At 38.6% G+C, this 107,749-nt stretch overlaps 1 protein-coding gene and 1 non-coding gene across 2 annotated transcripts; both read left to right on the top strand.

The window, feature by feature from the left end:
• Window positions 1–4,942: 4,942 nt before the first annotated feature.
• LNPEP (leucyl and cystinyl aminopeptidase) lies at window positions 4,943–90,515 on the top strand. Its single transcript, XM_032403944.1, has 18 exons — window positions 4,943–5,163; window positions 41,142–41,982; window positions 46,457–46,595; window positions 47,825–47,956; window positions 54,755–54,875; window positions 55,561–55,715; window positions 57,512–57,625; window positions 59,295–59,429; window positions 63,005–63,136; window positions 65,526–65,686; window positions 65,913–66,001; window positions 72,512–72,695; window positions 73,800–73,956; window positions 80,154–80,338; window positions 81,988–82,149; window positions 84,201–84,341; window positions 85,026–85,107; window positions 85,974–90,515. Exons 1-18 carry the CDS (start codon window positions 5,145–5,147, stop codon window positions 86,103–86,105), a joined length of 3,081 nt encoding a protein of 1,026 aa, XP_032259835.1. The 5' UTR covers window positions 4,943–5,144; the 3' UTR covers window positions 86,106–90,515.
• Window positions 30,030–30,156, top strand: LOC116632508. The gene has a single exon (XR_004299444.1). It is a non-coding gene; the product is annotated as a small nucleolar RNA SNORA13 (small nucleolar RNA).
• Window positions 90,516–107,749: the final 17,234 nt, after the last annotated feature.

Here is a 107,749-nt window from a genome sequence, read left to right as displayed (position 1 = left end):
TGATCAATTACATGAAAAATTACATTGAACTGGGCTCTATCTTTACTTTTCTTGTGACAAGTACCTTAAGGTTTAAAGAAATCATTATCAAAATATTATTAAAATATATCAGTGTTGGGACACCTGGGTGGCTCAGTCGGTCGATTGAGCATCTGTCTTTGGCTCAGATCATGATCCCAGGGGCCTGGGATGAGCCCCACATTGGACTCCCTGCTCAGCGGGGAGCCTGCTCCTCCCTCTGCCTGCTGCTCCCCCTGCTTGTACTTTCTCTCTCTCTCTTGCGCGTGCGTGCAAATGAATAAATAAAATCTTTATATATGTATTATATATTATTTATATATCAGTGTTTATAACCTTCAATGGACATTTAGGTTGCCTATTTGACATTTTGGTTGCTTAACCCTCTCATTTTCCCTTCTGAATAATAAAAATGATTTTACCCAAGTTCCTCCCATCTCCCCCTATGAAACAGGGAAGTGATACTGAACTCAGCATTCCTAAACTCTGCTTTAAGAAACCACTCATAGTAACCCTGTTTTTATTTCCAGTGATTGGTTTAGCAATGTACAAAATTCAGGTTTGGCAATTGAAACCAAAGAAGAATTCTAATGGGGAATTTTTGAGAAAAGTTTCCTTGCTCTTGAGAAAGAGACACCGAAGAAAAAGTTTCTTCTCCTTCCGTGATGCAGCCTCCTTTCTGTCCACAGGATGCTCAGTCTTTTGGAAAATTGCTCACAGAGTGGACAGAGTGAGAAGCAGGGTTCTTGCTAAGGGTGGGAGCTGTGACTAGAGACTGTCTTATCTTTGCACTTATGTGAGATAATAAATTTCCTTAATGTTTATACTAATTTGATTCAGCATTTTGGCTTCTGTAGGCCAAAGCATCTGAACTACTATATAACATTTCCTTTCTAATAACCTTTCAGTTTATTTAGCTGAATCTTTTTCTAATGTCTAAGCTCTACAGGAACGCTGTTGGATAATTATATTGCTTTCCTTAGTGCTCTAAACATTTCTTAATTTGTGATGGCTCCAAATATCACTAATTGATGCAGAGCATGTGTGCTGCAAATAGGTTACAGGTGTAATGAGATAGAGCCTCTGGTCCTTAGGGTGACTGGGTAGAGTCTGGAGTAGCTGGAAACCTCATGGTGGTCATCTTTGTCCTGGAAGCAAGCAGCATCCTCCATTTATTCAAGAGCGCTGAATACATATCATTTTCCGATGTGTACACTGAATTAATGTATTGTTTAGCTTATTTCAAAATAATTAGAAAAGATATTTAATAATGCTAAACTTAAAAGTTCACATGGAATGTCAGTAAATTAAATTGGAACATCAATTAAATAATTAATGGAACAGTCTTCTAGTAGCCTGAAGTTAGCTCTACTTCTCTTTACTCCATATCCCTTTTGTGTATTATTGCCACTGACCCTTAAATTCTCTGTGGGAATAGGGAAACAATAACAAACTCAAGAGCTCTGGTTTAGAACACAGACCACCTGAGTTCCAGTCTCTGTCTGTCATGGGACTGTGAGTGACTCTAACCTTTCCAGAATCCATCTCATCTATTAAATTGAGACTGGAATTAGTTGATCCATAGCAGACCAAGTGCTTTATTTTGATGGAAAAAAAAAAAGTTTCTATATTCATTGGTTAGCTAATATGCTGCTTCTTTATAAATAAATGCTGTTTGTTACTCAGGGAGCTTATATTTTTTCCTCTCATGCTATTTATATTATATTTAGTCCTCCAACTATTTGGTTTTCAAATGTTAAATGGTAGACAGCAAGGATTTTGAAAATAGGTATAGCAGATAACGTCACACTATCTCCTCTGATAATGAATAGTAACTTCATAATAATTTAAAGTATTATATCCTTAAACTACAGAAGAAGCTCTGTGTAGGAGGATAAGAGGAGGTTAAGGACTGAAACATAATCAGTAGCAAATTTATGAAATTGTGTTCCCTCAAAAAGTCTTCATGAAGTGAAATGTAAAATGGTATCCAAACAAACAAAAACAAAATACCACGAAGAAATCCCCAGAATAAAGCAAAACAAAATTTATTATTATTATTTTTAAATATTTTATTTATTTATTTTGACAGAGAGAGACACAGTGAGAGAGGGAACACAAGCAGAGGGAGTGGGAGAGGGAGAAGCAGGCTTCCTGCCGAGCAGGGAACCCAATGCGGGGCTCGATCCCAGGACGCTGGGATCATGACCTGAGCCGAAGGCAGACGCTTAACGACTGAGCCACCCAGGCGCCCCAAAACAAAATTTATTATTATTCTTTTGAGGGTAGTTAGGATTCTGAAACATTTTGCTTGCTTACTCTTTTTACACTCCGTTACAAAACCACAAGTCCTTAAATGTCCTGTGTGTGTGTGTGTGTGTGTGTGTGTGTGTGTGTGTGTATAGGAATGGGGGAGGGATGGGAGGCAAGAGGTTGGCAGAGAGGATAAAGAAGTTATTTATCTCTTTCTCATATCTCAGAAAGACATGATGACCCACCTATATTTGCTACCGCAGCAGTGAAGCATTTTTACCACAAGTCTGCAGAATTGAAGTATTTAAGACAAAACACAAGATAACGTGTTTCACACTTAAAAGCATGATAGACTCTAGCTTACAGGTAAGGTGAAGTGAGGAGATTTAACACTCTGTGGAGTTTTAAATATCTCTGATACTAAGTGCTTTGGCTGCAAAAATAACTCCAAAGGAACATGACCTGACCTAAAGTATAGGGACGAGTCTCTTATCTGAGCAATATAAGGTGTAGAGTCCTTTTAATAAAATCCAGCCCTGCATATACTATATAACCTCTGAACACCCAGGGCACCAACCCTGTGGTTCACTTCCTGTTTGGGATTCTGAAGTGCCCCGGGGAAGGAGGGGAGCCTAAGGGCTCGGACTATGCTTAACACAGCGGGGAAAGAGCAGCTTTGAGGTATCATAGGACACAGACATCTTCTCTGTAATGATTACAAACATGCTACTGTTTCTGGCAGAATTTTCAACATTGCAAATGAACTAGAACTCTACCACTGCATCTGTTCACATATGCACTCATAAATTATTTATTGCATACTTACTTTGGGTTAGGATACAGCCCTTAAAAAGGTAATAACCCTCCCTTCATGGAGCTTTCATTCTTGAGAGGGAGATTGATAATACTGAAACAACAAACAGAAGCATTGTTTCAGAGAGTGATGAGTGCTGTGAAGAAAAGCAGGGTCCAGGAGACTGTTTGTGGCTATTTTCCGTGTGTGGTCAGGGAAAGGCTCTCTGCAGAGGTGACATTTGAGTCAAGACCTAGAGGACAAGAAGATACCAGCAGGCAAAGTACCAGGCAGAAGGAATCATTCTTGCGCAAGGAACACGCAAGAGGGATGGTTAACAATGCTGGATAGAACTTGTGGACTTCCAGGAACTGCAAGAAGGCCTCTGTGGCCAAAGCTTCGTTAGCACGTGTAGAGGAGGATCCGGAGTTAGACCAGGAGTTTCGCTTTTATTTTAACTGCGATTGGTATCCACTGGAGGTTTTAAAGATGGAATGGAAAGGGGGTGATTTAATACAGTTGACATTTAAAAATACAATATTGCATTTCGATATCACTTCTTTAAAACCTAATTTCTAATTCCGTACGGGTCAAACGACGCCCCAGCCGTCCCTGTTTGCCCAGGCTGTTTGCGGCCGCCACCGGCTTGTTTGCACCCGACGTCCTGCTTTTGACAGCTCCGGAGGAGTGTGTGACAGTTGGCAGGCGCAGTGAGGCACAGCCAGAGCCAAGTCGCTGCTGGGGCCAGGGCTGCGGGAGGGGAGGAAGGGAAGGAGGCTGTGGCGGCGCGCTGGGAGGGCCGAGGCTTTCACTGCGAGCGTAGCGGCGCGCCCACTTCGAACAAGGGATAAGGAAGCGGGCCCCTACGAACCCGGGGTCCCTGGGGCCCTGGTTGTTCCATCCCGAAGGTTCGCGGGGTAATGCCTGGATTTGACATTGAAAACAATGCTGGCTCGCGGTTGGAGGCAACGGCGCGAGTAGAGGAGGCAGGAGCAACTTAGAGAGTTTCCGCTTCAACTCGGTAGCTTCGCCTGGCCTGGCCACGGGCCCCTGCGGCTGCACCCACTGGAGCCGCAGGTGTTGATTTAAAGCTCGGCTCCAGCAGGCCTTCTGCTCATATATCGCGGCGTCCGCACCCCCGGCGAATCCAGCTCCAGGTTTTGTGATCCGCTTGCATGTAGAGGCCGCACCCTGAACTGCCCGCGCGGTAGGACTGGAACCTGGGCATCTGCGGCCCTGCGGGGGTCCCCGCCCTCCCATCCGTCTCCTGGCCTCCGACTGCTAGGGACCACTCTGGTGTGGGCGGGCAGCCTTTCCGGGATGACCCACAGCACCTGCTCCCTCTGGCCTTGGCGAAGTGAGCAATCTGGAGCCAGTCTCCGCAGGGAAACCGAAGCTTCGAATTCTGGGGAGCGACCTTCGCCCGGGGCGCCAGCTCTGCCTCCAGATCGCGGCCTCAGTGGCACCTCTCAGTGAGGCCTCTGTTCACCAAGCCGTCCGAATTAGCTATCCACTCACTCTCCATCACATCACCCTGATTTAATGCTCAGCGGGACATTTCTTTCAGTCTTGTGTGCCTTCTGTGTTTGTTTATTGTCCTGTCTCTGGAATGTCCACTAAACGGGGCATTGGTCGTTGTTTTGGGGTGCAGTATCGGGTTCCCGGCGCCTAGGACCCGGCCGGGCCGGGATGCAGTGAGCCGTCATATTTGCTGAATGAGTGAATACTGTGCCCCAGTATTGAAGAGCCTGAGCGGCAGGTCTTCCTGGAGGGGCGTGGCTCTTTCAAGCCCCGCCCATGAGGCTGCCCCCACCTCTAACCCGCTCCTCCCCTTCCTCTCCCAGGAGTCGGCCTAGGGCTGTGAGGTGTTTTTCCCTCCGGCCTCCCTCGCTCTTTCTGCAGCTGTTGCAAAAACCCGGAGCAGCGGAACCTCAGAGCGGCGGAGCGGCGCCGGCCTTCTCGGCACCTCCCCGACAGCCCCTGGCGGCCGCGCTGGGCATGCTCAGTCGACAGGGCCGCTTCAGTTCTTGGAGTAGGAAGCTTGGGCGCTTCGGCTGTAAGGAACAGCGGCGGGGGGAAAATGGATCCCTTTACTAACGGTGAGTAGGCGAGCAGAGGCGTCGGGGTTGGTACTCTCTGGGGCGCAGAGGGACGTTGGCCGTCGGGACACGCGGGGTCGAGCTGCAGTCGCCCCCACCGTGGGTTTCCCACGAGGGTTTGAGGGCGGTGGAAGCGGACTGGGGGAGGCAGCTGGAGCCTGGAGGTGGCGGGGGGGTGCGGGCCGAGGCCGGCGCAGGACCGGGGGCTGGCGTGAAGGTCAGTGCCACCGCCTGCCGAGGGCCTGGGGGCGTCGGGTGCCTCCAGACCCGAAGCTGCGCTGCGTGGCCAGGTGGGCGAACAGCAAAGTTTGGGCTGCTTTGCGTAGAGGAGGGGAAAGTTGGCCTTCTGGGTTTGCCCCTGGAGAAGGTGGTGTCCGCCAAGGCTCTTCTGGCAGCAAGGGTTAAGCCTCAGCCACTGCCAAACCAAACTTGTGTGGTGCGCAAGGAGCTGTCCCCCGTTGTCCTTCCTCGAGTTGCCTGCGTGACTTTTCCTAATAGGGCGGGGGGGGGGGGGGGGGGGCTTGGCAGGTTAATTTAGTAGGAGGAAGGGAAACTTGCAGAAAGGCTTGCTTGGTCCTGCTCTGCCGAGGAGGTGCCTGCCCGCATTGTCACCCTCCTGTCTGTTGGTGAGGCACTCTGCAGGGCGTTCAAGCTTCCTTTCACGGGCTCCCGATAATACCAGTTTTTCAGTCGAAGACTCATTAAATATCAGGGGTCCGTCATGGTGATATCACAATGTGACATGAGGCGAGAGTCAAAGCAGGAGCCTGCAGGAAGCCCTGCCAACAGCCACAGCTCTTTACCGAATGGACAGAATAAATCCCACCCTAGTTAAAACCGATGGCTTTTGTTTGGACCAGAAGTGCCAGAGTCACAATACAGGGGTGAGAAGTCTTACCATTTTGTGGCGTTGAGGATATGGATTTCCTTTTGGGACAGAAAGTAGGGAGAATGCCAGTAAGGGAGAATTCACACTAAAATTAGACGATTCACTCTGTAGTTGACATGTATTTTCTTGCGGGTGGTTTGTTACTTCAGGTAGACAATTTGTCGCATTAATAGAAGCCAGCGTCTACTCCGGTTTAGGTGGGTCACTTGCCTCAAGAGATAGAGACATTGCCCACTATATCCCAAACCCTAGCCAGACTTTGTTGTATGCTGTTCATTCATAGGACTGCAAATTACTCATTATATTCTTCCCTGTCCCTAACTCAGAATGCTTTATTCTACTGCCATCTTCCTGTCTGTACTGTCTAATTAGGCTTAATGATGGCAACTTTAATTCTGAATTTTCTTTCTCATTCAGGTTCTATTTGTAATTTCTAAGGCTCTAAGAATAGTGGGGTAAAGTTACTAAGAGAATTAAGGAATACTGGAACTGAAAGTAAACTTAGAGACCATCTAGTATTTTAAGTGTAAAATATGTTTAATACAAATCATTAAATCCTTTCAAATGAATATTCCAAGGCTTTTTCTTTGTCCTAGGTAGAATACCTAGAGCTTCCATGTTTGTAGGATGTTAAATGTGAACTTTCACTTAAAAAAAATTCCGCACAAGGCTGAGTCACCGATTTGGTCAAGACTAGTGCTAGTTGATTTGGCAGACCTGTGCCTACAGAATTAAGATACATTCTCAGATCCTCCAACTGGGGTCTTTTCTCCCTTCTTAAAATATGTTCCTCCTGATGTTAATATTAATATTTGCAGATTGTCACATTTGAGAGGACAATGGAAAAGTCCCAGAGAGGTAACAAAGAGGGAGGAATGCTTCAATTTCTATGTAGGAAATTGGATTTTTAATCTTTTTCCTGTCTTCCAGATTTTCAGAATCTGCTGGAAACAGTTTGACGGTGCATCATTTTAGTTAATGTGTTAATCACTTGTTGAAGGCTTATCGAAGTGTCCTTTAACAAGGAACTAGAAACTACAACATCTAAAGTCAACCAAAAATTAGCTCCTAGCAACTTGAGGTGCTTTTTAGGTTTAAGGCTGACTGTTTATTTATTTCAGACCTTTTGAAGGATAGCTTAGAATTTTTCTAGTGTCTTTAAACGGGACTTGTTTAAGTATGTTTATCTTTGTACTTAATCCTATTGAATACAAAGGATACGTACAGCTAATTCTTCTCCCCTAGGTCTGAGTATTTTGATGCAGAGTATTTCATTATCCCTAGAATTTATAATTACAGGATTTATCAAGCTTGATCTTGGCTTTTGTTGCGCATTCACCCTCTTCTAGTAAAATCTTCACCACGTACACTTTCTTATATATCCCTGCTTATAGAGAGGTGTGAGAGCTTAGCAAAACCAGTTTCAGCAGTTCCGAACCACTTGTCTTTCAATTAAAATGTTGTCAGTGGTTTCACGCTCTGACCTAGAAATTTGTAAAGGAGGCAGATTTAGTTTCTGTTTTGTCATTTTTGACTTTCAGTACTCATCTATTCCAGTAGGGCTTTCTGTACTTTCCCTGTTTTCCATCAAAACTTGCTGCTCCTGTGGCTCATTTGTCTTGGGCCCTCCCTGGTCTCTGCCTGCTGATAATGGGTTCATTTGATGAATATCCTATGTTAATCTGTCCAGGTAACATACTGCTTCAACCTATTTAATATGTGTATCTCCAGAAAGGGTTTTAAGAAGGGACCTTAGTGCCAGCAGTTCACATTTGGCTCAGGAGGTATTTTTGATCTTGCCCTTGGGAGGGGACTGCTGACTGTTACATACTGCAGACTATATCCAGTCTGGCTTTGGATTCTTGGTGACTTTTTTATGGGGAGAAAGATATGCTGGACTAGTACTCAAGATTGGTTTGCCAGTAACTGTTATGTCCTGTTAGGCAGTTAGAGGTGAAACTCTTAGAAAATAGTCATTTATATATTACAAAAAAACCCAAAAAACACCAAAAAACCCAAAAAATTGATGGCAACTCTCTAGATGTTTTGATAGATGTACTAGATTAGGGCAAGTAGTTATCTGATGACTTTATTTCTCTTTATTTCTTTATTTCTTCTCCTTTACATGCAGGATTAGGGTATTTGAGAATAATTTAAGTTCACATTAAGGACTATAAACGTCAAGGCTCAGTCTTAGAATCTGATCAAGGAGTTCTGAGGTTAGGGCTAGAAAAATGTGGGACTTCATTTTGAGGATACCAGAAGTATTCACCAGAAGGGAGATTTTGAGAACTTTATTAGGTCAGCAAATTCAGGATTTGGAAGCATATTGATGGAGAAGGCCTTTTTTTCCTGATACATACATATATTCATCATTTTTTTCTTATGAACAAAGTTCCCAGGAATCACTTTAGTACTACCGCCTGGTATATAACCAAACAAGGGGGATTTACCTGTCTTACAAACTATCTTTGTTTTTGTTTTCAGATTGACATCCAATTGGAACTATTACCCAGCTTCCAAAATGGGAAGTCTGGAGAACAAATTCGATATTCATGGGTTGTAAGGCAGTATCACATTGTGATTTCATCTTTTGATCTTACAAATAACAGTTGTCCTATAGCTATGCATTTCTTTTTTTAACAAAATAGCATCATCAGTCAAAAATACGAGCTTACCCCATTTTGTTTATATATATATTTTGTTCTATGATAAATGACCACATTGAAAGAAAATCCTTAAAATGGAAGATCATTGTTGCTCTGTGTAATGGAATATAAGTAAAAATATGTTTTTATCCTTCTGTCTTGAGTTTTCTATTTCAGTTAAGTGAAATAGGACTGTATAGAAGTCAGATGTTAACATCATTTAATATTCTAAGGTTGAGGCTGTAATTAGAAACTATCCAGTTTTTAAGGAAAGCAGTGGGGGGAAAGTCCTTTGTTTTGCATAACAATTTCCAAAAAAGTGTGTCTTGAGACAGACAGCATATTTTAGGAACGATTAAAATCAGTGATTTTTTTTTTAAAGATTTTATTTATTTATTTGAAAGAGAGAGAGAAAGAGCACAAGCAAGGGGAGGGGCAGGCAGAGGGAGAAGCAGGCTCCCCACAGAGCAGGGAGCCTGACAAGGTGCTCCATCCCAGGACTCTGGGATCCTGACCTGAGCCGAAGGCAGATGCTTAACCGACTGAGCTACCCAGGCATGCCTAAAATCAGTGATTATCACTTATCTATAGATAGTGAGAGATGTAAGATACATAACCAGAAAGATTGGTTATAAGGAAATTATCATACAGAAAATAAGCCAGGGGTGATTTCCTTTTCAGTAATTCATTCAAACACTGTCTTTTGAATGCCCACTTACAGCTAGACTTTCTGCTGGACACACTTGCAGGAAACCCACAAACCTGTCAGCAGATAATGCCGACCTAAATAAGAGAAATGAAATGGAAAAATCTAGTTTTGTTTTCATGCTAATATAAAACTAAGAAATATAGTAGAAACAAAAAGGCATTAAAACTTTAAGATAGTTTTCTAATTGTGAAATAAATGTACAGAATTGTCTTTATAGCCTGTTCATGTAACATCTGTCACCAGTAGGTTCACATTTGTAATGATTCAGTGTAATACTTCTGTTAGGAAACAACAGCATTCTGAACCCTCTCTGTGAAAGTATTAGGAAATTGAGATATGAAGGAATTTAGCCAAGGTTACTCCTGAAGTTGTGATGGAGCTGGATTAGGCCCATGGCTCTTGGCGGTTGAGGTTAGGACAGTGTCACTGTGTTCTGTCTGTTAGTTACCTCATGTCTTAAAAACTGTAGGAGGTTGGAACTAGAGCTAATAATACTAGTAGATCTTTCCATAATATTATTGGAGCAACGAGAGAAAGTCTTTCTTTTTTTTTGAATTTGAATCCCTAGATATGTACATTTTCTGAGTGTTCACAAGAAACCAGGATTGGGAATCAAGGGAAATTTTGGAGCTTTTGTTCAGCAATTTGTGTATCTAGTGGCCTTTGTAAAGAAAGCTGCTCATTGCTGTGGTGTTTCTGTTCAGCAAATAGGACAGAAACAAAATAGTTTTTGTTCCTTAGTCTATGGAAGGATGGTTAGGATTCCCTTGTAACCTGATTCGTTGTAATCCATATGTGATTGTCTTGGGAGTACCTGTAGGACTTTGAATCCAAAGATCTTTAGGGAAAATTGGGACTTAAGAGAATTAGTGATGAAGATGAAAGAAATATAGAGATTTAAGGTAAAGCGGGAAGCTGATAGGCAGAGATTTCCAAAATGGTCATATCTTGAGCCTTGCAAATCTTTGGCTGAGAAATGAGTTTAGTTTGGAGAGTAGGACACTGATGTATGAGGTCGAAAGATGGAGGAATTGGGGTTGGAAGGGGCAAGTAGATGGGACTGGTTAGACAAAAGCAGTTGAGAGATGAGGGGATGCGTGAGTTAAGACTAGCATTTGAAAGCCCTGGAAGGAGATAGAAAACATTTGCCACAAGTTAAATTATACTGTGTACTTCTCTCTCTGATAGTAAAAAAATTCATAGTCTCTTATAAGTTAAGACTGATCACTTTCCTGGGGGCGTCTGGCTGGCTCAGTTGGTACAAGCATGCGAATCTTGATCTCAGGGTTGTGAGTTCAAGCCCACACTGGGCGTGGAGCCTACTTAAAAAAAAAAAAAAAAAAGACTGTTCACTTTCCTGAATGTTTTAGATTTCAAGAAAAACATTAGCAAGAGGAATATAGAGCCATTCATTGACTTTGTAGGAGCATCGTGATCACAGTTTATATTTTTTAGTGCCTGGTTTGGCTTCACTTTTCTACTGATGCTTATGATTGAACAATGAACCAATTTAGTTTTTAAAAATTTCAGCCTTAGCATCTAAACTAGGAAGAAACCAGTTCATTTACCAAATAAAGAAAATTCAGGCTTCTAAGGGAGTTTGAAAAAACAATGGAGAAGCAAGTTCAATAATAAAAGACCCTTTGAAGTTCTTTTCCTTTAGTGTGTATTGCTTAATGAGGGTCTCATGGGCATTCCTTCCACATATTTCATGAATGCGGCCACCAAAATAAAACTTAAGCTAATTGTTTGGACTTTTTGTAAATTGAGGGATTGGGTGGTCCAGAGTTTTCTCTAGACCCCTGGTGCTGTCCGAGGAGGCCAAGCCAGTGATCTGGGATGAAGGGAGGTAAAGGCTTCCTGATGCTTTTATGGGGAGCACTTCATAAGCTGGGCTAACAGGAGAATGGGAAGTGCAGTGAGAGAATGGGTACCTTTGTGGGTTGGGTGTGCTCCTTTCCTTCCTGGACCTTGCAGCAAGCAATGACCAGGACCGTGTGGTAGTGTTTCTTAGAACAACTGCCTCAGGTGTCATTCACTGGGCAAGAAAGCTTTGGGCCATGGTATTTCTCACAGCTGAAACTGTTATTTCATAAGATTTAAAAAAGTTGTTAGAACAGTCATCATCTCAGCAGCATTATACCATTCCCAGTTTCTTTTTAGAGGAAAAATGCATGGTGGTTAGTGGGAGTGATTGAGGACAGCTAAATGTTTTAAAGATCTTTCTTTAACTTGGTATTGATAGTTTGATTTGAAGATAGAAGTAGTGTAATCCTTGTCTAGTTTCGTCTCATTCCATAATTGTCAAAATGTCCTCAATAGTTAAGTAAGGGAGGCTGCTGTGGTCCTTGGAGCTTGGTGGAAGGAACTAGTATATTCAAGATTTATCAAAGTAATGTCCGTAAGTTTGGGCTGGTTCCCCTTTATACTTATTAGCAGTATTTTCTCTGCCCTTTAAACTAAATGCTAAGTACCTAAGCCCTTTGGGCCACTGACATTGTCCTTTTAGTATCTAGATTGGGTGGCTAGTTTAAAAAACAACTCAGACGAGTGTAGAGTATTGAGTGTTAGTGGGACTAAGAAATGCTTTGCTCTTTAGAATAGCAGCCTCCCTTCCATCTGTATCAGTACAGGCTACTGAGAGGCTTGATAAGTTTTTATTCGGAGGAAGTACACAGAAAAATAATTGAATGTAAAAGGAGGGTCCAGCCTGATTTGGGGATAAGATAATAGTGTTTTGAATTAGGTAGAAATAAGCAAATGTTCACTAAAGTGTGGCTTATTTTGCTCCAGGGCAGTTTATTGCAGTTGGGTACATAGCTCTATTTTAATTAATTGCCGATTCAGGAAACACTATTGAGATAAAGTCTTGAAGAATTCATGCATAGAAGCTTTTCTTGGCAGATAATGAAATGATAATGACCATTGGTAGACAGAAATGTGGTTACAATCCCAGACTTTTGGATAATTATCATATACATTTAAATGAGTTAATGATAGTCAAACTGACCCTCAGCAAGTTGTAAATTGATGTCAATGTTTTTGCTATGAAGATTCAAGATTATCATCTCCCTTGTATTTTACCAGTCTGATGAGTCAGATGGAAAAGTATTTCAAAATTATCAGCAAAATAGTTTTTTCAAATCTGACATCAGCTCTAGCAAATTTATTCACCAGTTGAAGTATTTTCTAACCCATAAGCTTTCTGCATATGTTGAAGAGTTCTCATACATTTTCTTTGCAGATCTCCATCAGTGTTATGCATTCTCTTTAAATCACTCACAGATATTCTTTAGACCTAAATCCATTTTTCATTTTAAATAAAGAATTATGATAGGTTAACATTCTTTGAAACTATATCCAAATAGTTGATGGAATTAAAATAAACCTTTAGCTTTTGCTCTTCAGAAAGTATTTGCAGTTATGTAGATTTACCCGAGAGATTAATGAGCACAAATATTTAGACATCATTAACAGTTTCAATTACTTTTTACAACTAAGTGTTTCTCAGAGGTCCCCTGAGGATTGTCAAGGGCTGTGGGACCTATGTTATGAGGAAATTAAAAAAAAAAACTATATCTGATAAAGATTATAAATTTGATTGGAGGACAAGTTGATATAAATATAAACATTATAGTAAATGATTTAGCTTAGAAAAGGAAAATGAAATTGAAAATTAAACTCAATAATTTTATTTTTACCCAAAGGATATTAACTTTTTTTTTTTTTTAATGATTTTATTTATTTGTTTGACAGAGAGAGACACAGCGAGAGAGGGAACACAAGCAGGGGGAGTGGGAGAGGGAGAAGCAGGCTTCCCGTGGAGCAGGGAACCCCATGCGGGGCTCGATCCCAGGACTCCCGGATCATGACCTGAGCCGAAGGCAGACGCTTAATGACTGAGCCACCCAGGCGCCCCAGGATATTAGTTAACTTTTAAGGGAATGAAATGGCATATCTTTATGTGAATTCTGTTCATTATGACAGTATTCTGCACTGTTTGTATTCTTTAGTCTGGGATATCATGTTGCACTTGTTAACTTGATGTGTTTTAGGTATCCTCTAGCCAGAATTTTAACTAGAGTATTTCCTCTGTGGAGTCAACAGTGTTTCTGAATGGGGGTCGTTAAGTAGAATTAAATGATTATTATTAGGACTTTGTACATTATTATAAATTTTATATTTTCTCTTGGTTCTTTATTAATTTCATTCTAACTAACAACCAGAGAAAGTAAATGCAGGAGCGTGCGCGCGCGCGCGCACACACACACACACACACAGAATTTATTGTACAAAAAATTTTTTAGAAGATGAATGCTTTGGGCTTAAGTCTATTTTATTGAAACCAAGTAATACTGGGATTCAAATGTACTTAATTGTTTTCTTTTTTGTTGTTATTTTTCTTTTATTGTGAATTTCTTTTTACATCTTGCTAATAGCTTTTCTTTGTCTCTTATTTTCATCAAGACTAAAAATATTGCAAACCAAAATTAGTGCTCTACATTTCCTTGCTCCTTTCTTCTTTTGGGGATTCAGCAGTTGGGGTCAGAGAAGAAGCATAGAGGGAATATTTTAATACAAATTCTTGTTGCATACCATTTTACACTGTGTCAATTAACAAGTATTTTTTAAATTTGTTTTTGACAGGCCCCCACTTACCTCTTTTTAAAAAGATAATAGCTTTTATTTTTTTAAAGATTTTATTTATTTATTTGGCGGAGAAGAGACACAGCGAGAGAGGGAACAGAAGCAAGGGGAGTGGGAGATGGAGAAGCAGGCTTCCCGCGGAGCAGGGAACCCCATGCGGGGCTCGATTCCAGGACCCTAGGATCATGACCTGAGCCCAAGGCAGATGCTTAACAAGACTGAGCCACCGAGGCGCCCCAAAAGATAATAGCTTTTAAGAAGATTCTCCTCTTAAATAAATATATTAAAATATACCTTCACTATGTGCTAACTTGTTCCAAGCTTTGTTCTTAAAGCTGGAGTACAAGTAAGAATATGCAGTATGGTCTCTGCATTTGGAAAACTTACATTCCAGCAGAATAAATTTTAAAAAGATGTATATGAACACAAAAATTGGTACACTCTCTTTGAAAAAACTTGGTGGAGCACAGGTCCTATCCCACACTGCTTTCCTTAATTATATTTGGTTTTTATACTTTTATTTTTTTTTCATTTTAGAGATCTACCCATGAATCTACCTCCTTTTTATAAGACTACTGCATAGTGTAGCCTAATGGTGAAGAGTAATTCATACTGCCAGCATTCAAATCCTGGCTCCTCACTCACTAGCTCTGTGACTCTTACTTAAAGATATTACCAAGATGTTTTAGTAAGTTACGTTAAAAAACTAAAATGTGCATAGAAACTGAAAACCTTTTCTGATAACAGCTGAGATCTCGGAGACATGGTGGTTTGGGCATATTCCTGCCACAATGAGATTTTAAAAATTGGGAAACAAATGATATTTCATGTATCTTGTTTACGAAAGGCTGGAGGCCAGTATAGAAGGATTCTTTCCATTTCATATTTATTAACAATTATGCAGGAAGTGTTGCCTAAGAGTAGAGAACTATTCATTTCTACATTCAATTTAATTCTGGCTTACATGTGTTTTTCTGGTTCTGTCCAGCAAGTGTAAGATGCAACACCTTGCTATTTATACAAGTAGATCTTGTTTCAGTGTTAAATCAGGTATTAAATAAGTGGGGTTGAAATAGTTTGGAATTTAAGACCAAAAGGGGTAGTGTTAACATGAAGGTATAGAATAAAGGTACTTCTTTAACTGGTAACATTGCCTGTATTTCATGGGCTTTGGGAATGCAAACAAACTTTAGTGTTCTCACAGAAGCTTAATAAGAAACTAGCTTTACTAGTGAATTTCAATTTCTGCTAGTACCGGTGACACCCTTATTTTATTATTATTTTGGCTGAATGAATGTAACTTGGCAGCTCCTTTTTGTCTCTGAGAATCTATTGTGAATTTCGGCAATTTACCTCCCTACCTCCACCCTGCCAGAAGTCTCTGGGTCTGTCGTTCGTTTGTTTTTTCTCACAAAGATAATATCCTGAACTTCTGAATCATATAAGGTAGTGATTTTGACTAAAGAGCAAGGTGAGGTAGGTAAGGAATAATCCTTTAAGTGTTTGGTGGCTATCTGGGTGGATTGCATGGGAATGGAGTAGAGGCATTCCTCTCCTGAGTCACAGCTGTTCCTGGGAAACCTCAGCATTAAGAAGATCGTGTTTTCCCACAGGAGTAAGTTACTGGAGTTCACATTTCTGCCCAAGAATGTCCAAAGAGGCAGAAATGGTATATTATGAAAGCAGAAGTACCACTTGTTTAGAACTCCATTTTCTCAATGGTGAAAACCACATTTCCAGTTCTCCATATATGTACATGCTTCTTCAGCCAGGAACCATCAATTACATATGACAGAAAAAATACGGTTGTCTTATATTTGGTTCCTACTAGAGTTGGCACCCAGCATAATACCCCATATGTTAGATGCTCATTAAATGTTACCTGAGACTAATGTGACTTCAAACAACTCCAAAACAAACTTTAAGTAACAATTGTGTTTTTGTTTTTACTCTTTTAATTTTGTTTTTTTTTTCCCCAAGGAAAGTTGAATTTCAGTGCTCATTTCCCTTTTCTATATATTTCTCTCTAGCAAATAGAGTAATTCCAAATCACTTTTTCTGAATATTCTTATCAGTGTTCATTCAGCTTTCCTTGCCACTAAAATGCCTTTTGAGTACTTGCTGTGTTTTAGACCCTGTGCTTTGTACAGGGAAGATAGTGCTAAATGAGAAATGGCTTTAGTGTTTGAGGGGAAGGAAGATGAAGGTTAGCGGGAGGGATTCTCTTACTCTGAAGTATTTTCAGAATCAAAATTAGAGAATGACCCAATATTTTCCTTCTTCTTTCATCTTCTGTGCTTATTGCATCGCTAGAGAGCTGCTTTGCATTTGAGACCAGAGTGATGCAGTGAAATCAATTTCTCTTCCTGCCAGTGCTGTGGGCCTTCTGGCTGACCTGTTCTTGGGGTACTTTGTCTTTCATTAGAGAGCCACAAAAACAAATGCCAAGCCAATTAGAAGGGACTCTTAAAAAGGAATTTCCTGTTATCCCAGAATTGGTAAAAAGGCATGAATTGGTCTGCATAAGAATTCAAGTGGCCTCAGGGATAAAATAGGGGAAGCTCCGCCATTGAAAGGCAGGGTGCTCTGTTGGGTGACACAACAGAGTAACTAATGGTCTGAGTTACTGTAGTACAGTATGAGCTGAGATATGAAAGCATGAATTTTAGACATGACACCAACCAGGAGGAGAAACTGGATGTTTCTTTCCTGATGTGAAAGGATAAAAGTTAAATGACATTTTGAGGAGAACAAAACCTTAACTCCTTAGTGGCCCAATAACATAAATTATGATATGTAAACTGTGAAGACATTTATTCAGCATCTCCTTCCCCTTTAAAATAAATCTGCATTCCCCCCCTTACTCAGTATATTTATGGAGTTATTATTTAGAAATGGTATAGGCAGTGTATTAACTCAGCCTGCCATAACAAAAAACTATACGACCAGGTAGCTTAAACCAAAGAAATTTTATTTTCTTACAGTTGTGTTTAGAAGTCCAAGATCAAGGTGCCAGCATGGTTGGGTTCTGGTTCTTCCTGGCTCTCCTTCATGGAGAGAAGCCTTGGCCGCCTTCTTGCTTCATCCTCACTTGGCTTTTCCTTTGTGTGCAGAGCTCCATGTCTCTCTCTTCTTATAAGAACACCAGTCTTAGCAGCCCCACCTTGATGACCTCATTTAACCTTAGTTATCTCTTTAAAAGCCCTGTCTCCAAGTATAGTCACATTGGGGGTTAACACTTCAATGTGTGAATTTGGGGGGGAATAGGGAGTCATCCTTTTGGATAGTTTATCTCAAGGTAAAGAAGATTGTGTTTTTCTATAGGCACAAATTATTGGAGTCTACATTCCTTCTAACTGAGGATGCTGAAAGGAACAAACGGTTCAGTTCTTTTTTTCTGGACCCAGGAATCCAGGATGATTCAGAACCCCTTATCCCTTCCTGCCCTCCTATAAAGTTATGCAGACCGCCTATATATTTATTTTTCTTACTTAATGTATTTTACTCTATATGCCTTTTCAAACAGTATAATGAAACTGCAGTGCTTGAATTATGGTATCTGGAGAGTCGGAAATTTTTTCTTTATCTTTGAAGGCAAGAGTTATGCTTCTCAAATCTTTTGGTATCAGGACCCCTTTTATACTCTTAGAAATGATTGTGAACCCCTAAGTGATTTTGTTTATATGGGCTATATCTCTAGATATTTACTGCAGTAGAAATTAGCACTGAAATTTTTTAAAAAATAAAAATAAATTAATACAATAAAAAAACCTTTTACGTGTTAACATAAATGAGTTTTTTTTTTTTTAAAGATTTTATTTATTTATTTGACAGAGAGAGAGACAGCGAGAGAGGGAACACAGCAGGGGCAGAGGGAGAGGGAGAAGCAGGCTTCCCGCAGAGCAGGGAGCCGGATGCGGGGCTCGATCCCAGGACCCTGGGATCATGACCTGAGCCAAAGGCAGATGCTTAATGACTGAGCCACTCAGGCACCCCAACATAAATGACATTTTTAAGTGAAAAAAAGCTATCCTCCAAAACAAATTAGTGAGAGCAATTATCTTATGTCATTGCAAATCTCTCTAATGTCTGGCTTAATAGAAGACAACTGGGTTTTCAGATTTGCTTCTGTGTTCAATCTGTTGTATCATGTGTTGTGTAGCCCGTGGAAAACTCCACTGTATACTTATGAGAGAATGGGAATGAAAACGGCAAATAACATCTCAATATGAAAACAGTTTTTGGCCTTGAGGGCCACTAAAAGAGTATCAGGGATTCCCAGGGGTACCCATACTGCACCTTGAGAACTGATACTTTAAACATTAAACCTGCTTTTACAGGGCCGGGAGAGGAATGCCTTCGCAGTCTATAGCAGGTAGAAAGCGGAGCTGATGGAATTGGGCAGCAAGTGTCTTAAGATAGATCTAGGTCATAGGAGGAGGAAATGTTCTAGCCAGGCATATCTGACGAGCCACACCTCAAGATGCCTCGGTTATTTGAGGACTCTAAGGTCATTTTATTCCAGCCCTGGATGGTTTTTGGGAGGACATAAATTTTTAAAAATGATTAAATTATCTTTTAAAAAATTGATTTTTATCTATTTTCTGTTTATACCTGCAGGATTTTTCAACAAGCTGCCCCTCTTTCTCAATACACCCTCCCTCCAACATACACTTAATATGGATACATTATTTAACTCCTCAGTCCTTGAGTGAGGTCTTAGACTTATCTTAATTATAATGAATTAAAGGCCTACAAAGTTCAATTATTTTTGTTTTCTGTTTGTCTTTAACTATGGAGTCCAGAATGAAACAAAACCCTTTGTACCATACTTGCCCCATCATAGAATGATCTAGACCTTTAAGAGAACTGAAGTCAACCTTCTTTTTTTCTCTGGGCTCTTTGGGGCCATGAGTAACTAGGACTGATCTACTTAAAACTGTCTTGCCCCCAAAATAAGACATGGTAAACCGTGATCACATGGAAACATGGAAACCCTGGCATGTACACATAAGTTCAGCCAACTTGAGCTAGAGTTCTAGAAAAATAGGTAATAGACCCACCCATGCTAACACATCTATTTGAAGTACTTTGAAATAGTTATTAATATTAAAGAGAAAGCCTTTAACTCTGGGTGTTTATAGTAAGTGTCAGGAATACTTTTAAAAACAGGTCATGATCCTGGGGTCCTGGGATCAAGCCCCACGTCCCGCTCCCTGCTCAGCGGAGAGCCTGCTTCTCCCTCTCCCTCTGCCTGCCACTCTGCCTACTTGTGCTCTCTCTCTACCTCTCTGTCAAATAAATAAATAAAATCTTTAAAAAAACCAAAAAAAAAAAAAAACAGGAGACCTTTTATGCTTCCTTTGTGTGAGTGGACAAAAAGTAATTTTGTAACAAAGTCCTGAAGTCTGGTGGGTGAATGTGTAGTTATTGTTCAAATAAACCTCTCAAATTGGCCTTTTTATAATTAAAATCAGAGTACCAAAGTGTTGCATATTCCTGATTCTTGGTGTTACATTTTTTCAACTTAAAGCAAAACAAAAAAGCTTTATATAATTTATGCCTCCCTCCATCCTCATTCCTAGGCAGTTACTGACCTGCTTTGTGTTACTACAGATGAGTTTATTTTCTACTTTTATAGACTATTTAAAAAGATTTTATTTATTTATTTGACAGACCGCGCAAGCAGGGGGAGCAGCAGGGAGAGAGAGGCAGATGCTTAACCTACTGAGCTACCCGGGTGCCCTTAACCTTTATAGAATTTTATGTAAATAGAATTATATAGATTTTGTATAAATGGAATCATGCACTGTCTTTTTTGGCCTGCTTTTTTCACTCAGTATAATTTATTTTGAAACTCATCCATGTAATATCAGTAGTTCTTTTTTTCTTTTTTCTTTTTAAATTGCTGAATAGTATTCTGTTGTATTGATATATCATTTGTTTGTCCATTCACCTCTCAATGGATGTTTGTTTCCAGTTTGAGTTATTATAAAGCTGTTGTGAACACTCAAATACAAGTTTCTGTGTAGACAATTTGTTTTTGTTTCTCTTAGTTAAGTACCTAGGAGATGATTGATAGGGTCATTTGGTAGCTATATGTTTTAACTTTTAAAGAAACTGCCAACTGTTTTCCAAACTGGTTTTACCTGGGGCGACTGGGTGGCTCAGTCGTCTGCCTTCGGCTCAGGTCATGATCTCAGGGTCCTGGGAATGAGCCCCGCGTTGGGCACCCTAGCAGGGACGTTGCTTCTCTCTCTCTCCCTCTGCCGCTCCCCCTTTGTGCTCTCTCACTCTCTCTGTCAAATAAATAAAATCTTTAAAAAAACCCCAAGAACTGGTTTTACCATTTCACATTTCCATCAGCAGTGTATGAGAGTGCTTATTCTCCACATCCTTGCCAAAATTTGGTATGATTACTTTTTTTAATTTTAGCCAATCTAGTGTGTGCATAGTGGTATCTCAGTGTGGTTTTAATTTCATTTCCCTGATGACTACTGATGTTGAACATATTTTCATAATTTTTTTTGGCCTTAGTTCATCTGTTTTTTTGTGACATGGCTGTTCAAATCTTTTTGCCCAGTTATTGAGTTACAAGGGCTGTTTATGTATTTTGGGTACATGTTTACACAAAGGTATTTAAAAAAAAGGTTACACAAATGTGTAATATATATAACACATGTATAACACGTGTATCATATATATTACACAAACATACAATAATAGTTCCATATATATAAAAAAAATAAAGATGTTACTCTTTCATTTCCGGTTTCCATAGTTTTCTGTTAAGAAACCCATGGTGGCAGGGCGCCTGGGTGGCTCAGTTGTTAAGCATCTGCCTTCGGCTCAGGTCATGATCCCAGGGTCCTGGGATCGAGCCCTGCGTCAGGCTCCCTGCTCGGTGAGAAGCCTGCTTCTCCCACTCCCCCTGCTTGTGTTCCCTCTCTGTGTCTCTCTCTGTCAGATAAATGAATAAAATCTTTAAGAAAAAGAAAGAAAGAAAGAAATCCACGGTGGGATGGCTGGCTGGCTCAGGCCATAGAGCATGCGACTCTTGATCTCTGGGTCATGAGTTTGACCCATGGGGCGTAGAATTTACTTTAAAACAAAAACAAAACCAAAAAAACTCATGGTAATTTGAACTGATATTACCTTATATGTAATAAGTCACTTTTTTTTCCTAGCTGGTTTCAAGTTTTTCTTTACTTTTGGTTGTTAGCAGTTTGATTGTTTGGGTCTTGGTTTCATTGTCTTTGGACTTTTTTTCCCTTTTTTTTTTCATTGAACTTCTTGAATTTATAAATATATGTCTTTCACCATATTTGCAAAGTTTTGGGCCATTATTTCTTTTTTTTTTTTTAAAGATTTTATTTATTTATTTGACAGAGAGAGACACAGCGAGAGAGGGAACACGAGCAGGGGAAGTGGGAGAGGGAGAAGCAGGCTTCCCATGGAGCAGGGAGCCCCATGTGGGGCTCGATCCCAGGACCCTGGGACCATGACCTGAGCTGAAGGCAGACACTTAACGACTGAGCCACCCAGGCACCCCTGGGCCATTGTTTCTTGATAATTTTTCTGTCTCAGTATTTTTTTCCTGTCATTCTGGGACTCCCAATTACATATATATTAGTCCTTTTGTTACTTTCTTACAGGTCCTTGTGGCACTGTTCATTTTTTTTCTCAATCTTTCTTTCCTTTTCTGTGGGTTCTTCAAATAGAGTAATTTGGTTGTAAGAAGTATTTATTGTCTGATACGTAAATCATAATCAAAATTGACTGTTAGTTGTGCTCGTAAACCCCCTGAAAAATAGCTGGAGTAGAGCTGCAGTGAAACTTGGTTCAGTGAAGAAATCTAAAGTAAAACTTAAAAAAAAATCCCACACAATATGATTTGCTATAAACTTTTAAGTTGCTAATTGAAATGTATTTTTAAGCAAATTGGCCAATTTGGTGTTTGGGGTATGGAGGTGTCATTTTCTATATTAGTAGTCTTTTATCAGTTAGGACAGTGAGTTCTGTTTCCCAACAAAGAGCGGTGCAGTCATTTTTTCCCAATGATGACTGTGTTGAGACCAGTCTTTGTAAGAAGATGGGAAAGTAATAAAATGTGTTAGAAATACTTGCATTAAAAAAACAAATTTTAAGAATTGGTGAAGTGTCTTCTCTTAGCCAGAAAACTCCTATATTTATGATTATGCAGAGTCTGTCATCCCAAGTATCATGTTTTCTGGTACCAGGATTCAACTAGTACTGCAGCGTAGAAGGAGACAGGAAATTGATTTTCTCAAAAAATCAGGTATAGAACAATGTGAGAAATTTCCCTAAAAATATAATTTTTTCGATCATATCTAGTCTCTGTTTTGTCTGAGATCAGGATGGAACCATGTTGCTCAGTCTTGAACTGTCAGCCTCTCTGTTCAATTTTAATATGTTCATTTTTCTTCTTCCGGTTTGGATTTAAAGTCTTGAGAATTCATTTTATTATGAAATGTAAAAACTCATTTTTTAAAAAACATATTATAGTTCTTTTCTCTTTTTGAAGGGGAAAGAATATCTAGAATAAAGTAATAGCTGTAGCATCTTGTAGACTTGCTCCTTAGGTTGATGAGCGCTTGTACAATGTTCCAAAGTTCCCTATTATCTGAAAAGGACTCTTAAAACAAAACAAAACAAAACAAAAACAAAACAAAAAAACTTGTCTACCATGGCACAAGAAGAAATTACTTCTCTGAGGTTGCTTAACCATTTCCTGTAAGTCTGAGAAAGTGGTTGTTTTCAAAATCATTGAGCTGAATTTGGGTAGAACTAAACTTAGCTGAGCAGTTCTGTGGGTTAAATTTGCTCATTGTTTCACTTCCAATTTCCTTGTAGAAAAGTTAAAATTTAAAAATTAAAAAAGAAGTCTTAGTTTCATTCATTTTTACTAACCAGCTGAGTAACTTTGAAGAAAAATTAATTATCTGTAAAATATAATAGGTTTAAAGGGTCTCATAAAAAGCTTTTAGTTTTCTAAAGTAGCAAACAAAGTAAAGTTTCAGTAAAATGGGTATTATATTTGGATAATTTCATAATCCTTTTTTTTTTTAAGATTTTATTTATTTATTTAATTAACAGAGAGAGAGACACAGCGAGAGAGCGAACACAAGCAGGGGGAGTGGGAGAGGGAGAAGCAGGCTTCCCGCCCAGCAGGGAGTCCAATGTGGGGCTTGATCCCAGGACCCCGGGATCATGACCTGAGCCGAAGGCAGTTGCTTAACCAACTGAGCCACCCAGGCGCCCCGATAATTTCATAATCCTAATGAGTGGGAGAAAGTTCACTTTACTGCCTATGATGAAGTCATAACAGGGAATGTAATTGGGCAAAATCAAATAGCACTTTTTGAGTACCTACTAAATGCCTGGCAGACAGAGTTGTGGAAACCATAGTGCAGTGTCTGACACACGGTGGTAGTTGTATCAATCTCTGGCACCGTCCTAACCCTCTCTGTAGCTCTTCAGCTCTGACCTAGAGGTGGCTCTGTGACCACCCCAGATCCAGAGGCTGCAAAGACATGGGGCTTTTCTCTGGCACATGGGACCTGGTTTGACATTCCCCGGACTATTGCTAGTCGTGGCACATGGCCTAGAAGGGATTAGCTACTACAGTCAGAAAAATGTAGGTTTGAAATTTGGCCATGCCACTTACCAGCAAGTTATTTGACCTCTCTGATTCTCATTTCTTCATCTATAAAATGTTGTGGGGATTAAATGTTGTGGGGATTAAATCTCAGTTTTGTCTTAAGGGATAGATTAGTCTGTAAGAATTATACACCACGATATTAATAGCTTACTATGTGGGTGATGGATAAATCACTCATCTTTGCTGTGTAACAAATGAGATGACATATGTAAAATGCTGACTAATAATACCAAAAGCTAATAATTATTTAGCACTTTAGTATGTGCTAGGCTCTGTTCTAAATGCTTTACACATATCTTTAATTCTCACAACTCAGTGAGATAGGTACCATTATTATCTCCATTTTACAAATGAGCAAATTGAACTTGGGAAGATGAAATAACTTGTTCAAGGTTACAGAGGAAGTGACAGAACACTCCAGTTTCAGAGACATTCTTAACTACTCTGCTGTGCCCAAGCTCATTGTTAGCGCATGCTAAAGCCCTTAGTGAATGTTGGCTTTTATCATCATCATTATTGGTGGTGGCATTAAGATGGTGGTTGTGATCATGAACTCGGTCTTACTTTTTTCATTGTCTGAAATGGTCCTGTACTAAGACCCAAGGCAGAGCGTCCTCATCTATCAATGAGGGAGTAAGAAACTATGAAGTCGTATACTTCAAGGCCCTTGGGCTTTGGAGGAAAAGCCCACACAGTTGCACACAGCTGCACACAGTTTTTGTATAAAGAATGCTGTGTGTTCTGCATACCAGGTGTTCTGTTCTAATGGGTCAGAGTTCAAGTCTGACCATGAGGCCCTGCTTGTGTTCCCATTTCCAAGATGTCATAGAATCATAGAACTTTTTTTTTTTTTTTAAAGATTTTATTTATTTATTTGACAGAGAGAGAGATAGCAAGAGCAGGAACACAAGCAGGGGGAGTGGGAGAGGGAGAAGCAGGCTTCCTGCCGAACAGGGAGCCCGATGTGGGACTCGATCCCAGGACCCTGGGATCATAGAATCATAGAACTTTTATGTACAGTGTAATCTCAGTTTTGTCTTAAGGGATAGATTAGTCTGTAAGAATTATACACCACAATATTAATAGTTTACTATGTGGGTGATGGATAAATCACTCATCTTTGCTGTGTAACAAATGACAAAACTTAATGGCTTAAAATAATAACCATTTTATTTGCTCCCAATTTTGTAGGTCAACAATTTGTACTGGGCTCAGCTGGATGTTTCTTCCAATGGTCTTGCCTGAGGTCACTTGTAGCAGCCGTCATTTAGCAGCTTAATTTGGAGCTGGAAGATTTAAAATAGCTTAACCGGCGTATCTGGCAGTTGGTGCTGCCTGTTGGCTGGGCTTGTTTTTCCAACGTCGTTCCTCATCCACAGGGAGGCTAACTCAGATTTATGCTCATGGGCCTTTCAGGTCAGTAGAAGAGAAATAATGAAAGCGACAAGGCCTCCTAAAGCTAGGGTTGGAAATTTTATAGTGTCACTTCTGCATTCCATTGACAGAAGCAAGGTTTAAAGCCATTAGATTCAAGGGGTGGAGATAGAGATTCCACTTCTTAATAGGAAGTCCAATGGAAGGTCAGTAGCAAGTTCTGTCTTGGTATCCCAGTTACTTGATTTCACCGTCCAGGGCCATTTCTAAAACACCCCAACAGTGTTGGTAATTTTTCATCAGTTCATTAACTTCAGATCTTGAGAAATTAAAGTATGATCTGTACATGTTTGAGGGGGTTTTCCTTTTTTTATACATATAAAAAGTAGAAAATATAGATAATAAAAACACCCAACATACCCAGAAATAACCTCCCAGAAATAACTAGTATTAACATTTTTATTTACAGTGTATCCAACGGATGAATATTTATTTACTTAAAATTCTGTAACCACCCGCCTCTTAATACGATACTTTGAACACCTTTCCATGTTTAAAATAGAAGTAAATAACTTTTATGATGTAAATAATTTTTATGTCTGCCTAGTATTTTACTAGGTATTAATATACCTATCCCCTATTGTTCCATACTTAGATTGTTTCCTTTTTCTTGCTGTGTAAACAAGACAGCTGTAAACATTCTTATATATACATCTTTCTGCAGTTACTCATGGGATGCATTTCTCTTGTGGAGTTACTTGGTCAAAGACTATATTTTAAGTTTTGAAATGTATTGATGAGACATGATTTTAAACATTCTGTGGTTTAATTTCATCAGTAAGTATAACTGCAGAGCAAAGTTCTTAAGTGTTATAGTAAAATTATTCTTTTTTTTTTTTTAAATATTTTATTTATTTGACAGAGAGAGACACAGCGAGAGAGGGAACACAAGCAGGGGGAGTGGGAGAGGGAGAAGCAGGCCTCCCGCCGAGCAGGGAGCCCGATGTGGGGCTCGATCCCAGGACCCTGAGATCATGACCTGAGCCGAAGGCAGACGCTTAACGACTGAGCCACCCAGATGCCCCTAGTAAAATTATTCTTTAGACATTCACAAGTAGATGTATATATATTATGATTTGTGTTTGGGGGAACTTAGATGTGTGTGTGCTCTTGATTGTCAGGATGAACTATTAGGGTGAACCTTAGATTTAGATCACTTTTCCTTTAACATGATCTCATATATAATAAATATCTTTGAAAACCTAGTTAAGAATGGACACCATAAAGAAAAATACATTGCTTTAGCATTTCAAGTCAAAATGTGTAAACTTAGTTACTAATATTGTCTTATTGACTAAAGCTTTTATTTTGCATGTGGGTCCACTGATTAGAGTTCTTCATATTTCTTCTGTGCTACCCATGATGTATCTGTAATTTCCAGGTCTTTTTTTTTTTTTTTCCAAGTGGTTTGAGAACTTAGACATTTGGAAGCTTGGGGGCAAAAATTCTTCTGTAGGGCCCTCCTTCCCCAATCTTTTTGTTTTACTTACTAATACTTAATTTGGCAGCCCTGTTATTTGGGGGACTCACTTTTGTAGGGTCTTTCTGCTGCATGCTCAGTTTTCACAGAAACCGTTTTCTTTCTTTTTTTCATTTAATGCAATAATTATTATATAACTACAATTATAGTTTTAGCTAGCATATATTGATTGGAGAACAACCAATCCTTGGCAAGAATACAGCTGCTCTTGTGGGGACATAGTGCTTGGACCTTCTAGAGAGTAGCCCTTTTGGCACTCAGTGGGCACCTGGCATCAGAAAATGTCTTTCGAGGGGAATGGAGAACATCGGTTAATTTGGAGGTTTAAGTGGACATAAGTTAAAAGCACACCTACTTTGTTGAGGTAAAAAATTTTCTTCCTTTACTGAAGGAAATTACTCTTCTCTCATTTTTTTATTCTTGTTTTACAATTAAGGTTTGTATTAAACTACAGGTATTTGTTTGTCCCTCTCCTTGATCCTTTACATTAAATTCCATATCCGAAGCATTTCATGGCAGCCTTCTTTATGTGCTGTAGCCCTTGTTTGTGTCTGATACTCTTGGTTATTGGCATTCTCTAGTAGAATGCCTCCTTTTCATCTTAAATGTTCTCCTTGATATTTAAAATAATGTGCTTCATAGCTGCAACATAAAAGTAGCCAGTTCATCTTCTTTGCTGTTCCCCTCATGCACTGAAATGTTGACTTTTGCTTATAGGACTACAAAACTGCACAGAAAATAACAGCTGTGATTAGACTCGGGGAATATAATGTGGTGTAGAATTTGAAGATGGTGAAAAATTTATTGACTGAGTGTTTTAGTTTGGTAAAATAAAATTGATAGCTATGTAATGCTGCCCTTTAGGTTATTTTAATCAGAAAGTGTGAGCATTATATAAATTTAAATTGCCTTCTTACAAATTGTAGCTGTCATTGGTTATCTGAGTTTTATTGTGTAAATGCAATTATAGTAAATGAACATGGCCTTTAGATACACTTAATCCCTAGAGATATTTTGGGAAGGGTTGTAGTATCTTTACAATCAAGGCAGCCATTTGGCAAATATCTCAGAAGTCAGAGGACTTAAAATATAAAACCTGTGTATTAAAATCTCTGTGAAACAGATAGAATTATCTCAAGTTATCCTGTTCCACACTGGCTGAAATCCTCTATGGACATTGCTGTTGCTGATCTTAAAAGACATCGAGAGGCTGGAATTGTTGCTTATGTTATCATTTGGTATTTGTGGCACAGACGATAAAATGGGGTTTTGGGGCTTGACTTATTTTATGAATTTATTTACTGATGTGTGCTGTGGGTGACATATAAGCATCTTCTATAGTAAAAGGTGTAAGGGGGAAATTGTACTGATGCATCTTAAAGAGAAATGCTAGTGTGCTTGGCTGAAAAGTAAAAGATGTGTTTATTTGCTTATGATTTTGAAGCTCCTACCATAATTATTTAATATATGAGCAATAAACTATTAATGTAGCACTTCAAAGTTTGCAAAGTGTTATGACCCATTTATCTTATTTGACCCCTGTGATAATCTAAGCAGACAGGGCAGTCGTTATCTCCATTTTACCTGTAAGAAAACTGAGATCCCAAGAACACACTAAGTGGTGGAGTCAGAACCAGAATCCACAGGTTCCTCAGCACTAAACTTTATGCCTCCTAAACCATAATTGATTTAAATTATACACTGGCTTTGAGGGAAGAGGGGGAAATGTAGTAAGAAGTCCGAAGAGTCAGTGTCCAGAAGAAATGAAATGCAGTGACTCAAAGCCCATAACCACTGAAGTACTACTAAGCCCTGCTGATTTAGGACCCAGCGCGACAGCAGGTGTTAACCTCATAGCTAGCATATTAATTCTATCTTACTCCAAGTTTCAGTAAACCTGGGTTTAGCCCTTGGAGAATCTATGAATGGACATGGAGGTAATTTTCATTAATTAATACTTACTTTTAATGTCTTGGGTGTTGCTGCTTTCATTTCAGCATTTATTACAGCTGTTTTCCCTGCAGGGCAGCAGGGATACCAAGATGAATGAGAGAAGAGCCCTTCCCTGGAGGAACTGTTTAAATACGAAGCAAAATCTATAATTACAATTTACCTATGCAGAACTTCCCTTCTTTATAGGTTAAACCAGGCCTTGAAATTTTTCTAAACCTTCTCGCCTTCAAACTATAATTCTGTAATAAGCAAAAAGTTACAGAATTAAAATGTAGAAAAATTCTAGAAAAATGCATGGAGCAGGTTTTGGAACTTCATATTTCATCCTAAATGTGAAAGGCTGTATAAGCATTTTGTGTGCACAACTATCATTTTCCCCATTTGAGAGGCTGCCAGGGGTTTGTAGTGTGGAAAGAGTGAGGTGACTCATGATTTGGGAATGATTGTTTTGATCTCTCCCTGTAGGCTGTAGAACATTGGCAGGGCGGCCAGCATAATTAACACTGCACAGTCTAATTATAAACACAGCTCTGTGCACACTGGCTACCAAAGAAGAAAGCCTGCACTGGATAAACAATCAAGTTGGCAGGATTACTTGCGAATGATGACTAGATAATGTCAAGTTTACTATAAATCAAATTGCTTTCCCTAGATTGTCTCAGAAGTTACCATAGGGGAAAAAGATATCATCTGTGAAAGTCTCACTGGGTTATTTTTTTAAGGGCCCATTTAAGCATTTCTTTATTGCAGGCCTTCTAACCTTTTCATCCTGAGACCAGTTAGGCATCTTAATTTTTATAGTGTGCTATTTTAGGGAGAGTAGGGGAATGGGTCACAGTAGGACATTTGTTCCAGTAATAGTTGAATTGATTTTAAAAAGGTGAAAGAAACTAGGGATTTGAAAAGACTGCATTGGACTAGTGTAATAAAGAGCAAGAAAAGAGAGTCCTGTGGGCTGAGGAGAGTGAAGAGTGTGGGCTAAGGGTAAAATGTGAAGTGACCACAACAGCCATGCATGCTTGAGAGAAACTGAGATGTATGTTACACATACATGGTCTCACATACCGGTCGGAGGCAGAGCGAACACTGTGCGTGGTTGTATGTGTTTAAGGATTTGTTGAAGCATGGCTGAGAGCTGAGGAATGATCTAGTTAGTTTAAATATAGGTTTGGCCATTGAGTCCCTGAGATTTAGAACAATGGTGCTGGCTCTGGAGATTGGTTTCACAAAACTGTAACCTGAACTACTGCAGGATGGTTGTATTTCTGCAGAATGAACCTCAGAGTTGTGATTTACCCTAAATAAATTAAGCACTTTAAATCAAATGCTTAAAAATGAGGCCCTTCTTTTTTCTTTTTCTTTTTCTTATTGAGAAGTACTCAGTTAAAATTTTAAATGGGCACTTAAAAAGATATTTTTCTTGTAGCCTTTGTGTTGTCCATTCACTTTTGGAAACTAGCGAATGTGGTGTCAAAAAAGGCGGAATGCTTTGCAGCCTTTTCCTGTCCTTGAATTGGATATTGTTGGTGTAGGAGCTGCATAAGAACAGTTTATGCTTTTACATTAATTTGTTTACACATGTGATCTTGAGTTTTCTGCTAAATGTATAGTTTCTCTTAAACGGTTTTAAAAAAGATTTCTTTTTTTAAGAAAACAATATACAAAAATCTAAATTGAGAAATAGATGAGTTAAGTAAGGTTTTTTTTTGCATAAGAATACTTTTTTACTGTTGAAGAGATTATAAGAGGTTTCCTTTAAATAGCTCTCCAATTTCTTTTAAGTACTTGGATTTATAAAAAAAAAAAAATTCTAGCTTTTTATTTTAAGAGGAGGGGGAGAACATATGGATTTTCTAAATTTGGATGTAGCCTAGCATTATCACTGGCTAAATGATTTTGTGTTTATCAGATACTCTTAGAAGAGGTACAGATAGAAGGCTGTGGGGCTTGTGAAAGAGAATCTCTGTCTCTAGCCCAGGACCCAGTTCTGATCTGTCTCTTACACGAACCTAACTAGACTTTTGAGAAGTGAAAAATTGGTCTTGGAGATCCACGAGGACCTGACATAATGTTGATTTGAAGGCCAATTTCTAGGAGAATATGATTAAGAGCCAGTAATACTACTTTCCTGCCCTCCAGCATTTTTTGCTTTATTAATTTTCTGTTATTTCTAATTCATTGATTTCTGCTTTGTTCCTTATTATTTCTTCTCTTAGGTTTAATATACTATTCTTTTTGCTTTCTTAGGGTGGAAACTTTTATCACTGATTTTAAACCTCAGCAAAGCAAGGTTAAACCTCTTTCTAATAAAGGCATTTAAAGTGGATTTCTCTCAATTAAAAAAAATTTTATTATTTATTTCAGATAGTTTCTAAATTCTTTGTGGTTTATTCTTTGACTTCTGAATTATTTAGTAGTTTGTTTTGTGTTTTCCAAATATCTAGAGATCATCTAGATAATTTATTACTATTGGTTTTTAAAATTATTTCTATTGTGGTCAGAGATCATAGTCTCTAAAAAAACTCTTTCAGTCTTTTATTACTTTTTTAAAGATTTTATTTACTTGTCAGAGAGAGAGAGAGTGAGAGAGAGAGAGCAAGCACAACAGGGGGAGTGGCAGGCAGAGGGAGAAGCAGACTCCCCACTGAGCAGGGAGCCCAATGTGGAACTCGATCCTAGGACCCTGGGATCATGACCTGAGCTGAAGGCAGATGCTCAACAAACAGAGCCACCCAGGTGTCCCTCTTTCAATCTTTTAAAAGTTTATTGAGATTTATTTTATAGTCCAGTATATGGCCCATCTTGGTGACTGTTACATAGATATTCTGCAGTTGTTTTGTGTAATGTTCTATAAATGTCTTTTAGGCCAAATTAGTTGATAGTATTGCTTAGATATTCTGTGGCTTGTTTGTTGTCTACTTGTTTAATTATGAAGAGAAAGATGATAGAATCTCCAATTATGGTTGTGGATGTTTCTGTTTCTTGAGTTTTGCCATTTTCTGTTTTGAATTTTGAAGCTCTCTTATTAGGTATGTACATATTTAAGCTTGGTATCTTATCCTGATGAATTTCTTTTACCATTATAAAATTTTGTTCAAATTTGTTAATCTATTTGTGTCCTTAAATTTAAAAGATATCTCTTATAGACAGTGTGTAGTTGAGCCTTGCTTTTTTTAATCCAGTGTGATAATCTCTGTCCTTTGGTTGGAATGTTTACTCCATTTACAGTTAATGAAGTTATTTATGTGATTGTGTTTAAATCTACCATTTTGCCATTGTTTTTGTCCCTTTTGTTTTTGTTTCTGTTTCTTTTCTAATGCCCCCTTTTGGTTGAATTGGGTATTTTTTAATATTTCTTTTTTTTTTTTTTTTTTAAGATTTTATTTATTTGAGAGAGAGAGCATGGCGGGGGGGAGGATCAGAGGGAGAAGCAGACTCCCTGCTGAGCAGGGAGCCCAATGCAGGACTCGATCCTGGGACCCCAGGATCATGACCTGAGCTGAAGGAAGTCGCTTAACCAACTGAGCCATCTAGGCACCCTCATTTTATTTTCTTTACTGACTTTTTAGCTATCCATCTTTTAAATGACATTTTCATTGAACACTCTAGGGTTAATAATATGTATCCTTAACTTACTAAAGTCTCTTTATTGTGAATATTATGTCATTGAACATTTTATACCTGTGCTTCTCTCTTCTTACTTTATACCTCCTACTTCTCACTGGACACTTATCATTTCCCCTTCTCAATTCACAAATATAATTTAATTCTTCTTATCCACCCTCTCTATTCTTTGTGCTCTTGTTGTTGTATTTTTATTTTTATATATGTTAAAAACTCACATATTATCTTGCTTTAAGCAGATAGCTTTAATATGCAATCTTTTAAGGAAATTTTAAGAAGAATAAAGAACATAAACTTTTATTTTTAACAACTTACTCATCATTTCTAGTATTCTTTCCTTCCTGCACATCTGAGTTTCTGTCTGGTATCATTTCCCTCCGGCGTAAAGAACCTCCTTTATGGTATCTTAAAGTGCACATCTGCTTGAGATTAGTTCTGTCCACTTTTATTTATTTGAGAAGATCTTTATCTCATTTTTTGAGGGATATTTTCACCAGATATAGAATTCTGAGTTGACAAATTTTTTTCTTGCAGCCCCTTAAAAATGTTGTTCTGTCATCTTCTGGCTCCCATTGTCATGATAAAAAGTTAGTGTTCTTTGTATTATTTTTCTCCTGTATGTAACATATTGTTTTTAGGCTTTTTAAAAGATTTTGTCTTTGGTTTTCAGCAGTTTGAGTGTGATATAGCTAGATATGGTTTTCTTTGTATTTGTTGTTTTTGGAGTTTGATGAGCTTTTTGGATCTGGTAAATAGTGTTTTCATCAAACTTAATAAAATTTTAACTTTTGTGTCTTCAAATATTTTTTCTGCTTTATTTTCAGAGTCTTTTGGGGATCCTATTACATGTGTTAGACAGTCTGATACTGTTCCACAAATTTCTGATGCTGTATTCATTTTTCTTCAATCCTTTTTTCTTTGTTCCTCAAATTGGTAATTGCTAGTGATCTGTCAAGTTCATGGACTCTTTGTTCTGCCATCTCCGATCTACTATTAAGTCCGTTCAGTGACTTTTTCATTTTAATTATTGAACCTTTCAGTCCTAGAATTTCCTTTTTTCCCCCCTCCCATTTGATTCTTTTTTGTAGTTTCAGTTTCTCTGCTGAGAGTCTCATTTGTTCATATATTCTCCTTTGTTGTTATTATTGTTTAAAAACATTTTCCTTTATTTAAGACATATTTCAAATAGCAGCTCTGAAGTTTTTACTAAATGCAATATTTGGGCCAACTTAAAGTCAGTTTCTAATGACTTATTTTTTCTTATGGGTCACATTTCTTGTTTTGTTGAATGTCTAGTAATGTTTTTATTATGTATTGAACAGTGTTGATACACTGTAGAGATGCTGATTTAAAAAAAAGTTTTCTTTGTAGAGTGGTGTTTGTTTTAGTAGCAGTTTAGTTACTGGCTGATGGCCCTATATAGGTTTGCTGGGGAATATCTGTGGAAAGCTCAAAGTTTTTTTTCAGGCTCCTCTAACTTAGCACGACTCTGCCCCCAGACTCTTTTTGCTGTGTGGGTTTTGTTAGGGCTTGGTTTTAAACTTTGTTAATGTGGTCTGGAGTTGGTCTTATTCTAGGGTGTGCTTTTTCCCTTAAAGTGAAGTCTTTCTAGCATTTCAAAGTGATGTGCAGAGTGTTCATGAGTTCTCTTTATTCAGGTTGGGTTAGACTGTCAATGTTGCCCTATGCTGCTTGACCTCTAGTATATCTACTCCATAGTAACCTTATTACAGCCACTCTTTTGTAAGCCTTATGTAGTTATGCCCACCATTAATTAAGGACTCTCAGGCAACCCTATACAAACTTGTGTGGTCCCCACTCTGCACAGTTCTGTCCTCTCCAGTGTCCTGTCTCTGCCACCAGCCCTGCTCGGCTAGGACTCTAGCTTCCCATACTACAATTAGAAAGTTGTCCCAAGGCAGAGAAGCAAGCAAATGTAAGCTCATGTTATTGCTCGTTTATCCAGTAGCTACAAATAGTTGCATCATTTTGTCCAGTTTAATAGTTGCTTATGAGAAGAAGAAAAGTCTGGTATCAGTTACCGTGTCATATTGGAAATAGAAGTCTCCCACGACATTTTTATATGTGTTGAAGTGAACTTTAGAGGTAACTTGAAAGGGAAAATTACATTTTAGTCTCTTCTACAACTAAATAAAGTGAGCTTATGGTGCTTCTAAACTGACCATTTCTCTCTGATCTTCCTGCCTCCCACCCCTAGTCTTCCATTCACTGCTGTCTTAGAGCTCTATTCACAAGAGAGCTCTATTCACAAGAGAGGTGGGAGAGGGGAAGAAAAGAAAGACCCTACTCAGGTCATGCATCCTAGGTTGTGACCTTGGACCTGTCAACTGGAAAATTAAATGTGGTTTTTGAAACAGCACTACGTAAAAGTAGGAATGCATACAGGACTTTCTGTGTTAGTATTTTATGACACTGCTTATGCTTTGAGGTGTAAGCAAACAGTGTGTATCAGGGAAAGAGGCTGTTGAGAACATCTTTAAAACTTGTCCTCTGTTAGTGGAAGTGAGAAAATGCTCTATGTAACTTAACAGGAACGCCGTGATTAATAGGAATAGGTTTTCTTTGAGTGTGTCTGTTGAGGAGGAGTGGGGTAATGTTTTGTCAGATCAGAACTATACAGAAAAATCACTGTTTTTGTTCTAAATTCTAGTTGTTTTCTTTCCTTTTTAAGATTAAACTTTTAAAAAAATAAAATCTCTTTTTGTTGGCAGAGGATTGCTTATTGGGGAAATAATTATTTGATAATTAGCCATCACTTCAGAAAGTTTTGGAAGTTTCCATTTGGCAATGATCTAGAAGATATAAAAGCTGCCTCATGCTTGAAGCTTTTAGCTCTGTTTAAATATGTCTGGGAGGCCTCTGAAGAAGCATAATTCTTTATTGTTAAGGCCCAATTTGAATATAGCAAGTTGCTATATTACCTAATTGAATATAGCAATCTTGCATCTGCCCAAAAAGCCTTGTTGAAATTAGGCCTATTCTTTTCAAGTTGTTTTGGCTTGTTGGTTTGAAAATACTCCCCATTTCATTTCATTTTCTCAGAAAATGTAATGGTAGTTTCAAGGGATTAAAGTTGTGGGAAGTTTTCTTGTTTTAATTCGAGTTGCTCACCATGTTGTTTGCCATAGCTTTACTTTTTGTTGTGTTTTCTAAATTGAATCCCTCTGTTAATCACTTTCTCTCTTGCCAGCACCTTATGCATTTTCCCCTTAGCTTTTCACCACATCCTCTCTACATATTTAACCCCGAATTAACCCATCTGCTTTCTGTACTCTTTAAAAGCTTTTTGGCATTTATTTTTTCATTTTTGTAATTGTGGTAAAAAACACATAACCCACTTTTTCTTCTTTTAGACTTGGGCTGGTAAGCACTGCTAAAGGCATTTATGGAGACTGGTAGTATGGCACATTCTGCTGGGTGTACTGAACTTCTCAGCCATATTCTGTCCTTGCGTCATCCTTCCCTGGTCCTCTGCCATAGCTTCTGTCCTGTATTTTTCTCCTTAATCCCCTTATGCCTTCTCCACAACTGCCTTTGAGCACATGGCATTGATTCTTCCGTTGCAGAGAACATGGAGGCTGTCTGTGGTCACATCCTCAGCTCTTCATGTGCTTATACAGGTTTCTTCTCTGTCTTCACTTTCTGTCTCCCAGGATCAGAGGAGAAGTGCCTCGTTCCCATCAAGGCTACTGGAGTTTTTGTGATGTCTTCCTACCCCAACATTTCCTCTCGTCTACTCCTTCACCTCCACATTTTGGCATTCATTACTTTTCCTTCATGCTTAAGTTGTTCCCATCTTAAACACGGACAAACAAAAAACAAAACAAAAGAACTTAACTCTTCTCTGTGCCATATTTTCTTTCTTGACCCTGTGTTTTTTTCTTGACACATCACTATGTACCTTGAAGGAATAGTCTGCAGCTCTTGCTTTCCCATGTTAATTTTCCATTCTTTAGACTGTTGAAGTTAGGCTTTCATTCCTACTGTGCCCCTGAAGGTGCTTTATAAAAGTCACTGGTTCTCTGGTTGCCAGATCTAGTGGCCTCTCTGGGCCTCATTTTCTGTGACCTTTCTAAGACGTTTAATGCTGACCACTTCCTTCATGAAAACTTCCTTTATTTTCTGAGATGCTACTGTCCTAATTTTCCTACCTGTGGTACATTCCTTCTTATTCTCCGTTTCTGCCCCTCTTCCTCTGCCCACCTGTTCAGTGCTGATGCTCTCTGACTTTTACCTCCCTTTCAGTAGTCTCACTCATCTGCATGGTTTTCACTTTGTATACCCAGGTGATTCTGAAATCTGAATCTTCCACGCAGATCCCTGTTTTGAATCCAGATCCACATGACCTAATCCTCTTAACAGTCCTATAAAATAGTTCTGTTTTCCACATTTATAGGTGAGGATATTGAGGTGAAGGAATGTTTGGTAATCGTTTGAGGTCAAGCAGTCAGTGGAAGAGGCAGGATTTGAACTTCTTTCTAAAGTTAAGTCTTTAACTCTGTAACATGCTGTTAATCAAACATCTCCACCTGTCTGAGAGATGTATTAAATATGTCGTGCCCTATAACAAATGCCATCCCCTAACTCCATTCTCATTATTGCTCCTCTTACACCCCCCCCCCCCCAAAAAAAACAAGAGAGAGAATTTGAAAACCTATATTCTCAATCTCAATGAATGGAATTCTTTCTTCCAGTTATCCAAGCCAGAATGTATATCGGGAATTGACATAGACTTTCCTCTGTCACTCCATCTTACAGACTGTCTGGCCCAGGGGAGCCTCAGTTCCTGGGTATTCTCCGTTTTTAACATGACTTGTAATCATTCCCTCCTTTTCACTTCTACTGCTGTCATAGTTGAGAACTTCATATCGACCTGGATTGCCATGATAGTGACAATCCAACCCATTGCTTCCCATATTATCTGAGCTGAAGAATTGAGGTTTTTATTTTTTTTTAATTTTTAATCTGTTGCAGAAGTTTTGTAGCATTTAAAAATATGAATTATTGGAAAACTGAAATGAAAAACAGACATGCAAACTATAAGCTCCATTTTTTAAATGATTAAATTTGATAGACATAAAATTATTGACAAATTGCTATAAGTTTTTAAATACTAATTGTCCACATATATCCTGTCACAAACTGATAACAGTTTGTGGATTGATCCACAGACAACATTGAGGAGCACCAGTTCATGGTATCTGATGAAAAGAAATGTCTTCAGTTTTCTTAGATTATTACCACATGGGCTTATGTTATTTAAAACGGAAACATTCAGGGCGCCTGGGTGGCTCAGTTGTTTGGGCGACTGCCTTCGGATCAGGTCATGATCCCGGAGTCCTGGGATCAAGTCCTACATCGGGCTCCCTGCTCCGCGGGAAGCCTGCTTCTCCCTCTGACCCTACCCCCTCTTGTGCTCTCTCTCTCTCTCTCTCAAATAAATAAATAAAATCTTAAAAAAAATAAATAAATAAAACGGAAACATTCAGTTAGGACGTTCTTTGCTTTTGGCTTATAGATAGCATGTATATGTGGATTTAAAAGGTTTTAGAAAATTTCCTCTTTCTGTAGGATCTCTTCTTTTAATATAAATAAATCCATTAGAGCAAGGGGTAATCATGTTGCTTTATGATTTAATGCTAAGATCAAAGTGTACCGATTTAAGAGTCCAAAGAAAAATTTTCTTAAATAGGTTGGAAGTACAGTCTTCATGGGTTACCTATAACAAGAATGATTTCCCCTGGTTTGATATATTTAATTTGATGTTGTACACATCTATAAAAGTTTGCCTCTAATGTGCAATAAATTATAGATGAGTCAATGTATTCTATTTCTGAAAGATTAAAATTCTACATAGGTATTAATCTGAATGGGTGATAAATAATAAAATTACGGTATTTGGATTTGGCAGACATCTGACTAAACCCTTATCAAAAGATTTGAAGTAAGTGAAATGCAGACAGGTGATGCTAAAATGGTCAGATGGTAGAATACCACTTGCCTTAAATAAGGCATTGCTGAGGAGTCAAAACACACAAAACCAAAGTTCTAAGGGGATATGAATTCAAGAATGGGTGTGCTCGGGCGCCTGGGTGGCTCAGTCGTTAAGCGTCTGCCTTCGGCTCAGGTCATGATCCCAGGGTCCTGGGATCGAGTCCCACATCGGGCTCCCTGTTCGGTGGGAAGCCTGCTTCTCCCTCTCCCACTCGCCCTGCTTGTGTTCCTGCTCTTGCTATCTCTCTGTCTGTCAAATAAATAAATAAAATCTTTAAAAAAAAAAAAAAGAATGGGTGTGCTCTAAGTAAACTGAAATTATACCTAGAATTAGTTTAGAAATTCATTAAATAAAAAAAAACATACTGTGCAGACCTCCTTGTTGTCTACAGGTCTGACACGGAACAAAACAACATGGGCAAATGCTAAGAGAACATAATTTTCCTATATGAGGTAGTAAAAAAGGTCAGAAAAAGCCTTTTAGGTATTTTGAAAAAGTAAATTAAGCAATTAATCTTCAGCACTGTGCCAGGATTAAAAACTACCACAGAAAATTTCTAACCCATTAAGAGTTCATTAAGAGTTAAAAAAAATTTTAAGTTCAGTTACAGCAATATTTGCTCTGTTAAAGAAGTAAATGGCCCTCAGACACAGTTAACCATCAAAACAAAACAACTTTGTCATGAGAAGTAGGGGCACTATTGGATGTTTAGGAGATGAAATTCCTAAAGCAGGATGTTAATTGTAGGTCTTCTTCCATTTGTAGGTCATTCACAGGAGATGGGAAGATGGCAGCTTGTTAAACCCACACCTAGAATGTGATCAAAAGTTTTATTCAAAGAAAACTTACAAAGTAGCATGGCTTGTATGGAAGTTCAGGATAGAGAGGAGGTAGGAAAAGGTAACCTCGTTGGGGTCTCTGTGCTCCCCAAAGCAGAAAGGGGTGACATGCAGTGAAAAGAAAATTTATTTTTTAAATGTAATAATAAAAAAGAGAAATAAAAAGAAAATAACTTTTCTTAATTTACATTGTAGCAAATAAACCTGAGTTATGGAATGACAGGTGTTCATCTGGTAGCCTGGGATGGAAGGGAGAAATGCTGACATTGCAGGCAAGGGCAACAGGGAGAATAGGCATGTGGAGGATAGCTTGCAACAGCAGTGTGTCTTGTTCTCAGAAGAGTAAGTAAGCATTTTGCGGTGGCCAGAGCACACCCAGGAATGGAGTGTCTATTGCTGGCTGGGATCTGACCGTAGAGAAGGCTGAGACCGGGGCTTCTCAAGCAGATGTGCACATAAATCACCTGAGGATTTGTTAAAATTCAAATTCAGGAAAGGGACTTGAGAGTCTGCTCTTCTAAAAAGCTGCAATGTGATGTGGATGCTCTGGTCCACAGACCACACTTGGTAGCAAGACTCAATTTTGTCCTAATATTTATTGATATTTTGTTTCATGGATTATGAGTTGCCACTGTTCAGCTTTTGTTGGATCACACAAAATACATGACATTTCTGTTAAGGTAGAGATATTTAGTTATTAAATAATTTTATGTAAGTTTTATTCTGATGATGGTAAAATAATACTCTTAGCAACTTCATTGCCAAGTACAAAATAAATAATTTAGGTATGAACTCTTACCCTTATTGAATTAGTTGAGTAGGATGATGTAGTATAATAGTGGGAATAATCTAAAATTTGGAATTAGATTTTTAGATCTGGGCTTCAGTATCAGTTTTGTGTCAAAACAGCTGTGACTTAAGCTAAATTAACCCATTTCTCTTTTTTGTTTTCTCATGTCTGAAATGGTTATACTTGCCATTTTATAGAATTGTTGTGAGGGTTAGAAATGATAATGTATGAAGTACCTTGTAGAGAAAGGTTAATGGAGGTTTCAATTACCGAACTTTTGAGATCCCTTAAAAGCTAAATATCTACTATTCTTAAATGAAGAACATTGAGTGATCTTATCTTAGGAATGATTGATTTATATGTGATTTATTTACCCTTTTTACTTTTTTTTTCTCATTGATTTTTGGCAAGTAATGTTGTTCTTTGTAGTTTATAAAAGCTCTCACTACTACCCTAACTCGAGATCCACTTATACTCATGGTATATAATATGGTTGTTACAGAGGGGAATATGTTGTATTTCTGAATGCCCTGGAAGCATGAAATAATAGGTTGGATTGTAGTTGTATCTGGTTTTTAGAGTTCTTTTGCCTTATTTTTAAATGATTTCTTGATTATGGAAATTTTCTATATAATTTGCCATTTTCAGTTTGCCATGGAATAGGAACATCCCCCTTTTGGAGCTAAAAAAATAGCCCAGCCTATTGCTTAACTATCATTCAAGCCTATAAATGGACACACCAGTTTGTGTTCCTCTGTAGGGGAAACCGGACTCAGCAAAGAGACCCACAAGTGCTTTAGAAGCAGATTTGAGGCCTTTTAGGCAAGAATTCCAGTGGTTCTGGTGACCAGACTCCAGAAGGGGTACATAGACTGTGCGTGGGCACATCTCTGATCTGTGAGGACAGGCACAGCAGTTCTAAAGCCAGGCCCTCTACGGGTCTCTAAAGCTCAAGACAAGGGCCCAGGTTGTTAGGGGGAGTGTATTAGGGAAATTAATATTTAGTCTCCACTGCCTTTTTTTCATACTAGCTCATTTATTTAGCTTTCTTGTTTCATGACTGTGGTATACTTTTATTTATGCTTGAGTTTTTAATGGATGACACAAGAAAATTATAAGCACCTTATTTAATTCAGTAGCTCTGAGATGGAAATCAGTCTTAGTGACAAAAAAAATTCTTAGATTAAATGTGGTTTTGCTAGTAGGCATTTTATTATGAAAATTTTTTTCTAACTCTGTGCCTTGTCCTTATGTTTTGGTTGTTTAGATCTGCTTCAGCTCCCCAGGAATATGATTGAAAACAGCATGTTTGAGGAAGAACCAGATGTGGTAGATTTAGCCAAAGAGCCCTGTTTACATCCTCTAGAGCCTGATGAGGTGGAATATGAGCCCCGGGGTTCAAGACTGCTGGTGCGGGGTCTTGGTGAGCATGAGATGGATGAGGATGAAGAGGATTATGAGTCATCTGCAAAACTGCTGGGCATGTCCTTCATGAACAGAAGCTCAGGCCTTCGGAACAGTGCAACCGGCTATAGGCCAAGCCCAGATGGGACTTGTTCTGCACCGTCTGTGAGGACCATGGCGGTCTGTATTTTTCTTATTGTGGTTGCTGTTTCTATAATCATGGTGATTTATCTACTACCCAGATGTACCTTTACCAAAGAAGGCTGCCATAAAAAAAACCAATCAATGGGACTAATTCAGCCACTTGCAACAAATGGAAAGTTGTTTCCATGGGCACAAGTCAGGCTTCCCACTGCCATTATGCCGCTACGCTATGAACTTAACCTACACCCAAACCTAACCTCGATGACATTCAAGGGTTCTGTGACCATTTCACTTCAGGCTCTTCAGGCCACGTGGAATATCATTCTTCACAGTACAGGCCATAATATTTCGAGAGTGACCTTCATGTCAGCAGTTTCAAGCCAAGAAAAACAAGTTGAGGTCTTGGAATACCCATTTCATGAACAAATTGCCATTGTTGCCCCTGAAACCCTTCTTGAAGGACACAGTTATACCTTGAAGATAGAGTATTCGGCGAATATATCTAGTTCTTACTATGGGCTTTATGGAATCTCCTACAGAGATGAAAGTAATGAGAAAAAGTATGTAGCCTTCCTAAATGATTCTACTTCTTTGCTCTGTGATGACTTACGTAATATGGATTCCTTTGCCCACACCAGAGACATTAACTGGAATTTTTTTTTTTTTAATTTAGGAGGTTATGTGCAAAACAGTAGAATGGTGACTTGGAAAGAATATACTATTTCTCTCTTAGTCAAAGCCTTTAGCAACTATCATGCTCATGTATGTCATATATCATATGTCGTGGTGGGAGTTAGCCATGCCGATGGAAGGAAATGGATAAAGATTATATCAGTTATATTCTCTAGCACAAAATCTTAAGTTATTTTGAGCTTTTCATATCCTGGTGAATCTAGTTTTCAGTCACCTCACAAGATCTCAATGGGATGCAAAGAAAAGTATGGATTATTTTTTAAGACCTATTTTCCTAATGTGCAGAGCTTTTAGGAGGTGCTTAGTGAGATGGAGAAAGAGGGCAGGAAGAACTGTTGTATGCTTACATACATCATTTTTAGTGTCCTTAATATTTGCTGTTCATTAAAAAAGTCACTCTGTTTTGGATTTCTGATGGAATTTTTAAAAAAATCTAGGAGAGACTTAATTTGGTTTTAAAAAATGGTGATTCAAAACATAAAAGTATTCAGCTCCCTATTTAGACTATGTATTTTGCACTTTAATCTTAGTGTTCATAGTATATAGTTCCAATTTCTGGAAAGATGCAGTGCACACTTCATACAGGTTATTCTTAAGTAGCAATAATGTCATTTCTCTTATGTATATGAAGTCCTTATTAGATCTGTTTAATTTGATTGGCGCATCCCCTCATATTACTTTGTAAGCCAGTTTGTGAATTACTGATGCTGGCCATTTGGCAAATGTATGTTGGTGTATTGAGAAAAATAGAAATGAATATTTTAAATCTATCTTAAATGGTTTGATCCTTCTTAAATGGAGAAAGACAAAGCAAGATCTATATACCTATTCAGATAAGTAATTTTTCTCTTTGCCTTTATCTAAAAAAAAAAAAAAAAGATGGCATGCTGGCACTTGCGTGAGATCTGATATTAAAAACAAATTTATGATTGTGAGATGTGTGGGTGGGCACTGCCAGAGGTGAATGTGACCCAGGACAGGCTCACGCGCATTTCCTTTGTGGGTCAATGTTCTTTCCTTTTTACTTTCACTCTGCTCTAAAACTAGAACTTTACCTGTTCAAATGTCGCTATTAACAACGTAAAACTGCACTGTAATACAGTAAACAGGATCCAAAAAAAAAAAAAAGCAAATTTATAATTATGGCAGCTCATGGCTTCTTGGCTTTATTTCTCTCTTTATAATCTTCATCATCTCTAGGAACTACAGGATATACATAAAAACAGTGCAGACAAACCTTGAAGACAAATCCGGTAGTCATCTCTTCCAATCAGATTATTGCCCTTGGAGTCCCTTGGGCCTACTACTATATAATGGAAGGAATAAATGTATGGTAGAGAAAGGTGATTTTGGGTACTTGTTGACTCTTGCCATGGGCTAGATCAAGTTGTGGAAAATCCTATAAATATAGAGAAGACAATTCCTTAAAAATAAGAAATAGAATATTGTTTAAAAAGTGTTTTTAAATCTATTAAACCAAGTTAGTGTGTGAAATTCTGCTGTTAAAAAAGTATATAAATCTGTTAACCTGCCTGCTTCAGTAAAATGAATGCCCCACATGGTTGTATATCTTGATGGAAGATAAAAGTTGAGAAGATTATTTATACCTTTCAAGATATCTGAAAACCGTAATTCAAAACAATTTTTTTGGTCTCTCTCCAACTTTTAATTTTGTGTAGTTCTATTAGAGAAATTTTTTGTATCTCCCCTTCGAAATGAAATAAGAATAACTATTTAAACAAGTAGATAAAATAATTAAGGGATATGTTCCTTATTGATGGAAAAATCAGAGTATATGTAAATGTCAAACATGTATTTGTGTTCAGGGAATTTTACTGATGTCATCTAAGATGTGGAGATGGTCAGTGAGCCTGGAGTTCAGTCTAGAAGGTGTTGATGATATACTTAAGGTTCTAGATAATAAACTGATACTAAAAGAACTAGTTAACAAATTCAGGATGGGGATATGTTTTATTTCTTTGTCCTTCAGTTTTTCAGTCTCTTTATCTTGAACTCCTCAAGCGTCTTCTTAACTGGTCTGGCTCCAATCTTGCCACTGCTTTCCCCTCCTCTTGCCACCATCTTCCACACAGTTGCCAGACGCATATTTCTAGAAGTACACATCTAACCACGTTGGTCTAAGATCCTTCAGCACTTCCTCTTTTCTAACATGATTTAGTTCAAGATTCTTCCAGATCTGGCCTTTGTTTTATCTCCTATCCCTCACCTGCCATAATGAACTTCCTGTGCACTCTCCTGAATTCCAGTGATAATAATAACCCATATTTACTGAGAACTGAAGTGCTAGAAACTCTTCCAAGCACTTTCTGTGTTTAGTCTTTCATCCTGTCAAACCCATTAAGGGGTGGATATTAATATTTTCTTCATTTTACAGGTAAGGAAGCAGGCACATAAAGCAACTCATCTAACATCTTACAGCTAGCAAGTAGCAGAGGGTGACCTCAGAGTCATTTTAACTAGAGGCTCCATTCTTAACCACTGAGATGTACTGCTTCCCTAGTTCACACCACTTTTTCATTTACCCATTGTTACTCCCAGTGGTTAGAATTCTCTTACATGACCCCAGGGTAATTCATAATTGTCTTCAGCTCTATTGGAGGTAGTGCTCAAAGTGCAGCTAGTATTTCTGAAAGCAAAGGAAGTCACTAATGAACATAACATAATAAAATAAAATTAAAAAAAAGAAAGAAGCTTCAGGGTGTTCAGCACAGATAGGATAGATTATAAGTATCCTCAAGTAGCAACCTTCTCAAAAAGACTTTTATGTAAGATAGTTATTATTGCATCCCTTTGAACAGTAATTTAAGATTTTCTTTGTCTCAGAACATTATTATCCAATTTTTATCTAATAAAGCAGTGGTCTAAGTAGACTATATGCATATTACAGATGTCATTAAACTTTATCCCCTGGTCACTTGTGGCCCTCTTCCATAATTTTCTGTTAACTAGGTAAGAATTTGAGAGTGGAGTGAAGAAATTGAGTATTAGCAACATGATATGTTTCAATTGTTTCATGTATGTTGATAGCTATCTTTTGTGATAAGGGTCTGCCCAAACAATTATTTGGGCAGGCCCTTATCAGGACAAAAGCACAGTAATTTTAAGTGTGAATGAAGAGTTATGACTATCTAGCACTGATAATAAACATCTATGTTGGACTTTGTGGCATACAAGTAGCTTTTATTTTGAATAGCCTTATTTGATTCTAACAAAAACCCCAATTTTTTGGCAGAGGATCCTACCTCAATCCTAATTTAATGAAAGGAAACTGAGGTGTATGTCACTGATTGCCTGAAGTCACATGGCTGGTAAAGTGCAGGGTTTGGGTCTTCTTACTCTAAGTCCCACACTCTTTTCTGTGTATCTTTTAAAAGTGGAAACTAAGCTGTAAGCAGCAAGGCCATCATGTCCAGAGGGGTGATTGTAGATGTGCCATATTGACTAGTAACTGAAATATGCACAACAGGGCCACACGTGCCCTGATTATTCTGTGGCCATGTTTGGATGATTTCCCAAACGCAGATCTGTTTTATTCCTCTGCTTTAATTGAAAATCTGATTTTCTCCTCTTTTTCTTTTTATGCTTTTCTCCCAACATTTAATTGAGGACTTTCGTATGAGTTAAAGTCTCACGTGTTGTTGCTGTGCTGTAGGAAAGGGAGGAAATTTTTTATTCATTTCTGAAGATTGTAAAGGAAACCATCATACTACAGAGCGCCTAGTTTGTTTTGTTTTGTTTTGTTTTTTAGTCTTCATGAAAGTCTAAGTAGTAAGTTTAAGGTTTAGTGTTGTGAAGCCAGAGTCTGTGTAAATGATTAATGGCAATTAATGACCACCCTTCATACTGATCTCCATCTGAAACCTTTTTAAGACCTCAGTGGCCTGCCATAGGCTACCTTGTGGCTTCAACTCCAGCCATCTTGGACAGCCACCTCCAGTCCCTGAGTATCACATTGCTCTGTCTTTCCTTGTGCTTCCCACTCTTTCTACGGTGTACTTCCTACCCTCCTCTACCTTTTCAAATATTCCTCATTTTTTAAGACTCTTCAAATTTTGTCACCAGTTTCCATACAGCATCTCAACTACCACTCAGAATTTGTTTCCTGCCCTTTGTTTCCACTGCTTTATTTTCAATATTAATGACATGGTTTGTGGCCCGACAGGTTTCTGTTCATCATATAACCTATGCCTCTCCCAGTTGACTGCAGATCCTTTAATGACTGGGTTTGTACCAGGTTTCTCTTAGTATCCCTAGTACTTGGCAAGGTGCCTTCAATAGTAGGTGCTCAATAACTGTTGGATGAATTTGCGTTTGTTTTAGGTACTTTGCAGCAACTCAGTTTGAACCCCTGGCAGCAAGATCTGCTTTTCCTTGTTTTGATGAACCAGGATTTAAAGCCACATTTATCATCAGGATCATAAGGGATGAGCAATATACTGCTTTATCAAATATGCCTAAGGTACTGTTCTGTTCCTTAATGTAAAATCTTTGAGTGGATCTCTTTCTTTGTAATGAATACTTGAATTCCTCTTTGTGATACTGTTGAGAATGATTAAAATCATATACATTCTTATTCTTTCTTAAAATACTTAAATAAAAGTTAAAATATATGTTGGAATTAATTGAGAAGTCAGCCCAAGGAGCAGTTGAAGAAAGAGGAAGACCTGCTAGATGTGGAATGTGTGGGCAGGAAATGTGAAGTATGTGTTATATATTAAAGTTGTACGAGTAATAATACTATATGAACTAGTACTAAAGATCACAGTGGTATTTTCAGAGATGTGGCGAATTTGCTAATCTAAATAGTGATACATGATAGTGTTGAATCATGATTGACCTTGGTGTTTTATTGGTTATTGAAAAATCTGTATTGTAATGTGGAGGTTTAACAAGAGCATGTACCTCTTTCTTGGATGTAAATTTGGTGTGGGAGGCAGTGGGGATGAAACCAAGCAGAGGAGAGGAGCAGCCACATCTAACAGACTATGGAGTCCACCTTTGTAGGTAGGAGATGATGTGATCTATCCCTCAAGGGGACATCACTTCAGCAGCTCCACTCCTAGCCATACTCTTCATCTTCCTTTAAAAGAAGTGAGATGCCTACTTGCCTAGTCTCCCAAAACATGTCTTAATTCACGGTCAGAAAATCTTGCAAGGTTGCCTGCATTCTCTCATCTTGTCTCTACTGCATACTTCTCTAGTGACTTGCCACCTTTGATTCCACTAAGCCTTCTTAAGGTCATCAACCTGGCACTTTAAAAAGCTCTTCCAGATCTTTCAGAGGGATATCCCAACTGTAGCTCCCTCTTCTGAAATTGTAGCAGTAGAGTGGAGCACTCCTATGTCATAAGGAAGGATTTTGGTTTTGGTGGTATTTTAAAGGGGAAAACAGAACCACTGATATTCACTATTTCTAAGTTACATTTATTTAAAATGGATCTTTTGAAACTAAAAATTCCTTAAAGATTTTCACTATACTCAGTATATTTTCATGATGAGGCACGATGGGACAGGTTGAGAGTAAGGGCCATGCTCTGTTGAGAGTAAGAGTCATGCTCTCTTGTGCTGAGAGATTAAAATATGCCAACATCTTCACTACCCGTTTCCTGTTTGAATTTTCAATTTCTTAGTTTGTTACTGTCATTTATTCCCATAGTTACCTAGTTATCTTTTCCCCTTTGCTTGTAGAATTCATCAGTCATCATGGAAGATGGACTTGTTCAGGATGAGTTTTCCGAGAGTGTGAAAATGAGCACTTACCTTGTTGCATTCATTGTTGGGGAGATGAAGAACCTGAGTCAGGATGTAAATGGAACCCTGGTATGTTGTTGTAGTAATTGTCTTGAAAGCCTGTTTCCTAAGAGGTTAAGAGGAATTCTTTAATGATTTCTGATAACTGCTTTATGAAGGAAAATAAGCTTTTTAAAAAAAATTTTAATTTAAATTCAATTAATTAACATGTAATGTATTATTTGTTTCAGGGTACAGGTCTGTGATTCATCAGTCTTATATATTACCTGGTGCTCATTACAACACATACCCTCCCCAGTGTCCGTCACCCAGTTACCCCATCCCTCCCCGGCCCTCCCCTCCAGCAACCCTCAGTTTGTTTCCTATGATTTAAAGTCTCTTAGGGTTTGTCTCCCTGGTTTCATCTTGTTTCATTTTTTCCTCTCTTACCCTATGGTCCTCTGCCTTGTTTCTTAAATTCCACATAGGAAAGTAAGCTTTAGATCACAACTCTGACTAGTGATTACCATATTGGATATCATGGATATCAATGAGATATCACCTCACAACTGTTAGAATGACTGCCATTAAAAAGGTGAGAGTTAGCAAATGCTGGTGAAGATGTGGAGAAAAGGGGAACCCTTGTGCACTGTTGGTGGAATGTAAATTGATAAAGCCACTATGGAAAGCAGTGTGGAGGTTCCTCAAAAAATTAAAAATAGAACTACCATATGATCCAGCAATCCCACTTCTGGGTATACATCCAAAGGGAATGTAATCAGGATCTCAGAGAGATATCTACACCCTGTCTATTGTAGGATTATTCACAATAGCTAAGATATGGAAACAACCAAAATGTCTGTCTGCAGATGAATGGATAAAAAAGGTGTGGTAAACATACTATGGATTATTATTTAGCCATGAGAAAGAAGGAAATCCTTCCATTTGCAACAACATGGATGGACCTAGAGGGCATTATGTTAAATGACATAAATAACATAAGTTAAAAGACAAAGACTGTATATATTATCTCACTTATATGAGGAATCTAAGAAAGCTGAACTCTTAGAGACTAGAATGGTGGTTTCCAGGGTCTGAGTGGTGGGGGGAAATAGGAAAATGTTGGTCCAAGGGTACAAACTTCCAGTTATAAGTTTGGGATCTAATGTACAGCGTGGTGATTGTAGTTAGGAATACTGCATTATATGCTTGAAAGCTGCTGAGAGACTAGATCTTAAAAGTTCTTATCACAAAAAAGAATTGGTAATTATGTGAGGTGATGGAGATGTCTTAACTAATACTACTGTGGTAATCATTTCATGATATAAAAGTGTATCAAAACAACACATTGCACACCTTAAACTTTCACAATGTTATATGTTAATTATATCGGTAAAGTTGTAAAAAATTAAATTAAATTTAAAATTCACTTCCTCAAGTCTCAGTAGCTACATTTCTAGTGTTCTTGTGACTAGTGGTTACCATATTGGATATCATGGATATTGAACATTCCCATCAATGCAGAAAATTTTATGAGACCACACTAAATCTTAAACATTGTGCAGACTTAAGAGATAGTGTTCAAATGTAGTTAGAAGAGACACTCCAGGTTATAAAAGTTACTTTAATCTTCCTTTTTAAAAAAGCAAGTCCGGATTGAGTTTCCTTAGAATAATGAGTAAGATTGTCTTGTCTTATGTTCTATAATTTGTAAAAATTGATAATTTGTTCTAATTAGACTCCTCTGTTTTTCTTTGTCATTAGTCTCTGTAAGTGGTTATTTGTTTAGATTTTATGCTTTAATTTCACAGTAGAGACCTAGTTAATATTTTCATACACTGACAATATAGGAGAAAGGGTCTTAACTAAAAATGATTATTCTTCATGATAGAAATATGATAATTTTTAAATTTTTTTTCATATTTTTGATCCCCCCAGGGAATATTTTCTACCCACTGAACACATTCGGTTGGATCTGGCTTTCCTTTCTAGATTAAGAGCTTTATTTTAATCACATTATATTTAAATTTTGCTAATTAAAAAGATATTCTGTTAGAAAAGCATATGATGTCTACCGCATAACTCTTAGAGGTAAGGGCAGAGATGAGGATTATGTGGCTTTTAATCAGCAGTGATACCATATGCCATTATGCTCAACAGTAAAGGATGAGAACTATTCACGAAGTTTCAGTGTTCAAGGGTAAGTGTAGACTACGTAGTGACCAAGTGCTCAAATGATTTACAAACCTTTGGCCTGAAAGAGTTTTTGTCATGTCTAAACCAAAGAATTTTTCAGAATCCTTTGGAAAGGATATTGAGATTGGTTTAAATCTGATAAAATTCATTTAATTTTTCTTCAAGCGTCACACCACAGATTTAGCTCTTGATTCAGATGTTGCGGCCTGGACAAAATCCAAAAGGTTCAATCAAGGAGAGTCAGGTTTGCTTCTTCAAAACCCAGCTGAATACCATCCTCTCCTTGAAGCAGTTCATTCTTTCCCCAGCTGGGATTAATCATTCCCTCTGCGATTTTTTATAGCACTTTAGTTACATCTCTGTTGTAATTATCACTCTCTTTGATATAAAACCCCCAGCACTTTTTATTGTATCCCAAAATATATTCAGTCTTGGCTTTTTCTTTCCCCTCTGTCCTCCCTCCCTTCCTCCTTCCTTCTTACTGCCTCTGGGATTACCTTCAAACTCATCATTCTGATCTTCAAGGCTCTCTTATAAATCCGCCTGTATTTCTGATTGCTCCAGTATGGATTCTTCAATCTAGCCAAGCTGAACTATTCACTGCTCAGATATATACCTTATTCTCATATAGAGAGAGGGGCAGGGGAAATGGAGAGAAAGGGAAAGGGATTGATTGAGACTGAGATTGAGAGAGGGGAATTTGGGGCGGCTTTCTTTTTCCTTTAATTTATGAGTATTATGAAGCAACATGGTTAAACATGGACTCTGTGGAGTCCCTCCTCTACAGCTTACTAGAATGTGCTCTTGGGCAGATTCCTCTGTAATCCTGTCTAAACCTCACCTTCTACAAATCTAGTACTGTATTGCCTATAATAGCCTGACCTCCCAAGGATTAAATGGTAAAAATACTTTGTAAAATATTTAGTGCTGGGGGCGCCTGGGTGGCTCAGTTGTTAAGCGTCTGCCTTCGGCTCAGGTCATGATCCCAGGGTCCTGAGATCGAGCCCCGCATCAGGCTCCCTGCTCCGCGGGAAGCCTGCTTCTCCCTCTCCCACTCCCCCTGCTTGTGTTCCCTCTCTCGCTCTCTCTCTGTCAAATAAATAAATAAAATCTTTAAAAAAAAAAATAAAATAAAATATTTAGTGCCTAGGGCGCCTGGGTGGCTCAGATGGTTAAGCATCTGCCTTCGGCTCAGGTCATGATCTCAGGGTCCTAGGATCGAGTCCCGCATCGGGTTCCCTGCTCAGTGCAGAGCCTGCTTCTCCCTCCCTCTGCCACTCCCTCTGCTTGTGCTCTTCTGTCTTATCTCTCTGTCAAATAAATAAATAAAATCTTTATAAAAAAATATATATTTAGTGCCTAGGAGATAGTAGTATACACACACACATATACAAAGTGCACTTTTTTTTATCCATATGCAAACATATTATGAACTTCCTTGTATGTCTGTAAAGTCATAACTTTTAATGCCACCCAGCATATATTTCAAAATGTGTTTTGGAAAAAAATTGTTATACAAATAAACAATTGTTTCATTAATTTTCTCTCTTTTTATTAGGGTGAGGGAAGACTCTAACATGCATGGAGCTATACTCTGTGCTGGCTCCTGTCTTAGGCACTCATTTATAAATATCTTTTCATTTTGTAAACCACATGGGAGGGAAGCATGAATCCCATATTGCTGATGAAGAAACAGTATCTCAGGGGCGTTACATAATTACCCAAGATTACATAGTAAGTGACAGTCAGGATTGTACTGTCCCCCACAATATGCTGCTGCTTCCACCCAGTGACAGAAATAACTTCTGTATGTATGGTGACCAGAAATTTAGACTTGAAGTCTAACAAAGGATTTTTCTTACACTAAAATGTTGTAATCTATAGGATGGATTCTATTTTGTGGTATTTGACATTAGGCCTATTTCACAAGATTCAGGAATAAGGCAATAGGGCTTTACTTACTAATGTCAGTCTTACCAAACAACCAGAAATGTCAGTAATTAAACATGCTTTCTTTAGTGATAAAGATTACGACATTGTCAAAGTTTTAAAGAAAGAAGAACATTTGTTGTTTATCATTTTTCTCTGTTCTTCAGTGTTCGTTACACCTCTTTTTGTGTTCAGGAATGCCAGAATTACCTAGAACATTCCAGGCCAGTTTTGAAATACACGGCTTTGTCTTGAGGTTTTTGTTTTGTTTTTGCCGTTGCCTGATTCTGTTTTTACCACAGACAGGTCTAACTTGTAGAATCAGAATGCAGATGTGGACACCGTGTTTTAAGTTGTAAGTCTTAAGGTCTGAGTGCTAGTTGACTTCCATTTGACAGTGTTCAGAGTGCTCTTATCAAGCCCAGAATACTGGTCAAGACTTTTTGTTGTTGTTGAAGTAGTTTGTTCTGTTTCTTACTGCTTCTGTTGCTCTTAAAACGAGCTTGATAATAATTATAATGACCAGATGATTTATCTCTAGTGAAAACTCATAACACATCTTCTTTTAAGGAAAAAAAAAAAAGTAGAAGGGAAGAGAAAATACCAAACTACCTTTTTTCCTAATCATTGTATTTCAGAAATGGAACTAAGTGGATCCATTGGTCAGATTTTAGTTTCATGTGTACTTCTTTTTCCTCCTTTACTTTTCCTCTAAGGAAAGGTGCTTTCAAACCTAGAGAGAGGAGTGGCCAAATGGTATGTGTGGCAGAAGGATGTTGGAGGAGGAATCTGGGGGATTATGGGTGGTATTTCCATTGGGATAACATCTTCGAGGTTAATGTGTTGACTATAATATAAAATGTGTGTTTCTGGAAAGAATAGGCAGAGATAATGAAGATTTGTCTCAAAATTCCTAGTGATCTTGGTATAGTCATTTACAGTGGAAGTTAGAGACTGTAAAAGAATATGTCAGGCTTTCCCCACTGCCCAATAACATTGACGTCAGAGGGGAAAGATGCAGGAAGTATACACGTCAGTGGAAGGAGCTTATAGTTCCTTTGGCAGGTAGTTACTGCATTCAATAAACTTTACCAAGGGCTGCAGATGGTAGAGTGCTGGGCTGGTGAAGTACTCTTGGCCACATGAGGCGGGAGATTAAATTTCTTTCATAGTTCCCTTAGAAAGCCAACAGAGTTTTAACTGATTAACTCCAGTCCTAGATAGGTTATTTTTCCAGTAACTGTTGGCACAAATGCTCTACTCACACATATTTTGCCCCATTTCTGTTGGGACTGTATTTTTAATAATGATAATAATTACCATTTAGTGAACACTTACATCATGTCATGCACTAGTCTAAGTTCTATATATGTATTAGCCCATTTAATTTTCCCAGCAACCCAGTGAGGGTAGGAGTTACTTTTATCACCTTTTTGCCAATAAGGAGACTGAGGTTAACCAACCTGCTCAAGGTCACACAACTAGCAGAAATTTGTTTTTTGTTTACTTAAAATTTTTTTTAACTTTAATTTTTATACCATGTTACCTCCATGTTTTTTGTGATTAACTCTAGACTAAAGTCCCACATAAGGACAACTATGACTGAAATCTGTTTGACCTTTTAGAAATTGTCGAGAGTTTTTAGTCCTTTAATGAGAGAATTAAATTAGAGTTGGAGTTCACCAGTGCATTTTGTCCAAGTGATGTAAGTCTCTATTTCCCACCAGTTGAGATTTTATTTTTTTTAAGTTTTTATTTTCTGCTATGTCTTGGCCATATCTCACATTCCCAGGTGAGTATAGAGGGCTTTTTTTTTTTTAGTCAACTGAAAAACAATAAATAATGCTTTTTAAAATCCATTGTTTTTAACATAATTGCTTAAAATTTGCCTTTTAATACTTATTGAATAAGATGTTTATAGTTAGTCACAGCTTACGTGTTTAACTTATGTACTTAGTCAGAAAAAGAGAGAAAGAATAGCAATTTAAATGGCGTGGGTGATTGGGTCTGCCTCCCCTCTTTGTGAGCATGTGTCCTGAAGGGAATGGGCAATGGGGATATGAATTTACATCTCCTTAGTTGGTTTAGTTACTGTGTGCCACTCATTGAGCATTGGATTCCGTTTGGTATGATTATTTCTTCTACAACATGATCCATGAAGACAAGCCAACAACTGGAAAAAAGTCAGCTATCCCGAGGCTGGAAGAAAAACAATCTGTGCCATACTTACTGACAGAGCATGCACTGGTCTGCAATAGGTTTTTCCAGGGTAATTTTAACAAATGTGCAATTTCTGCCTTGTATGTTTGCTTTAGAACAACTCCCTTATGTGACTCCTCGGTATCGGGTGCCTGTTTGATTCCAGGTACCATAATAGGTGCTAAAAAGATGAAAATTTGTTTTGTCCTTCAAATATTTCAGTCTTGATAGCTCATAGGTAAGGAAAGGCAACTTTAGGTAATGGAAAAGACAAGTATCATAAAATTAATAGGCAAATGCTTGTGTGTTGCTATAATATGACCCAAAATAGTTTATTTGGGATGTTCTGTTAACTTAAATCAATAAGTTTTTAAACATTGTGGTATGTGTGGAAGTGACTTGCTAAATTCTCCAGGGACTAAAAGAATTGGAAGCAAGAGTTTCTGTCCTGTAAAATCTCATAAAACTCTTCTCAGTTCTCACATATGCTTCACAGTATTCACCTGAATATCATGCCATTTTGGTTTTTCCTGTCTTTATATATGTATATATGTTTTCTTTTAGGTATCTATATATGCTGTACCAGAAAAGATTGGTCAAGTTCACCATGCCTTGGAAACAACTGTGAAGCTTCTTGAATTCTATCAAAATTACTTTGAAATTCAATACCCACTTAAGAAATTGGGTAAGAATCAAACAGTGCCTCTGATTTTCATTACCATTATAACTTAGATTCATTTTACAAATGTTTTGTAGAAAACTTTTGCCAAAGTTATTTTAAAAGAAAACTAATAAACACTTAAATCTTTAAAAATTGTCTATATTTGTTAAGATTATTCAGATTCCATAAAAGCATCTGAATGTGGAGCTTAAAACATTTAGAAGTTTATGGGGCTATAACAAGGGCTTATACAGGTGCCGTGTAAGTGGGACTTTGCTTAGGGCTTAGTCTGGAGTTTGACTAATTTTAACCTCCTAAGAAATTCCTGATTCAAATAACAAAAACTGAGTATTGGGAGCTCAGAAAAGCAAGAGCACGTCAGAGCTGTTTAACCTGGAGCTAGATAGAGGAATGTTGGATCTGCACTTTATCCTCCTTGCTCTAGAAAGTTGATTCATTGTAAAGGAATTAGGTTTGTCTTCCTTTGCTAAGTGACAGAGGAACAGTGATTCTATAGGGATGGTTCAGGTCTTTCTCACCTGACTGACAGGTGGGGAGCATATAAGACAAGAGTAGGGTTCCATTTGCTGAGTATAAAAGGACCTCACCGCCTCTTGATACACAGTGATAAACCAATGGGTAAAATATTTTTATTTAGGGAGTGCCCTAGATGAAGGAAAGTTGATGACTTCTTTCTTCTTATGTCTAGATTTGGTGGCTATTCCTGACTTTGAAGCAGGAGCAATGGAAAATTGGGGTTTGCTCACCTTCCGAGAAGAAACACTTCTGTATGACAATAATACTTCTTCAGTAGCGGACAGAAAACTGGTTACTAAAATCATTGCTCATGAGCTATCCCATCAGGTATTAGTAGCCAAGGGTATTATATTTCATACCTCTGTTTTATATCCTAGAGTTTTAGAGTAGATTTAGATGCTAATAAGAAATTCAGCTTTTTATTGTAGTATTGCCTTCTTCATAATAAAATGGTGTTTTCTAACACAAACTTGATTTTCAAATGAAAATGCTATCTAATGTTTGTATAGGATTTTACAGTATATAAAGCATTTGCACTTCCATTATCTCACTTTTCATAACTGCTCTGAGGTAGGTGATAATCCCATTTTACAGATGTGGAAACTGAGACTCAGTTTAAGTAAATGACTTACCCAAAGTCACACAGTTAATACTTGGCAGCAGTGGGCTTGAAGAGCCACTGTCTACTCAAGATCTGCCTCTCCTTTCTTGCCCTGTAATAATGGAGAGCTATTTCAGCCCTGACAGATGTCAGCTGCTCAGTATAGCTTTGTGGTGGAGAGACACTTACCCTAAATTTCACTCTGTTCTCACAACTCTTGGACTGTAGTTGTCAGGACTAGATTTATGTTTTCTTCTGCTCAAACTGTGTTCTTTGTTATTTTGGGAGAGGGAGGGTACTCTTTGTATGACAAGGAGAAAAAGAAAGAAAATTATGTGGGTATGTGAACATCCTGTTTTCTTCCCCAACACCTTGTCTTTCTTTTGTCCCTTGCCGAGGGGCTTAACAGTGTTGGGTATAGTTTGGGGGTGTCATGATGGAAGGGGGACGTGGAAGAAGAGTAGCACATGCTCTGGTCAGTTTGCTCCCTGTCTCAAACACCGTATGTGTGCAACTCTAGAGCCCTTGTGAACACTTCATAACCACCTGACATCTGAAGCACATCCTTATTGACGGTTATGGTTTTGGGCATGTAGCCAAGTTGTCCTTTAGGGGATGTCCTCTAGGTCTGTTATGCCTGGGGCCACCCATCACCACTTCTGTTACTTCTACTTTAAGACTTAGAAATCATATTCCTCTGAGACAGGTTTAAAGATAATATCTTTGAAAAGCATGTTATTGTAATTCTCAAAAGTGTTTCATTTCAATACCTAGTAACATTATTTTGCTGCTGGTTTGAGATGAGCCCTAGGCCACACTAAATGGCATACCTACCTGTTACCTACCACTCTCAATTTCGGGGATTTTTGAGATACATTTTTTTTTAGGAGAGCCTCCTATCATTGTTTTCCTTCTTATTGTTATATCATAGAAGAAGACGTTTGAAGATCTTTCTGATTTCCTTTATTTATATGCATGCCAACTATCTTAAGGAACATTACTTGAATTCTGTTTTGAATCCTGTAAATACCGTCCTCTGCTCATGTGACTGAGGACAAACATGAAGCATGGGCTCTGTAGGAAAATCTGTCACATACAAGTTTGTTTCTTAGTTGTCATGGATGGTTGTAGATAGAATGGAAATAATCTTACTAACTTGATATTAGAAGGTAGAAGAATTTCATTATCTAGGAAATAACACTTTTAATGAAGTAGCTAAAAACTGTTTTTATTTACCTAGTAAACAATGTGTGTGTTAATTTGATAAATATGCTAGTTGTGTTTCTTGCTTGTTTTCCCATTCAACAGGGTAAAATGTTAAAATTTTTATTTTCATTTTAGAGTGAATGTATACAAATTTTCTTGTAAGTCTTTAATTTGAACATAGTTTCTTTTTACTAATAACTGTATTTTTAAGTAATTATAATCTGGGTATAGGTGATTAATCTGACAATTTAGTTATTAGAACATTTTTAAGATTGTTAAGTATTGTGTTGGTTAGTAGTTTGTTTTTTCCCCACAGTGGTTTGGTAATCTGGTTACAATGGAGTGGTGGAATGATCTGTGGCTAAATGAAGGGTTTGCTACTTTCATGGAGTATTTCTCTTTGGAAAAAATATTCAAAGAGCTCTCCAGTGTAAGTACACTGTTTGTTACACGTACTATCATATTTGCCATTTGGAGCAATGAAAGTATTTCTAGAAAGATAAAATAAAATTGATTCTTGTTACTGATAAATCTTCTACCTCTTGAGATTTGACAGTGAAAATTAAGCTTTTATTTACTGATATGTTTCATTGAAAGCTGAAGTTATGTGAAATTATTTTATACTTTGTTAAGATGAACATTTTAAATCACTTTGCTACATTTTATTTTTAAGACATGTGGCCCTTCTCCCTGAAGGAATTTAGATAAAGTTGAAAAGTCTTTTTTGCAAAACAAAACTTTTTATCATTTGTATAAAGAGAGAAAAAAATTAAGACATTTGGTAGCAATGCTATCTCTCTGTTATTACTGTGATCCTTCTTGTCACAGTGATACATAGATTGATACAGACAAATAATTTGCCCTGTTAAGGTACAAAAGCACATTTTGTGCCCTTTTCAAAGACTTGGGACATCATTCTGTCATAGAGAACATAATAATGATACTGTGTTATTAGACCCTGGAGATGTTTCCTATCCTTAGAGCTATTTGAATACACCAGGCCATGGTACAATAGGTATTGCCAAATAATCTAAACAATAGGTGGGAGAGTATAAATAGGAAGTTTTTTTTGTTGTTTTTTTTTTTTTTTTTAAGATTTTATTTATTTATTTGACAGAGAGAGACACAGTGAGAGAGGGAACACAAGCAGGGGGAGTGGGAGAGGGAGAAGCAGGCTTCCCGCAGAGCAGGGAGCCCGATGTGGGGCTCGATCCCAGGACCCTGGGATCATGACCTGAGCCGAAGGCAGACACTTAACGACTGAGCCACCCAGGCGCCCCCGGGAGAGTATAAATAAAGATCCCATTCAACCCTAAAATTTTATGACTTTGTATTAAACTTCCTGGATATATGATCCAAGGCTGCTTCAAAATAGGGATATTCTTACGAGCTTTTAATTTGAAATTTTTGTGTAAGGCCTGTTCAAAAACTTCAGGTGGGTAGAAGGAACTCCTTTTTAGCTAGAATACTAAGCAAAGTATTCTAAATTTATGTGTGTTAATTAAGCAGTGAGATATACAGTTTCACCACTTGGTGGTGCCCAGAATGTTTAAAACATTCTAATGTATATTCTAGGGGAACTTCTCTGCTGAGCTATCAGTGAATTCTATTTAAGTGTTATGTTTTATTTCAAATGAACCTTGGTTAAGGGAAATGTATATTATCTTAATAGAAACCTCCTGGACCATACATGAGAAGTTGGCTTAAGGACCAGTTTTTATTTTTGTTTTTTAATTTCAGATGTTATTTTAAAAATATACACTAACCATTTTAGAATATTTACTTTGATTTTCTATCTGGATTTGACAAATTTGGTTGCTTTAGTAATAGATTCTTGATTTATCCTTATGGTGTGGTTTAAGAAGCAACATTTTTCATGTGGCTGGGGGTCATAATTTTATTTTTAAATTTAAGGAATCTGAATGAAAGTTGCTCTATTCCTATATTTTCAAAAGCTTATTTTCTGAAGTTTAGTGAAGATGGTTTTTTTTATAATGATCTTAAACAGTAATTAGTCTAATTCATATAAATAATTACTATACTTGCCTTTGCCTTTGATACTTCTCATGGTTTCCTAATCTATTTGATGTTTTTGCTAGTATGAAGATTTCTTAGATGCTCGATTTAAAACCATGAAGAAAGATTCCCTGAATTCATCTCATCCAATATCATCATCATCTGTTGAGTCTTCAGAACAGATTGAAGAAATGTTTGATTCTCTTTCCTATTTTAAGGTACTGCTCCCCACACCAAGTACCTGAAGTGGGTTTCAAATTAATTTCATATGTGAGCAAGCTGCATGATTTAGATTACTTTAAAGATTAAGGATTATTTTAAAATTATTTTCACGTATGCTTTTAAACTTTAAGATGTTTGCTTCTATTTAAATCTTGGTTTTAACTTTTCTGGGTTTTTCTCTATTTCTCTCTTCTCATTTAAGTTCTCTGACTGGTATTCTGGGCAGTTAATCAGATCATACAGCAATATATCTTTTAAAGTTGGTTCAGTCTCCAGATCTACAGGTAGAATATACCCAGGGAATGTTCTAAGCAAGCCCTTGGCTGGGTTATTGAGAATTGAGGCAAGTTCCAAAGTCACAATTGCCAAAACATGTAAACAAAAAGAGATTGTAAGAACTGAAAACTAGATTGTTAGGATCAGAAACACAGACTCCAGGTTTGGGAGTGAAGCAAAAACAGAAAACTAGAAACCTGATTAGGATCACCATAGGTCAGGGACACCTGGGTGGCTCAGATGGCTGAGCGTCTGCCTTTCGCTCAGGTCATGATCTTTGAGTCCTGGGATCGAGCCCTGGTTGGTCAGGCTCCCTGCTCAGCGGGGAGTGTGCTTCTCCCTCTCCTGCTGCAGCTTCTGCCCACCCCTGCTCTCTCTCTCTCTCAAATGAATAAATAAAATCTTAAAAAAAAAAAAAAAAAAAGGATCACCATAGGTCAGAGAACAGAACAGTGCCACTCACAATTGTGGTGGGAGTCATGAATGTTTGGACTTATTTGCCTCCTTGCTCTGGCTGTCAGATTAATTGATTAATAAACGAATTCCTGTACTGGACAGAGAAAATACACAAAACATGTGAGATACAGTCCATATCATCAAAAAACTCGAAGTTTAGGTGGTGGGTACTTGTGAAGCAATACGAGATGATGTGTGTGGAATAAATGGTATAGACTTTTTTTACCTAGGATTATGAAGAGAACTTTTTTGGAGGAAAATGGAAATTGAAGGGAATTAAAAAGAATACAGATAAAGAGGAATGGGAAGCACTGAGTAGGGCAGGAATGAGGCATTGAACTCTACAAAGAAAAAGTCAGGAATACTAATGGGCAAGACATTTTTGTTTAGGGAGTAAATGCTTGACTGCGGTGGAAGCCATATGTGGAGTAGGGGAAAGATGGGAAAGGTAGGTTGGGGCAGGAATCTGGACTTTTTTCTATAAGCAATGGGAAGCTTTAGAAGATTTTCAAACAGAGGAATTCCTTGGTTAAAGTTACTGTTTAGGAAAACTAATTTGTTCCAGCTCACAAAGTAGATTTAAGTGGAGGGAGACCTAAAGTCAGGAAGTTGCTGCTAAAGTCCAAGCATGATGTGGTCAAAGTGTGAAATTAGGAGTGGTAGTGAAAGTGGAAGGAAAATGATGAGTGTAAAAACACTGGGTGGAGGGAAGTTGTGGAAGGATTTAGTGACAGGGTAAGGCAGGTAAACAAAGGGGGAGCTGTGTTTTCCAGGTTAACACCCGAATGGCATGGAAAATGGTAGTACTGTTAACAAATAAGGAATCAGGAGTTTAATTAGCTATATTAAATATATTCCAATCAGAGCTGCTGCTGTGATTTTTAAAGCCCATATTGGATCTGTTGATAAAATGTTTAAACTTGTGGCTCTGTTCTTCCCCAGAACTGTTAATTCAGGATTTGTTTTGACAGAGCTCCGTCATCCTCTGACCCCCACCCGCTAAGCCCCGAATTCAGTGTCTTTTGATCATGTGGTCTCCACAGCAGATCTAACTCCTATCAGTATGGTAACTACTTATTTCAGGATTTGGGAATCTGGCAAATATCCCACATAATTGGGAAAAGTAGGACACTGAGTAATTTACCAATATTGTATGCAAGAACAAGTAAACGTCACTAGGGAAATGTGTTGGACAGACATATTCTTTCTGGGTTTTTTAATCTCCAAGCCTAACTCTGGTGTAGGTTGTCTGCTGAGATCAACTAGGAAGTAAATTTCTAAAGAAAAGAAAAAAGGTCTAAAATTTAAATGCAGGGGCCACCAAAATGAGGTGGTTCCATGGAGATGAGGATCCAGCAAGGGACTGAGAACGATGGCCAGTGAATAGGGGGAGAATCAAGAGGGGTGACGCCAGGCGAAGTGCAGAAAGACTCGAAAGGGGGAGTGAGTGATCAGTCATATCAAATGCTGCTAGCAGGTTGATAAGATGAGTGTGGGAATTGCTATTAGTTTGACACCATGAAGTTCTCCAGTGTCCTTGATAAAAACACTTCCAGTGGAGTGATGGTTTGATGATGGCCTAGAGAGGGTGGTAAGAGAGCAAATGGAGATGGCAGATGTAGACAGCTCTTTCGAGGAGTTTACCACAAAGGGCAAATAAGAAATAGGGTGATAACTGAAAGAGGCATGGGGTTAAAGAAAGGAAGGACATGTTTTATTTGTTTTAAATGAGGAATGTTGCATAATTTTGTTAATGGGAATGTAACAGTAGTGAGGGAAAGTTGGTGCTCCAGGGGCAAAAGGGATCTGTTGGGAACAAGAATGAGTACGTATTAAATTGATAGAACAAGTAGCACCCTGAAGCGTGATATAGAAAAAAGGGAGTAATTGGCATTAAATTCCGTTGTCTGTATCTGATCATCCTGATGGCTTAATACTGCTACATTTTTACCAGAAGTGAAATTCAAAGACTATTTGAGTTCCTTCTGTTATTAGGTGTTGCGTTAGTCACTGGAATTGAGCTTTTTGGATTTTCCCTCAATTAGCATACAGTCTAGAAGAGGAAATAAATATATATCTATGTCTATAAATACATGTTTAAATGTGTATCTATCTAATTGCTCTTGAAGATGGAGAACTGCTTCTGTCTCGAAGCAGGGAAGGCTTCACAAAGATGTTTTTTGGAAATGATGACATATTATTCAGCGACGATCCAGTGTCACTGAAGAGCCTTAACAGTTGCATGCCGGGTTCGGAATTATTAGTGTATGCTTCCTACCCTGTACATTCATTAGTTCCAAGCATATTTGAAGTGACTCTGCAGGAAGAAGAGAGATCTTGGTTATTTTAGCAACATGATATACTAAAACTTGAAATTAACATACTCCCTAGCAGAATGGCTTTTGGAGCTCTGTTTGTTTATTATCTCTGGCAGTGAACCCATGAATTCAACTGGTATTGTGAGCACTGGGATAGGGATGGGGATTCCCCAGAAAATGTGGCATGCTTTTCTATTAAAGATATATTTATAAACACTTAGCTTTTTATCATAACACTGAGACAGGAACCGATAGACCACATAAAATGGCTTTTAGTAGAATGAGTACACATGGGAATCTACTCCCATAATTCTTTTGTCAAATCCCTTAAAATAATTTTTCAGACAATTTGAACACAATTCACATCTGATTATATGACAGTAAATAACTGTATTGTCACTGGGTTCTCTATATGTAAGAATATACTTAGAATAATTATATTTCGAATTTTAGGTTCTCAATTCTATAAACCTATTATAGTCTATTATTTCCCCCCTTTTCTCACTTTTTTTTCTTAATAGGGAGCTTCCCTCTTGTTGATGCTGAAAACTTATCTTAATGAAGATGTATTTCAACATGCTATTGTTTTTTACCTGCATAATCATAGCTATGCATCCATTCAAAGTGATGATCTGTGGGATAGTTTCAATGAGGTAAGTGACCTGAATATTTTACTTAGTTCTTAGAGAAGAGTTCTTCTATTTATATTTTTATCAAGTATATAACTAAGCTATGGTACCACGGTAGTTATTTGAGAGAGAGGGGGGTTGGAGCACAGAATTAAAGGTCAAGAAATGGAAGTACTCATCTTAAGTGTTGAGATTATCGTGTGTGGCCTTGTATAACTACTTTTGTTCTATACCTTAATCTCGATTCCTACTTTGTAGGAAAGTTGCCCTTCCTGAATTAAGATATATTACTGTATTTTCATTATTTGATTTTTTTCAAAAATCTACTTAACTTTTCTTATTCTTTTGTATCTTTATCTACCTCTGATTCATGATTTTTTCTACACTCTGCCCTGTGAATCCTCCTATCTTTTGTGGCCCTGTTCCTACTAAGGCCATCCTTATAGACGATATATCACAAGCTGACTGCCATGGGCTACATATTGCCCTTGGATCGTTTTGCTGTTTGGATTTTGTTGTGTCTGCAAATGTTCTAACAAGCAGTGCAGTTAGGTTTGAGTTAGGCTTCAGAGCAGTGCGTGAACCCAGCCTGCATCGTGCATGTATGCTAACTGCATAACCCTTACGAGCATTTCAGTATGTTACCCTGATCCAGATCAATGGTTCTTATGTTTTAGAAGATCACAGACATATTTGAGACTTTGATGACAATTCTGGACATATTCCCGAGAAAAATCACATATATATACAAAGTTTCAAAGTTTTAGGGCCCTGGATTAAGAACTCCTATTCTGGGGGCACCTGGGTGGCACAGTAGGTTAAGCTTCTGACTCTTGGTTTCGGCTCAGGGTCGTGGATCTCAGGGTCATGAGATTGAGCCCCATATCAGGCTCCACACTCAGCGCAGAGTGTGCTTAAGACTCTCTCCCTCTGCCACTTCCCTCTGGGCATGCTTGCTTGCTCTCTCAAATAAGTAAATAAATCTTTAAAAAAAAAAGAAAGAAAGAAAGAAAACTCCTACTCTGAATCTTTTCCGTATACTCTCTCTGCTTCCTTGTCTTATCTGAGACCTTGCGTTTTGTAGCTCTTAACCCTGTGCCCAGAAGATATACCTTCCTTCTCTCTGAGTTCTCTTTGAGAAGATGGATTAGTCCCTATTACTTAAGAGTTGCTTCCAAATCAGTTTTTTCTCTCATCATATGGTAACATTTCAATTGAAAGCCACATTATTTACTTTATACTTATTGCATTGTCTGCTGACATTTAGACTATATTTCTGCCTTTCTGACTGACTTCAGCTTTTGCATCATAATGTTTTCCTATCCCAACCTCGTTCCTAACATTATCCTCAGGTCTTTCAGCATCCACATCAAATTATGCACTGGCCTTTTCATTTCTGTCCTGTTTCAAAGGCCCAAAAGTGCCTTTGGCAAAGTTTGTTTTCTTCCCAATCCCTTATCTAGAAATGAATAGATCAGAGCCATGAGAAATGTAATATTAATATTGCAATGAATTTGGATAGATTTGATCCATCTTTTCTGCTTTAAATAAATGGGCATATGGAGGCTGAGGTGAGGCCTGCCATCGTGGAACAATACTGTTACCAAACAAAGTGCTTAATGATTTTAGGTGCTTGAAGTTCAAATCCATATGCAACCTAGAAAAATGCTTGGAATTGGAAGGTTAACTCACCTGCTTTAAAGAGATAGTTGTTCCAGAATTTCTTCTTAATCATTGATACCAGTGTCGTAGGGACGGTGGGCTTTAGAGGGTCTGTGAACCTCTGACACTGCATTCTAGATTTTGTAGATACATGGATGCAGTTTCTGAGAGAGAGCGTCTGTGACTATCAAAACGGGTAACTACTGTTCTCTGGAGAACTTCACGTCATGGCACCCGGCCCATTGACATCTTACTCTGCCGCTGTTTTCTGGTGCTCCCACGGTATTAGTTCTTTCCAAGATGGATGCTAACATGTACGGAAAGCACAGGGTCTGGGGAATAAAGAGAGATCTGGACGCAGGCTGACTCACAGGAGAAAGTAGCTGTGCTTCTTACTCTAGAGTATTTGCCATGATTCATACCTTCTAAATGGTGGTATTGTGAGCTGAAAGAGTGCTTGTCCCTACTTAGAGATTTAGACAAACATTCAATGTATTTCTTTTTCAACGCAGGGTTTCTCTCACTTTCTCTAGTTATCACTTAGTTCTGTTCCAGGTGACTTTCCTTTTAGCAGCTGCTCATTCACTTAGATTAGAAGTGTAAATTTAACTCCGTATTCGTGCTTCTGGTTTTCTATTAACAGAACGGGTAGTCTTCATAGAATGTGGTAGGCAGAGGGGGAAAGGTACAAACTGTAAAGTTTTTAATCTATTCATTTTTAAGCAAAAATAATTTATTCTTTTTTTTATAGATCACAAACAAAACACTAGATGTAAAGAAAATGATGAAAACCTGGACCCTGCAAAAAGGATTTCCTTTAGTGACTGTTCAAAGAAAAGGAAAGGAACTTCATGTACAACAAGAAAGATACTTTTTAAATATTAAGCCTGAAATTCGGCCTTCAGATACAAGGTACGTTGCGGCTTTCTCTTCCTGCTATCTCTTTTGCACCCTTGGGTTAAACTACTTGTAATCACACAAGTTCCTATGAAACTTAACAAGATTATCTTTTTTGGAATAGCTTGAAAAATTTCTCCTTCCTGCCAAAAGGGAAAAAAAAGAAAAGACCGAATAAATTATGTGTAACTGACTGAAATACTGGAAAGAGTAATAATCTTCCAATATTTTCTTTTTACAGCTATCTCTGGCATATTCCATTATCCTATGTCACTGGGGGAAGAAATTACTCAAAATATCCATTGGTATTTTTACTGGACAAGAAATCAGGTTTGACTCTAATTAACTCTTTTCTGATAAGAAATTTTAAACAGCATATTTTTTTTAAAACTCTCACCTAGCAGCAAGAAGGAGACTATACTTTCCAAAGTGTACACTCTCTGAGCTGGTTTTATGAGTCATCTATATAAGATACGACTAAAGTGAGATTGGTACATATATCATGTATGAAGTTAGTCTTTCTTGTTCATGGGAAATAAGGTATAAAAAGTTGCGCTGAGTGTGCTAGCAGCCTTGGTAGAAAAGAGCAAATGCTGTGTTTTTTTATATCCTAGATAAATATTATATGTTATCAAGTATAAAGTAGTAGAAGCAGAGCAGTCTCTTAAAGTATGCTCTGCTATCTATTTTCTAGAGGTGAGCTTGGGCAACTGCATTTCAACAAGCACCTTAGGTGATTCTTATGCATATGATAAAGGTTGATTCATGATCTAGATTTAGAGTAAATAATCATTACAAAATGTCCTATGAACATAGCATAACATATTTCGTTAATAAGAAAATGGGGCAGGAAATTATGATTGCAAAGAGGGGGATAAGAAAATGTGAAGATTGTATATGTTGTTGGACCCATAGGAGTCTTTGAAAAACAAAATTGAAATGTCGTTTCTGACCATTTGTTAAATACCACTGTGAATGCCACACCATACACCCTCTTAATTTGCATCCTGAAAAAACATGAAGATCCTGGGTCCTGCAGGAACCATTAGTGATACTCTAGATTTATGGAAAGGGAAAATTTCTTGTTTGAATTTGTATGTGGTGTTCAAGCCTATATTTTTGAGAGGGGAGTATAGCCTAGTGGTTAATGGAATGACTTTGGAGCCAGATTGTTTGGTTCACTTGTAGGCCTGTAGGTAGTTCTGTGACTCTCTGAGCCTCATTCCCTCAGCTATAGAGTGGAGATAGTGATCATATTTTATAGTGTTATGGTAAGGATTGAGTTCATTTATGTGAAGCACCTACAATAATGTCTGGCATGTGTTATGTGCTATATAAATGTTACCTGTTGTTATTCATATTATTATTAAAAAAGAAATCTTTAAACATAATATATCCACAGTACATAAAATCTAGAAAATGGAGAACAGATCACGTCATCACAACTATTCTCATGATTCTTTCCTTCTAATAATTTAAAAAATATTTTTACTTAGTTGATACCATTGTGTACAAATGATTTTTATATCTTGCCTTTTTAAAAAAAAACATATACAATATTTGATTTCATCTTTCCTTACTGTTGGACACTTGATTCACCATTTGTCTCTATTAAAAAAAAATGTCTCAGTAAAAATTTAGGGTCTTAAATGTTTTGTCATTATATGAACTTCTTCATAGGAATGCTTCTCAGAAATGGAGACTGTGGTATCTTTTGTGATTGAATATACATTTCTAAGTTGCCTTTCTGTGATGTGGCCATAATTTACAATGCCGGTGGAGGTATGTGAGCATGCTAGTTGCACTGCAGTTCAAATAGAGTGGAGTGTTAAGTCAATCTCATTATTTGAAACGCTAAGAACACTTGATAATGTTATATCTTTGATTAATATAACATAAGCAGAGGTGCAAGGAAGGGCTGCCTTCTTTGATGAAGACAAAACTCCTTACTTTTAAGTGGCCTTGGAAGGACAGCCCCTGACTAAAGGAAGGACACTTAATCCCATCTCCCTTTTTGGACCGATAAGGAAATTCTCCAAACCTCCCGATAGTATATAAGTTTTGGGTGGTGTTAGAAATAATTGGACAATAAGAAATCTGCTTTTATTTACCCTTAACTTTTTTAGCTCAGTTTGTATGTGAGCTTTTAAAACTCTTTTTAAGATCCACATCCCAAAGTCTAGCCCCTCTTTTCCTGGTGTAGCCTTTTCTCCCTCCGCCCTTCCCTGGCACTGGGTGCTTCTGCTGTATAGAAACCGTTGCACGCCTCGGCCGTGCTCTCCTGCCCTCGCACATGCTGTTTGCCCTCCTGGAAGAACACCTTTGCCTCCCCACTCCCTCGATTTACTGCTCTTCCTTCTTCAGATCTCAGCGTGCCCATTGCTGGCTCCAGGCCACCTTCCCTCACTCCAGGACAGGTTAGGTGCCTACTTTTGTGTTCTCATAACGCCCTCTCCTTTTCTTCTTTTGATACACTGTAAGTACTGTTTCACTTATGTCTGTCCCCACATTAGATGTGTTCCCTATTTAAGGGAGAGGTCGTGGCTATGTGAGTCACCTTTGCGACCTTAGCACCCAGTAGGCTCACAGATATTTTTTAAATGAATAAATTTTAGTTTGTCATAAGGTGACTCAATTTCAGATCTCACTGTAAAAAGGTTTAGGAAAAGAGCATTCAAAGCCTGATGAAGTGATAACTTCTGTTTTCCTTCCTTTGAAAGTATTCTCGATAAAGGGGAATATGCAAAATGTACTATAATATAATTGGTTGAATCTGGAGCTGGAACTGAGGCAACAGATGATGAAAGCAGTGTTGGTTACTTCCTCTTCCCAAATGTCATTCCCCCCGCTGCCGCTGCTGCCGTTTTAATTCCTGGTTTTGAGAGTTCAGGTTTTGAGAGTCCACACTGAAAATGTTCTGTCCTCACAAAACAGTGATTGCCCCTGAAGACGGGTCTTCTTGGTTCCTAATGCTCTGGTGAGAAGCACTCTTATTTTAATTGCATTTTAATTTTTTTCTAGTCTCAAAAGAAATGTAGCAGGGACAATGACTACAGAGGCTTATTTTTTGCCAGATGACTTTAGTACAGTGTGTTCTCTTGGTGATGTGTTAAATCTATAGTATATTTCCATGTGTTCTAATGCCAGGGTTGCTGGGTTAGTCCATTTGTTCAATCAAATATAGGAGTTATATTTGATCAGTATCTTTGTCACTTTTCCCCACATACATGAATTTTGAGTGATTAATAGTTAGGCATAAGATGGTGTGAAAGGGGCCATTTTTTCAAGCTACGTATTGAGGAAATTACACTCAAATAGTGAGTGTCTCCCTCTCCCTTCTCTTCCTTTTCACCCCTTTTCCCTCCCCATCCCCTCTCTCATCCACATCTTACTCAGACCTAAGCTCTTTAACTATAGGAAATCTTTATATTAAATTGAATGTGAAACATTCATGATATCACTGTGCCAGAAGGATGTATCTGAAACTAGACCTGTCATTGTCTTTGAATGAAAGGCATATTTGGAAAAAAAGAATAAGGAAGGGCATGTAATTAAGATATTTATCATGTACCATCCTTTGCTCTTGCCTTTTCCCCCCCTAATAAAATAAAGGAGAATAAAGGGTATTGGAGAAAGGAATGCTTTTGAACAAGAGGGGATGTAGTTCAGCTGCGTATATCGTTCTAGGCCTCTAGAGCAAGCTGCGCAGGCGATTTTTCAACTTTGTTGTAAGAACTTGTTTTTTGTTTCTGTGTTTTAATGTTTCTGTATAAAACAGTAGTTGATTTTCGTAACTCACTGACAAATGGTTTTTAAAATCACTACTAAATTACTTCATCTGGGCTTCTGCCATACAAGATTGGAGTTATTCTTTTTTAATACTCAATGAACTGTGAAAATTGAACTCTTAATCTGTTAATGATTAAGATAAATTAAAAACATATGAGGGTAGCCTCATCCACATTTGAGCTGTAGGATGTAGTTACCTCCCTTGTGTGCAAAACTATTATTTTTTGATACCTGTGGTTTTAAGGTCCTTCATTCTGGATCATTCAGAAGACCTGAAGGAGACTAATATGTTGATTCTTTAAATGATAACTCCCCTCTCTCTGCTGTTGGCTGCGCTGCTTTATATTCTGTCATCCAGATGACAGTAATAATTTCAAATACACTCCCAGCTGCCTTCCTCCTTTTTACCGTCTGGACTTGGCCAAAGTAGCAACACGGCAAATTGCTTATCAGCCAAAATACACTGTATTTCAGTATTTTCCTGCATCCATCCAGTGGAAGAATTGCCATACTTCCATTTCTTGCTTCTTTTTTTGGCAAAGGGAGATTTGGAGCTCCTTAGTCCTTATTCCCAAGGTTCTTTCTTAATAAAAGCTCTGCAGGAAATTGTGTTGGCTGACCTGGAGAATGTCAATATTTTTGCCATAGTTAATGATAAAGTTAATTTCATTAGTCATTGTTTTTTAAAACGTCTCCAACCTAGAGCATCTACTTTGTCCTCACAATAATTCCTTAGAACTGTATTCTGCTCTATGAAAAGGAATAAATCCTATTAATGTAGTTGATCTTTCCCATCTGCTGCTGTATCAGCCATAAAACACAAATTAGTATGGAATTTTCTAGTGAAAAAGACTGATTATCTGGTATGTCATGTTAAGACATGAGCAGAATGTAAGTCTTTTCCATATTAAACATCCTTTGTAGTTTCAGTAGAATTGGACTAACTAAGGTATTAAGAGAATCTGATAAATTTTAATAATTCATGCTTTTGAAGTTTATAGACCCTGAAACTTCAGGTACAAAATTTAAATGTGTTCCTAAAGCATTTTATGTGCAAAAACCATCATACAGAGTTATTATGATAGTGCAAATTTTAAAACAGCCTAAATATTTCCAAATAAGAGATGGGTTAAACTGTGGTAGGTTTTTAAGTGGAATTTGTGAAAATATTTGAATACTGCATATGAAGACAGTAGAAAAATGGCTCGGCGTAGAATCTGATAGGTAAAAAAGCAGTATAAAGATAAATGCATATCTATCCACTATGTGAAATATTACATCAATTAGAACGTGTATCGGAAAACTCTTGGCATGAAATACACCCTACAAAGCTATTATTGTCTGAATTCAGATTATTTTCCTTATCTCCGTTCCTCTTCAATAATTTTTAAAAATTAGTACTCCTTACTTTAAAATTGGAAAGAAAACTTACTTTGTAAACATCTATAAACCTTATTTAGGTTTGTTTTGAAAACATTTACTTTGACATAGTTATTTTGTCCATTCATTTATTAATTCATCAAGGATTTTTTGAGTGTCTGCTAGGAACATTGTTCTGGGCACTGAGGGATTAGCCGTAAACAAAATAGTAAGCTCATGGAACTGTATTCTAATAGTAAATCTGGAGATGCTTAGAGGCATACCCTTAACTATTATATTAAATCCACGTCTTGGGCGCCTGGGTGGCTCAGTTGGTTGGGCGGCTGCCTTCGGCTCAGGTCATGATCCTGGAGTCCCTGGATGGAGTCCCGCATCGGGCTCCCTGCTCGGCGGGGAGTCTGCTTCTCCCTCTGACCCTCCCCCCCTCATGTGCTCTCTCTCTCTCATTCTCTCTCTCTCAAAATAAATAAATAAAATCTTTAAAAGAAAAAATAAATCCGCGTCTTTGTTGCCAACTTACTTAAAGGACTTTTCTCGATAGTAATTTAAAGGATTTTAAAAATTCCTAGATATATTTTGTAGCCATATATTTTTGTAGTCATATATTTTATAACTCCTTATTAATTGAAATCATTTTATATAAGTTTCCAACAATTCTTCTAGCATTTATGTATGTAATGGTAGGGACCCAAAAAATGCATATCACTTTCTTATTTTAATTGAGTTATTTGTTTGTGCTTAATGAGATCTTAATCCTCCCCTAATACTTATTTTTGCTAGCTTTGAATTATGTGACTTTTCTAAATGGCTTCATTTATTCTTCCTCCAGTGTAATGAAAGACAAAGGCTGAGATGGAACACATTTTACATAGTTCTTTCACTATCTTCCCTGCTTCCTCACCCTACACACCCTTACTCTTTCTCCCTGTTTCTCTCCTCCAGCCACAATGAACTTGGGAGTCAGTTCAGTGCATGGATAACATGTACACTTTATCTCTGGGCCTTGAACACTTAGGGTCCCTCATCACCTGCTTAATACACCTGTATATCTTGAACTCTCAACTTGGATGTCATTTCTTCCCAGAAATCTCTCCTAACCTCCACTAGGTGGTGAAGCATTTCTTCTATGTTCTTCCATAGAATGCCGTGTTTTCTTTTTCCATCAATAACATTTAGAGGATACTCTCTTTGCCTGGCTACATTAGAGTAAGATCTGTGGAAGAAGGGGCATTTCTACCTTTTTCACCATTAAATAAATAATTGTTAAATGAATGAGTGGTAAATGGTAGGTATTCATCCTTTCTGATGGTTGAGTAATATTCCTCTGTATGTATGTACCATATCTTCTTTATCCATTAAGGAGGGCACGTGATGTGATGAGCATTGGGTGTTATACGCAACTAATGAATCGTTGAATACTACATCAAAAACTAATGACGTACCCTATATGTTGGCTACTTGAATTTAAGTAAAAAAAAAAATTTTAAAAATGAATGAGTGGTGATCTTTGCTAACATTAAAATAACTGCACTAGAAGGCAAACATTTAGGTTCTTAGTAGAATAATTAAATGTAACAATATACTGTATTAACTGAAACAAACAAAACATCCATTCAATACTTTTTCTTCCCCTGTTATCTCTCCTCTCTCTCATTTTTCGGCCTGTATTAGATGTCATCAATCTTACAGAAGAAGTGCAGTGGGTCAAAGTCAATACAAACATGAATGGCTATTATATTGTACATTATGAGGATGATGATTGGGAAGCACTAATCAAACAGCTGAAAACAAATCCTTATGTCCTGAGTGACAAAGACCGAGCCAACCTCATCAACAACATCTTTGAACTTGCAGGGTACGTGTGCGTGGTTTGGGTTGGTTTGTTTGTTTTTAAACAAATGTTTTGCCGAAAAGAACACTTAAGAAAAACAGTTCAAAAGAACTAGCACATGTATTGCCTGTTAGGTGTTACTTGTTTTGGATGATTGGGAAGATGTAAGATATAATCCTTGCCTTCAAGGGTGTTATAATCCATATAGAAACATCCACTACAAACATAGTGAACAGTTAAATAACAAGATTTAAGTAATATCTTAAGACTTGTCCATACCAACAAGTAGGACACATGTTTGCTGAATAAATTAATGTAGGAGTTCAGGCTTTATTTCATGAGAGAATTCCTTTCAAATAACATTTAGTTTAGGCATGAGGCTTAGTGCCTACCCGCTGGTTTGAGTGATGTGTTTGAGAGTTGGGGCCTTCTTACTTCTGTACAGCTTGCCTGCTAACCACTCCGTGCATTACAGAATCCCAAAACCATGGATGGCAGTCATGTGTATAGATATCCTCTGCTTAGTAAGATTACCACCTTAGGCTGTTAATGGGTCTAGAGACACATGGAATATTCAGAAGTGTTCTTTCTGACTGTGCTTGACCTTCTTATTTTGGTTCATTTTTTATGAAGTGACCTTACATCATCTGAGCCATCATTGTTTTGATTTCTCCTAAATGGTTAATTTTTAAAATATACTCACCATAAATTCACAATGTGACAAATTCCCGTACAAATAATGAAATATTTTCTTTTTGATTCAAATCCTCTTTATGCCACTTGTCCTCACTTGGAAAATGTAATAAATAAATAAATAAAATTAGTACTCTTCATCTTTTCCCACTTAAGACAGTGTAATACTTTTCATGAGTCAGTAGCAATTTACAGGTGACTTAGGGAATAAAACTTGAGCTCTTGTGTATCTTTCTCATGAAATGTATCTTTAACCTTGGGTCATACACATGAACTTAATCAAAGATAATAATATTTAGTCTAACTTTACAGAATTCCACTCTAAGCTTAAATTTTAGTTCTTCAAGACTCACCATCTATTCATAAAGTTTTTCTGCATGCCTATAGAGTTTCTCTCCCTCAGCATATTGACTTTTCTGTTCTATTACCCTTTAGCCTAGGCAAGGTATCTCTTCAGAGGGCCTTTGATTTGATTGATTACCTTGGAAATGAGACCTATACCGCACCCATCACTGAAGCCCTGTTCCAGACCGGCCTCATCTATAATCTCCTTGAAAAGCTGGGATACATGGATCTGGCCTCAAGAGTAGTGGTAAGTCTCCCTTATTGCCAACGTGTCTTTTGTTGCTTGCCTTTAATGTTGTCATTCACAGTTCTGTTCAGCAGAGTAATAGGCTGAAAAAGCAACCAGCCACGGTCCCTTTTCTTTGTTTTCCTAGTTGCAAAATCTTTACTTTGAATCATAATGACATTGCTTACCAGGAAGAGTTGATAAAAGGCTTAGCATAACATGGTCTTGTTTGAATATCAAATTAAAGACTTCTGACCCTGACGTCAAAATGAGGTCACATGAAAAGAAACCTTCTCTATTCAAATCCCGGTTCATTTATATAGTAAATGCTTGAAGTAGGTCCTTTTGCAATGTGGTGTTCCCCATTGGTTTCCAGGTGGTCATTGTGAAATGACAGTGATGTTTGTACTGAGAATATTCTGTTTTAAGAGTCCTTACTGTGACCTCTTAACGGAGGGTGATGCTGGTGGATATATTTCTCTGCAGAGTACTAAAGGAATCTTGGCATTGGTGACTGCTTTACCTTTTTTAAAACCAGTTGCCTAATTAGTATTAAATTAGATTTAATACTAATCTTGCAGTATTAAACTGTTGACAGAGTAAAAGCTTGGGAGGAAGAGATGAATTCTTTGTTTCATCTTACTCTCTGAATCAGCACATTCTGACAATAGGTTTTGCTTTGGAGACCGGTCAGGTTTTCCAGAGACTAGGCAAAAGGCAGCTTTCAGAAAAAGGAAGAAAGTATTGAACCAGAAATTAGAATGTCTTTTAGGGTGTCCTCACTGGTGAAAAGAAGAGGTTGGATTACATCTTTTTTTTTTTTCTTTTAAACAACCTCCTCTCTGCCTCTTACTAGGCTGTTGCACATCTTCTGTGATGAGTTCTCCCATCACACACTATTCACAGCGGGGGAAGGCAAGGCACAGCTGGTGGGCCGTATGGAGCTTGAGAAGCACCCTTCCCCCCAGGTCTCTGATCTGACCCCAAAGGAGCCACCCATAAGTGTGATGCTTAAGTTAGATGATTTCTGAGGTCTTTCCTAATTATTAAGATTTTTATCATTCTTCTGTATCAGAGGCTGTCTCTTACCATCCTTAATAAAAAACAGTGTCTTCAGAATGTGACTCAGCCCATTGTAAATACTGAGCAAATGAGTGAAACACACCAGAAACTGATTCATTTCAGTGCTTGTTATATTCTGCACACCATTTTAAGTGCTTAACGTAGATTATCTTGTTTAATCCTCACACAATGCCAGACAGATATTCCTACCCCCATTGGATAAATGGGGGGACTAAATAACTTCCCCCACATCAGTTACCTAGTAAATTACAAAGCTGAGCTTCAAACCCAGATTAGTTCCACTCTGAAGCCCAGTTTGTGTTATGTTGCTGTATTTTAAATTAATTTGTATTCTAGCAATGTCATCTTTCAAAGGATACCTTTTGGTTGGAAAAATCAAGGCTGTTTCTTTGCTATCATTTTTTTAAACTAAGATTATAAATTAAAACCATTTGAAAAACTTGTAGACCATGTGTTTAAGGTTTAAGATGACAGACCTACATCTAGTGCCCTTGAAAATAAAGTTGTCAACTTAATATTTGAGATTTCTTTTATATCCAAAATGTTAATAAAATTTTTTATAGTATTTGTGTGCATTTCCAAGAAGTATGCAAATAACTTATTGGTCTCTTTAGGAGACACTTAGAATCCAACACTGACTTTGTACTATTAGTATATGAAAGAGATTGGCCTTTTGGTAGCCACTTCAGCTACTATAGATGGACATTTGAGTTGTTTGCAGTTTGGAGCTATTACAAATAGCATTGCTATGAATATTCTTATATATATCTTTGTTACATATATGTATGCATTTCTATGGGGTATGTGTCTGGAAGTGGAATTGCTGAGTCATAACATATTTATAGTTAATACTATACTATCAAATCATTGTTCAACGGTGTATCAGTTTGTGCTCCATCAGCAGTGCATGAGAATTTGGTTCTATTCTGGCTCTGTATCCTTGTCAACACTTCATATTAATAGTAATCTTTTTCCTTTTAGCCATCCAGATGGATGCATAGTGGCATTGCAATTTTGGCTTTAATTTGTATTTCCCGGGTGCCTGGGTGGCTCAGTTGGTTAAGCATCTGCCTTCTGCTCAGGTCATGATCCTGGAGTCTCAGGATCGAGTCCCACATCGGGCTCCCTGCTCAGCGGGGAGTCTGCTTTTCCCTCTGCCCCTCACCCCACTCTCATGCTCTCTCTCAAATAAATAAATAAATAAATAAAATCTTTAAAAAAAAACTTTGTATTTCCCTAATGACTAGTGAAGATGAATTCCTTTTGATTTTATTGACCATTGGAGGTACACTTTGGTTAAGTGCCCAGGTCTTTAACGTTTTTTCTATTGGATTTTCTGCCTTTTTCTGATTGATTTGTAGAGCTCTTTATATATTCAGGATAGGAGTCCTTTGTTGCTCATGTACATTTGCAAGTATCTTCTCCCCCTCAGGCTTGCTTTTTCAGTCTCTTAATGATGTTTTTTGATTAGCATAAATTCTTAATTTTTGTGTATGAAATCTGCCAACCCACAGGTATTCTCCTTTGTTCTCTTCTGAAAACTTTATGATTTTACCTTACACATTTAGAACTATGATCCATCTGGAATTGATTTTTGTGTATGGTATGAGTTAGACACAAAGATTCTTTTTTTTGATATGGCCATCCAGTTGATCCAGCACCAGTGTGCTTCATTGTATACATAGATTTTTTTATTATTGAATTTTTATGATTACTTTGGAGGTTATTAGTGCCATATCAAATCAACACCATTTGGGGTAGTAATTTAGTTTCCTTCGGCTGCCATAATAAATTAGTACAACCTTATTGTCTTAAAACAACAGAAACATATTCTCTCACAGTTCTGGAAGCTAGAAGGCCAAAATTAAAGTGTTGGCAGGGCAGATGGATTCCTTCTGAGGGAGAATCTCTTCTTGCATCTCTCCTAGCTTCGGGTGGTTGCCAGCAGTACTTAGCATTCCTTAGCTTGTAGATGCACAACTACAATTTCTGCCTCTGTCTTGACATAACATTCTCTCTTTGTTTCTGTGTCCAAATTTCCCTGTTCTTATATAGGCACCAGTCAGTAGATTTGGGCCCACCATAATTCAGTATGACTTTATCTTAAATCGATTGCATCTGCAAAAACCTATTCCCAAATAAGTTTACATTCACAGATTCTAAGCAGACATGAATGTTGGGGGGACACTATTCAACCTAGTATAGGTAGCAATAAATAACTTTAGTACATATCACTCATTTTTTTCTTTTTTTTTTTTTACTATTGAAGGATCATGCTGGTAGTGAATATACTTTAAGAGTTAGCAGAATGTTCTTGAAGCTGCCCAGCTAATTAAATTTCATGGTGGCAGAAGCCATTCTTCCCCCTGCCTCTCCAATAACTCTTTTGAGAGCCTAGTGTCAGAAAGCACTTGATACTTACCTCAGGCTGTCTCTATGCTGTGAACACAGATGCTAAATTCAATCTAAGGAGTTAGATCTTCTGAATATTTTCTTTCTTTGACACTCGAGTAACTCTGCGTCATCATCCCAGATGATGATTTCCAGTTTGCTGGGCAGGCATGTATTTATTAAGAACATACATCAGGCTGGGGCCCAGGGGACGGATGCTTAGAGGACAAGGGCAGGCTTAGTGTGTGTTTGTGAGCCTATGGGCCCTTGTATTGCTGGAGATTTTCGTACACTTGATTGTTAGTTAAAAGTCAGGTTGCTTTAGGTCATCAAGAGGGAGAAACTGTCTCTAAAATTCGGAGGGCGTTCTGGTATCATCAAAGCTCTCAAAATATAAAATCTGATACTATAGTTAGAGATGGAACAGCAGACATTTCTGAGTCCTTGGATCCAATCTTCAAATAGTATTTGTGATTAAGACTGGTGTCTAATTAATTTTTTATGTTGTTGTCACCAGAGCATTATGGACATATATTGGTCATTTTGTTATCTAGGCTGCACATACCTATATAACACATACATCTATATCCCATTTTGTGATGTATGCTGTGGTGTTGGGGGGTGGATAGGGTCTGGAGGCACTTTTGAATTTTGTCAAATCGTTCACATCTGATGTTAACATCTAATCCCAACATCTGATCCCAGCCATATTCCTGTTTCATCACTTGCAAGTCTGTCATTCTTTTACATATGAGGGATTGGTGGGGTAAACATTTTGCAATAAAAGCTGACACTTCACTTTTAAGAAGCTGAGTTGACCCAAGAAAGAACTCCCTGGGCATATCAGTGTAAAATTAAAGCAGTAAATCAAAATGTAATACATAATATAAGTGCCACCATCTTTCCTGTCTGTTTTATTTTAAGAATCATTTTGTGTAACTGTTCTTGCATTTTATTGCGTACCCAGTGTTTGTAGCTTGTATAACCCCTCCATTTATTTTCTCTCCCCACTTGCCATTTTCATTTTATGAAATCAGAGGATTGGATTCTATCGTTTAATGAGTTTAAATTTAAAAAAAAAATTTAGAACCATGGAAAAACAGGTTCTCTGTTTGAAGCACTTGCTTCAATAAAGAAGCACTTGTTATATGATTTATTAATATTAAAAATATAACCTGGATTACTTATAAAAATGATAAAGTGGGAATTTTCTAAAAACAGAATTATTTTTAAAATAAAGCCTTTTGCTCTGTTACATTATCATTTGAAATATATGTAAAATCAACTCCTTGGGGGTTTCATCTTAAATATTTGGTACCAGAAATGACTAGTAAAACTGCACCCTGTAACTTCAGCGGAGTAACTGCTCAGGAACTAACTAGCCTTAGCACCTTCAAGTGTCAGGCTTCCCTTGCTTCCAGTATTTTAACGGGCCATTTTTTTTTTTTCCCTACTTGTGTCCATATGTTTTAGTAAACTCTCACTGACATTTTTCTCCACTGAGTTTTTTTTTTTTTAGTAGTATCTCAAGCATGTAACTTTTTTTCCTCTCATTCTTCTTTTGTTTCTACTTGACAGTTATGAGTAGCTTTGAATTTTCTTTTATCCTGTGTTCATTTGGGATGGTTCGCTATCATGCCACTGAGAATGTCAGGCCAGTGGCAGACAGCGCGTCCAGTGCAGCCGTGTGTATCCGTAGGATCCCCTGCGTTGCTTTTATGTCCCTTGGCTTATCAGTCTGCATGGCAAGTATTTTTCCACTTCATGTCCTCTCAATAACTCGCAGGCTTTGTTACGCATTCCACAAGGTGTCTGTTCTCTATTCCATTGCTTTTGAAGCAAACAAAAGCGAGTTGACATGTTATCACAAACTCTGAGTCCTTCTCCTTGCACAGATTCCTTTTTTTCTTTCTCATAGCTCCACAGGAGACTGACTTAGAGAAGGGCTGCTGAGAAAATGGCGTCAGCAGTTTAAAACGCTCCAACTAGGGTTCATTTTAGGTATTGACAGTGGTGCTCTGGAAGAACAAGATGCTCTGTAAAGAACTTGAACTAATTTTCTGGGGCGTAGGAGTGTTACAAACCAATGAATCCAGCATATGGGTATTCACTGTACTCTTCTTGTTGCTTTACTACAGGTCTGAAAATTTTTTAAATATATAGTTGAGGGTGGGGAAATAACTATAAACAACTCTTCTTGCCTGCATGCCCCATTTTCTTGCTAATTCGATTGGATTAACTTGTTAGATCATCACGCTAGTTGATATTTTAAGTATGCCTTTAATATTGCATTCAGAAACATTAAAACATTACCTGTCGGTAAAGAAGTATATTCTTCTCTCATTGTTTTATGGATTTATGGAGTCTAAAGTCATGAGGTCAGAAAGTCCCAACTCGCTTCTGGCAGTGGCAATAGGTGATACTTTTTGGCAGGAAAATATCTTCTCACCGAGTACACACAGAAGACAGGCTCACTACTGCAGTGCAGTCATCAGTTCTTTCTGTGTCATGTAACTAAGAGACAACCCCCCCCCCCCCGCCCCCGGCAATAGCAGCCGGTGTGTAGTCTTTGTTACTGAATGGTTTCACCCAGCTGTACGTGGGCTTCCTCTGTCAGTGGATATTTATTGAGGAATACCGAGGCCCTCCTATTTTCTCTTTGGGTAAACGTTGGGGGAAAAAGATCTAGCCATCCTGAGTTTTCTGTGATTGTCCTGATTATTGTTAACAATTTGTCTCTGTAGACCAGGGTATCTAAATTACTTCGAAGCCAAATCCGGCAGCAGACTTGGACTGATGAAGGCCCCCCGTGTGCCCGGGAGCTTCGGTCAGTCTTGCTGGAGTTTGCTTGCGTCCACGGCCTCGAGAACTGCAGCGCCACAGCCATGACGCTGTTTGATGACTGGGTGGCCTCCAACGGAACTCAAAGGTGACGTGCGCTTCTGCTCAAATGAGCTCTCTGCCTCTTCCTTACCTTGATACCATATACTGAAAACAGGATCTTTTCATCCTGAGTGTTAACGTAGGTGATGTGTGTACTTGTATTGTCAAACAAGACTGTTTTTTCAAATTGTAGTAAAATATGTAAAACATAAAGTTTATTATCTTAACGTGTTTTCAGTGTACAGTTCAGTAGTGTAAGTATATTCACATTGTTGAGCAACGAATCTCCAGAACTTTTTATCTTGCAAAACTAGAACTCCTTACCCAGACAACTCTCTGTTTTCTCCAGTCCCCAGCCCCTGGCAGCCACTGTTCTGTTTTCTGCTCTGAATACCTTATGTGAGTGAAATGTACAGTATTTGTCTTTGTCTGACTGACTTGTTTCACATGTCCTCAAGGTTCATCCATGTTGTAGCATGTGTTAGAATGTCCTTCCTCTTTAAGGCTGAATATATTCGTTGTGTGTATACACCGTATTTTGTTTATTGCTTCATCCATTGATAGACATTTGAGTTGCTTCCACCTTTTGGCTTTTACAAATAATGCTGCTGTGAACATAGGTATACAAATACCTCTTCAAGACTCTGCTTCCGATTCTTTCAGATCTATACCTAGAAGTGATATTGCTACATCATATGGTAGATCTATTTTTAATTTTTTAAGGTACCGCCATATTGTTTTCCATAGTGGTAGCACCATTTTACATTCCCACCAGTAGGGCAGAGGAGTTCCAGTTTCGTCGCATCCTCACCAAGGCTTGTTGTTTTCTGCTTTTTTATAGCAGCCATCGGAATGGATGAGAGCTGTCAAACAAGTCTCTTGTAATTTAGGGCTATAACATAGCAGGTAGAGTTAGCAGTTAGTTAGACATTTTTTTTTATTTTTATTTATTTATTTGACAGAGAGACACAGTGAGAGAGGGAACACAAGCAGGGGGAGTGCGAGAGGGAGAAGCAGGCTTCCTGCAGAGCAGGGAGCCCGATGTGGGGCTCGATCCCAGGACCCTGGGATCATGACCTGAGCCGAAGGCAGATGCTTAATGACTGAGCCACCCAGGTGCCCCAAGTAGACATGTTTTTAATGATGACTGGTTCTCTCCATGTTCCTTACTGGGCATTATGGAAATAGATTCAAGCATCAGATGAGAGTTGGGGTGGGGGATTGGGATAACCTTCTGAGGTCTTTTCCAGCTCTGAGATCTTAATAAGGCCAGAAAACTGTGCTTCCTCCCCTCTTATCACCACTCCCCTCACACCTGCTGCTATATTTCCACCATGGAACTTGTTACACTATGTGGCAATACACTGATTTATTCTGTACGTTGTGATAGCCTCTGAGTTCCTAGAGGGCAGAGACTGGGTCTCCTTCTTCCCTTTCCCAGCTTCCAGCCAGTTGTCTGCCTGGTTCTTTGTGGGTGCTCAGTGAAGAATTACTGCATTAAGTTGAATTGATATTCTTTATAGTCACACCACCAGGGGAAGTAGCAACCCACTGAATTAAATGTTTTCTTGACAATGAGTTGTAAAGACTCTTCCGTTACCTGCTCTGACTCCGCAAGCACCACTAGTCAATTCCTTGCCTTTGTATTCAGGATTTCTTTTCCTTGTTTTTCTCATATTTGTACCTTTCTTACAGCCTACCTACTGATGTCATGAGTACTGTGTTCAAGGTTGGAGCAAAAACAGAGAAAGGCTGGTCATTCCTATTAAGCAAGTATGTCTCTGTAGACTCTGAAGCAGAGAAGAATAAAATACTTGAAGCTCTTGCCAGCTCAGAGGATGTACGGAAACTTTACTGGTACGAAACCACCCAAGCAATATGATATATAGAAACCAAAAGCATAAAAACATGGTGCTCCTAGGTTTGAGGAGCTCACTTTCTCTGGTATCTCCCTCTTCCTGCCTTTCCTTTTGGCCCAGCCTTTACTTGGACGGTGTGGGGAGGAGCCCGCATGTGTTGGGCTTCGTCTCAGGGGCTGGACCTGTACAGATGGGCAGGAGGTACTTTGCCTAAAAGAGATTGGGAGATGCCAAAAATCACAGTCCCCTTCTACTTTGTGCTTAAAAACTTCATGATCATTTGGCATGTTGTTTTTGATTCCACAGTGCGTGCTTCATTTTCTTTTTTGGGCAAGGCATTGCTCTCTCCAAGCTTATCATTTCGAAAATGCAGACACTTCAGTACAAGATAACACGTAAAAGCCATATGTTATACATTCATGTGAATTTGTCAGACTTTCCCTTTTTTTTTTCTTAAAGATTTTATTTAATTGACAGAGAGAGAGAGCACAAGCAGGGGGAGCAGGAGAGGGAGAGGGAGAAGCTGGCTCCCCGCCGAGCAGGGAGCCCGATGTGGGGCTCGATCCCAGGACCCTGGGATCATGACCTGAGCCGAAGGCAGATGCTTGACCAGCTGAGCCACCCAGGCGCCCCAGACCTTTCCTTTTTAGTATCCAGCGGATGAAGAGCTAGAGATGGTAGGGTCACATGGGGTAAGAAGGGCAGTAGGTAGGGCTTCCTGGCAGGAAGAACAATCAGGGTCAGGGTAGAGGAGCTCTAAGTAACCAGGAGAAATGCGCAGGTATCTTGACAGTCAGCAGTGGGAAGGAAGGGAGAGGCACTTGGCTCTCATTGCTTCTCTTGCATAACTTTGCTCAGGTAAGTCCTTCTGTTCCAGAGATGTTCTTAGCACCTGCCCAGACCCACTTTCCAGAGGACGCACTGTAGTCATTTTCTCTAAAGTAGTAGCCAGCCTCTGACCCAAGCAAACAGAGAAAAGTTTTTGTTGTTAAATCAATAATAATTTTGTGTTGAACTAGTAGTACACCGATAAATTCCCCATTATAAAGTACTTAAACAGTACCTGAGGAAACGGAATAAAATGTGAAAGTCCCTCTCATATGACCCTTCACTTCCAATCTTACTCTCTTCTCTCTGTTAACAGTGTCCGTCCCGGTGTGTATTTTATATATTGAACATAGGTTTATACTGTAGCCGGTGTTCTGTAACATTCTTTGTAGTGAATGACCAGTCTTTGAGATTGGCCCTGTTCGTTCATAAAGCATATTTTCATTTGTTTCTATGGCTACACAGTATCGCACAGTACGGCTCTATCAGAATTTATCTAATCCATCACATCTCGTTGGGCATTTGGGTTTTTCCTCCCAGTAAAACTCATTCTGCATTCTTTTGGGGATATGTGTTTTCCTGCTCGAAACAGATATTGTAGCACGATAGATGAAAATTGCGTTTGTTTCCGTACCAGGCTTTAGTATTCATCAGCTGTGTTAACTCTGTCAATTTTACATAACTTCAATTTCTTAAACTGTAACATGGAGATAGGTAATGATTCCCTATTTCAAGCCTTGTTGTGTCAAGAATTTAGAACATAATCTAGTACATATAAAGTATCAATAAATGTTAACTATTAATTTTAAAAGCATATTCTAAAATGTTTCTTGTTTTTTTACATCAAACAGCCCAGTTTTTTAAGAGTAGCAATATACCTATCTACTCATATCAAATAAGGTTTTTAACAACAACAAAAAATCCAGTCTTCAGAGTTATAATAAACTCTACCTGAATTTATTTCCTAAATGTCCTTACTACATCAAGAACTATTTATTATTATGTGACAGTATATTTAAGTCCTTATCTTGTTGGTGAGTTCTCCCTTCATTTAAAAAAATGACAGGTTTTCAATCTGTTGATCAATCTTAGACCAACCCAAAACTTACATGCTTTGAATTGCTTCAGAACCTTAATTAGGAGACCAGCACTGATTTTAAGTTCAGTGATCACTTCATGACAAATACTAATTTTGGAAACTAAATCTGCTTTGCTCTTCAGGTTAATGAAAAATAGCCTCAGTGGAGATATTATCCGAACACAAAAGCTGTCATTCATCATTAGAACAGTTGGCCAACGTTTTCCTGGACACTTGCTGGCATGGGATTTTGTCAAAGAGAACTGGAACAAGCTTGTACAGAAGTAAGTTTCTCAGATAACTACTAATTTTTAGTATTCTCCCATTCTTCATTTGAAACTGTTCCCAATGTTGTGTTGATTCACAGGATTTAAGATCTGCTATGACAGGAAAAATGCTTCAGTGACAGTTTAACTGAAACACCCAGAAATTTTCACCCTTGTAAATGTAATCCCATAACGTGAGTCGTTTGACAGTGGTGCTCCCTTCGGGTACTCATTACGCCCAGCCATGCTTGACACTTAGGTCACTTCGTTTCACCTGGCCACGGACTATTTCAGAATAGCTGTTCAGTTATGTGTGTTGAAAAATACCTCGTCATTGCCAAGGGATTGGAGAGGAACTCACACCCACCCAGACAGCACACGGAGGACTTTTTTGCTTTCAAAATAGTAATGGCATTTCTGGGGGTAAGGTGTGATTTTTGAATCGATTAAATGAATTAATAATTTATCTGGGTATCTGTAACTCCTGCTTCTTTCTGCCCACCTTTCCTTCCCACTGGTAGTGAGAGGGCGTGTGGGGTTATTTCTGATTTACTGAGCTTCATTACCCAGGAGCAGGACTCCCAGTCTGCCTTTGGCCTGTGTAATGTACAGTCAAGTAATTCCTTTGCATTCAGGACATTTGCTTCCCAAAAACTGCCTCATGTTTTTGCTCTTTTTGCTCTTAAATTTTTGTTTCTTCAGGTTTCATCTGGGGTCCTATACCATACAAAGTATTGTTGCTGGGTCGACACACCTGTTTTCAACAAAGGCGCATTTGTCTGAGGTTGGTTGTATAAAATGTTAGCAGGGAGACTGGGTCACCCTTTCCCCGTAGGCTGCTCAGTCTAAGTCAGTGTCTTGTCATGCCAGTTTCTGCCCCTTCTCTCTGTCGGCCTTGGTCAGTGCCAGCGATTCTGCCCTGGGATTACTTCTTAAGGGGGGATACCCAGCAATGAGGACAAATTCTGATGAGGAAGAATTCTGATTCCCTTCTCAACAGTATTCCCTCGTCTGCCTGATACAAATCATTTTTTGAATTAAGACCAGCATATGCCAACTCTCTTTTTAAGTGGTAGTAAAAAGAGTTTCGGAGAATTCCATTCCAAGGGTAGAACTGGGCATTAATTCTAACTTTAGACTACTTCATTTACTGTTATTTGGCTTTTTTTTTTTTTTTCCATTCTAAACTGGAAAAATTCATCCTTGTGGGCATAAGGGGAATTCATTTTTAAAATTACTTCAGATTTCACCATGTGTGATCAGGAACTTGATGTAAATACTTCGAATATTAAAGTACTTGGGGGCACCTGGGCGGCTCAGTGGGTTAAGTGTCTGCCTTCGGCTCAGTTCATGACCCCGGGGTCCTGGGATCGAGTCCTGCGCCGGGCTTCCTGCTCAGCAGGGAGCCTGCTTCTCCCTCTCCCAGCTCCCCTGCTTTGCTCTTACTCTCTCTTGCTATCTCTCTCTCAAATAAATAAATAAAATCTTTAAAAAATAAAAAATAAATTAAAAATAAAGTCCTTCTTGTCTGTACTTCTTCCAAGACCTCAGCATAGCCATGACTCAGTTAAAGCTTATCTGAAAAGGATATTCAGAGTTACCTGTGATATACTGTTCTTCTTTTGAAATACTTCTGCGTGCAACTTACAGGTCCAGGCGTTCTTTGAAAATCAGTCAGAGGCAACCTTTCGGCTTCACTGTGTCCAGGAGGCTTTGGAAGTCATCCAGTTGAATATCCGATGGATGGAGAAGAACCTCAAAACTCTGACATGGTGGCTCTAGCATGCACAGCTGCGCCCCATTTTGTCGCCCATTCAGAGAGCTTGTTAACGTGGGCTCTGCTGCTTTTGCAAAAAGCCAAGGTGAAGCCAGAATTGCTGCCAAGTTGTTGGCGCTCTTAGGAGTTCTAGTTCGCTCAGGGCCCGTCTGTATTTTTCATCTGTCTTTCTCGAATTGTCTTTGGGCAGTATGTAGTTATTTATTACAAAATTATATTCACCTGTATGCCAACATCTACAAAAACAGTGAGTAATTTTTCTACTTTGAAGATACGCAAATGGGGGACAAACCTCCGTTTTGACATTCTGTTCGGTTTCTCAGTATCCGGAAAGTACTGACACAGTGCAACAAGGATCTACCGTGGGAGCCGTCATCTTTGCAGGCGCTGCTTTGTCAGCCATTTGTTGCTTCTTAGTGATAGACGATAGATGTTACTTGAATGTGGTACAGAACTTAGCTTCAAAAGCTATGGCAATGAAGTCGACGCATCCTACAGCTGTTAGAAAACCGATCTCAGGTGTGCAGATCTACTTGGTTTGAGGTTTTGATTAATCCTTTATTTTCTGAAACAAAGTTTAAATAAGATCTATAACTTATATTTTTTTTCTGCGGGACAGCCAGGTGCTACAGAATTTTTAAATTTTTGTTGTACTGAAAAGCTAAGTAACAAGGACAAAAGATTAAATTTTCCAAATAGGTAATACTTATTTTTTCATCTTTTAGGAAAATGTTTCAAACTGAGTTAGCTTTAATTATAATTATTTTATTTATGAATTCCAGTATTCTCCAAATCTGTACACCTTTATCACTCCCTGCCATAGGTATATCTTACGTTATAGAGGAATATGTCTACATTTATGGCAAGCATTTTGTTAATACTGTTGTCTTTTATCATGACTATCACTGTTACTAGAATTTGACATTACCTGATCATAGACACTTTCTCTGTGAGTCATACTCATGTGTAGATTTTCATGTTATATGGTAGCATATATTAAAAGCATATTTTAAAATAGGGTCTTTGAGAAATTGAACATTTTTATTTGAAGTTCACCATAGTACCTTAAAGGAGTAAAGAGAATGTGGGATAGGAGTAACTTGATTCAGATTTAATATGGTGGGCTTTGAATTTTTTCTACTATCAAAATAGTACTTTTCTTTAGTTGAAAAATCAGTGGGTTTTGTTTGTTTTGTTTTATTTTGTTTTTTTCATGGCCAAAGTAACTGATTAAAAGGAATGGCCAAGAAAAGAAAGAAAGAAAAGGGAAGATTTCCAAAACTGTGTGGCATTTTCACTCCTTGTAAAGGAGAAATACTGTACTTGAATTTTTTGAGCTACGCAGACTTAGTATCTAGATTGTTGAGTTTCTTTGATTCTTAGGGGAAAAGCTTTCTTCCTAATAATTTTTGAGTACTTTATATTTTCTTTGAAAACATCTTCTGTGTACATAAAAAGGGTAGATACCCATTTGTGAGCACTTAAAACACTCCAGAGAATCAATGGGAAAGGTCACCTTTTTTAAGTTAGCAAGTATACAGTGAAAATATGTGGGATTGTGTATAAAATTATATTTTACTTTATGAAAATATTTTTATATAACAAAATTTAAAATGCTGGCAAGCTAAAAGGTAGCTTTCTTTAATCCTAGTGTGTTTTCTCCCAATTTAGTCTTTTCTAAACATTTACCTCTGGTTCAGAGTACAAACTATTATATCCTGAGAATCGCAGAATCCTCTAAAGATGTCTTATTGAAACTGGGGTGATTGTAGGTCTTTATTCCTCTTGTGCTTTAGCAGATGAATGATACTTTAGTTGATATTGGAAGTTAGTGTGTTTTTATATTTTTAGAGTGGGGAAAAATACTAAACTTTTGAGGGGTTTTTTGGTTGCTGGTTTTTTACCATGTTATATTACTGAATTCCACTTTGATACAGAGTTTAAATTTTGCTACTTCTCAACATCAGTTAAGATTTTTCAGTTGTACCTGCCCATCTTTACATTGCTCCTGTAATGTATGTTAACTCTGCATATGGCAGATCTTGTCTTCAATTATATCATTTTTTCTGAGTGTGTGTGTGTGTGTGGGGGGGGGCAGAGGGTAATGTTTAAGTAAATCCTTATCAAAACATGGGCTAAAAAAAAAAGAGGTAACTTGTAATTCATTGCTTTCTTTGTACTCACAACCTGTTCATTCCCATGATACCGGATCCCTGCTGGTTATAGTTCTATTTGTAGGCCTCACCTCAAGTATTTGTAGTTTTAGTAGCCCTCACCTCACATTGTCCCACAGAGTTCCATAATTTTCAAGTCAAGCTAACCCATCTCTATGGTACTTCCAAAAACGAACTCTTGAGTCAGGAAGATAAGTCTACGTAATAGATAGGACATGTGACATGACAGGCATAACTGTAGCTTTTGAAGTTTTACCCACCCCCCCCCCCCAACTTTGTCTTAGCCACGGTGTCTCTGAGAACTCCCATGTACATTCCTGCAGTCACAGCGCTTGGTCATGTGCACGCACAGATCCATGGCACCGTCAAGTATTAACGTTCATGGCAGAGACACAAGCTGCTTGAACGTAATAGAAGAGGCACATTATGCTGGATGATTAAGAAAGGTAAAATTGGAAATTTGGAATTGTAGAAAGAAAGACTTGTGCTTTGGAGATCTGGAAGTAGAAATCTAAGGCGTCCAGTTTGTTAACAGCAAGAGATTGGATGCATTAAACTGCAGGTAGTGTCCGGTCCCACCTCACACACGGGCCTTCCTCCAGGGCAGTGTTTGCTATAAATCCCTGTAATGGAAACTGTGTTGCCATTGTGTGAGTGCTCCTGAACTTTCTTACCATTTTACCATCCCAGGTTCTGCTTAATTCTAATACTCTTTGCCATTCAGGTTTTCATTTTATTGTATGTTAGTGTCTGTAGGAACAAAAGAGCTGTCAGAAGAGTTCTGGGTATGTAGAGGCTCGGGGGCTGCGTCAGTCTCCCTGGGACCAGAACAGAGTCCTTTCTGAATATTGGAAAGTAAGGAATGAAAGTTCCGTGCTGAGTTTGTCGGATTACTGGTAGCCCAGTACTGAGTTGTATTTTAAGAGCCTACGCAAACTAAAGCACCTGGAACCATAATGTGTGGTTGGATTGCCGAGTATTCAGGTAACCCCCATTCATTTCATGGGACTGCAGAGAAGGTGTATGAGCTCAGGACACGTATCATCGCGAGGTCAGCATCTCCTGGGCGGAGTTTGCAAAATGAGATCTGAATTTCGTAGGTATGATAGAGCTCTTTTTCTCCCCTTTGCCTTTGTCATTTGGTTTTTATTGGAATGAATTCTCTTTCTAAAGAGCTTCTTCTCTTCCCCCTCTGACAGTCCCATTTGTACTTTAAAAAAAAAAAAACAGCTAATGTGTGTATTTTTGCTATTTTTTTGCATTCTTTTATTTTGTGCTTCGTTCTCTGCACCGGCAGGAAGTCCTGAATGAAAAGTGGCAGTCCACATGTAGGATCAATCTCCTGTCCCCCCTTCCCCTTCTTGCCTGCACGTGCAATACCTCGTAGAATAGTTGATTGAGGTCTTTGAGTGGCTCTTGGCGGGGGAGGGGGTATATACTTTTTAAATGTACATGTGTGGTTTTGAACTATTTTTATTTTCTTTCATTTTGTATACTTGCTTCTGATAAAGAGTGAGAGGCCGTCCTGTGGAAATCTCTTCTGCCCTTCCCGTATTGCCTGTGTAGGCAACAGCTGCAGAGTAGTTATTTGATGTTTCTTTTTTGGAAGTTGATGGTGATACTGGGGGGAGAGCAGAGTATGTTCTTTTTAAAATGTGTACAAAATGGTTTTGCTGCTACTTTGTGGGTGTTATTTCACTTTGCACTTCATTCATCTCTCTCACGGGTGCGTAGATATCTAATGAACTGTGGCGGTCTGGAAGTACGACAGATGTCCTGTGCACCCCTCCCCTTGTTGCTAATAACTAATAGAGTGGTTGTAGTTGCTCTTGTTGGGATCTCGTCTTGTGGGGTGGGGGCAGATGTATGTATATCTGTGTTATGCTCCTTTTTTAACGTTTCATTTTATATGTGTTCCTTTGCATGTGTGCATACACACTTAGTGAAAATTGAGGTTCAGAGTATGACATTTCCTGTTTGCCCTATTCCTTATTGCCTCCTTGGGTGGTAGCTAATGTTTTGTGTTGTGGGGTGGGAGAAAGTAGGGTATGTACTTAATGTATATAAATAGACTTCCTACTACTTTGTATTACTTATTCATTTCGTACTATGTCCTCCTCAGAGGACGTCCGAGTACCTAATGAGACGTGGAGGTCCGGATGTATGACAATCTCCTCTTGTCCCCTTCCCTTATTGCCTGAGTGGGCAATAGCTAGTAGAGTAGTTGTTGGAGTGGGTTGGCGGTGGGGGGGGGGGGGGTTGGGGGAAGGGATGTGTACATGCTGTATATACCTGTTTTTACTACCAAGTTGTATTATTTTCATTGGGTACCCTGACTGGAAGTTACCCAATGAACCGCGGAGGTCCGGATGTATAACAATTTCCTCTTGTCCCCGTCCCTTATTGCCTGAGTGGGCAATGACTAGTAGAGTAGTTAATTAGTTTCAGGGGTTCTTTTGTAGGTTTGGGGTTAACTATTTTTAAATATATATATATACATATATCCATGTTTTTACTTCCTTATTATAGTATTTCACTGGGTACCCAGTCCTTCACTCGGACACGTAGGTTCCTAATGAACCGTGGAGTTCTAGATGTATAGCAATCTCCTCTTCTCCCTTTCCCTTTTTATCTATGTAGGCAATAATTTTCAGTGGTTTGGGTTTTTTGAAGTCTTGGGGGGTGGGAAGGGACTAAGGGCAGGATATATACTATTGAAAACTGTATGTACAGTGTTTGTTACTCTATTGTGTTACTCCGTTTTGTACCCCGTCCCTTCCTTGGACGTGGAGGTACCAAATGAGACGTGGAGGTCCGGATGTATGAAAATCTCCTCTTGTCCCCTTTCCTTATTGCCTCTGTGGGCAATAGTTTTAGAGTAGTTCTAGATTAATGTTTTTACTCTACCCCTCCCTCCCGTGGGAGGGTGGGGGATATGTACTTTTTAAAATGTATATAAATATTTTTGTTCCTTTTTTCTGTTACTACATTTTGTACCTAGATCTTTCCATGGATATTTAGGTACATGATGAAAATTAAGGTTCATTCTATGAAAAAAATCTCCTCTTCTCCCCTTCCCTTATTGCCTGTCCGGGCAATGGCTAGCGGCGCAGTTGTTTAGAGGGGTTTTTTGGCAGGGTGGAGGGGGGATTTCTGGGTTTACATTTTTAAAAATGTATATAAATGTCTGCTGTGTTATTGTTGTTGTTCTGCTCTTTTCCTTTGAACCGATTTTTTTTGTTTGGATTTGTAGATATGCAATGTAGTGCAGAGGCCCAGCCCCAGAGGCGTGATAAACCGTTTCTCTCTTCCCCTATAGCCTGTGCACGATTGTATGAGAGTACTGTAGGACTCGGTGTTTGTTGTGTTTGAAGTTGTTAATGGGGAATGGGCTTATTAGGTAAGATAGGTGAGTTTTTAAATGTATATAAATGTTTCTGCCTCTTTTTGGCGTTCACTTCATTTTGAATCTAGTCCTTTGCATGACTGTTAAGGTACTTACTGAAAGTTGAGATTGATTCTATGAAAAATCTCCCCTATTCCCTTCCCTCATTGCCTGGCGGGCAGTGGTAGAAGAATAGATGTTTAGTTTCTTTTTTTGGAGGGGTGGGGGGTGGGAGTATTCTGAGTGAGTGAGGGGCAGAGTGTGTGTGTGTGCGTGTGTGTGTGCATGTGTGTGTGCGTGTAAAATTTTTTTAAATGTATATAAATGTTTGCTATGTTTTGTGTGTTATTTCACTTAGTACTCAGTCCTTTGCAGGGACTTGTGGGTACATAATGAGACATGGAGGTCCATACGTATGATAAATCTCCTCTGCGTCCCTTCCCTCACTGCCTGCATGGGCAATAGTTTTATAATTTGGGGTAGTTTTTTTAAGGGGGAGAGTTGATTTGGGTGGGTCATGGGGAGGGGAACAGGACAGGGTATGAACTTTTAAAACCTGTATATCAGTGTTTTCCTATTACTGATTTTGTACCTAGTCTTGGCATGATGTATAGGTACCGGATGAAAGTGGAGGACCAGTGTATGACAGATCTCCCCTTCTCCCCTTCCCTTATTGCCTGTGTTAGCAATAGTGAGCAGAAGAGTTGTGTGTTGTTTATTTACTTGGTTTTTTTGGAGGGGTTTATGTTTGTGGCAGGGGAATATTCTTAATACATATGAATATGGGTGGGGCTTTTTTTGTTTCATTTTGTATTTAGTTCTTTGCATGGCTATCTATATTGGGGCCTAATGAAAATTGAGTTTCATAAATTGACAGATCGCTTCTTCCTTTCCCACATATTTCCTCATTTAGCAGTGCCTAGTATAGTTGTTGTTTTGTGGTTATTTTGTTTTATTCCTAGGATATATGCCTTTAAAAATGTAAATCTATATAAGAATGTAACTAATCTGCTTCTCTTTTTTCATTATTTTTCATTAATACGTAGTCCCTTTCAGGGCTGTGCATGGATCTAACAAAAATCAAGTCCCACCAAATCCCTGCCGTCTGACTTGAAAGGCACTGGGGTGGTGTAACTCATGGCAACAGGTATATAGCAAATAAGTTGGGAGAAGACACTTGGATCTGGTTGACTTATGAAAGCTAATCAGATTCAGCGTTTCTTATGCTGATTCAAACGGAAGGAAATGGTGAAAAGGGGCCTGTGCTTTGGAGATTCCAGACAGGCAAGAGGACAGGACTAAGGAAAAAGTAGGTTTAAAGGTCATTGCTGATTAATCTTTCAGTAACTGGTAAGCCAGTGAAAGTGCTGCCTAGCACTTACGTGAAGACGAGAGTAGCTTCTTTTGGGGGCCTGGAATTCTGACTTACCTCCAGAAGTCCCCTGCAGTTCCATCGATAGCGTATTCTTATGTAACTGATAGAACTTATTTTGGTTTTCGGAATGAATGTTTTGAGTTATTGCCATAGGTTCTAGTGAATAAGAACATGGGCCCCAAAATCATTCCATAAAGAATCGGGAGGCAGGCCCTCTTTCAGCGCCCGTCTGTGGTCGGGCAAGTTGGCCCTTTTCTACCCAGAGCTCTTCTGAGTGGCTGCTTCACTCTCCTCAGTTCTCCATTAGCTGGATCATTCCTGTTCTTTTTTGTTTTTTTTTCGTCTTCGGTGCCTGCAATATTAGATGTTATCCTCACGTACACTTAAATTTTTAAGCGAGCCAGTGTTGCCTCATCAGCTGTATATTTTTGCATGCATTTCATACATCCAGACTTGCATGTTCACGTTCAGCATTCTTGAATCGACTGACTCTTCATCCACCACGTGGTAAATGTCAGGACCCACGTTTGTCTGTACCAAAGAAAACGCGTGTGTAAAACCCCTCACCCCCTCCCTGCCTCTCTTCCTTCCGTGATTTTTTCCTTCAAGCTTCTGAGCAATCTTTGTTTGTTCTGCAGTTTATAATGCTGAAGATTTGCCATATTATTTTATTATATGTGTATTTTTAGAAACATTGATAGGACTCCTAGAACACTGGCAAAGAGATGTCATTTACCATATCAAACTCTCAGGTTCTAGTGTTCAAAAATTAGCCTATCCTTTGCTGTTATTTATACCTGCTGCTGTAGAAAAAGTTTGTTCATGACACATGTAACTTTGATCATAAATAAGGAGAAAGGGGCACCTTTTTGGAATTAGTCATGGTAGTCATTAGTGATATTTCTAAACAGTTCTTAATTTGAAATACTTCAAAGAAGTAAAGGTCATGGCTTCGCTGAATGAAATGCTCCAGAAGTTGAAATGTATAAACCATCAGTACAATAATACACTTGTGTGTGTATGTGTGTGTGTGTGTGTGTGTGTATACAGATATATATATAAAATGAGAATTACCGCATAATTGGAGCATTTGCATTATCAGCAAACTCACACTGAGACAAACCTTAGTCTTATAGCTGTCTTGATTAAAGCCAAGTGTTCCACGTTGCTATGAAGAGTAATCTCTTTCAAACACTTTGAAAAGTAATTACTTAGAAGCTTGTAAAAATATTACATTTTTGTATTTAAACACCTATGCGGATCTCCAATTCTTTGAATCTGAGCTTGTGGGTGGAATTCTAAATTTGTATCATAATCTGTCTTTTGTGGAAAATTTTGAAAACGGTATGTATAATATATATATGCAAATTGTGTTGTGTCACTTGTAAAGGGAAAAGGCTTATTTTTCTTTATATTTCTGATAACTTGTTTTGCATATGACCAGCACTGACTGAAAGGCATGTGTAATTGCAAACACTGTTGCTTTTTTTTTGTGAAATGAAAATAAAAGTATTTAAATATAAATGTTGTGTGGCCTATTTGGATGAAAGAAAAATTACGTATGTAAAATGGTGCATCTTCTCCGATTACACGCTCTACCAGGTTAATGACGGTACTCATTGTCTTGCATGATTTGTTTTCTGCCCCACTAGTACCCCAGTATCTCTACTGCCTGTAACTCAAGGTTTCTCAAATTCACACTATTGCTAGGAGCATCCTCAGCCTCTAATGCAAATAGCGAATACAAACTAATGGCAATTCCACTGTGACAACGAAAAATGCCTCTGGACATTGCCAAATTTCTCCTGTGATGGGGTGGGGATTAAAACTTTCAGTGGGTGCTTGGAGCAGGGGGCTCAGTAACAGTTACAGGAACTCTATCTAGGGCAATGATTTACTTTTTAGACTGAATTGCTTCTTATAAATGCTCAGTACCAGTTGATACTGTAAAAGTTAAGTACCTAAATCCGTATGAGACGTGTAGCTACTTAGGCCAGTGAAACCAAAGAACACTATCTGAATTTGAAGGTGAAAGGACACTGAATGTTATCAAGGGACCACCCCCCAGCTTTGATTCACATACAATTGGAGTGTGGGTGCACAGCTTTTTCCAAGGGACACTGCCACAGTTACATTCCTGGTCAGGTCGACAAAAGGAGTTTCTCTGTTCTGGCCCTGTTAGTGGTCTTGAGGGACAATTGAGAATTTCTTAGGCTTCCAGATAGGGGAACTAGAACCAGTATTCTCAGAGTAATTGTTAAGGCTTAAAGTTGGGCATTTTAGGGCAAATACATTGTCTCGTCATACCCTTACCCAAAACGCTATTTCCAGGGACACAGAGCAACCTTGAAGCCATACCTTTTAAAAATCTCTTATGATATAGGAGAATCAACAAAGTGAAGGCAACCTACTGAATGAGGAAGATAATTTGCAAATGATCTGTTAAGAGGTTAATATCCAAAATATATAAATGACTTCTACCTCTCAACACTGGAAGACCAAATAATCTGATTATAATGGGCAGAAGACCTGAATAGACATTTTTCAAAAGAAGACGTATGGATGGCCAACAGACACATGAAAAGATGATCAACATCACTGATTATCAGAGAAATGCAAATCAAAACCACAATGATAAATCACCTTACATCTGTCAGGATGGCTAATATCAAAAAGACAGGAAATATCAAGTGTTGACAAGGATGTGGAGAAAAAGGAACCCTCATGCACTGTTGGTGGGAATGTAAATTGATGCAGCCACTTTGGAAGATAGTATGGAGGATCCTCACAAAATTAGAATTACCATATGATCCAGTAATTCCACTACTGGTCATTTATCCAAAGGAAAAAAAAAACAAAACACTAAGTTGAAAAGTTATATGCACCCCTATGTTTGTTGCAGCATTATTTACAATAGCCAAGACATGGAAGGAACCTAAGTGTCCCATCGATAGATGAATGGATTTTATATATATATATATATATATATATATGTATATACATATATAGTAAATATATATATATATATATAATGGAACATTATTCAGGCATAAAGAAGAATGAGATCTTGCCATTTGCAACAACATGATGAATCTAGAGGTTATTATGCTAAGTGAAATGAGACTGCGAAATACGATATGATTTTGCTCATATGTGGAATCTAAAAAACAAAACAAAGCAGAAACAAACCCTTAAATACAGAGAACAAACTGGTGGTTGCCAGAGTTGAGATGGGTAGGGGGATGGGAGGTACAGGCTTCCAGTTATGGAAGGAATAAGTCACTGGGCTGAAAGGCACAGCATGGGGAACATGGTAAATGGTATTGTAACAATGTCGTATGGTGACAGATGGTAGCTACACTTGTGGGGAGCTTAGCAAAGAGCTGTTCAATCATGTTGTACATCTGAAATTAATGTAACATTGCATTGTCAACTATACTTCAATAAATAATAATAATATACTAGGGAAATGTTCTTAGGAGTTGCCAAGATTTTGATCAAAAGCTACTGGTTACAGTTTTTATACTTTTTTATTCATGGATATCTGCAATAAACAATTGAACTAAAATCCTTTATAAATGTAGAGAACACTTTGATTTCAATGGACTTTTTGATGAGAGTAATAGAACTTTATTTTTTAAAGTCATTTTTAGGATTCATGACACAGAAGAGTTTGATGTGGTTGTATTTTCTTTTTGCTTTACTTCAATCCTTACCGTAAAGCCCTACGTGCCCCCACCACCGCACCATGTACACACACACGCACACACACACAAGCATCCAGTGCTTCCTAAAACTTGTGTGCGAGGTGAACAGTTGACTTACATGCTCTACAGGCATGTTATTACCAGAGAGCAAAAACATACTTTTAAATCATCATTACAGCCCACCTTCACTAATTAGCGATATGTTTCCAGTGCTTTCTGCTTGGTCATTTTTATTATTTTTCTTAGGGATGGTCATCCAGTCAATTATGTGATTGTGATTTCTGTTGTTGGCTGAGCTGAATTATAATCAGGAGTTTTGCTTATATGTATAACTTTTTTTCCTAATACCCCTCTCATTTTTTGAAGGAAGAACATAATGTAATTAACAAAATAAAATAATCCAAATCTCGGGTTAAAGTAGATGATGTTGCCAAAGTTAATGTCGAGCAGGCTGCACCGGGAGGCAATAGACTGAAAGGAAGTCAGGGGCAGACAGGAAGCCAGGTTAGCTCAGGAAAGGCTAGTTAGCCGAGCCAGGGTGTTGCTTATTCACAGGCTGTTTGTCTAGAAGCAGGTGTGGCAAGCCGCGAGCCGTCTGTTGGGTGGCTGTTGATGTGGCCCTTCTCTGTGAGTGCAGCCCACCTGTCGGGGGCTTCGTGCAGGGTGGTGCACTGGCTGCCCGGGGCGGGTGGTGGCTGCTTCTCTCTTCATTTACGTCGCCTCCCAGCCCTTTGTGATTTTTAATTTAAGCAGAATTCTTGGAATATCAGTATTAGGACACAGTAGCAAAAGGTAATGATTCTTAGAAATTTAAAACATTTGAAAGGCCGTGGAACATAGACAGGCATCGATCGGGACTGGAATCGATTCCTGGTTCGGTCATTTGCCACTTGTTACTTAATTCCTATTAGCCTCAGTTTCCTCCAGTAATAAAACAGGGATCCTACCTACCCTTGGGAGGTTGTTCACCTCGCATTAAATAAAATCTCTATAAATTACCTAGCACCATGCCTGTAAATAGGTAGTAAATGTCGCTGCTATTGTTACAACTTCTTGCTGCTTTCTGGGGTACACAGAGGTTAATACCCTCAGGTCCAGATGGAAATAAGGTTTTTTTTAATTGAATAGGTTATATAACTTACCAGTTAGGAAATTAGAGAAATAATTTCGGTCTAATCCTCTTTGTAAATTTAAGCCTTAGATATGCAGATTTAATTTGAGAGTTATTGTAGTATATTAGAAAAAGCATGGAGTTATATAGGTTTCACAACGAAATAATATCCTGTCACTGAATTTGGTTAATTATAAATAAGTATGAAATAAAATCCTGATAATCTGCAATGGTGGTAATAATATCTACTTTGCAGTAATAATATCTACTTTGCAGTAATAACATCAGGCAGGCACCAGGTATATGGGAAATAAATCTCGTATTTCATGGGTGCTCAGTAAATACTCCTTTTTTTTCCCTTTCAATTATTTATTTGCCTTAAATATGCAAAAGAATCAAGCATACACAAGTCTCAGTGCTATAGAAAACCCAGTGTACGAATTAGCACGTGGCAGAGAAATTGGCCAAATGTGTTAAGATCTCTCTTCGTGCTAGAGAAAACCTTCCGTATGACATAGTCTAATTCCCTCATTTTACTGATCAAGTAAGGGTTCCAAAGACTATGCCCTAGCTAAGACCCCCAGGATATAACATTGTATGTTAAACTTGTATATGTGTTTGTATTAGAAAAAGTTTGTGTCGCCTTTGAGACAAATTATGTGCAGTTATCTGCAGGATACTGTTTCCTTGGAAACAAGAGTAGTAGAATCTACTATTGAAAGAGGTGTTTGAGTATTTTAAGGTAGAGTGTGGAGCTAAAAACTATCCTAATATTTTAACTTTTTTTTTTTTTAAAGATTTTATTTATTTATTTGAGAGAGAGAATGAGAGAGAGAGAGAGAGCATGAGAGGGGGAGGGTCAGAGGGAGAAGCAGACCCCCTGCCGAGCAGGGAGCCCGATGCGGGACTCGATCCTGGGACTCCAGGATCATGACCTGAGCCGAAGGCAGTCGCCCAACCAACTGAGCCACCCAGGCGCCCCGCTAATATTTTAACTTTTAAACTCAACAATGTGGGTACGCCTGGATAGCTCAGTTGGTTAAGCATCTGACTTCTGCTCGGGTCGTGGTCCCAGGATCCTGGGATCGAGTCCTGCGTCGGGCTCCCTGCTCAGCGGGAAGCCTGCTTCTCCCTCTCCTGCTCCCCCTGCTTGTGCTCTCTCTCTCTGTCAAATAAATAAAATCTTTTAAAAACAATAAACTCAACAATGTGAACAATCTAAATACTACAATCTCAAAAGCGTCGGTATACAGATGTTAACATCCATATACCTCAGCCATATACCCTTTTTTGTATGTTTGAACTGAGTGGGTTGCAATGAAGTAACCTCTCTCGGGTGGAAGATGCTAATGGCAGGGAGGTTCAGACAGACTTCTCTCACCCCCGAGGGAGACACCAGGGAGGGGAAAGGGGTGGTTAACAATGGTAAGGGCCAGTGCCGTCATTATCGATGAACTGGTTGGAAGGAACATAGATAGTAGCTTCACCAACTGCAGGTAGAAGATGAGGAAGTTCACAGAAAGTTTACAGTCATGGGAAAAGACACAATATTAACGCATAATTTTAGGATCGTCGTTTTCACATATTTAATCTTTATTGAGAGTTGGGGGGCATAATGGATGTCAGTTGACTTTCCTCTGCCTTGTATCCATGCCCATTGTGTCTTTTCTAAAAGTCTGGAGCAAACCTGAACTTAGAGCCTACTGCCTCTTTACGATTCCTTCCCACAAACCCACTGCAGCCAAAGCATTACTGAGCGAAGCAAATTTTCCCCAGGATTACACGGGGGAGAATCTCTCTCATGCCACAACAAACAGCTTCATCCTCACTTAATATTTCTCTTCTCCAGAGCCTCTCCTTCACCTTTTTGTTTTGTGGGATCTTTTCACTTACTGTACTCCTCCAAAGCATGCATGCACACGGACACACACACACGCACACGGACACACGCCTCGCTGACTGCTCATTCTCCTAGACATTTTGAACTTGAAATGTCTCTCCTCTGTGGCATTGCACCTCAGCAGCTACTCCCAGATGTACACAGCCAAGTGCATCAGGAGCTCGGGCCTGCAGTGAGCAGCCAGCCCCCTGATTTAGAGGACCCCTCTGTGGCCTTTTGCTAGTTATTTTGCTATACTCCTTGGACTCTTACTCCAAGCAGCTTATCAACTATATATTTCAAACAAGCACATTGTTCTCATAAAAGGAAACTTTATCCACCTCTTTTGATTGGCAACCAATTTCTTCGTGTTTTTTCTAGGCTCATAGGAAAGTTAGCTTATAATATCTGAGCATGTCCTGACTCTGGGTGAGAGAAAGCAGCCCTACGTTGAGCTGCTAGAAGACGGAAACCAGGCCATAGTTTGCAAATGTTGTTCAGGGCTCATTCATTCAGTCAGCGTTTGTAGTCCTCTACCCCGCACCAGGCCTGGGCCCAGGTGGGCACGTGATGCCCGACTGTAACGTGAGCCGCTGCCTCCGCCTGGGACAGTGCCGCCGGGGTTTTACAAACACCGCCTGCGTGCTGGGGCATTTGGGTTCAGGAGGAACAGAAGTGAAGGGCGTCCCCGTGGGAGGTTCTAACTCTGGGCCGGTAGTGCTTGCGGCCACCTCGGCAACAGTGCCGCCCTGAGTGGAGCGGGCTGGGGGGGGGGGACCCTCGTGCCCCCGCCCGAATTGCCCTCTGCTCATTTGGGTGCGCAGCGCAACGGGAAGAACGGGGGCCTCTGCCCCGGGGCCGTGGAAGTGGCCACATTTAACACCTCGTGTCACTGACTGGGAACCAAAGACGCTTTTGCTCCGCTCTGAGTAACCACGCAGGGATTCAGTCCTGAGGGTGTTCCAAGTGAATGACAAGGGGCTGGAAGTTAATTGCCTGTTTCGGTTTCACTCCAGGTTCCCCCTAGGTTCTAATTAGCCATAAATGAGCTTGGCTCCCCTCGGCCTAGGTTGTAAGAGTGCTTTCTTGGCTGAGTTGTTCCGTATTGCCAAGCAAGAATAAGGAGAGTGTTTCAAGGTAGACTTATAAATCAGGGAGTCTTGATTTACCCCAAAGTTCAATAAAAGGTGGAGGGCTTGTAGCTGCCTGTCGTGGAAAACCTACAGGTGAAGTCCCAGAGTATGATGAATTAAATGCGCCATACAGAAAACGCACTGTGTCCGAGAGGCTTCTAGACGTGACGAGTACCGCGGCTCCTTCATGTCACTTACTGCCCTTGAGCCTCAGCAATCAGAGCAGCAGTTCTGGCCTTTGACCTCTCCAAGGTCCCTGCCTTAAATTAAGAGCAGTCTGCAGAAATCTTTTAGAACGAGCTTGGGATGCATCGTCAGCAGCCAGTAGGTTAAAAAAAAAAAAAAAAAAAAAAAAAAAAACAAACCTCTGATGGTTTCTGTCCTTGCCCAGTGCTCACCCGTGCTCACCAGGAGTGACCAAGAGCAGGTGGGAAGACTTGTTTGTCCTGAGATGGCTGAGTCCATACAGCCTGTGTGGAAGGAACCCTAGACTCAGAGACTGGGGAAATTTGAGTGAAGTGGAAGGAATCCTAGGAAATGTGCTCCTGTAAGAGGACACTGAAGAAAACAAGTTTATGAAGACTGGACAACACGGGAAGTGCTTCTCTCTAGTTTGAAAGGGACGGGCTAGCCAGCTCTACCGGACATCCCATACCTTCCTGCAAAGTGGCCGGAGCTGTGATCTGATTTAGGCAGCCCAGAAATCTCCAACGATCAAGAAATGAGTTGAGCTGTCTGAAGCAGGACTTGCCGCAGCAGGAGCCCGGGAAGATGGTGCTTTCCCAGGACAGCCAGACCCCATCTAGGAGGAGTCAGGCCATGGACTTGGGTGGAGACTACCACCTCCCAGAGATGGGATCGTGCTGCCAGGTCCCTGCAGGCAAGGAATCTTCTCTAGGATCTGTGAAATAAGGGTTCCCATGGGTTAGGCAAGAAGGGTGTGGTCCTCAGGGGTGTTCCTTGGTTGCCTTGCAGATGGTTGTCCCAAGTTAGCCCAGGAGCTCGCTCGATCCATACTGGGCCAAAGTACTGTGAGGCCAAAGTACTGACTATTTGCCATGAAATATGCTTCCAGAGACATCATGCTGAGTTTACAGAATAGAACAGCAACGCAGGGTCCTTAGCCTACAGCTGCTCCAGGCAGATGTTCTCTTTCACTTGTTACCAGGCCAGCTCTGCAAATAGTTGGTAGAAAAACATGGAAGAGGGGCGCCTGAGTGGCTCAGTCTTTAAGTGTCTGCCTTCGGCTCAGGTCATGATCCCAGGGTCCTGGGATCGAGCCCTGCATCGGGCTCCCTGCTCAGCGGGAAGCCTGCTTCTCCCTCTCCCACTCCCCCTGCTTGTGTTCCCTCTCTCGCTGTCTCTCTCTCTCTCTCTGTCAAATAAATAAATAAATAAAATCTTTAAAAAAAAAAAAAAAAGAAAAACGAAAACCATGGAAGATAAATTGAGACCAGACTAATAAGAAGGTTGGGTATTTGAGGGTATTGGGCCCTGGACTTCTGTTGGAGAAGGCAATCTCGCGAACATGACCTTGTGATTTTTGTAGCTCCACTCTCCACAAGGGTTCGTTCAAGGTGATGATGCTTTGAGGCAGGTGCTTCATGATTCGGAATACCAAGGTTATTTATGCTCCATACACACTAATAGTCCACTTTTGCAGACTCCCCTAGAGAGTAAGAAGCATCCCTGGAGCTGGGATGCCTCTCCCTTGTTTCAGGCAGGCCAGCCAGTGGCTGGGGATGGGGCTGAGAGAGGCAGGTAGATTAAGGCTTTTAACCTCTCAAGTGTATAGTGCTACTCAGTTTCTTATATCCTTGTATATCACTTGTATCTCCTTTCCTATTATGGATAAGAAATCATTTCTGGCCCTAGCAAAGTAGTAGAAGCAGAAGATACCACAAGAAAAGAAAACTACAAATCAATATTCTTTATAAATATAGATGCAAAAATCAACTAAATACACAAACTGAATCCAACAATATATATAAAGGATTATTCATTGTGACCAAATGAGATTCATCTGAGGAATGCAAGGTTGGTCTGAAATCCAAAAATTAATGAAATATCAATAAAACATCATAGAATAAAAAATAAAAACAACATGACCATCTCACTAGATGCAGAAAGAAACACTCGACAAAAAGCAATGCACTTTCATGAAAAAACACAAGGAAGTAGGAATAAAGGAGAACTTCCTCAACCTGCTAATGGGCATCTATGAATAGCCAATTGCTAATATCTCATTTAATGGTAAAAGTTTGAAAGTTTTTCTCCTAAGATCAGGAATAAGATAGTGAGGCCTACTTTCACTACTTCTATGCAACATCATACTGGAGGTTCTAGGCCGAGCAATTTGGCAAAAAACAAAAAACAACAGCAACAACAACAAAAACCCAATAATAAAGGCATCTGATTAGAAAAGAATAAGTAAAACCATCTTTATTTGTAGATGGCATGATCTTATACATAGAAAACCCTAAAGTATAAAAAAAAATATATGAGAGCTAAGAAATGAGTATAAAAGATTACAGAAGATCAATGTACAAAAGTCAGTTGAGTTTCTAAACGCCAACAATGAATAAGCCAAAAATGAAATTAAGACATCAATTCCAATATTCCAGAAAATTAAAAGCTAAACTTAGGAATAAATTCAACCAAAGAAGTTCAAGATATGTACACTGAAAACTGTAAAACATTGCTTAAAGAAATTAAAGAAGACCTTAATAAATAGAAAGATCCCATGTCCATGGGATCACTGGAACACTTTATATTGTTAAGAAGTCAATACTCCTCAAACTTATTTAGAGATTTAACACAATTTCTATCAGAATTCCAGCTGGCTTCTTTGTAGGAATTAATGACCAGATCCTAAAATTCCATGAAAACTCAAGGCAGCCAGAATAGCCATAACAATGTTGCAAGGAGAATGAAGTTGGAGGACTCACGTGACACAATTTCAAAACCTACTATGAAACTACAGTAGTCAAGACAGTGTAGTAGAGTCCTAAGGACAGACGTATAGATCAGTGGAATAGAATTGAAAGTCCAGAAATAAACCCATACAGCTATGGACAACTGATTTTTTTTATTTAAAGATTTATTTTTTAAAGTAATCTCTATACTTACTGTGGGGCTCAAATTCAGAACCTTGAGATCAAGAGTTGCATGCCCCAGAGACTGAACCAGCCAGGCACCCCTGGTCAATAGATTTTTGACAAAGGTACCAAGATAATGCAATGGGGAAAAAAATAATCTCTTCAACAAATGGTGCTGGAACAACTAGATATCCACATATAAAAGAATGAATTTGAACCACTACCTCATATCATATACAAAAATCAACAATTAATCAAAATGGATCAAAGGCCTAAATGTAAGGGCTAAAACTATTAAACTCTTAGAAGAAAAACAGTTGTAAATCTTCATGGCCTTCAGTTAGGAAATGATTTTTAAGATACGACACCAAAAGCACAGGCAACAAAAGTGAAATGGATCCAAGGTCATTAGAATTAAAAACTTTTGTGCATCAAAAGACACTATCAAGAAAATGAGGGACACCTAGGTGGCTCAATTGGTTAAGTGTCTGCCTTCGGCTCAGGTAATGATCCTGGGTTCCTGGGATGGAGCCCCACATCAGGTTCCCTGCTTAGTGGGGAGTCTGCTTCTCCCTCTGCCTGCCGCTCTCCCCTGCTTGTGCTCTCTCTGTCTCTCTCTGAAAAATAAAATCTTAAAAAAAAAAAAAAAGAAAAGAAAATGAATGGATACACCACAGAATGGCACAAAATATTTTCAAATAATCTATCTGATGAGAGTTTGGTATCCAGAATATATAAAGTATTCATATAATTTAACAATAAAAAGACAACCCACTTAAAAAATAGGTAAAGGATCTGAATAGACATTTCTCCAAAGAAGATACACAAATAGCAAGCAAATGAAAAGATACTCAACATCATTATTCATCAAGAAATGCAAATCAAAATTCATGAGATCCACTTCACACTTATGAAGATAGTTATACTTTAAAACTGGAAAATAATAAGTGTTGGTGAGGATATAGAGAAATTGAAACCCTCATACATTGGCTGGTGGAAATGTAAAATGTGGAGATCAGTTTGGCTCTTCCTCAAAGGGTTAAAGATAGAGTTACTGTAAGACCCACATTCAGATACCCAAGAATTCAAAACAATGTTTCTACAAAAATTTGTAGATGTATGTGTGGATGTTCATCACTGCATTATTCATATTAGCTAAAAGCAGAAACAATCCAAATGCCTACTAATTAATGCATGGATTAATAAGAAAAGTGGTATATCCATTCAACAGAGTAGTTTTTTTACTCATCAGAGTAAAAATGAATGAAGTAATGATACATGCTACAACATGGATGAATCTTGGAAACATTACACTAAGTGAAAGGTGGGAGGAGAGAGATCTCATTGAGAAAGTCTAATAATTCCACTGTTACCATTCCTTCATTCTTCTGATCCTGGATGGAGAGCTCATGCTGGGAATCTGAGTGATGTACTAGGTCCTATCTGTGAACTACAAATGCCCAGCATTGCCTCAACACCCTTTCTTGGCTCAGTTGGTCCATAGGCTTACGGGCGAGTTATGTATCTGCCTACCCCCTTCACTGTAGCTGTCAAGATTGATTGGCCCAGGAATGAACACCTGGTGTAGGGGAAATGAATCACAATTTGGGTAGATCCAATCAAGTTCTCCAAACTTCACAGCATTGGGGCTTGGAGGAACTCAATCCATCAATTCACGGGAATTGGCTGCATTTATGAAGCTGATTTTTAAGGCACACTCTGATGCAATGGTGACCAACTCCTTCTGGTTTGCCTGCCTGAACTTTCCTGGTTTTAACACTGAACGTGTTGCATCACAAGAACCCCCACAGTTCCAGGCAAACTGGGTAGCTTGTCACCCTACAAGGGCGCCACTGTGGAGCAAGCGTACATATTCGTGCAGAAGAAGACAAAGGAAGCAGACATAGGTAAGCAGAGATGCAGAACTACAGAGCCAAACCTAGAATCAGTGGGAGCTGCTGTCTCTTCTGAATATTTTCCAGTTCCTTCCTCTACCCACCTATTCATCCATTTACTGGACCGAAGTTTATTGAACATTCACCTTGCTTTAGGCAATTTGGTAAGGACATAGATGGTCTTGAGGTCTGGGTTTACTTCCCACTCTTGGATTTTCCAAGATCCCCGAAACCCTTTTGATAAATTCCATTTTATATTCCTTGCAACCAAACTATCCTTAAAATACTTGTCCATTAAAATGATGGAGGGCACAGGGAAGAGGGCAGGAAGAGAATGTTTCAGCTTAAAAATTCCACAACTCTTTGCATCAGTGCATAAAGGACTCTCCTGTTTATGGTATATGTCAACTTGCATCCTCCTGCGGGACCAAGTTTGGGAACAGTGACATCCATAGATCATAACGGCTGGGAACAGGAAGACTAAACAGACATTTTAGACATGTAACTTGGAAGAAGAAAACTTCCAGTGTTATTCTAAAAGGTCTCCAATGAATCCTGGGTGTTCTCACTAGACCAGTGGCTTTCAGGCTTTTTTACTTCTACCCTGAGAAAGATATACAGCAAATATATGGTAGATATCACCATGGATTACTCTGTAGCAATGAAAGCAATGGACCAGAGTATAGATAGTATCTTTTTAGTTTCATTTTATGTAAATTATAAAAAACATGAACCCAGAGTAAGGAATCTTTTACAAAAACATATATATAACAAAACAAGATAACACATTTAACACATTATAATGGTTGCCTATTGGAGGACAAGGAGGTAAATGAAAGTGGAGGATGGGGGATTAAGGGAAATAAAACAAGAGATGGAACTTCTGCTGACCGAGAAGATATGAAATGCACTAATTAGTGTAATTGCGATTTTTTAAAATGCTTTTTACCCTGCAACCCAGTACAAATATGCATATGTTTAGCTATAACAAGTGTTTCACAAATCACTATTTACCTTCAGTATGTTCAGTATTCTCTAGTTTTGTCTTATTTGATTTTTTTTAAGCATGAGTCACAACCCACTAAACTGTTTTCACATCTTCTAATGTGATAGGACCTGTAGTTGGCGAGCTGTTCCGAACCTCAGTGAGAAGTACACATACTCGGCAGCTCTCAATTTGTGGGACAAAGACTCCAAAACCATTTAAGCCTGGGCGTTTTTGCAAGGAGGGGAAACAGTTTGCCTCTCTTTCATTTTATACAGATACATTTTGGATTCATTTCTGCTTCTGATTGAAGTTCAGAACTACAATGTAGTAGGCACAAAATGGTCCCCCAAAGGTCCCTGTCCTAATCTTAGGAAGTTTTGAATTTGTTACCTTATATGGCAAAGGAGAATTGAGTTTGCAGGTAGCCTTAAGGTTGTCAGGAGCTGACGTTAAAATTGGGATACGATCCTGGGTTATCTAGTTGGGCCCAATGGAGTGGCAAGGGTCCTTAAAAGTGGAAAAGGGAGATAGATCAGAACGATGCAATGTGAGCAGGACTCCACTCACTTTTGCTGCATTTGAAGATGGAGAAAGGGAGCCACCAGCCAAGGAATGTGGGTTGACTCTAGAAGCTGAGAAAAAATCAAGGGAGTGGATCTTACCCAGAGCCTACAGAAAGGAACTCAGCCTTGCCAATGCTTAGATTTTAGCCTGTGAGACCTCTTTCAGACTTCTGGCCTACAGAACTGTCAGATAATAATTTTGTGTGTTTAAGCCACTGACGTTTGTACTAATTTATTACAGTAGCAAATGCAAAATAATTTATGAGTACAGTTAGAAAAGTTGCATCTTGGGGTGCCTGGGTGGCTCAGTCAGTTGAGTAGCCGACGCTTGATTTTGGCTC

The sequence above is a fragment of the Phoca vitulina genome, unplaced genomic scaffold (assembly GCF_004348235.1).
Source record: "Phoca vitulina isolate PV1807 unplaced genomic scaffold, GSC_HSeal_1.0 scaffold6, whole genome shotgun sequence".
Lineage (NCBI taxonomy): Eukaryota > Metazoa > Chordata > Mammalia > Carnivora > Phocidae > Phoca > Phoca vitulina.
This window is presented reverse-complemented; position numbering and strand designations above follow the sequence as displayed.

Coding starts and splice junctions, on each gene's coding strand:
- LNPEP (XM_032403944.1), top strand. Junction 46,596..47,824: donor CTTTATCAAATATGCCTAAG/GTACTGTTCTGT, acceptor CTTTGCTTGTAG/AATTCATCAGTCATCATGGA. Junction 65,687..65,912: donor ATTCGGCCTTCAGATACAAG/GTACGTTGCGGC, acceptor TTCTTTTTACAG/CTATCTCTGGCATATTCCAT.